The sequence below is a fragment of the Pithys albifrons genome, chromosome 1, assembly GCF_047495875.1.
Source record: "Pithys albifrons albifrons isolate INPA30051 chromosome 1, PitAlb_v1, whole genome shotgun sequence".
NCBI lineage: Eukaryota > Metazoa > Chordata > Aves > Passeriformes > Thamnophilidae > Pithys > Pithys albifrons.
This window is the reverse complement of record NC_092458.1, coordinates 97,174,890-97,319,068: the sequence shown is the minus strand read 5'-3', so window position 1 is coordinate 97,319,068 and position 144,179 is coordinate 97,174,890.

The following is a 144,179-nucleotide window of genomic DNA, read 5'->3' as shown; positions in this document are numbered from 1 at the left end:
GCTTTGGGTTGAACGAAATGTATTCCCAAGAAGTCAGTGCAGCTAAAGATGTTCCTGCAGGATGTCAATCTGAGATTTTATTCTGATCTTAGTGAGTATAACCAATAGGGGGTCCAATAAAGCCCATGAAAAGACCCAGTCCCGGCGTTTGTACTGGTAGCACAGACTCTCAGTGAGGGTACAATCCTGGGGCAGAAAGGGCTGGTATGACTTAGGGACACCACATAAAATACCCAGGCGGTTTCTATAGCTGAGCAATGAGCTCATAAACATTATACCAGGACTTGAGAATTTCCATACCAGCACCTCTGCACTCCCATTTTGACAATTAAATGAGATTAAAAGTTCACTCATGAATTTCAATGATGAAGCCAACCATCCCATTTGGAGTAGGTTGCAGTGAATTAGATCAGTTGAGGGACAAGGTAAAGAGAGGCTTACAACTGTAATTAAGTGAACAAGTACCTTAAAAAAGGAAGGTTATGGAAGCATGGTGTTTAAATGGAAATATGTCATGACTATTGCTGCAGCACCACATTTAAGGATTTACATTCAGGAGCGTCAACCTCAGCTGGCCCCTTTTGTGCCACCACAATGAGCCTGTTTGTCCAAAACTTGGAACTGGCCAGCCAGTGGCACTTTATAGTAGACATGCAATGGACCTGGCAAGGGAAATAATGAGCTGTATGAATGGGGAGGCTTGGGTGGAGGTGGTGGCTTTGCAGAGTCTGACAGTGTTCAAGAAGTGGTGTCTGTGGGAAGGTGTCTTCCGGACTGTGTATACTTCATGTTGGTGCAGCTCAGTGTCTGAATAAATAGATTTGTTTCATTTTTTTTTCCTCTATGTATGTTTATAAGTAAAGTACTGGGAGGAGAGAATGTAAACAACAGGCTCTCCTATGGAAAGTGAAATACTTGCATTTCATTAAAAGTCACAGCCTGTAAATGCATTGGTTGCTTTCATACTCAAGGTGTTTAAGAAAGAGTGTCCTTCAGCTTTATAAAAGTCTGAGAAATCAACATAAAATGAAAAATCTCTGCCCTAATAAACTAATACTCACAAGGGTTAAAGCAAATAGGCAAGCAAGAAGATAAACAGTGAGGAATGGGCAATGAAAGCAAAAGAGTGAAGGGATGGAGCAAAGTGCAGAACACAGGTCAAGTGTTGGAGCTGGTTCCATAACAAAACTCGAGTTTGTGGAAAAATGAACTAATGCTGAGGTCTTCTTTGCTTGGGAGCTTCAGTTTCTTTTTGTTTGGAAACATTTGGATGGCTGTGGCATAGTCATGAAAATGTTTATAAATCCAAACTTTCATAAATCTGCAGGAGATGTAAATCATTTGTCATCTGCTATTTGCTAGTCTCTTATAAAAACGTCAATCATTCAAGCAGGGTTTGGCTAGAGTAGCCAATTTCAAATAGAAAATACTGAATAGGGACCAATTCAGGAATTGACAGCCAAGACAATCTGTTTTCCTTGAATATATGCTTTTTCTTGAGAGAGGCTGGGGTGACCTAATGTCTGGGCATTATAGATCTCAATGCTATGGACAAGAAGCCTCCATGGCTGCAGCTGATACCTTGCCTTGCTGCTGCTCAAGGTACACCTGGGCAATGGTGAAACGTTCTTAAGGGAGAAAAAGGCAAAACAACAGTTCTCTAATCTCAGGAGTGATGCAACACATTCCCTTCTCCTGCCTTCATCTCTTATGTCATGAAGGGCATTTTTCTCCTTGATAATGTGCTTGAAGCACACGGAGCCTGGTTGGCCCCATTCCTTCATGGGACAGGAGCACAGGTTGCCAGCCTGGTACATCTTCTGGACCACAGGGCTTGGACATCCCTTGTGTTTGTGCTTGTCACTAGCCCACATCCATAGCAGTCACACACCTCACTGCAGTGTGACAGCTCTGGCCAGAGGGTGCTTGTTTGCATCATGTATCCCTTGGGGCTCTTGCAGTCCCAGGACAGGACCCAGGGAAACTGTCAAGATGGGGTTTGTTAGTCTGCAAATACCCTAAAGCAACAGGAGCCCAGCATGGCACTTGCTGGACTCTAGTATTTCCTCTCTGCTTTATACATGAGATCTTTTTGACACAAATGCAGGTGCTGCCTCCAATAGTCCCGCCACTGTTTCCCAATAGGAATTCCATTTTTGACTGATTCAGTTACATGCTGTAGTTTACCGAGGTTTGACAAGTCTGGGCATGGCTGGAGGGTAAAGGTGGAAGGTCTCAGGAGCCCTTTTACTTTTTTATAGACAAAGTGTAGGATCTTACTTTTGCATCTGAATGTGGATTCCCACAGCAACACTTCCAACACTTGCAAATCCCTGCATCCTCATGCAGTCAACCTAAATTTACATTACACTATTATACCATGGAAGTATATTAGCAGTAATTGCTGTTACATGAGGCAGGAATATTTTAAGATAATGGTTTCAGTGGGGAGAAAAACCCAAGCAAAAAAACTCCAAACAAACTTTTAGTGGCTTAAGACCTTGCACAGTATGGAGAAACACTCTCAATAATAAGATGGCAGAAAGGTCCATCTGTGGCAGAGCTGTTCTCTGTTCCCCAGTTGCAAACCCTCATGTGAGTTTGAATGCTTGACTCTGAGGAACATGAGTTACCAATGTCTGGCTGATACTCTCTGTGCAAGGATACACCATTAAAAAACTTGTGTGGCATACTGTGATAAAAAAATATTGTAGATCAAAGAAATTACTGAACAGTTCCTGTCCTCCTGCCTCCTCCAGTGGATATTTTTGAGAATTGTTGCTGACTCCAGGAAAAATACAGTCAGTTTCATTTTATACTGTTATTTTTGCACTGCTTATTTGGAAAAAAAGCAAGTTTTTCTTCTTTCAAGATCATTATTAGTGGTTTATTATTAGTGATTTTTAGTGTCACAGAGTTATACTTGTATATCAGGAACACAGCAAGTTAGTCTGGAGTGACCTCACTCCAATGGTGTGGTCCAAGCTACAAAGAACAAGAAACTGTGAGGCCACATGTGCTATGAGTTCTTTAGAAGCTGAATTGCCTCATCTGTACTAGCTTCGAGGAAAAATATGTAATATTCTGGGTGGACAACATGGGAAAAAAAATAACTAACAATCTTCTTCTCTTGAATGGTCAGCTTGCCACCTTTAGGAATGACCAAAACAAACAAACTAAACAAACTAACAAAACAGCTGTAGTATTCCCTTGAGAAAACTTCATTCACTGCTACTTAATACTGTGAAAAAGAACCCTTGAATTCTTCTTATATGAGGTATAAGGAAAAAAAAGGTATCATTATTTGAAAAACAATTTTTGAAGAGTTTATTGATGATTACAGAAAACTTACACATTTATGGGTGCTCATAGACATGAAGTTGGAACACTCTCATTTGCCATTTTTGAACAATCAGATCCATAGTATCTGGAGCATTAGAACATGCTAGTTATATGAACACATGATCATAGGAAAAAGGATCACGTCATCTATTCCTCTACCTCACGCAGGTTACAATGCCATTCCTAGCAGATAGTTCACTCACCAAGCCTTAAAAAACTGATAGTGAGGCTTCACAGCTGTTTTAGGCAGCCTCTTCACATCCATCGTGATCCCCAACAGTTACTCCACCAGTCAGGGACAGGAAATGGTTTTCTCATGCCACACAAATATTTAGGAGATGGGCTGGGTTGCCCGAAGACAAACACATCGACAGCCACTTGCTCACCCTCCCCAGCAGGAAGGGAAGAGAACAGGAAGAACGAGAGTGATTAAGTGTGTGGGTTGAGGTAAGGGCAGGATGATCACTTATTGTTTCCTGCAATTACTGGTACAATCAAAAGAAATGAGGCTTGGGAAATTAATTTATTGCTAATTAACATAAATATTTAATTTATTATCCAGGTATTGGAAAACAAAGAAGACAAACATTTTAGCACCTAGGGAAAAGGCTTTTCCTCTACCTTTCTCACCTTCACTTCAGACACCTCTCCCCTTCCCTTCCTTGTCTCCATTCCCCTTGTTGTTGTCACAGGTTGCATTTACTTCACTTTCATGGGGCAATACAGGTCCCAGTGCAATAATTTCTTTGTGTCACTCATTGTTTCTCGTTCTTTTCTTCTGTTGCTCCCTCCTTCTCACATTTTTTTTGTCCTCCAACATGGGTCCTTCATGGGCTACAGTCTTTTTGGAGAGTACCTGCTTTGGCATGGGTTATCCACGTGCCACAGCCACTTTTGCAGGGTGTTACCAGATCTGCTATGCAGTTCCTCTTACTCCTCTGGCCTTGTTGCTCCCTCTTACTCAGCTTTTAGCGTATGCTTTTACAGAGGTGCCAAGTGATTAGTTCAGAGGAGCCACCATCATGGCTGGGGGACTCAGCTGTGACCTGCGGTGGAGCAGTGGGAGACAGCCTGGCATGGGAGTCAGACATCCCCACTCCTCAAAGAGGCTCCTTCTGAAGGCCCCCACTGCCAACAGCTTGCCATGCATACCCAAGGAAGGAGATTTCAAATTATTTTCCATTCCGTGACTCAATTAATTCAACTTTAATGTTTTTGTACACAACAAAATAGCCAGGAACAGGTTGACTGCTGTCACAGAGCAGAGATGCTCACCTGAGTGGCTCAATTCTCAGATAGTATCTTAACCTGCAAACTACCTGAGGTTAGGTTGCAGGGATGATAAAAGGTGGTGGAGATAGAAGTGATTTTCTTCTCCTGACCATGGGTCGCTAACATGAAAATGACAAGAAAGGAAAATACCAGTGTTGAAAAATCATGATGTATTTTCCAGCAAAGCATGTTTTGGGAGGGATCATCATATCAGTTCCCATAGGAGAAAGTTGCTGATCTATCTCTCCTGCTGAAGAATAGGACAAGCAAATGCCATCGTGGAACAGGAATGCCTCTTCAGTCTTGAGATCTGCCTACAAGAAGTAGGAATGACAGCAGTAATTTTTTAAAGGCTTTTCAGTGTGATAGAAAGATTTTGATTTGCATTTCTTTATTGGGAGATGAAGAATAGTCCTTACCCCATAAACGCATGTTCCTGATGACATACTCCTCTCAAGGGCTATTTGGCTGTTTTAAACACACATATTCCAGCTCTCTGCTAGAGTAAATTGGTATAGGTTCACTGCAGCCAACACGTCTCTATGAAAAGATGAAGTGTCTGTGAGATAAAAGAGTGGAAATAATACTAAAATAAAATTGTTTTAATGGCTCTGATACTTATGTAAACCCATGCAGATTTTGTTTGACATAAGTACTCTAATTTCACTCGCGTTTTTACAGTAAGAGGACTGCAGGTAGAAGTTGCAGTAAGATTGCATGTATTGTAATGATGGATGTAGCAAACACATACCCATTTCAATCCGCTGGGTAATACATTTCTCTTGGGAAAGCAATGCAATATTAGAAAAGTATGATTTTTATAAACCTATAATTACATTTTTGCACAGCTCTATTTCCCCAGGGTTGAATTCACATTTATTGGATTACCAAAGTAATCCAGAGCAGTGTCACACTGTTACGGGATAAATTTCAGGTGGCCAAGGCTACTCCAGCAGAGGGAACTGCTTGATCATCTGCTTTCAATCCCCAGGAACTTTAAAAAAGCTCCAAAGTCAAAGTACCAACTTTTCTACTTGCCTTTACTTGAATGTGTCCTCACTGTGACACTGTAAGCAGACTGTACAAAAAGTTTGACATTTCATAAAAAGAAATCTCCAAAGTGTCAGAATTTTGACAGCAAGTCCTTTACACCTTAAAAATCTTTACAGATTCATCACAAAATTCAAAGAAATATGGGATTGGTATTTTTCCTTTCTCTCTCTAAGTCTTAAAAGGCTTGTGTGAATTGGTCTCAACTTCTGATATGCTCTACTTTATTTTTTTACCTCAAATTTCTTTTTTATCTAGGTCTGTGCCTTGATATCAATATAGAGAATTAACTCCAGGGGACACATTTTAAGAACTCACAAAATGTTAAATCACCACCATATTCCAACATCATATCTGTGAAAGAGCATTTTTATTTTAGGAGCTGAAAAGATGCATCACTCAGCAGCCCACCTTGAGATAGTCAGGATGCTGTAAAGAAATAAAACTGCATCTCTGGTCCTCAAACCACAACTCCGTCCTTACTGCAATATATTTCTTAGAAATTTAAGTTGTAGTCATCCACAGACTGCAAGTTGATCCAAATTAAGTTCTCTATAGATTGGTAACAGGATTGCAGCAGGGATGGTCTAAAATCACAGATTTGCAGGCTTATGGAGAAGGAAGGTGTGCTCGCATGCCTGAATAATTGACAATTTTTACCCCATTTGCATTAGTAAGTCTAAAAAAGGCAGATTTGCATACAATCTACATTCAGTCCTTATCTCATTGCATGCATCAAGTGTCTCTTTTACCAGAAGCTGAAAGATATTCTTTCATAAAACCATTCCTTGGCTTACCTCCACAAGGATGGAGATTATTATCACTGTATTTTATGTTGATGTCTTACACAGATAGGAATCAATGGGAATTATACCCTCTCATCCCCAGCCTGTCCCAGACAGGTCCCCAAGCATGACCATGGGCTGCCCTCAGCCCCAAGGCCTCTGGGAAGGCCTCATGTAGCAGGGCCAGGGGCAGCCACTGGTGGATCTTGCAGGACTACACTCTGGTGCTTGCTGACCATCCCTAGAATATCAGGGTCTCTTGACAAACCCATGGCACCGTGCCTGGATGTTCTCATCTGTATGCCTATGCACTATTATATATATCTTCTCCTGACACATTTCTGTGCCTCAGCTCAGCTCAGTCCCAAGAGCTCTCAGTGGGAGTTGTGCTGACTTAATACTGAGGACAACATTCACGTGAGGAGCTGCTCTGTTCAGGGTCATCACTTTTGCATTTCTGTGTGAAAAATCAACACCTTAGTTTGATCTCACAGCTGTCTGTTCAGATGCAGTTTAAGTGTAAAAGCATAAACCTGGTGTTAAAAAATTGTCTAATTCTCAGTTGTGTTAAAGACTAGCATCATACAGAAATAAAGCCGATCTTCCTATAGATTTACAATCATGATACTATACCATTCATAAGCATTGCATACCTCCAATTTTCTTTCTGGGATACACAGGGATAAGTGATTATGCAACATATAGACTAGAAGACAAATAAATCCTTTGCAGCAAGAGGAGAACCTGTTCTAAAATTTTATCTCTCTTTCAAGGAAAAGCAGTGTTTTTAACATTGATAATGAAACAATGGATTCAAATTTGATCTTTCAATTTAAAACAAAGGTTTCTTTTAGAATATAATAATCCCTTATGGAGTTGTCTGCTATTCCAGAAGGGTGATGATGAAGGTAGACCTGGTCTAGAAAGGGAAAGGTTAAAAATAGTGACCACTACAGATTTTAAAATATTCTGTGATAGAAAAGTTTCTATCACAAGAGACCAACACCACAAAACTGAGGTGAGGGTTTAGCAAGGGAAAGAGAGGAAAGGGAAAGGGTAGCAGCCATTTGGCAGCATAGAAATACTCTAGATATGGCTTTGCAACCTGGATGTGAGACTATGACAAGAGAGGCAGTCAATCAAGAACAGAACTCAGGTGGTAAGTCTGGGTCAGGTGCTCCTCAGGCCAGGAGGAGGATGGGAGTTCCGTGGAGATGCACCAATGGCTGAAGGCTTCAGAATACCAAGAACCCATGCAAAATCCAGAGTGCAACTGGGAGCAATGTAACTGACCTTCTGCACATATAATGGTATATGGAACCTGCTGTTTGGTGTGTTTGGTTTATTTAAATATTAGCATCCTATCCTATGCCAAGACACTGTGAGAGCATAGGCTTTCTTCTTTTGCCACCTACGCTGCCTTTAGGTGTTTGGGAAAAATGAACTGACCCAGTAAAACATCATTGGTCTGCACTGACCCACAGGATAAAACTGAAATCATCAGACTTCTCCTTCAGGAAGCCCTTTCAGTGCTGTACAACTTCTGTTTTCTGAATAGAGACACCTAAAGGAGAGATACAAGTTTCATCTGACAGCCCAAATGAGGCTGGGGTGCTTTATTTCAAGGAATACTAGTATTGGATGAGATCACTGGGCTGCTGATGAAAATGTTTTGTAGTCTATTACTTGAGAACACACAAACAGCAGAGCTAAGAGACTTTAGGTGGATGATGGCCACATGGAGAAGAGCCCCAAGCCATGGATTGTGTTGCTGACCTGCCCAGGCAGCTTTTGGGGGATCTCTGCCAGCTTGTACCTTGGGGTCTGAGTATGCACTGAATTGGGAGAAAAAGCACTTTCAAATTGCAAACTCCTTCTCCAGTGGTATTGTTGGGAAGATTTAAGAATGAGGATAGTGGAGCCCTATGTTTTTCTGGGAAAGCACCATCATTTCTGTTCTAGGCTCCCTCCATGCTTTTGCCTTTTGATTTTTTTTCCCACACAAGAGGGAAAGAAACATAAATGATTAAACAGTCCAGCTGAAAATCACTCTAATAAAAACAGAGATGGTCTCTTTTAAAAGTACCAAGATGGGGCAGTTTTTCTGCCCTCTTTGTTTCCTTATTCTTCTGCTGAGACAGGGAGCACTGATGTGCCGAGAGGTGAACTTTTCCCTGGGCCATAGCACAGGTATGACCCGTAACATTTTATCACTGCCACCCTAGCATACTTGCCTGAGTCTTCTTCCCTTGAGCCCCTGGTGTCCTGCAGAGTATTTTAAGTTCCCATATACACATTAAATGCTGGTTGGTAGAAGAGAGCATTTCTGTCATTGGGAGAAAGGCATCAGTACTTGATGCAGTTTAGCACACAAAATGAGATGCCTCAGAGCCCACAGATAGAAATAAGTAGGCAGCAGCTGAGAAGCTGGAAGGACTGTGTTTTCTTTTTTTTTTGTTTTTTTTTTTTTTTTTAATTCATGGTATTAACTTCCTTCTCAAAGGACTCACAGTAAGGATGAGTCACTGGTAAAAGAAGGGAATTACACAGTGGAGAAATGGGTCTGTCTTTCCAGCAGAGTATTGCAGGCTAGAGTAAATGATGGGGAAGAACATTCACGGTTATGGGACTTTCCACAGAAAGGCCCTGCAACAGGATACTATCGTTGGGAAAAATACGGTCTGCACTGCAGCTCTCAGAGGCCTTCCCTGCTGCCCCTGAGGTGCAGTGTCCTTCTCACAAGCTGAGCATTCCTGCAGGTGCAGCTGGAGAGCAGGGGGTGCAGACTGCACCTGGGATTTTTGCAGGTGCTGGGAGGGGCATACTGCACTGAGACCACCAGAGACCATGTTCCCTGTCCCAAGCAATCCAGAGGTGAAAGCAGACGATGTCTGGGCAGGGCAGCAGCTTGTAGGATTTTAAAGCCACCATCAGCCCTCAGTGAAAGGCAGGGAGTGTGATTGTGGTGAGGGCACAGCAGACGAAGGTACAGGAAGGTACCAGCCTGTGCTAAATATGCATGGCTGCAAGGTTCACATTACTGAGCATATTCATGATAAGCAACATCCAGCAAGTTTCTTTGAGTGTCTGCTCCATAAGAAGAACAAACCTAACCTATTACATCAAATCTCTTCAGACTGTATCAAGCACAGCAACTGTGAGCAATATGCACTATTTGACCTTGAAACTGCCACTCCATCCTCTGACTATAGCATACTCCTGGCAGCTGGCTGCAGTGAGACCTGAAGTTAGCTGAAGTGGGACCAGTGTCCTAAGGATGATGCAGATGCTCACATAACACACCGGTAAGGTGCATCTCATTATCTTTGACGTGCCAGCAGTAAATGCTTATATTCGTGGTGCTAAAGGGATGTTCTGCTACATTTCTTATCACTTATTTGAATGACTGCAGTTGTATTCTAAGATGCAAACCTGATGTCAGGTTGCAGAAAGTCAGTTGCCTTTGGAATAAAAGGAGAATGACAGTTTGCATTACTGTCATTATTAAAGCAGAGATACAAGCAGGCTGGAAGGGAAGTCAAGGCCTCTCCCATTACAGCAGTAAATGCCTTTGGAGACAGAAAAAAAATTGATGCGGTTCATGAGAGACTGTGCTTGTACACCACAGAAGAGGAAAGCTGTACAGATCCGGCCTCATGATGTAATACCACAACATCACCATGAAGAATTCATCTCAAAATCTTCAGTTCATTTGGTGCAAAGCTGTGTGCAAAATGCTCTGTAATGCAAACTATTAGTGAGTTTCCAGCCAGGAAAGTCAAAGCTGAATGAATCATGACAAAACCTGGAAACTCCCCAAGTATCTGCATCATCACCAGGCCAATAACAAGCCATCTGGGCACTGTTGATAATTAACCCTCTCTGGTCAGGAAACACTGACCTTGAGTCAGCTGCAGGTGTACCTTTGATAAAACCCCTGAATCTTAGAAAAGATGGATCCAAAATATCATTTACAGCCACTTTTTCAGAGAAGAACCATGATATTTGTTCTGCAGGTATGAAGAGGGATGGCAGGATGTGGGCACTTCAGCAAAGTGAAAGAGGAGAGTATGGTTGTTGCCTATAACATGTGGAGGAAGGAAAAAGGAAAACAGCAGTTTAAGCTGAAGAGCAACACTGGTATGAGGACAAATAGGTATCTGTGATCCATACCTACACCAAGAATTGGAAGAGACCGGTCTTTCTTCACTCTCTGGTGTTAGCTGTGGTCAAGATAAAATCTGATACTATGAGAAGGGCATTACAGGGTTTTTAGCCCAAAACTGCAAGGGACTGTGCTGCTCTTTGCTATTAATTCTATATGTTGTGTCAAAATGTTGCAGCATCTACATTTGAAAAAGCTGGTGATTGAAAAATTGATGCAGACTTATGAGTTCCTACAAGAAACCTGGCACTTCCTGAGGTATGGCCAGGTCTTGTAACACATAGAAACAAGATGGTAAGCAAAGAGAAAAGTGCTAGTTTGAAGCACTGCACATGTTTGACTTATGAGGTCATTCTCATTTTGATCATGTGCTGTTAAGGTCTTATCAATCAGAGCTAGGGCAGAAGCAAAATTATCTGCTGTTCCTGGGAATCTACACTTAGAGGAAGAGGAAAGTGACTAAAGCAAGTGAAATAAGTTATTATGCAACAACATCCCCAAAGTATGGTCAGCGTATTGGTTTGCATAACGTTTCATGGGATATTTGGGCAAATGTCTCTGTCTGACTGCAGCTGTTGGATCTTACCTTAATGTGTGTTTTGAACAAGGACAAGCAATACCTCAAAATCTCACCTTGAGAGATAAAGGGCAGCCCATTAATTTAAGCCTGGGAAACTTGAACAAAATTTCTTCTGGTCTATGACTTCGATGGAAAATGGGGTGTCCCTTCAGCTGTTGTTTCTTGGTCTGAAAATGCCTGCAAGTTATGGGGGATTCCAGGGCTATAATGAGGCTACAAAACACCTTGGCAACAACTCTGGCCATTCCAGAGAAAGTATTTTAATGAGACAGGTCTGAACAATTTTGTTCAGGGAATGCTTACTGACTGATTAGCAGCAAACATGCAGGAACAGGCATCAGCTCCATGACCACAACCTTCTCCCCCACTGCAGAAACATGAAGCTATAAATGTCACCCTCGTAGTGTTGTCCTTGCCAGCCTGTGTGAGAAACTGGTCCCTAAGGAACAACATTGCTGTTCACCTATGTAGGTTCTCACAGGCAAAAGTAAGGGGGGCAGGCAGTGTGACACTGCACCACAGTCACTGGCAGGCTCAGAGGGCTTTGGAAGCAGTCCTTTCACAGGAAACTATTTTGCTTTCCACAGGCTGTTTGAACAAAAATAGAATCAACTTATGGCCTCTGATTTTTTCCCACAGCTGGGAAAAGCGGCAGCAGGCTTCCTAGAGGAACCGGGTCTTTGCATGTGCAGCCTCCAAATGTCACTAATCCTAGCATGAAACAGGGAGGTTGCTTTTCTCTCTTGCCATATGTCTGTATTAATGCAAAGAGGAGATACATTCAGCAAGTTATCCTGGAAAAGGGGAGCCATTATCCTGACTACAGTAATATGTGGAATATCTTTTTAAAAGCCTATACAGCCATAGAGTTTGATTCAGAAAACACTGTTGACTTTTAAGACCACTGAACAGGGATCATAAAAGTCTTATAAAAAGTCTTACATAAAAGTCTTCAAATAAAAATATCTAGTTCTCCTCTTTCAGTATTGGATGCTATCTGTGTCTTTCCTCCTTTTTCTCTCCTCAGTAATTTTAATGAATCTGCCAAAACCAGGTTTGTTGCATTGATGTGCAAAAGACAAAACCAACTTCCCAGTAACATAAATACAAAATGGATGGCAAAGTTGCACCTGTAAAAATGTAACAGAGAATCTTTATAAAAGGACCAACACAGGAAAGCATAATTTCAGCTCTCAATCCTTACACAGGGGAACCCAAGCTGGATGCAGGTGTTGGAGTGTGAATTGCCTTCAGGCCTTGCTATGAGCAATACTGGTTGAAGGGGAAGAGCTCGATGTCTAGTTGTCAGTATTAGCAGGTGTACACCACGGCCAGGCTGAGCCAAGGAAAGCACACAGCTGGCTTAAGCCAGCTGCAGGAACTCCTGCAATGAGCTACAGCAACCTGGGAGCTCCCACTTTCTGCTGCAGTGGCACTGCACATCACACCACCAGCAGCTGTGGTGTTGCAGCATTAATGGCACAGAAAGCGAACTTCTTTCCAAAGGATGTGTTCCATAGCTGACAGCTCCCTCAGTGAAAGTAAAGATATGCTTATAGGTTCTCTGTGTGGAGTCAAAGTACCTGTGAGCTCCAAAAGTTATCCTGTTGTAAGAGTTAATCTGCTAAAATCCCTTGCCTTTTTTGTATCCTCAGACTTTTATCACTGCTAAAGCAATATATTTATCAGTAATAATTTGTTACCTTTAAGAAACACAGGCCTATACTATTTTAGGGTTTTTCTGTGAAGCTTGTGGTTTTTTCTGTGCAATCAGTAACATGTGCCATTCAGCACAGCTGAATTTCCTTTTTCAGTTATCCATGCAGGAAGTAAGTACAATAACAAGCCATGCATACAATAATTTCCATCTCCTTAGAGTGAACAATTTGTCAAGGTCTAATAAATGGGGAATTATTCTCTCTCCATCAATACTGAAGTCTGGGAAGGGCCAGAGTAATGTCCTCCCTCTTACCCTTATTTCCCTAATTTTTTCCTCAAATTATCTGTATATTTATTTCCTAAAGGAAGACACATGAGAAAATGCAATGTCTGTGAAAATTCCAGTTTACAAACTCCAAAAAAGAGCTAGATTCTCCCTCACTTCAGGCAAAACAATTTTTTAATTCTCTAGGAGGATTTGCTGCTGAAAAGTCTTGCTGGAAAAAAGTGTTAGAGGCTTTTCAGAATAAACCACAAACAGTTAGCTAGGATAAAGAAAAGGCAACAGTCCAGTAATTTACACTAACAGAGAGACGTGTTATGCTTTCATGGAAGGTGAATTGCACTAATTAAAAAAAATCTGCTTTATTACAAACACCTGAAGAATTTTATTAATGTGATCACTACTGCCCAGCTGATTGGAGCAGCAAACAACCTGAGGATGGATACTTCAGTTAAGGGTTGATTTTTCTGGCTTTGGAAGGGAACGGGACTACATATACTCTCAAAATTATGCACGTGCAGAAAGAAGGATTTTCCCATACATGGCAGGGATGCAACAACTCAAGATACCTGGAATTATAAACACTTCCAGCAGTGACTTCCTTTTTCAACTACAGCTCCAGAAAGCCAGAACGGCAGCATAGACAGAACAGAGAGGCTGAGACGTAAGTTGCGTAGAGAAGTAGGTACAAAATAAAAGAGTAAGACATCCCTCTTTGCCTCTGTTCCACCAAACCCCCGCCCTCCTCTCGCTCCGGGTCGGGGCTGCCTGTTCCTCACACCAGGTGGCGATGCTCCAGCCGCTGCCAGGGCAGCATTTCTGGAGCGCTCTTGCCCCCTGCTGTCAGCGCTGAGTCTAAAGCTCCCCGAGCCCCTCTCCCGAGCCGTAGCAGGGCAAGAGCAGCAGCGACGGAGCCGGTGCTCGATCTCGGGCAGGGCAGGCAGACCCAAACCTGAACCGCGGGATCAGCTGACAACGAGCGTCAGGGATAGCGAACACAGCGTGCCGCTTCCCTCCATGGATGATGTATCTAGCCCTTTACAAAGTGTAATGTGATATCTAGAGAGCTGATGATTTTATGGTAGAAATTACCACATTAAAACGTTTTCCAGATGTAATGACTAGTCAGGAATAGGTGGCATTGGTATTACAATTTACTATTAATAGGATATGTAACTTTGCAAACATCTTGTAAAGGAAGAAATTAGGCTTATCTGCCAAAAAAAACCCCCCAAAGTCAAGAAAAGTAAATCAAAAAGCTGATGACATCTTCATTTCATTCTTATTTTTCACAGAAACATATTTATACATTGGTTAACACATGTCCAGAACTTAATTCACTGCTTTATTCACCTTTGCCTTTGCTAAAAGATTGGCTTTGACTGGGTATGCCAACATTCTGCCAGTCCCTTCACGTGACACAGCCAAGGGCACAAGGAGCTCTCACTAGGACCAGCACCACTGCTGTTGCAAGACAAGACAACATGAAGGTGCAATTCTTCCAGGTATTTTCTTGTAATCTAACAGGGTACAAACTATAAGACAGCTTTGCTTTTCTAGCTGAATTTTGTTTTTCATTTGAAAGCAGTTTGTGTAGCTGATATGTTTTCCCTTATGAGGCTTTCCAAAAGGAAAACTATAGTTTCTCCATTTGGATCTCCTGATTGCTTTCAAGCCTTGTCTTTCTGCATGACTTGGATGGGAAAAGTTTTGTTCCACACTTCTGGAAAAAATCATCTGATCTTTAAGAGATTTAAGAAGCTACTTTTCTCTTTTCCACCCAGCTTTCTAGGCATCATCTAGCTGTTCATAAATTAGTCACCCCAAATTTCAGAGGTGTTTCATCCTACTACTCAAGTGGTTTCAGCTGCTCTATTAAATCATCCTGTTCTCACAAACTTCATCTCTTGTGCTTTATACAACCTCACATCACTAATGGGCCACCCCTTGGTATGAGTTTGCTCTCTTACTAAAAACATCCCCTCACTAGCCTTGGCAGGGACCAATTCACAGGGAATTTATCACTTCCCTTCCAAAGCAAAGCAGGATTTAAACACTACTTACCTGGCATCAAACCAGTTCTATCCCAGTGTGCTGCTTTAAAGGTAAACCAGTAGGAGAAATGGACCCACCACAAGAGAGAGTATAAGTCAGAGTTACAATTTAATGAAAGATATTACAATAAATACACTGACACAAAGAGAAATTGCTTCCAACTCACCAAAACCCAGCAGTGTAACCCAGTGTCCTGGGGCACAAACCCAAAGGAGTTTGTTAGCACTTGTGCTGAGACTGTAGTCTGTTTGAGAGTGGTGGTCTCCTCCTGTCGATGTCCTGCTGTTCCTCTGGATCCAACAAGTGGTTCCCAAGTTCCTCTTACCCCCTGTTTATGTACCCTCAGGGAGCACCCAGTCCCTTCCCCCAGGGCGGGGACTCACACAATGAGTGATTAACTCTGGGAGTCATGGGGTATCCCTGAACTGTTGATGGTCCATTAGCAGCCATGCCCCCCCAGGCTGGGTGTGAAGGTGCTAATGACTCTCTGGGCAGCTGCTGCAAATGGTCCATTGTTCTTGAGAAATGAATAGAGGGGCTAGAATACACAGCTTTGATCACCCCCACACAGTGATAACTGGTCCCACCTGCTGAACTAGGACACCCAGCAAGAGGCTTCCTAAGACTGCCCTGGAAATGAGAAGGAGGAATGGCCATGGGGTGCAACATTCCAGGTGGGTGACTGAACCTGCTACCCTTTCTGGCTTCTGGGACCTCTGATCCCAAATGAACTAAACCCCCAACTGCCCCCAGCATGCAGAAAAAAGTTTTGCTGGTCAGGGTCACAGTGGGTGCCCGAAATAATTGTGGGGGTTGAAGCTGTTGAAAAATAAACAAATATCAAAGCCAGGAAGTGTGGAGTGATCAAAAAAATAAATGGGACGCTGTTATCTGATGGACTGAAGATGTTGAACAGCAATGAGGTGATGGTCAGGATGTTTTGTGGGATATGTGAGATGCTGATGTGGCAGCAGGTCCCAGTTTGGGACAACGGCTCAACCACATGATCCTGTGCAACTCACCTAATTACCCCATGTTAATTTGCCCCTGCCTATAAAATGATGTTTTTACTGTATGGAATGACTAGATTAAAAAAAAAGAAAAAAAGAAAGAGAAAGCATGCAGACTTACTGGTTGCCTGAATTAGAGCTAATGGAGGAGAAAAGAACCTCAGAGAAGTACAAGGGAGGGCTACCCACCTCAGTGGGAGTTGGAAAGGGGGCAGCAGCAAAGTGGGAAAGTACTCTCCCTGCGATCCATACATTTACTATTTGATTTTGAAGAGATGTAGATATTTTTAAAAGGATACGGGAAGGAGAGGAGAGGGGAGAGCTTCAGGCACCAGTGAAATACTGTTAAGAACTTTAGCTGTTTAGAAAGAATGAATTTAGTGTGAAAACAAATAAAATGAACATTTTTTTGTTGACAGACTTTACTGCAGCTGTAAGACTGAAGAAAAATTGTTCTGAATCACTCTGGCTTTATGCTTCCTTTTTTATAACTGCAGATATTTTACAGACACTTTGGCCATTTCTCAATTCATCTGTACGGACACTGAGATCTCAACATGTTAAACATTAAGAAGGATTTGGAGTCCCTCTCTGGTTTAGAGACCACAGTCTGAGCTTTCCGAAAATGAGTGTACATGCACGACGAGAGTGAACAAAAAATTGTGCTGAATCACCTCTGAGCAAACTGATCTCATCATGTTTCCCTGAAGCTGAGCCCCTCATGCCAGATGTGCTTCACACCATGTGGCCTGAATACACACCACCTCACTCCTGGGATCCTCATGTTGTATGGGTAATTTTGGGTGCCTTATGGCTTTGACTCTAGTACAAAATGCATGAAGAAACTAGTGCAGAGATGATCAAGGGAAGGGAGGGACAAGGAGTACATGGAGCAGGGGAGTGGTTACCTTATCTACCCAGTGCAATTGGCTTCACAGGGAGATGCATGCAAGGACTAGATAGCTGTAAAATTAACATTTAAGAAAAAAATCCTATGAGGTTTTTATATGCACAAGAAAGGAAAATGGTAGCAACAGAAATGTTGGTGTCAGGAAATGAAGAGATATGTACAATGCCACATCCCATAATGGTAACTTTTCATCAATATGACCCCCAAATGACAGTAAAGAGGTTGTTCTACTGGAGATGGCAATGTGATTAGAGGGACACTATCAAAGGGGAGATCTAATGGGAAAAAATGAGGCTCTAGTCAGTCAGTACACAATTAATTGAGCCAAGTACCAAGAAGAAAAGCCAGGAGGTATTATCTATTAAAAAAAAAAAAAGAGAAAAAGAAAAAACCTCAGGCACAGAATATGCAAAATACACATAACCAAATCAGCTGACAAGAAGCATTAAGAATGAGACTTGGTTGCTCTGGAAACTAAGGTAAGTTGGAAACATGGACCCACTAACCTAAATGATGCTGAAACTGCCAGAGATGAATGGCTGAGCAAAGATTGCATCTTAGATTCAACAGATGCATTCCTATCAAAAGCATGATCACCAAACCTAGGAATAAAGCAGAGGGAGAAGGACACACCAGCTCAGCCTCCCCGCAGGCTCAGCAGTGAGAGGGCTTTGGAAAGCATGGTCATGGAGAGTGATGGCTGCATGGGACTAGTAGTTAATGGCAAGGTTGAAAAGTGGGATGCAAATCTCTCTGATAATTGCGAGCATCGCTAAATAAATAAAAACTCTTCATGGAAAACAATGTTATTGAGGTGTAGGCATTGGTTGTTCTTGATTTATTTTTCCTGCTTCAGTGTAACAAATAGTCTTACAGATTTAAATAACAATCCTTTTAATCTGTATACTGCTTCTGATGGTGGTCAATATGAGATAAAAGTGAGAGTAAAGCCTGAGAGTTGTATCTTCTGCTGAGATGATATGACTTCTGATTCTAAGAAATGAAACCTGGCTACCGAATTTACAATCAGCCCACTAGAAAAATGCACTGCAGCATCAGAAATTTGCATCAGCAAAGAATTGCAGAGTCTGTTCTGGATCTTCAGATGCACAGACAGAGACAGAGTAGATAGTTTTCCTTCCCTCATTCCTTAAATTGCTTATTTCCATCGAGGAAGCTGAGTCAGCCTGTCCAGATACATGACTGAGACTGATCACATCAAACTACTGTTAGCAAAGACAGACTGAAATAAATGACCTCAGCCCAAAATCAAAAACCTTTTTTAGAAGACTGATGGGCTGTATGCAAAATCCTTAATGAAGAAAACCCTATTTATGTTACAAGATCTCTATCCTGTAAACAAACAAGCAAAAATATTCCTCCTCCAAAATCACAGAATCATAGAATGGGAGATCATCTAGCTCCAATGCCCCTGACGTGTTCAGGAACATCTTCTGCTAGATCAGGTTGCTCAAAGTCCCATCCAATCTGACCTTGGACACTTGCAGGCATGGGGATCCACAGCTTCTCAGTATTGAGCAATTCTAATCATGATCGCTGAACAAGGTCTTGGCAGACATGAGCAAAAGAGAACCCACTGATTCAGGTCTTAGACCTTGTAAACTTACAGTTCCCTTACACCTGACTGTAACTCTCCTACCACATGCTTCCAGAGCACAAGATCATCTGAGAAATCACACCTGCTAGTTCATGATGCTAAGTCTTTTTAAAGGAGAAAGGGGAAGAAGAAACATAGGAAAGGGATAGAAGAGTGTTCTTGTGTTTGGAAACCAGTTCCCAACTCAGCTCTGGCATAGGTAACTAGCTATCTCCATGGCTTTGCTTTGACAGCAGTACTGCTAGTTCACGCAACTTATTTCATTTGTCTGATTCATACAAGATACCTTATATTCTTTCTTACTTTTTGGTAGGAAACCTTTTCATCTTTCATAGCTTGGCACTAAATCTCCACTTTTCACCTGAAAAATAGGCAAAATTCTGCAAATCAGAAAGAGCCCATTTCATAAGCCTCACAACCAAAGAAACAAAAGTCCAGCCTCAGCTTTTCAGTGCCTTGTCTCTTCACACAGAACATCTGTTTCTAAGTTGCAAATTGCCCCTTTTAAAATACACAATAGATAGAAGGGAAGGAATCTGCAGCCATGGCCTCTCCAGGGCAAGGAACTGCAGGTGAGCAGTTTATTCTTTTATAATACTTTTTTAAGATTGCTTTTCAGTAAGCTGAGCAATACTTTTCTGTTATTGGGATACCTCCTGTATCACATCTACTTTCAGGCAAATACTTACATTTCTAGGTGTAAAATGTCAAGTAGGAACTTACATTTTCTCATGATTTCTGGAAGAAATCCTTTGCTGAGTGTTTTTGTTAAGGAGACTCTTTCACTTGAGACAGGACCAGTAAAGAGCAATCCCCTCTGCTTTCTTCTTCTTCTGCTTTCAAAGCCTTTTTCTTTCACCTTTATTAGCTAAAGGCCTTCCTTTTCTGAGGGATTATTGAACCAGCTGAAGTCATTAAGTCAGTTCAGCACACAGACAAGACTTTTGTAATAGCATCAAGGTTTGCAGAGGCCCAGTAGGTTATTTTGGTACAGCAAAAGCCATTGGTATAGGCAAGCAATTTCCTTTATGTCCTGTGACAACTTTCCGGTACTAGTGTGAGAAGTCAGTGTCAGGAGGTTAATATAATTACTAGAGGTTACTGTGGCCTGCTAAGGCCCTTTCCTCCCATGTTGTTAAATCACACTCTTCCCTGCAAAGGGAAGAGCTCTCCTTCAGTAAATGGGAGGCTGGATCTCGAGTGAAGATAGATCTCCCACACCTTGTGTAGTCTTAGAGCCAGCCGGCAGATCTGGGTCCTGAAGGAAGGGAAGTACATGGTATTCTGTTTTGTTGCTGGATTTCAAATGAAAGGCACCATCTGTAAGCAATTTTGTATTTCATAGGAAGAAGGTGGTGTGCAATGAGTTGCATGAGCTGGAGATTTCAGTTTGACAGGTAGAGTGGCCACTTAAACTAAAGGAAGAGAGGAAATCTATAGACTTGGAAACCTGGTGTTAGTGCTCCCATGTGCCCCATTTTCTAAGCAGTGGAGATGACCTTGAGTGCAGAACAGTGACTGCAATCAGACAGCTCCTTCCCATTCCCAAACTAGTCCTGTGTGCTAATAATCTCAAACCTCTTTGTCTAAGGTTCCCTTTCCCCACTTCATTACTTTTGCTCTCAAGTTATATTCCCTAAACACTAACCTATTACACAATCTCTGGTTCCCTCAAACACATTAAACTACCTGAAAACATTCTAGAAAGAGAGAAAGGAGAAATCTGAATTCTTTTTAGCTACATTTTAATGTATCTTTTGCTAGATTTTACTCATCCTAGGAAGCACTCCTGAACATCATTGCTCCTTTTATACTAACTTCCCTTTTATCACCATTGCCTGGGACAACTCAGAGTGGCTTCTTCCTTGATTGGGTGTGTGACAGCAGGGGTAACCAAGCCTGGTAGACCAGACCCTCTCCTCAAACCTCTTCCCTGATAAATCATACCGTTAGAGTAAAATAAGTCTGTATAAAAGGTCTGCATGTCAGTTTAGGGCTATGAAGTCAGAGGAAGCTGGGGATGGCATGGGATTCACTCCCTCCCTTTAAAGTGGTAGCTATGACGACAATGGCAGAAGAACCTGTGGTTCCAACCTCTTGACAACCTGTGTGATCCAGGCCCCAGAAACAGCTTTTTCATTTATTCAACACTTGCATAAACTCCAAACACTGTGTTGGGAGCAAAACCAAGCAGGCAGTCCTCTCCTTGCTCATGTGAATATTCTAACTGCTGATTGGAAAGTTACATTTCACTTTGTGCTGCTTTTTTCTGTCTCTATTCTGGATGCTCTTTAACATCTTTAACAGGCAGGATCCTCTTTAACATCACAGTGAAGCAACTACCTATTTCACATCATTTTTGCATCAGCATAATAACCAGAAAAAGAGTACCGTTAGTTCTTTAGAACCTTAAAATCATGATTCTTTTTAAAAAAGTATTTCAGCATCTGATGATGCAGATCATCAGGTCTGCACTCCACTTAGCTACTCTTTTTCATACCTTGATTGCTTCTCCTGCAGTATGTACCACCTAATTTGGGGAAAAAGGCTGCAATGGAAAAGATAAGGGCTAGGTGCATACTGCATTTGAAAGGCTTTGCAATTTTTCTGCCCCAGAATCATACTGTCTGTATGTGCAGAGTGGTGTCTTGCTCATAGGGACCAGTGACATGCTTGTGGTTGTACTTCCAGGTAATGGGTCTGGCCTTGAAGACATGTCCTTCAGGGCTCCATGGAGGCTTTTGCACAGCTGGGTCAGATCATAAGGCCAACTTGTGTGTCTGGTCTGGGTGTGCAGGATCTTTTTGGAATTATGTACATGAATGATTTTGAATGCATGCAGAAATGAGAGCACACATCAAGAAATGAGGTAAAATAGGAGAAAAGGTGACAGGGATATCTGAGGTCCTGTCATGGCATTCATTAAAGCAGAACAGCTCAGAGAGGAAAAAATGTCCCCCAAAACCTGGTATTTGATAAGTTTTAACTAGTATTCATCCACAGAGATTTGATGTAATTTATAGCAGTAGGAAGCAGCTGATTCTTAAATTTCTCATCCTCAAAGACTGCCAAATACATTGAAAAAATGCCCTGATAGCTGGAAAAAGGTTTCCAAAAAGCAGTTGAATGTTTTCTTCTAAATATTGTCATTTTGAGGAGTTCTTCTGTCCCAATGACCGGCTTCTATCCAGTACTATTCTGGAGCTGCTAAGTGCCACCAAGGCACTGGGAGGGGAAAGACAAGGAGGTGAGGACTAAAGGCAAAGAAAGTCATGTCTCCCTGAGGGCCCTCAGAACACAGCATTCACACACACTGCTGAAACTGCTCTGGGGTCTTCATGTCCTGCTTCACAGTACTGCATGGTGGAAAGGATAGTAGTGAGTCTCAGATGGGTTTACACTGTTATGGTAGATTTGGATGGAGGGGATGAATTTGTCTCTACATACAGGAAATTTGTTTTATTTTTCCCTTTCTCATCTCAGTTTTCCCTTTCTTCCTGTGTCCTGTCACAAGCCTGAAGTGCTGAACTGGCAACATCTCCTGCCTTCCCCCTGCAGTGAATCAGCATCTCTCAAATACAACAACGGATGTTGACTCCTCTACCTGATTGGTTAGGGAAAATGTTGTGCTTGGAGGCAGAAAGCTCATCTCTGCCTGGAGAGATGAAAAAGCCCTTTTGAAGGAATGATGAAGAGCAGTGTCTGGGATCTGTGGCTCAGTGCCATTCCGCTCTGTGACATCCAAGTCAAAGTTACCTTCAAGACCATATTGTAAAACATAATCCCAAAGTGAAAATGTCTTTGAGGTGATGAATCAGCTTGACACTTGGGTCACAAATGGGGTTATTTACATGGGGCTCCAAGTCCTTTCTTTCTGTCCTGACTTTGCAACCAGTCCTGCTCATGGGGTAGCATGAAGTGATGAGTGGTGGAAATAAAGTTGTTTCTTCCCTCAAGTGTCTTGTGCCAGCTTGGGCAAGGGCTTTGGGGCCATACTGGTTACAGGGGTTCAGAGTCTCACAATTTTAACATCCCTTGTGGATGCCTCTATTTGCATGTACTGAACTGAAGTAGCACATCAGAAGCTTAGCCAAAAAGCTGAACTGTGTGGCTGTGACTCACATCTAAGGTAAATACAGGATAGGCATGTCAAAGATCTGCATAAATCTACTTTGAAAATTCATACGACTGTCTTTAGAAGCATTTACAGGAGCTGACTGTTTCAAAGTGTTTTTGTAATTGTTTTTTTGGGGTACAGACTCTTCTAAGCCTCAGTGCTCTCAAAACACAGCAGCACAAGTGATCTCTGGGACTTGTTTTTCCTTGGTGGTCCCCAGGGTACATGAAAGAACCTGTGTGTTATTTTCTCCCAAGCTAGTGGCAGACATTAGAAAATTGAATTTAACATTCCAATCTGCCGAGCATAAATATGCTTTGCATATCTTGCACCAAACCTAAATGAAAGGAAGTTCTGAGAAGGCAGATAGCTATTTTTCAATTATATGTGACAAATGTGCCATTTCTGTTAGCCTTGTCAGTAAAAAGCAAGAGCTGGAAATGCCAAGCTGTTTAGTGAAGCAGGATCAACATTCCTAATACTTCATGGGATCACTAATAGCTTCTGCATCTTTCAAGACAATCAGCCTTTATTGTTCTTCTGGACACATTCCTCCAAACTTCATCCCACTAATTGCAGTATCTCAGAGCTGATATGTGTAAATAACAACAAGGACTGTAAGCCCAGAGACTTTGAAAAGAATGTCCAATTACCTTAGTGTTGTCAGATTTTTTTGTGGCAAAGCTGTTTACAAAACATACAGGTCTACAATTTAAAGAAATGTGATGTACTCATTTTATTCAGGAGACTTAACATGGAAAAGATGAAAATATGTTTGTGAACTTTATTATTCAAGGTGATGAGTTAATGTGTGGGTGATGGTGAATCTTCTAGAGACAATTTTTTGCATCTGTGAAAGTAACATATTGAAGCATACAGTTTTTCAGAGAACCAAGGGTAATATTCTACCTTCAAAAAATTTACAGGCACCTCAGCCTGAAAAAAAAGCAGAGGTTGCCTGTTGCAGATATGCCTTAGAGTGCTGTGCACACAGATTTTTCTTCCTATATTTAACTTTCTCTTCACAGATTTAACATTGCAAATAAAACCAGGTTTTCTGCACACAGAGTGTTCTCATAAAAAGAACCAGTCCTATAACAAAATGATCTCTCCAAAGAATAAAACAGCAAGAATACTCAGCTAAATTTTCAAGAAATTCTTTCCTTTTCACGTACTTCATTTAAGACAGTTGGAAAGTGAGTCAAACTCAGTACTTGGGACTTGGGACATAAAAATGGATTGGCACATTTTAAACTTGTTTTCAAATTGCACTGGATAACTTTTGTTTACTCTTATTGGGAAGGGATGAAGTTTCTAAAATGACAGTTGTTCTTTACCTAGCAGCACAATGAATAAAATAAAGAAACATTAAGAACAGTAAAGCACAAAATTTATTTCTGCCTCAGTTTTTCCAGCACCTTAGAGCAGTCTTGGTGCTGAAATTATTTTGGGAGAGTCCAGGATCCTTCTGGGGTGACCAGCATCTGTTCCTGAGCCTTCAGAAGCCATGGCTGGGCTCCAGGTTGGCCTGGAGCCCAGCCATCTCTTTTGCTTTGACATGAAAAGTACTTACACAGATTTGCAAACCTGCTGCAGACAGGGCTTTGCAAAGTTTGCAGGGGGAATCTATGTCTCATGTATACATGGGCTACTGGCAAACACATCCAGCATTCTCCTGGGAACCCACCACTGTTCCAGTCTCCCTAGCCTGTCCCTTACAAGCACTGAGATGGCCCACCAGGTCTCCCCACTCCCCGCTCCCTTCTGGCTTACCAAAATTTGTTAGGACCTGACCTTGCTGTACCATGTGGCTCGATTAGGTAGTGCAACAACATGGCCTTCCAAAAATCATTAGGTTAACCTAAAGAAGTGTGATTTTTCCCAGTGATAAAGTTAATTTTCACATCTTTTGGAAAATAAATTAATGACTAAAATAGGAATTGCTCCATGCCAGCTTTATTTATGGCAAACTGCAATTATTTCTTATTCCTCCTTGGTATCTGAACAACATGCTAGAATCACTGGCTCTCCTCAACTTACTCCCACAGAAAATGTCAGCAGGATCTAATTATCTGAATGAAATGCACTTTCACTGATGCCTGCTTTCTTATCTGCATAATAGTTGAGCTAGGCATTCCTATTACTGCAGTTATGAGTTTGCACATTTCATTATATTCCTGGAAAAGGTGTTCTGATGTATATACCCCATGTTTGACTAAGCTGAAAGAAATCAAGACTTAGGTGAAAAGGCTGAGAAATGTTGTGGCACTGAGTGAAGGATTTATTGCAATTCCACAGTTGGTTTTAAGAACTTCTCCTTCATCTGAAATGTGTAGGGTTTGGGTTCTGGAACTCCTTGACCAGGCACCCTGCATCCCTGTGAGCTGTGGTTTGTGTGACACATTTCTGTGGAAATGTCTTAGTGTTCTCCATTGGAAAGAAATATGTTTGTCTGACAGTGCTGCAAAGACATGTGGGGCACAGTGTATGCCAAACAAGGTACATACAGTTCATTTTCCTACCCTTGGGCAGGGTCAGATCTCCATTGGAAATGTCCAAAAGATATGCAGTGAATTCCCTATGTCCTCTGCTAATGCCGATGCTGAGTAGCGAGTCTGACCAACTGACTGTGGAAAAGATATCTACAAAGATTTTAGAGAAGTTGCTGAGTCAAAGACAACCAGAGAACCAAAAAGTGTACACGAAAGAGTCAGAATAGTGGTAAGTGGATGGGGATTTCCTTAACGCCTAAAACAATTGCAATAGGTTTAATCAGGCACTTATATAAGGGTAGCAGGATGGCTTGAACTGACCTGTCCAGCTAACTCTGCCTGTCCAGCTAATGCTTACAGCATTTTTTGCCCTCTAACCTGCACCAAGTTCAGACATGTTAAACTGTGGACAGAGGGACACTATGACCATTTGTAATTCCAACCATAGACCCTCTCCCAATGTATTGCTGCCAGACTCCAGGAGCAGCAATGCTAATAATCTTTGATATGACCCTTAGATGTGACCCGGACTAGGAATTGAGATGTAAAATACTCCTTTCCACCATTTATGTGATCCTCTTAGACTTGAGGTTGAAAGAGAAGTACCTCTCTTTTTCCAGTCCTTGGGTTAAAGAGTATCCATAATCTCCTTCTTGAAGCAGACAGCCCCCTGTCTCAGGACAGACAGGAATGCCAACCCCATTATCCTTGCATCAGCTGGGTTGTATCAGGGATTGAGAGAACCAGACTTGTATCACTTAACCCAGTTTTTCACTTGTGTCACTTGTTTCACTCTGTGGGTATGTCCTGGCATAGGCTGGAGAGCAACTCTTGAATCTTTCAAACACCCTCGTCTATTTTTAATGCCCTTTCATTCATAGAAGTGTGCAACTGCTGAGGATGAGAATTTCTGCTCTATCTGTATCTCAGCCCTTAGCAAAGTGAGGGATAAAGAGGCTTGCTTAGTGTAAGAAATGCTCTGGGGGAAAAAAATGTAAGCTGAAAAGCACTCGGAAAAGAGCAAAGTATATAAATAGCCTGACAATTCTGGTGTCCATTTCCTCTAAATAAGTCTGTATCTGACATGAAAACACATCTCATCCTAAGCCAACAAACTGAGGAAAACACCAATCTTTAAGGGCTTAAGTTAGGTAGCAGCACTGAAGATCACTATCAATTGTAAATGCACAGAAGATGCCAATTTTGAGTATTGTGGCTTCATTCTGCACATTCCCCTTGAATGGACTATCAGCAGTGGTATAAGCACATGCAAGTGCTTGGAGTTCAAATATGAGACAGCAGCTCTATTGTGTAGTGTAGTTACATTATATTACGTGAGTTTTTCTCTAGCATTTCATTCAGTCAGAGAATTACTGACTGACCCTTTCTAGCCAACATTCCTTTGGATGGAAAAGGATGCTTCAGAAGGTCTGACAATTCCTGTGGTACTCCAAATATCAAAGATCAAGGACTTATGTCTTATATCAAGTGATTAAATACTGCAGATGAGAAAGTTAAATATTAAATTCTCCCCCACTTGATTGCCCATGACCTCCCTCAGCTGCTATTACTCTTCAAATAAGCTGCATTTTCTTCTCCAGCACCAGTGCTACTATTTTATATCCAATATGAAACTGCTTAACATAATATACAGTCCTTGAGCTTTGATACTTGTTCTGAGAAGTACCAATAGATGTGCAAGTGATTTTGATGAGGTGAGATATGTTGCAGTAAGTGTCTAAGAAGCATTGTTTGTCAAAGCAATTTTGTTGTGAGGAGGTGTAAGCCAGACAACTTGCCATACACAGTACTCTTTTTATTAGCCTAAAGTCCTTTTTAATTTTTTCTTCCATATGTAAAATTGTTGAGCAGTGTTGTATTGCTCTTCCTACAACTGGGAAAGATTCCAAAATTCTTTGTTCCAGCTAGCAATAAATCTCTGTCATTTTTAAATTCTGAATGGAAACAGAGAAGGTTTTAAATGTTTTCTGAAGTGTAGAAGATCCCAGGTGAAAACCAGCTCCTGCAGTGGACACTACAGGGAACAGCGTAGCATTTTTAGGCACCCTGAGTGTGCTAGCACCTGATGAGGTGTCTGCACAAGGCTGGGTTGGGTGGGCTGTGGGTAGTCTGAGACCCCAACTCAGGATGCCTTCCTTGTACAAGTGGCCAGAGATGAAGCCAAAGGCTGAAAGATGGATAAAGCGGTGCCCAGATTACTGTTTTACTGTTTAATTTTTATTAACATGGTCTTACAGCATTTCCTTTGCTCATAAAAAGGGATGCAGCTAGGCAGCCTTGTAGTACCTAAATGGGGGTACAAGGCAGCCAGAGGGAACTTTTACAATGGCACATTTTAGAAGAACTTCAAACTGAAAGAGAGAAGTTTAGATTAGATATTAGGAAGAAATTCTTCACTGTGAGGATGGTGAGACGCTGGAAGAGGTTGCCCAGAGAAATTGTGGCTGTGCCATCCCTGGAAGTGTTCAAGGCCAGATGGGATGGCACTTTAAGCAACTTAGTCTGATGGAAGGTGGTGTCCCTGCCCATGGCAGGGCGTCGGAACTAGTTTTGATCTTTAAGGTCCTTCCAACCCAAACCATTGTATGATTCTACAGTGACGGTCCCTCTGGGGATAAGAACTAAACAGAAGTATGCAGAATGTGAGCTTAGCTCTTTTCCCTCTCAGGGATGCCCCCGGCAGGTATTCCCACCTTGATCGCTGAAGTCTGTGCTCCCGAGTAACAAATGCCTCGTGACCCTCAGGGACAGCTCTCAGTCCCAGCATCCGAAAGAACTCGAGACCGTACGGCTGGACCCCGTGGTCCCGGTACGTGTCCGTGTGTTCCTGCTTCCGGAGCGGCGACGGGAGTGGCCGGGGGGGACCGCGCAGCTGCGCTGCAGTCCCCGCTGAGCCCAGCAGGTGGCAGCGTCCCCCCGCACATGGCCCAGGGACCGCGCTCCCCAAGCCCCCGCGCCTCCTGCACACCGGGAAGGGACAACGTCCACCAAATCAGTCTGGCTCCTGGTGCCGGGTAAGTGCCTCGGAACCGGACAGCATTGCTTGGAAGCTGCCTAGAACTGCTTTCTTCTGAATGTGGCGTTTATGAGTTTATCAGTTGTTGATGTATTAACTCCTCACTCAGAATTACAGCTTTAGTTTTCAACCAAATACATTATGTCAGGATCACGACCATTTTAAGCAATGTCTGATTTCCATTCCCACCAACAGCAACCAGAGGAAGACACAGAACAGGAAAGTGATTTGAAGGAAATTGCTTCCCTTGCCTCTTTACTCGCCTTCATTTTCTCTACAAAATTTCTGAAACTGCCTTCTCACCTTTGCCTTATCTATCTATCTATCTATCTATCTATCTATCTATCTATCTATCTATCTATCTATCTATCTTTTTGTCTTTAAATTCTGGGTTTTTTTGAAAGATTCTGACTTTTGTAATGAACGAGCCTTTACTAGGATGAGAAATAGGGAGTCAGGAAAATCATTATAAAGCTAGGGAAACCTGGTGCTTTTCTTCTCCCCTCATTTCATCCTGTTAGAGCAGAGCATAGAGAGCTTCTTGGGCAGATCATGTCAGCATGCTAAATGGGAGACCCACAGATGTAGGGAACAGACAAATTTTTCCCCAACCTGTTCTTTAAGTGGAGATTTGTAGCAACAAAGCAGTGCTCAGACACTGAGGCTTTAATTTCAAAGACTAATTCTGGGGCAAGTATAAGGGCACCAGAAAAACAAACATGAAACAGCCACCAAAGCAGTGTTTGAGGCAGAGTAAAGCAAAACATGCGAAAAAGTGGTCACGTTATGGTGGAAAATCCAAGAACAGTCTGAGACAGCAAGATGAAGACTGTCAGGACAGTGCAAGAGCTAGAGGCGAAGTGTCCCAGCAGGCTCACAGGAGAGAGTTGAGGCTGATGAGATGACCACTAGGTGCCAAAATGTGGGAAGTACAGAAAAGGCACCTAAGTTGTGAGCCAGATTGACAGAAGGCTCTCGAGTATCCACCTGTATTTATCTGTAGCAGTTTTCTACCGGGTATGTGACTTGAAAGCATTACTAGCAGAACTACTTAGGATATGTGTCTGTGCTTTTAATATCAGGTTATTTACTAGGCATTGAAAGATCTCTCATCAAAACTGTTTTCTGGGTGGTGCAAACCATGGGTACATGCCTGACATCCAAGAAACTGCGAAGTGATCCACTATTTTAGTTCTGGTAGTGCATTCTCTGTCTACCAAGGAGATAATTTTGATACAATTGCCATTTTATGCCTAGAAGAAATGAATTAACAAGTTTGATTATGTGTACTTGATAAAATTTTAAACTATGCATGTTAAATCCCAGGATTTAATTTTATTAGCATAATGTAACCTTTTCTTAAAAAAAATAAATTGTACTTTCCATAGCTTCTTATCTTTCAATATAATTTACTTAATAAAGCTTATAAGTTCAGCAGTAATATCAACTTTGTCTTCAGCGAAATAAAAAGGAAACCAGTAGAACTATGATAAATTTGATATGATTATTTTATAGCCTGCTTTTGCTGTTTCTTTTTGTCTTTTGAAAATAAGGGCCCTGTAGTAGGGTAAATTTAATTTTGGTTTCCAATATCACACATATTACAGCTTGCACTGCGACCTTTAAGGGAGGAGCAGAGACCTCGCTGCCTTTTGTCTGGGCAAGGTCGCTTTCACTCTTTGAATAGAAATAGATGGTTTTTAATCCCTCAGGATTTCCTAGCCTACTACAAACAGGTCTACAGTTGGCTCTGGATGGTGTCTTGCCCATGGGTTCCCATCTGGGTTCCTCAAGATGCACCAGCTGAAGTTCTCAGTGGATACACACTGCCAAGCCCACTACTCTTTCAAAATTTTGCCTCTCAGGAAAATTCAAAAATATGTGTAGTCCATACCAGTATGCAACAGTACTGTGCATGTATCTTGATAACGATAATTTGAAGCATTTTCCAAGTGCTGGTAGCAGAGATGAAAGCAAACTTCATTCAGGTGTGTGAAAGAGCTGCAAGTGTTGATTGCTGGCACGAATAATGCATTCTTATATAAACGTTTGATCTTGCAAGCTTTTATGATGCTGTGAACAAATCTTTCCTGATGAATGATGACTCAGAACAGAGCATTTCACTTGGCATTTGATAATTCATTTCAATTGCAGCAGAAAATAATTGTTCTATTCAAGCATACCAGGAGGTACTTACTCTGTCCCTAATGAGCACATTAGAACAGGCACCTCATCCCTGTCTGATTTTAGCACAGGCCACAAACTTTATGACTGACTCATTATTTAGTCAACTCTCAGTCCTAAGGAATAAAATTCCTATTAGTTGCAATGATGTAATAACAGTGTTTTCCCTTTTCATGAATCACTTGAATATTCATTATTTGTTGGAAGAATCTGGGAATATTTGGGAATAGTACTGATTAATCTCATGTAGTCTCTCTATTTTGTCTGAAAGGCTTAAAAATGGAGCAGTATGATTTTGATTATGGAACAGATGGACTAAGGAAAATAAATCAATTTATATTTGGTCTACAGTCAGAACACATCTTAAATAAATACTTCAAATGTAGGCAGAGTTTTCAAGGAAAAAAAAAGAAAAGTGGATGACAGAAAAACATCAAATCAACACTTGGTATGCTGGTATTGTGGTATTTCCTGTGAGACTGCAGAGACTATTTGGCATTGCCTTTAGAGAGGCCTTAGTCACCAACAATGTCAAAAGGCGTGTATCACTTGGGTAAGAAACTGCTCCTCTGCATCAGTGACCCTTATCTCACTCAGAGACTGTAAGAGATGTTTGCTTTCCAGAGTGTCCTTTTTGGGATTGTTTCCACTAGGAAAGACAGACCTGGACCCTTTGGGTTACTCAGCTTGTTGGTGGCACAAAAGTGTAGTGAAGGTGCAAATCAGCCCTTGCAAAAATGGTGAGGTTTCAGAATAATTTTTTTTCAGAAAATGGTTTCCAAATCCTGCAAAATAGCAGGGGAAAATTTGGTAGGTGTATGATGCAGTGTGGAAAATTTGTGTACTTAATTCCCACTGGGGCAGTCTTGCTGTCTTCAGGGAAGGTGAAAAACGTACCAAAATGTCTCTACAGTAATGAAAGAAAACTCATTGTGCCACTGGAGATTGAAGCTGCATGGCCCTGTGGGTAATAAATTGCTACTATTCAGGCTCATGAGCGCATCAAGGAAAGCTGATGCAGAGTACTCTAATGACCATTATAACTGACTGCAGTGAAAAAGGCTGTTATTTAAGTACATTTCAAAATGTACTGTAAATTGGGCAAAGGTACAGCTGCATTTATGCACTGAGACAGCCTCTGGTTTTATTCAGTCTGACAGACTTTGCTCTTTGAATTTAGGTTTTATCTATGTGAGCTGAATGCTCTTAGTATTTATGGCCCCTCTTTGTAAGGGAAGCAGCAAAGTCAGGGAGGAGGGGTCCTCTTAGCAGAGGCTGCAGCTGGAGAATGCTGACTTTGGGTGAAGGCAAGGCAGGGGAGGGGAGGGGACAGCCACCACTCAGCATCACACTGCTGCCCTTCCCTAAGAACCTTGTACCTTGCACCAAACAGGGCCCTTATGAAACCAGTGTTTCTGAGGCAATCTAAGAAGGATCTTTGAGATCAAGAGAAAGTACTTCACAGACCTTTACACTGTCATGAACATCCAGGTTTTTTGCTTTATATGACCTTCCAGACCAGACAGTCCAGACTCCCCTCCACATTGCATATAAGTCAGTTTTGTTTGATTGATATCTACTTCTACCCCACTTCATATTTGCATGTTTTACAGACCTATGAAAATAAGGGAGGGAAAGCATAAAGTTTCTTTGCTGTCCCATATGGAGAGTGAAATTTATGGCATACTGTCAGTGAATGTGATACATCCATGATACATCCTTGATACCCAGCTTGAGGTACATCAGCAGCTCTCATCTTATGCTTTTTATGGCTGGGTCCTTCATGGTCGACTTTGCCTTTTGTCTTTTTGGCTCTTTTGGGTCTAGCTGGTTCTTTTTCTTGAGGGTAGGAGGTGGTGTGCCATGTACTAATTTTTTTTCTCTGAAGAGACCCTTGTGAATATTGTGGAGTCATGCAATATGTCCATTTATATCAGTTTATCACCTATCAGGTACATTATGATCAAGTAAGTGAGACAAGCAACTTGCAGCAAGCAAGCTGCCAGCAACATTTGGGCAGACAACACTGCAGCAAATCATCTGTGTGAGCCTCATGTTCAGCACATGGGGTCAGACCTGTGCTTCCCAGGAACCAAACAATCCCCACTTTGTTTGAAGTGTAGTAAATAAAAGTGGACATCTTAGCTAATGAATTAGCCATGGAGAAAATAGAGCACACAAATTGTAGTTAACTGCTTATAATCATATGACCTACCTCAAGAATAACATGACTGAGTCAGGATTAAAGAATTATTGCATGGGTGTTTGCTGACGCAATTTGGTTGCTGACTAAATTTGCCTTTGTCAGGCAAAATGGAGACCTTTTCTTGCATGAAGCCCATGAAAGCTAGTGGAAAGACAAATATCCAAAAGACAGAGCATTTTCTAAGGAGAGGCTCTATGGTCTGCCTGAGGCTGGAGGTGATGACATCATCCAAACCTTGAGTGTGTCAAGAGCATCACTGAGCAACTGTAAAGAGAAAGGAATGAACTAAGAGCTTTTACTCTCAATTGCTTCTGAGTTTCCAAAGATTATTTAGAAGTTGTAGAGAAGAAGCTCATTAACTCTCAACCTATTGTTTTTTCTTTTTCATATCTATGAATAGCAAGATCACTTAAGTTACTAGTCAGATGATTAAAGTTAATTGGCATTTATTAATGGGTCAATTTCTTTATTAACATTGAAGCTGATATAGACAATTCTAAAAAGTTGGGGTTTCTTTTCATATGTCTCCAATTGTCTTTTGCTGCTTACTTCTCTTGGTATGATTCCTGTGCCATTGCTGATTTCAAAAGAAATTTGAGGACATGAAGTGTGAAAAAGGGGGATCTGACCAAGCAAGTTACCATTCTGCTGTATTTCTTTGATTCTTTGTTTATTTATGAGCATTTTTGAAACTATTCTGAAGCGTGAGAGCCAAATGTCTTGAAGCAGCTGAGAGCACTTGTACTCAGATGCAAAGTTAAAGATCAGAAGTTTTGATGAGTGACAGCTGCAGAGGAAATAGGTGCCAAATGCTGTCAACCTGCCCCGATTAGGCTCCTTTACGTAGACAGCTAGCTGGAAAAAGTAGCACATCCATATGAAATAATGGTTCAGTGTTTGCACTGAACAAAAAGTGTCTTTTGTCTTTACTCATTTCCAGCTTAAAAAAACAAAAAACTCACTACCTAACCCCACAAAAAAACCAAAACAACAAAAGTGATACCTCTATTACCACTTAAAAAATTCTCAGTTGAAACTTTCATGTATTTAGAGTGTTTGGTCCAAGTGTTAAACCCCTTGCTCACTGATTCATCTAAACACTTTTTCATTGGTCCATTGCCTCAAAATGCTTAATGTTCCCATATCCTCCATCAGTTTCAGGTGGGCTAAAATCAATTAGTACCATTTTTTAGCACTTCTTTTGACACCTGCCAGCTTATGAATACATCTAGTTACTATGCTGGTGGGGTAGCAACATGATGAGACAAAAAAAAAGACACAAGAGAAGGATTAAATAGTTAAAAGTAATGTCAATATTCTGTGGTATTAAGATTTCAGAGCTCTGAGGAGTTTACGTCAGTGGATAATTTTTATAAGTTGCATTGTTTTAACTCACTCTGTGACCTGATTCTGAAGGAAATTTCTTAATTAACTTTCTATATATTTGACAATAAAGTTCAAAGGAATCAAGAAGTACTTAAAATGTAGAATTAAAAATAACTCCATTTCTGAAATATCTGGTATTGGTTAAATATACATCTTCTCTCTACATTTAATTAATTTTTTTTAAAAATATCCCCTGGTTTCAAGAATTAGGTCAGTTACTACAAATACCTTGGCTCATTTAAACAGTTCTGAATACTGCCATTATGAAAACTGACTTATACAATATTTATAATTTCACCTATTTTTGGTTGTCAGTTAAATAAAAAAAATCCTCATGCTTCTAAAATGATAATAATAATAATAATAATAATATTTGTTATTTAAAGTCAGCCAGAGACTTGCAGATGGCTCTAACAGTAAGGCAGGCAAGTGGTCATTGACTTCAGCGTGGTCTCCATCAGGCTGTTGTGCATCCCTCTCTGTGAAAGTGGTCTCCTATGATTCTCAGGCCCGTGAAGGACTCAGAATTTTAATAGTCCAAAATTAGTTGTGCTTTCTTTAAGGAAGGATTCAACATTTTCATTACATGGGCCTGAATAATTCTGCTAAAACCAATGAGACTCTCTGAGGGTTTTAGCTTGCTGCAGCTGAAGTGACTGAAAATTGGATCTGGGTCTGAAGGATTAGAGACTCAAGCATCACTAGTGCTGAGTGAAAGCTAAAAAGCTATAAGTGCGGAAATTGTATACCAAAGAGCACTTTGGACATTTCACTTTGATGCTCTGTATGGGAAGTGAACACCTCCTTCCTCCAATTATGTCAAGGACTCAGCCACCAGCCCTAGGCTTACATATCTAAACACACTTAATGTCAACAGCGTTAATAATCTTCCACTTTTTGTGCAAACTTCTAGTCTTTTCCATATTTTCCTAGGAGAAGAAAGACACTCAGCTGGGAAAATGACATCCTTCTGAAGAGGCACATGAACTGAGTGGGTCCCCAGTTAGAGGAAGTGACAAAGTGATGCTCCCATGCACAACTGCAGCAATCTGGACTGCTTCTGAAACTGGGCAGTCTCCCCAGACATGCAGAAGCATGTTGGCACAAGGCTGAGGGGTTCAGGGGATGAGCTTAGGAGATAAATCCAGCTGCCACGGACCTCAAATGCTGGTGGATTGAAAGGTACAGAAGGCTAAGGCAACAGTCACACAGGGGTCATTCAGTCCCGGCAGGGCCATGTGCTGTTGGATCAAAACTAGTAAGTTACATACTGAAACCACTGATGTAATTTTTCCAAGCACAGACAGCAGGCATCACTGAAGACCACAAAAATCTGAAATATAAAATCCCAGTCCGCAGCTGCTAGACATGAAAGAAAGTGAAACACAGTTTGGGATGAGGTAGCACATTCCTGAAATTGTCACTGCTCATGATTTGACAGCATTACAAAGGAAATAATTTACCCAGTTTTGAAATATGCATTTGAACGTCTGTTCCATTAAACACACATCAGTATGTTGCCACCTGTTCCAGTCATGCTTGATAATGAATGGTATGCAGAGATAATATACCTGCCTGGCCTTCTAAATGTTCTGCAGGGAAAAATCAAAATTAGGTAATGTAAGTCAAATTTGGATGGATAGTCCTGTTACAGTCAATGTTAAATCCAGTGCTCTTAATTACTTTGTTGCCTGAATTGGAAACCCTTCAAATAATGAGAGGGTGAAATAAAGCTTCTTGACAGTTAAGAGCCAAGGAATATAATTTTGTTGCAAGGTCCATCAGTTACCCACAGATGACAGCAAATTCACATGCAGATCAATCAGAGAGGTGGTAGAAAATGAAGGTGTTGGGACACACACTATTCAAAGGAATTAAAGCTAATGTTGGCATGACTAAAGCTAAAGCAAGTGGGGCTGCCTTTAAGGTACCACTAAAATCAGTACAAATCTTTCTTTTACATTGCAGGACTGTGGAGCCTTGACATAGCTATTAAAAAAAAAAACTAAGCAAGAAAAGACAGCAATTAAGGACAAGAAACGGGTTAACTTTAAGAATATACTAATGCCTTCGACTTATGCACTTAAGTACATTGAACACCGGCTTTTTTTCTGTCTAAAAGCTGGGACTCTTTTAATAGCTTCCAAAAACCTTTGTCTGAGAGAACCTCACTCTTGCATCCATGCAGAGCAGATGTGGGCTTATGATGTGCTTTAAACCTCAGGGTGGAAATTTCTGCCTGGAAAGATTTTCTGCATAAATATATAAGAAATTGATGCTGTGGGTGCCTCTGCTAGAACGACTGCGAAGTGCTGTAAATCAGCAAGAGAGGAGAGGATAATATACGCATCTCATGCACTCATTTCTGCCTGTTGGGCCCTTACACAGTGTTGACTCACAAAGAATCACTGCCAAATGAGTTTGCTCCAAACAGGCTCTTGGACTGTTGTCCCACCATGGCATTTCATTACCCATCACGTTAAAAGAGAGATGAGTGACTGCAAGAGCTCACTGAGCAGTTTATCAAGCTTACATATGGCTTTTCTAGGTAGGAGCTAAGTGAAACTCAGAAACACCTCTTCCTTCTTCAACTGCTTTTTTTTTGAGAAACTGTTTACAACCATCAGCCTGCAAGTCAGTTGCCTATTTGTAGATCCCCAATCAACTTTCAGTTACAAAAAGTACCTGTCTGTCACAAACCAGGTGCATGCTACAGAGCAGGTAGCTCAAATGCTTTGTTATATCACATTTATATACATGTAGCCAGTGGAAGTGAATCAAGATTGGGCAGAAACAGGCAAGTCTTATAACTGGTGAACAGTCCTTTTGCAAGCTTTGCCCGTGAGCAAGCCATCTCTGGACCACACAAGGTTAAGATCACCTCTGTAGTTATTTCGGCTTGGAGCCTCACTGATCTGACCAGAAACTGGCTATGAGCCCTGTCACTGAAATTCAGCTACCGATGGAACTTTGTCTGAAGATCAAGGATCATCAGTCCTGGATTCAGTAAATTATCACTCATCAGTTAGGATGTTAAACACACTGCCGCAGACAAATACCAGGATAATTATATAGGGAGGTTCTTATACCATACAACTTAGGAGCTAATTTAGATACCCAAGTCACTTAGAGAGTCTGTAAAGAAACACTGATTCCCTCGAGGGAGATTTCAAAGCTTCAAAATTAAATATCTAGGAGAGTTTAAAATAGTTGATGTGAACATAATAACTACTCTCCATGATTTTTAATTCCCCTTGTACTGTAACTGCTCATGATATTTCTCACAACCTCCTTGTATAAACCTGTTGTGTGACCTTGCAGAAGGCTGACAGACCTCTGTGGCACCCACAGTATGGGAGGCTGCTTGTGCCTGGTCCCCTGTAGGTCATCCTTTTCTAGCAGGGGAACTCTACTAATGCACTTAATAGAATATTTATGTTATATGTGTTTACACATATGATCCCTGATGTTCCCAGCTGAAGATTTGGTCTGGGTTTATATAAAATGCCTCTGCCAGAGATACTTGAATTGTTTCATACTCCAGGGGTGCCTGACACATTATTAATACGCTTTCTTATTCCAGGCTCTGGTTTGTGAGGCTACTACACTCAATGTGTATGTGACATGTCATTCACTCACAATATTATCCTATGAGTTTATGCTAAAGCAAGGTCTGACACATTTGAAGAATGTGAAAACATTCAGCAGTGTTAATACCCGCAATGTACTCAGTTCTTGAAAGGCCAAATTGGCTTGATCCTTTTCTGAGAGATGTCAATGACAGAATTTTCTGTTAAGTGAAATGTGGTGAGACAGGATTTCTATCCTATATTTACATGTATTCATAAACACATGTAAAATGTAGAATCATCGAAAAAAAAAAGCTGGAAGGGACCTTAAAATGTTACCCAGAGCAGACTAGACAGTTTGATGGACATTTATCTACCTTCCTCTTTAAGAACCTCACGGGTGAACCATCACCAAGTGGGCTATTTGCTGTCTTTACTGCCCTTAACCGAGTCAACATGTTTCCTAATGTCTTGCCAGAATCATTTTTTGCTGCAGATAAAGCCTGCTGGTTTCTTTCTGATTCATCATGGATGCAGAAAACATAAGGCTTCCTTCTTTGCAGCAGCCTTTTCTGTATTTGAAAACTGTTATCATGTCTCTGCTTCATTTTCCCTTCCATAGACTGCACAGTACCAATTAGTTCAATCTTTGTAGGTTGTATTTTCTAGTTCTCTGATCATTCTCACATTGAATAATAAGAGCTTTGCAAAAGGAAAAAATGAATCAGAAATATTGCATTATTATTATTATTATTATTACTACAATGAATTATTCAATCACAATTCATTTTATTTGTGTTATTGCTAATCTAACTTTACATTTGATGCTTAATAATGCACTGTACTTCCAACTGCAAAATGAAAACTTTTCATGCAACCTCTTCCCTTAAGAGGTGCATTCTTCATTTTTCACTCAAAATGTGTAAGAAAAAAAGAAACAGAGGATTAAAGCTGTGCAATTTAAGGGAGAAGGGAGAGGAACAAAACCAGAGTGGAAGAGAAGTGGAACAAAAAAAAACTCACTAAGAAAAAGGAGAGCAAAGAATATCCAATAAAAATGAGAGAAAGGCTGGCATAAAAAGGGGTTTTCAGTGTCAGAAACCAGCAGACAGGCACTGGAGGTGATATCACCAACAAAATCCCCTCTGCAGAGAGAGATACTCTTGCAGTACATGCTACTGGTTTAGGGGTTGGGAGAGAAAGTGATTTTTACAGGACTGAACTTCAGTGGGATTCTTTGAACACCAGGGTTCAAGCTGTTTCCCAGTTACTGAATGAAGCTCAGTGGCTTGTTTTGCCTTTTACGTTTCTCTTTTTTGATTGATGTGTTATTTATTTATGGACTCCTGCTTCAGTGAGCTATTATAATTAAAAAAGACCAAGCTTTTAATTAAAGGTACAATGAATTTGGATTTTGTTCACTGACCAAAATGTTCCCTGTGGAAAGTTGATATTTTTATATAAGAATATAATACCTCTGCTGGATCATTCTTTTGAGGGAGACACAACAAAAGAAATGGGATATGATCAGAATTTTGCAGACTGGTCTAGTTGCTTTTTTCCCCTGTAAAATAAATTATACATTAACATCTCTGAGTTCCCTGGGTCATCTAGCTTCTAATATCCCCCAAAGGGTGCTTAGCCTCCTAATGCATGCAGAAGCGATGTCACATCTGTGAATCACTGTCACCAGAATCTATTATTCATAAACTGTCACACATGTGCTTTCTTTTGCTAAGCACAGTCACTGTTTGGAGGCCTGATCATTTCCCCCTGGACAGAGTGAGCCTTTGGCTTTGCACTTGCAGTAATCTGGGGACCCAGCTCCCAGTGTCCCTAGGAGGGGAGCAGGGCAGCATGGAGCAAGGGCAGTACACAAGCAAGCGTGATGTGTTGCTCTCCAGCACCTCTAAGGTTCCATCCCAGTGCATCTGCTCTCTGGTGTCAATCCATCTGTGAGTGAAAACACAGAGCAAACATGTAGAGAAGGAGGTTTCATTCTTCCCAGAGACATTAATAGGGCAGGAGCTCCCGTTTCCAAGCTCAGTTCTTCATTGCCATTCATGAGTCTGTAACTTGCTTGATGTATTGCAATATTGAAAAAGCCAAAGAGCTCTAAGAGCTGCAAATGGAATAAAACCGATTGGTTGGATGGGGCTTTGAGCAACCTGGTCTAGTGGAAGGTGTTCCTGCCCATGGCATGGGGAGTTGGAAATAGATGGTCTTCAAGGCCCCTTCAAACCATTCTTTGCATGACTTTTCAGTAGTTTTGTTTCTGTTCTTTGAGTGTTTTTTTTAACTGAACTACAAGACAGCTGTTCCCCTTCAGCTATTAGTTGCTTCTTTAGTTTTAGCTAATCCCAGTCTTTATAAAATGAGCCCCATTCTCCCTTGCAATGCTACTTCCACAGTGGATTTGGTGGTAACATGAGCGGGGGTTCTGTGTACGATTTCAAAGTTAGATCTCTGAGCATTGGAAGTGGGTTGGAAAACAATGCAATTCCTTGAGCCTGGTCCCATATCTTCACCAGCATCTGTTTTATGAAAAGGGTAGAAACTAATTTACTTAGGAAGCCCCTGCTCCTCTCTCAAATTTGACTGAAAGTCATGGAGTGGCATGGCAAAGCAAACAGACATGCACAGACTGGCTTGTTTTCATAAGAAACTGAGCTGGAAAATGTGCTTAAAGTATCTTCAGGTACTGCACTGACCTTGAGCTCTTTCCCTTCATTAATTTTATGATTTTATCATCACATTTTCCAATTAAAAAAATTCTCTTCCCCCTTCCTGTGAAACAATTCCTGTCCCTCCCTCTTCCACCCCTCACCAATCTCCTCCCTTTCTTTCAACTCTCATAATCCTTGGTGTGATAATGGGTAAGGAAACGTTTTCAGACAGAAGTCTGGTATTTTAATTTTGATAACCTTCCTGAGCAATAAGGTTTGTGTAGGATGGAGATTAATGAAAGCCAGGCACAAAGCACCCTTGTCACCAGGTAGAGAAAGAAGCAGATAATCCTCAGGGAAGCAAGTGGTTCAAAAGCAGAGTAAGTAATAACACATTTTAATTTTTCATGCATCCCTACCCACTCTTTAATGGAAGGAGAACCCAAACTGCAAGCAAAAAGAACATGGAAAAGAAATAACAGACTTAGTCGTTGGATGGGCTGAGGGAAGGAGAGGAGGTCAGGAGAGGTCCTACCAGCAGAAATAATTGGGCCCCTGCTGTAGCAAGTGGATGTTTTTTCTGCACATTTTTATCAGCTATTCTAAGGAGTCAAGTAGGCTCCACAGTCCCATGATGCCAAAATCCATGTGAAGCAAACTGTTTTGGCCACCTGAGGCAGAGGGGGAAGGAAAGCCCTGCGGGCAGAACCCTGGGCAGCCCTCACAGGGTTAGCAAGGCACTGTGAGGCACCATGAGTTATGAATCAGGGCTCAGAAACTGCCCAGCTGTGGCTGCAGGGGCTCAGCCACAGCTGGGCAATTTGCCTGCCTGGCACAAGATCCCCTGCTGCCTAGGGACACCCTCACGCCCCATGTAGCATTCAGCTGGCAGGAATAGCCTCCAGCCCCAGAAGTTGCTCAGGAACCTACTCAATTTCCTTTTGGCCCCAGGGCTCACCAGGAAGCACCAAACTCATGTCACAATCAGGTCCTTTAGCAGGAAGCCCCTCCTGGAGACTTGAACAGCCTTTCCTGAGGCAAGGAGGTACAACCTACCCCAGGAGTCCATCCCTGGCAAAGCACATCCCAGGTACATTTCTCCAAATAGAGCAGGTCAGGAGAGGTGTGGGAAGGACTGCTATTGCTTGATGAGAATGGAGGCTGAGACACATGTGTCTTCAGGACAGCTGCAAACACAGCTGGCCCAGTCCTCCATTTCCTTCCTCTCAGATTTTCTGCATTTCACAGGTGGCCACTACCATGAGATGGTGTAGCCATGACCAGAGACATGAAGATTTAGCCTCTTCTTGGTGTTTTAACCACAAAGCCTGATCTCTCTCTTAATAGCTGCCCTTGCTCCTATACTGTGATCAGACTTGGATAGACCTATAATAAATTTTATTACTTGGATTATTTTTTAACTCTTTGAATAAAGTTGTTGACCTTTGCAAATCTCCCATCACCTCACTCATATTATAATGAGAAATTACCAAAAGAGTCATGAATAAGTAGCTCGCTCCTTGGCTTTTCATCTCATGAAATAAGCTTCTAGAAATTATTTCTGAAGTGTCTCTTGAGTGATAACAATGTTCTGCCAAATGTTTTGAGAACTAATACTTTCTGAATGAGTATGTAGCTCAAGAGAGCGTGCTGAAATGAGGGGTGGGGAGCAGAGAGAAGGTTGCCTGCAAGGATGAAGAAGACCAGATGAATGTTTGAAACAACTGCAGCCCACACATTGCATAACAAAAATGTTAAACCACAATAAATAAGGAAAATGATGGATTTGCATCAGATGACTTGAAACTATTACCCATCATGAAGACATCATAATATCTTCTTGTCGCTCTCTGCATAAGGAAGCTACAAGAAGTGAAAGCAGAAATGCAAACAGCATGGCTAGGCTGCAATCCCCCATTCACTCCACTGCAGCTGGTGGATCTGGGCTCCTGAGGGAAAGGATAGCATTTAGATGGTGACCTGACACATAGCACTAGATATGAGTTAGAATTATTGAGTAGGTCACACAATTTGGGGATCAGTCTCTGTTTCCCTTAATTATGAGTTCAAGTATGACCCTTTCAGTTTCCATAAAGTCCAGACACCAGCTCACTTGTCAGCCCTGTCACTTTTAAGTCTGTTATTGTCTTCCCTACACCCCAGACCTGTGCAAGGAACACCACATATGCATTTGGTAACTGTTATCCTCAGTACTGCTCACCTTCCTGGCCAGGTGGCAGGTCTGTCCTCAAGTCACAGCTACCTGACTGCAGTCTCACTCCAGCTGCAGCCCAGGCAAGTCTCAATATCTCATGCTGTGCTTTTTTACTTTTAACTGTAGACACACATCAACCTCTCCTTTACTTGTCTACTTGCCGCTTTGTTGACCTTGTGTGTTTAGTTTGCTAAAACTGTGGCTGAGCTTAAGCAGCAACAGCCTAAGCAGAAAGCTAAAGCAACTGCTTTTTTCCACCCACACACATAAATAATCATGAGACAAAAAGTTATTCAACTCATTTCACATTCTAATAAACAAAAGCAACACCTATGCCACTGACCCATATTCCATTTATGCTGTTTTTCCACAAGCTTTTTCAGCATCAGAGCTTCAGTGGCAGAGCAGACACTGGCTGGTAAGACTGTATCTCATTTTGAAAATGTTGCCAGGCTCTGGGTTCCTCTGAGGCACCTTGAAACTCCCCCTTATATCTCAAAATATGACATACCATCAGAGAACTTGTCTCGCAGCAGCAGATGCTTCCCCGACTACATGTTTTTAGTGGAAGCTCCTGCTCTGCTCATTTGTAACCCTTTGGTTGTAGCCTGGCTAATGGATTCGTCTATTTTGTAACAACATAGGGATTTGTAGATGGTCTTGTGCAGAAGGATCAAAAAATGGTGTGACTACTGGCTACCACAGTAAGCACTGCATAAGCCAATAAATCTCAACTGTAGTCAATGTTGTACCTGCTCTTTCTTTCAAGGGCTATTCCCCAGCTTCACTTTTCTCAGGAATAGCAATCTTTTTCTGATTTACAGCCTCAGTTTATCTGTAGGCAGGGTGTGCCTGTTGGTTTTTACCAGCTTCATCCATTTCCTTTCAGTCTTTCTGGCTCCTTTGAGCTCAGCTACTAGATGTGTCGACAGAGGGCAATCGTATCTCACTCCTGCTTTGTTTTGGTTCCCTTTCCTTGCTCCGTTTCTCTCCCTTTTGAGTGTTTGCATCCAACATCTGCTTCTCCTACTTCTAAACTCTCACCTTTGACCAGAGAAGGAGGCACCGAGGGCACAGAAATATGTCTCTCCCCAAATCCTTGTCCAAATGCAAATTAATAGAAAAAAAAAGCCACCTAAGAAAGCCTGCATATTTTTCCCTGCAAGTAATGGGATCATCAGGTGCAACTACTTGGTGGCAGGTCCAGAACGGACTGAGAGCCCTGATGTACCCTCTGCCTGCATAGAGCAGCGATTGACACGGACTCCAAAAGCAAGTGATGATTTGAGGGTTGTTAAAAACAAACGCACCCATTTTTCCTGTAGAAGTCCTCGATCTGAAACTCCTAGTAGGGGCAGACGACAACATCCCGGACCGGCTCTGTCGCTCAGCGTTCGTGCTGCCAGGGCCGTGTGCTGAGGATGCTGCCGGGTCCCTCCTCCCCATCCCCGGCCCCTGTCCCGCCGCGGCTCCCTGCGGTCGGCAGGTGCCAGTGTCAACCCGCGATGGGACGGTCGCATCCCAGGTGCGCAGCACAACCGAATAGGAGCCGGTCCGGGGGCATGAAGCTAGCTCTGCCATGGCCTCTTCTTGTGGGAGCGGTGGGGGTTGTCAGCATGTCCTCTTTTGTCCTGCTGTGTTAGCAATTTATTTTTTCTTATTTTTAAAACGCAAGATCTTTTTTCATTTTGCATTTCACTGGGGAGAAAGGTGGCGATCTGATAGCGGTTTGGACACTCTCCCTAAGCGAGGCTACTCTCCACACCCCACTTTCCACCTTTGCCTGGCAAAGGAGGACACCCGGAGACCCACTTTATCAGTTCCTGTCCATATAGTTCCTGTTCATGGAAAGGCTTGCATGTGGTACCAGATCCGAGGGGTGGATTTCTGAGGAATTCCATAGTGCAGCATTATACCTCCACCCTCTTGGCACATCGAGGTGCTCCCAAATTTTGAAGAATTACAGTAGTGATTCCAAAATCTGTGATCATGGATCAGTGGTCCAAGGACCGGTGTGAGCTGATGGCCAGCAGTCTTAGATTTAATCCATCCATGCAACGATCCACTGAAAAATACATAGGGCTGCCCAAACAGGAAAAGACTGAAAGGAGCACTCTATCTCTTTAAGGTTTAACCCATATTGGAGATTGCTGCTTCTGTTTAATTTTTGGTCAAATACCTACACTTGTCTGGAAACAGTTTGTCATATGAATATACTTCTTTCTGGGTGGAATTCAGGAAGTATTTGCCTAAATGTGCAGCTGCCTCCTTGGAATGGTAAAATCAGTGGTGAATATAACTATCTTCACATGTACCAGCCAAAAGTCAGTACTATTCCTATGGGAAAATATGTTAGAAAGTGCACAGTACTGATAAGTTTGGGGTTTTTTTGAGCTAAACTGCAGCTTTAAGCCCTGGATTACTCTGTTCATGTTGTGCACTGTGAGTTGCCTGATTGAAGTTCATCTGGGCTGTTTGTGCTGCAGGACACTGAGCAGTCAAGGAAGGCTTTGAGGAACTGGGGGCTCACACTGTAAGCAATGGGCTATATGCTCCCTCAAGGACAGATGAGAGAACAAGTAATAACTTTGCTTCTGTGATAAGGATCTGTTTGTCTAACGATGTACCTCCATGGTCTTCTGGCTGACAGATTTTCTGTGCTCAGACTCCAGGAGAGCTGGAGGGCAGCTGCCTCTCAACATCTGGGTACATGCATTAACATGGTATTTACTGCAATGAATATAGGCTGCCATGAAGCCCTTTTATGCCTTTAGTATGCTATCTGAATTTGTCCTCTGAAGAATAGGAGAAGGCCAATGGAAGTCAGACAAGAACTTCCTCTCAGTGTCCTGGCTTTGCTCTTGTCCAATAGACAATTCACAGGAAAAATGCATAAGGAAAACAACCAATATGAAATGACTCACATCTGACAATGAACATCTGACAAAGTTCAGGCACTTTCTGGCAAAGGCAGTTAATCCAAACTGTCATATTTGATAATAACTGAATGTGAATGAACAAGCCTAAATATTTTTGAACAAATACATACCATTGAGTTCAATATCCTGTGACAGTGAGTGGTACAGTTTTCTTTGAGCCACAAATCATCCTTTCACTGCTATTCCAGAAAGCTAATAATATCTTGATATTTCTTCCTTGAAACCTGCTGAGCTAGTTTGCATGAGACCGGAGGTAAGATTTTGCCTGTTTTCCATTTTAGAAACCAGTTGCCTCCGTGGCTGCTACTTGACTCACATCTGCCCTGTGACTTCACTACATGATGTCCCACTCAACCTATATGCCTCCATGCAGTTGCCTGGAGTAGGTAAACATTTTTGCCTTGGTAGGTTCTGGCATGTTGGCAACATTAGATGAAATTTGAGCATTGTGTAATAACACCTTTCTCTGGAAATAGCAGGAATTGTTCTTTTAATGCTGCCAGATTTCATACATGTGGTTGAATATTCCAATGTTCTTTCTTCCCTTTCTTAAGTGAAAAGTCTGCCAGCCCTTAGGAGGAACCCACCCACTTCATATATGGCAGCACCCATGACAACTCTCCAGGCAGAGGTAGCTTTCAGTTTTCCTTTATGGCTATTGTAGTTTGGATGGAGTTTTCCCTGCATGTCTTGTTGAGCTGATTAGACTGGAGAGAAAGAAATCAACTTATACAGCAGTCTGAAAAAAAGCAATGCACAGAAGAGGAGCCTGGGTTCTGCCCAGCTATTTAAAGAGCTTTGAAAAACATGTTGATTGACAATCTAACATTTCTGAGGCATTTTCTTTGCATTTTTCTGCAGATTTCACAGTTCCTCACCTTGATGCAGGTGAACTCTGAAGATGTTAAGTGAATAAGGCTGCCATTTTTGGTCAATAAAAAGGGTGTTTATTTGTCTTCTTGACAAATGCACATCAGTAGCCTCATTATTAGAAAAGAAAAAAGGTGGACCTTAATCAGGGGTTACTCATGTTATATATAATTCTCTTATTACTGTTGGCCTTAAAATACTTCAGCATGACAAGATCAGAGCCACTGTCATCCTTTTTTATTTAAATTTAATTTACACAAAAAATGTTCTTGCTCCATTTCTTCCAGTTCTCTCTCTTTTCCTCCTCTGTTCATTTTTCAAAGTTAGTTCCTTCACGAATGTCACCTCCTTCCATAGCCCCACATTTCACCTTTGCAAAACAGCAAAAAGCGTCATTTATTCTGCATATAATTTGTATATCTTTGTTTCAATTAAAAATAGGACTTTGAAAATTGAGTTTCACTGTCATCAAGTAGATGTCATTCAAGGCTTTTGCAGAGACAGACAAAAGTTGTTGATCTTTGCTTCTTAATTTATGTTTTTCCTCTAGCACCATTTTTATCTTCCCTGGTGTTGTACTCTTCAAGAACAAGCGCGCATCATCGCAATACTTTTCTTTGTACTGTTTTTCACCCTTCATAGACCCTCACTGGCCTTTCTTCAGCTGGCTCACAGTGACTTTGAAGGCGAATTTGTAACTCTAATGAGTGGGACTGTACCATGTGGTTTAGCTCCTGTAGGCCTAATCTGGATGGGGGACGGGACAAGAAATGAATGGTGGGACATGGAGCACTGCATTTAATCACACACTCTTCAGTCAGTAGCTGAGACCAGCTGAAGCTGACCTGCTCCAGGCCAGCTGGGAAGCTCCCTCCCTCAGCTTTTGATTACAATACATATTTTTTTAATAGATATGTGTGTATATATATATACATACATATACACACATATACATATATATATATGTAAGTCATGTAGACAAATGGTTTTATCAAAGTCCTGCATATTCTGACTTTTTGTGTCTTTTCTTCCCACTAAGCAGCTGTTCCTCTCTGCTTAGGGAGCAATACCTGCTCCCAACAGGTCCAACAAGCCTCCTCAGGGAAAGAATTTACAGTAAAATCTGCTGCAGACCTGGAAAACAAACACTCATTCTGAGACAGCCTGAGCACAAGCAGCTAGACAGTGAGAGTGGTCCCTATACTCTGGGTTGCTGAGCTTGACAAGAGCTCACCCTTTGCCAGTCTATCAATGCGCTGCAATGCTGTACTGTTCGGTCCTCTGAGAATAATCTCTTTGTACAAAAATGATAGATTTCAGAAAAACCCCCATGGCTTTCTGACAGAAACATCATTGGCTCCTATTATAAAAATAACATAAACCCCAAGCACGTAACAGAACAAAGTTCATGTCTTGAAACTAGGTGATGAGGCAGGCAAGCATGACTGTTGCTGGGCGTAACTGAAGTTAGTGCTGAAGCTATGGAGGTAACATTCATACATATATGGCTGATTATGTATTATTACTACAGTTAAGGAATATTGCCAGTGGAATACAATCTTATGACAATGTAATGTTCTCTAAATTACCCTCTTGGCAGATATAAAAAAGAATGGAAAATCTGGAGACAAAAAAGCCACAAATTACGCAGAGGATAAATTTGACCCACCTTTTTCGCTAATGTAGCACAGTTGGCTCTGGAATGTGATGCAAAACCTGCTGAGGTTAACAAGGATGTTTATTTTTTTGCCTTTTTTTTTCCTGTTTAAAAATGAATCATGTGCATTCTAAAATGTTAGGTTTAAATAAGCAGTGCTCCAAAAGACATTAATTATCAGGGTTATGTGAAACTGTCATCATGTCCCAGCACAGTCCCTCGAGGGTCAAGGCTACTTGGCAAGTATGAGAAAAGTCACTCCTGTGAGCCAGAGATGACTCTGTAACACTAAAGAAAACTAAGCACAGCTTTGTGCTCATATGTTTTAGTGGATGACAGCTCAGGAGATACTTAAGGAGAGTCAAAAGGAAATGAAGAATATTTGCCCTAAGGTTTTCTAGTCAACTGCTTAACACCTCCTCACCTAACTAAGCCAGTAACTGCTGGAAAAACTGCATAGCACAGAATGAAGCTGATTTACACCAGGCACAAATCTGGCTGTTATAATCTCTGTGTCCTAGAAAATGCCTTCTCTTTACTAGCTCAATTTACACAGACAGGTGAGTGTATCAGGGTAGAGAGCAGGCGTAGGAGAGCAGCAATGAGCCCCTGCTGGCTTCTAACAGCAGCATTATGTTAATAGTTATTGAATGAGGTGAAAATAAGCTGAGGTGAAGCATGAGAGGAAAATTCAGGGGCAAGTGGCAGAGCTCAGTAAGCTGCATCATTAAGATGATGCAAGAGTTAGAGGACAAACATCTGCAGATCACAAACACATTTGCCACCTCAGAAATGCAGAGTGGTTTGCCAGTCTCTATCCTCTCTTGTTCTCAAACATACAGAGTTCCTTTAAAATAAAACCATTATGAAACTTTCCAAGAAGCCCAATACAAAAGAAAATCTACCCTAAGGCCTTGTTTAGGTGGAGCTATACCTTTTACTAGCTTAACAATGATATCGTCTGATAGTCTGGTGGACAATAACATATTGTTGCTTACGGAAAAAAATTATGCTGTAAAGAAGGCAAAAAAAAAGAAAAAAGAAAAGAAAGAATAAAGTAAAAAGGCATCAAGATCGAAATTTCAGGAAAATAATGGCAAAAGAGTAGCAAAAGAAATTGCATATATAATATGAATTTTTCCAAATCTGCTTTCCTCCCTCCTCTTCTTTGTTTTGTCATTGATGTGTAATTTAGAAGTGTCTAATGGATAGCACATCAAGGTTGCATGAGAGTATTGCTGCAGAAGGCAGTGCTGCATCTGTCCAGAAGACAAAGGCAAGGCAATACCTGAAGTCAAACAGCAGCTGTGGCCACATGCACTCAGGTTCCTTGGGGGTACAGGGTGTGTATGAAGGGACAGGCCTGCCCAAAAAGGATGCATCAGGCAGACATACATATTCACTGCAGGTATGGGTGGCATTACTTTGCTGACTGGCATAAATTACAGGTTCTGGAGCTTTTTGCCCTATTGGTCCAACAAACTCATCCTGGCCAGACCATAGGCTTTAACAGGTCTTCCAAGCCCAGAGTAGGAAATTCTTCTTTTACTGGCTGGTCAAAGGTTGGTCCACAGCTTGCCAGCCTATAGATCTCCCAAAGGAAAAAAAAAGAACAAATCCCTTTAAATGAAAATGTTTTCTTATTGTCTCAGATCCCTTTGGTGCAACTATAATTACGGAGAGCAGGGGTCGCTGCTGCGCCTCGGCTGGCAGCAAAGTGACTCACAGTTTCTCTGGTAAGACGAAGACGAAAGGTAGTCCAAATGACTCATGTGGAGAGATGGAGGCCACAGAAGAGGATAGGGTGGAAACCCTCTGGCAGGCAATGCAGTCTTCTCTTTGTCCTTTGGTCAGGGACAAGAGACTGGGGACAGGGGCTGGCAATGATGATGCTTGCTCCTCTGCAAATGGAAAGCTGGCTCAGGAAAAGGGATCTGTAGCAAGAATCCAGGACAGTGGCTATGGTCTCCTCTCCCTGTCTCTCCAACAAGCAGCACAGAGCACCAGAGCTGAGCTGGGGTTGTGGGTGGCCAACACTAGGGCAACTCAGCTCTCTCCAAACACCTTCATGAGTCCAGTGAACAGTGGGTTGCACTCACTGCAGCTGGCTAAGAAAAAAAAATGATGACCTCCCCCCCCCCCAAAAAAAAAAAAACAAAACTCCAAACACCTCTCCCTCCCCTCTCAGCAATTAAGTTGAAATTCAAAGCAGTTGGCTACTCCTTTTGTTACCTAGTGGCATGGGGGCTGGGCATTAGCTCCTGAATTCTGTGTTGGGAGAGAGAGACAATTTCTTTAACATCCAGAACTACAATAACCTCACTGATCACCTCATTTGCAACAATTCTGTCACTATTACACAGTTATATTTGCACATTAAATATACACCAGCACGCCTTCTGTTTCAGCCCAAGAATCAGTTCAAGAAGATATGGACATCTCTGAGCCCCAGGGAGCGGGAAGGGAGGCAACTATGCGGTGTGCACAAAACACGTGGCTCAAGGTGTTTTCCTTGCTGGAACTTCTTGCCTTTAAACATAGCCTCACCTGGTCAAAGAAGCAGCTTCACATACCTGGTGAATAGAGGTGGAAGAATAGAGGCAGCTGCTTTGTCTTATACATCTTTATCAGCCCTTTTTACTCTTCTGCTTTGATAGTGGACCTGAAAGTACAGCAAAGAAATCCCCTGCTCTGGCTCTTATACCATTCTATTGGCTTTCAATAGAAAGTCATGTCCATCCCTTCCCCAAAAGGAATGCAGAGAACCTTCCCAGACAGTGTCCCTTGTGCTAACAGAGTAAGCAAAGAAGGCACACGAGACTGTTCCCTGTGAGGGGCAAGCCGAGATCCAGGTACAGTCAGTGGCCATTCTGTGGTTTCTAGCAAAGCTATGGTCTGAACATCCCCACGGGATGGTCTATGTTCTCAGACTTTGTCTCCAACAGAGGTGATTTGCACTCTGAGGAAAGCCTGAAGCATACTCAGAGCTGTGTTTTGAAGTGTGTTTGAGAAGAACTGTTTTGCCTCTGAAGACACCAGTTGAACACCAAGACTTTGCCAATGCCATGCCCAAGTTGAACTCAGGTTGTACAGTCTCTTGGTACAGGATCAAATTTGCCAACTCAGACACCAAACCTCGTGCATTGTCATGAATGAAGTCTATCTAGACGACAGAGCATTTTTCTGTTATTAACAGCCAGCTTCCCTTTCTCTTTTCTTTCTCTGCAATTAGTTGAGGGCAATCATTCTTCCTGATGGCCCTTTAAAAACTGAAAAGATAAATATATTGAAACTGTTTCAAAAATTACATGTCCTCAGGAACAAAAATGAGAGGTTTTGACACTGCTGTAGAGCTTGTGGTGAATTGGTATGAAAGTAGGTTGTTTTAGAGGACTTGCAGCTGCCTATTAACAATGAGTTAGAAATCCCAGGAAGATGGGACTGGAGATGGGCCAGAAAAAGAAGAGAAAAATCCTTAGCAAAAGAATTTTCACTCTTCACCTGCAAGAAACAGACTGACAGCAATAATTTGAAAATTTCTGACAAAGAGGTAGAGTGTTTTAAAAGTATTTTCAAACTGTTTTTAGACAGTGACTCTTCCATCTCCAGGATTATCATAGTCTGCTTTTAACAGGTAGGGTGCAAAAAAAAGTGTTTTAAATAGTACAGGAAAGCATTTAAGTACACAACAGATTTTAAGTCAGGATGAGGTTACATTGGACTCTATAAGGCACACTTTTACTACTCAGTGGTGTAGAGAATGAAGCTTTCTGCAGAAAAGTGTCAGTGTGCTATGGAAAAGCTAATTCTGTTTTCTAAATCAGAAACATTACCTCTGGTTGGGACAGCTGTGTGCTGTGTAGACAGACATACACAACATTTTCTATGCAGGCTTATTCTATTTTATATCTTGATATTTCAAAAGAAGCCCTCTACATTTTTTTCAGCAATCTGGCTGGTTGTAGAGAAGTTAAATACTATGTGTCACTTGTAAAGGCTAAATTCTTGGTAGGAAGAAGTCAGCTTCAGACCTGAAGAAGGTCCTGTTTGTTTTTTCCAAGAAACTATATTTGTTGCATAAAAAACATTACCTCTTCCCACACACCTTGTCTTACCCAGGGTAATATGGAAATAAATTGAACTGTAAAGGAGGAATGAAAATTAGCATTAATATCAATATATTTTATATATTGGAAAGACATGGTTTGTTCATGAATGAGTGAATTTACCATGGTTCTGCTGATCAAAATACTGTGTCCTTGTCTGGTATATTTTGCCACTGCTACTACTACCATTATGACAATTCAAGCACAAGATGTGTTGCAGTAGTGCTTTGGGCATATGGCAGCACAGAGGTTACAACAGGCTTTAAAAAACGGTTTTGGAGAAGCCTCACCAGGATACAACACATCATGGGGTGGGTGGGCTTACAAGGCGAGGCTGAAAATGACAAGCTGCCTCATGAAATGATGTCAGGCAACAAGTGGCATTAAAGTAAATGACTGCAAACAACTTGGCTAGGTGAAACCAGTAATTTCATAAAGCCAGTGTTGGGCAAATAGCCATGGGAACCAGACATTTTCCTGGATTGCATATCGTATGGCCATGGCAACAACAGCACAAGGAGGCCGTCAGAGCCAAACACCTGACAGGGATTAAAAATATGGATTGATTTTCAATTATTTTCAGGAAATTAACATTCAAAATGAGGGAGTTTGATTACATGCCATTGAAAGCCCAAATGCAATTATGATTCAAATAAAAGAATCTGTGTCAATGAAAACAACATGGAGGGGAAAGAAATCTGTCATCATGGCACCTGTCAAGACTTTGTGGTGTTTTAATGAATGATCTGAGTGGCTCTGGATAAAGGGATTAGTTGATTACTTTTTGTTATTAGTTAATTACAGTGGGGTTTTTTAATATTATGGGTATTCTAAAACCAAAATATAATCTAAACCCTTCATTTTGCATTATAAATATAAACTAAAGTCTGCTAAAGCCTGTGAGAGCATTTGCAGGGCTGTCAAACCATACGCATTAACTCTGGGAGGTGGGGGAAAGAAAAAAGAGCTATTTCTAAATGACAAAGAAGATTATTCAGGTGTTCCCTTTCTTCCTATTGTGCTGGGAAGAAGAAAATACAGTCAGGCCATGTTCTACACCAAACTCTTCTTATGAATTTCTATGCTTAGTTTAGTAAGGAGACTTTTCCCAAAACTCCTCAGTAACATTCCCTTTTTGAGGTGGCCGATAAGAAATCTTGAACTGACTGGAGAGAATCATTGCACCATGCATCAGAGCTGAGATATACATTTGCTTTCTATTTTTTGAACAAATTATTTACAACTGAAGAGCTCATTTTACTTGTATTTTTCTGTGAAGCAGATAATATTCAATCGCCGTCTGAGTTACAGTCTAAAAAACAGTAAGTCTTCATTATCCCGGGTGGTGAACTCAATTCTCCCCTGTAAAGGAGTTGAACACCCATTGACTGCAGCAAGCTCAGTTCAGACAATGCTGGAAAATGGTCTTTGTTTTATAAGAATTGAAAAGTGATTAAATGCTTGACTATTATAATGCATTCTCATGAGTTCAAATCACGCTGCAGTCTCCCATTGCAAATACTTGTTTTGTCAATTATCTCCACTAGAATAACACAGGAACGGCTCACATGTGGCACGTGAGGTTAACTTTTCATATTTATTTTCAAAATGCTTTCAACCTGCCTATTCATTTTGCTTTAGAAATTACAGGTAGAACGTGTTCTTTCTCAATAAACATTTCAACTTTTACATTCAGGTTTTCAGTGAATATTATTTCAGTTGTGGACCAGCCATATATGAATTCAGCTCACTGCTACAGAAAGAATATGACATTTTTCCTTCAGATCTTCCATCTCTTCCAATGAACCTTCATACCAGCAGTATTGATGAATAATATATGAATTTAGGAAAAACATAATATCTAAAAGATATTATGGGTCCAGTATTACATCAAGTGATGAATTGAATCTTGTATTTTGAGGTATTAGGCTAGACCCTGCCAGGATAGGATGTTTAAGTTAAGATTTAGTCCTGTTCTCTATAGGTCTAGCTGAGACAATTTACCTGCTTTGCTAAGCACCAGTTTTTGTTCAATGCTGATAGGTCAGATATCAGATCTAGGATTTCTCACCAGTAGTTTGGATTATTCTTCAGAAGAACTATTCATTATAAATAAGCAGAAATTTCAGACACTAAAATCTGCCGGAGTTAAAAGTTATTCTCCTTGCAATCTCTGAATGCTGATTCCTATGGTTCTTTCCTTTCCAAAGGCAACAGAGGCTGCACCCAGAGCTGCACTGATCCTGCATCTGTGTTTGAACCTCTACCACATTTTCAGATGTTTCTACATCATCTTCTACAGGTGGGTGCAAGAAAAACAAAGCCCAGAGAACAAAAATATAGCAGTGGCTGATCAGTGAAAAGGAAGAAAAAGCAAGTTACCCATATATAAATTACAGGTATATAATACATATACTATATGTGTTATATACATGTATACAAAATATGTACCTTATATAATAATTGTTATATGTAATATCTTTACTTAATATTAGATGGTGTATATAATGTACTATATACTATACATGCACAGTGAGGTATATTGCATGCATGATATATTACAGTCATGGAATAAATTGCTATTGTATTTGGAAAGATGCTCTGCAGAGAATCTGTCTGACCTATGAAAAGTTTTGAGTAAGGACACTTTAACAGCTGATCTCATTGGAAGGCACAGATTAAATGAGCAGCTGGTCCTGGTGATTTTATTTGCAATTTCATGAATAACATTTGCCAGAAAATGTCAGAAGAAGATGCATAGTATTTCAGCTCTGTGTTTTGCCTTAGGCCCCATCTATGGAAGGGTTCACTGGTGTGTATGTGATTCATTTTTTTAAAGGTTCAACTATTTGAAATACCGTGGAAAAAACTGTGTTAACACTGAGGCATGAGAATAGAAGAAAAATGATAGGCAGACAGTTCTTTTCCTGGCAGTGCAGGGCCGCAGTCAGAGGCTGTTAGCAGTCTCTGAACTACACAGGGAAGATTTTGTCAACACAGTGTCAAAGCAGTATCTTTTGGGACAAACCCACATTATTTATGGGGATAACAAGTCTCTTTTCTGTTAATATGAAAGAACCAAGGACAACTGAATCAGAGCTTTGTAGGTTAGCCTGTTTTGAAAGAGAAAAATTCAGTCTGAAACCACCCAATTGTGTATGAAACACTAATTAAAATAGGAAAAAGTTATTTTACTTTATGTTAATTTTGAAGAAGTGGTACAAGTGGCCCTTCAACAAGTGCTGCATGTGCATACACACTTCGTGTCTTTGTTAAAGACAAAAATCATTTGTCTTGCAATCAGGTAGAATATTTCTTGGTGATTCAGATATGTCTGCCCCATTTTTTGGAGTTACTTGTATGCTTGGGCACTTCCATGTTTCTGAACATTAGAGACTGATTCAGAGGCACCTGGGAGTAGCTGGTTAAGATGAGAATTCTCAGTGGCTGTCACTGATGTCTCCGTGGCCACTGATGGGCTTTGGCTGAGTTAGGCTTGCATGTAAACAATAAATACTGTTTTTTCAATAATTTTAGCTGGCCACTGCATACTGCTGGTTGCTGATTCTCAAGGGTGTGGTAGTTTAGGCCTTAATTTTAGTAGGCCTCAGTTTAATAGGCCCTGAAAATGCTATGTAGATTAGAAGGGACAAATATCACCTGACTTAAGCAACCAAAGAGATATTTCATATCATTTGACATCAAATCAAGTGCTGGGTGCTGAGCAGACCTGCTATCACCATTGCTGAAAGTGTTAGGCCTCATCACCACTCCACAGCTGTTTGGTTTGGGAAGTACACATTTTTTTTTGTTGTTGGTTTTCTCCTCTCTTGCCAGGTATCCTTTGGAGGGAGCCTGTTGGGGTGTTTTTGTGGTGTAGGTGATTAGAGTCTGTATTATTTGGGTGGGTGACTCGGTAGTGGTTGTTGGGGTTTTTCCCCACATTTGTATATATATGTGTTATATTCTGTTTTTAATTTTCTGTCTTCTATGCAAAATATAAAAAGCTCACTATTTTAAGTGTTAGTTTTACTTCTACTCAGGGTTGTGTGCAGGGGTTCTCTCTCTTACGTGTTGGGCACAAAAACTTGCCGAGGGGTAAGAGCAGTTGGCATACATGGAAAGCTCTAATTGGATTCTCATGTAAGAGGAGAGGAATTGTGCAATTAGGCATGGGTAGCATAAAAGTAAGGCTGTTCCTACATGCAAAGGCCAGAAAAAAGGGTAACTAATCCTACAGCTGTGATATGGAGGGACATTAACTTCTGATAACCAAACCATTCACCTGATGCTTTCTGTGTCATCCCGGAACAAAACCACCACATCTTCATCTGACTTTGACTGATTTTTGTAAGCCAGTAGCCCCTTTAAGCAAAGAACATTTGGTCCCCAACTGCATTGAGCAAACAGCAACCTCCCCCTCATGTCTGTGTTGCTGGAGAAGGTCACAGGCTTGCTGTGAAATTGGCAGCCCCAGGCACCTTCTCCCTGCTGCTCCCCACAGAGAGCCCTGGAGAGGGTAGAAGTGAGACTGCAGCCCACTGATACAGCTGCTGTAGGATGGAGGTAATCAAGGGATCATACATAAAGTCATTCTGCCAGCACTCAGGCTTTTAAAATGTCTTTCGTCAAATAAATAATAAAACAGTTAGAAAGCTCTCCCTGAAAACTAGGAGGGAGGGAAAAGTGAAAGAGAAGAATATCACTGTGATAGGACTTGAAAGATTTTTTTTTTGAGTTAAGAATTATTATTTCCTTCTGGGACTCCAGAAGACGCAGGTACAGGAGAAGTAGAGATGTTTTACTTCAGATTATGCAGGCATGGGGGATAATAGTTCATCTATTGCAGAAATGTAAAGTCTCCTGGCTAGAACTCAGGCACACTGTCGCATACCTTGGAGGACATTAAGTATTGTTTTAATTCAAAGCCCTACAGGGAAGGCAGGTGGACAGAATGTAATTACTAGGACATCGAGGATAACTATCTACCTCTGAAAAAGTGTATCATTCTGTAATATCTGTGAGCAGATAGGATCTTGTTTTTTCATCTGCAAGTTGGGTGTCAAGTAAATTCATAGCTTTCTCCAGTGTGCTGTATACATTTGGAAAGGGCAATTTTTGGAATGAAGATTGAAATTTCAGAGACAGCTCTTGCTGTCAGGTAAAGAAGTAATTGTTAAACTGTGGTGAGGATCATCCTTTAATATCTCAAGACAGGAGCCCTCAAAACTTGGCATACAAATCTTGGTCCCAGTTTGTTTGAAGGGATCTATACTGGATTGTCTTATCCATGCCTCCTGCATCAGTACAAGGCTGAATTTTGTTATTCCTAAATCATGCCTAGTAAATTTTAGCACAAGGGTCCAGCCTGGTTTTCATGGCTCAAGAGTTTCATTTGTTCTGATTTATTACTGAAACAGATCTTTCCCTGTAGCAGAAAGTGTGATAAAAGCAGAATGAAAAAATGAACAGGCAGAGTCGATTATCAGTTACAATTATGGTTTGTCAGATAGATCATATCGATGTCTTGCAATATGTGTGCTGGCAGTTCTTCAGGTTGGTGATTATGAGGTGAAAATGTGCATGGTGCCCACCTTGGCATGACACAATTGCATGAAGTGAGAAACAGCCTAAAAGCAAACATTTTTCCTAAACTTCAAAGTCTAACGAGGACATATCCTTAGCCACTTTTCTCTGTTTCTCAAACTTCCATTTCACATTACTGGGAATGGTGCACATCATTGAAGAGCATTGCCTAGCCAAGAAAATGGAATTAAACTTACAAATTACTCAGACAACCACGTACGTAGAAGAACCCACACAAGTACTTTGGACAGGGAAAAAAGTGGCAACTCTGACATCCATGAAAGAACCAGAGAAGTGCAGGTGGGGGTGTATGGCCTGGCAAGTCAAACTTCTGCAATTCCTGAAATAGGATCCCACAAGTTTACAGACTCATTAGTGATGGATCAGTTAACAAGGACTCAGTTACTTCTGTGAATGAGAACAGGACTCTCTGAAATCCAGTGAGAGTTTTACTGTCTTGAGTTCAGCATTAAAATTATTTGTGGAAATAGTAAATGCCTAAGACTGACAGATTCTTTATGTCAAACCAGATGGAAAATTGGAACTGGATTTTAAAGTTATCCGTTCATTGTTACTTTGGTTATATACACTTGGCTATTCTAAGGAAGGTAATATTTAATTTTAGTAGGTGACAGGAAAAGGTGTATTTAAGCAGAATAGCTGGAAGGACTCTGAGTGGGTGAACAAACTCAGAAATTGTGATCTTTTGACAGAGAGGAGAAGCTGTTAGTTCAATATCTGTGAAATGCTTCCAATTTTCTCTACCTTATCTTTTTAAGTAAAAGTTTGTTTTTCTATTTCAGTGATTAAAAAAAAAAAAGTCAAATGGCCAGGAGGTCAAATGCCCTGTTTTGACACAAAGGTTACTATAGTGAGACTGTCTCCTACAGGCCATGCAGCAAATTTGTGCAGCATCTGCACATGGTGCTGAATAAAAAAAAGGCTTTTATTAAAGTTAAAAATTTTCACATGGAAAGCTTTATCTAAATTTTAAAAGTGGACAAAAAAACTTTCATGTCTATGCTGATCCTTGCAGAGGTCCCCATTCCATGTGGCATTTAAGCTCATCTTTAACTGTTTAGCTAGATAAGGACTGCAGCTTTTGTGTTCTTTGCAAATATCATATTGTATTCATGATCTTACTTTTTGTGATTCTTTTGCCATGCAAAATAAATTGCAAACCTTCAGCTGGAACTTAGTATGGATTTCACAGATAAATGTGCATGCATTTTTATAGGCTTGGTTTGTATATGTCTCTGCATAAATATATTTATTTTATTATAAACCTCTGTTCTTTGTAATCCATTAAAAATTCTAGTCAAACTCCAGATTTTTGTTTTGTGGAGAAATCTTTTGATCACAAGTGATACTACATGTGCTATGACTGATGAAATGCATGATGGAAGTAATCCTATTTAGCAAAAAAATATCTCTTTTGCTCATTGAAAGACAGGACATGAAGTTATTTTCTTCAAAAGCCTCAGAACTCTTTTCCATGAGTGATCATTCTGTTTTTTCCCCAAGAGTTTTCTGTCTCTGACTGAATTATCCTTGCTTTATGGGAAAAAAAAGAAAGCATAATGTGTATAAAATATTGTAGTGGACTTAATGAAAAGCCCCTCTCAAGTTATTTTTATCCCTTCATCTGGAACTGTGGCATGAAATAATTTTGCTTCCCTTCTGTGACCAAAGGTCATCACCTTTCAGTCTCAAGGGAAAACCAGCAAATTGCTCTTACTTTAAATTCACCATTGACAAGATGCCATGATGTGGAGTCAAAAGTATGTACCTTGTAGGTCATGCTGCTGTTGTGCAATATGCTCCATTTAGCTATTCTGGGTCAGGCAGAATGACCCAGAGGAATAGCTGTATATTTGAAAGACACAGTTCCTCCTCTGCTCCCCTTACTTTTGTGGCTATCCTTGTGTCCGTGGGAAAGGAGAGCACTGTTTGTCTTACGTAAACCAATTTATTCTCACTGCTGTGCAGTTCAGGGCAGGGGGTTTTGAGCATAGACTAAAGTGACCATGCTTGTTTATCCAGTGCTGATTGCCAGGTGCCAAGGGTTCTGCACTCATCAAGCTCACAGATGGGATCAGGTCCAGGACCTCATTGACTGTTCACAGGCATATAGACAGAGGGAAGCAGCCTGTGACTCTCCTCCTGCTGACACTCCTGACCCCAGCAGGAAAGGAAAGGTGAGTGGTGGTGCTCACTCCAGGGGGGGGCTCTAAAAAAACAGTATAGGTCTGTAGAGCACATAGGCAGGGCAGAAGCTTGAAGATGAGCTGTGGTTTCACATCTCTAAAACCTATATATTTATCTTAAGTTAGTTGTAACCCTCAAAATCAACAGCCAAGTGCTATGGAGGATAATTCATCCCACCGCTCTCTGAAAGGTGTCCAAACCAGACTTCTTCAACAAGAAATTAACTTGTCCCGCTCCCCACTGGCTGTGGCAGAATCCAGAGTATGACTTGTTCTGGCAAGGGGAAGTCAATGCACTCTGTTTACAGCTTGAGATTCCTTCAAAGCATCCTCCTGATAGATAATAACATTCTTCACTGTCCATTAAGATGCATGTATGTTTTTAAGAGGGAGTTAAAAGACATGAGGTGGCAATGGGAGGTACTGAGTGAGAACAGTAGGGAAGGTGGGAAATAAAATGTTCAGATTTCCATGATGGAAATAGACAAATGGGACACTGAGGGTGGCAGAGCAATGTGGCTTCAGGGCAGGTGTTGACCATCACAACCAAACACAATAGAAAGAAGATGGGCAGCCTTTTAAGGCTCCTCCTCAACCACTGTGTTTTTGAAGAATGGGAACCAACATCATCAGAGGAGCAAGTCCTAAGACAGCATGTTACTTGAATGTCAGAGAATCTGATTGTTGCTCTAGAAGTTAGAGGAAAAGGTGATTGTGATAAGGTGAAGGACTGAAAATGTTTGAACAAAATAATTTTCAGAGTTGGAAAGGAGGGACAGGCAAAGTACAAAGGCAAACAGAGAGAAACAGAAAAACCCAGACTTCAGGTGGATATGCAGATCAAAGGAGAGAGCTGGGTTAAAAATGAAACAGAGAGTAAAAACTTGTATCAATCTCCTTAACATCTGTTAGTGCATGAAACCTAAGATACGATGTATAATGAACATTGTAATTGAGAAGGAGGGAAGAACTGGCAACAAAGAAGTGAAGGACATGCTCAAATCTGGAAGAGGTACTTTGCTGTAGTTGGATGGAGCTTTCACAAGCTAGAGGCTAGATCTGGTGCTATTATTCTAAACAAAGTTTTGATCCAGCAGAAGGCAAATATTTCTCCAATTTCAGTGGGAGCAGATTGAGGCCATGTGTTGAGGGATAAAAACATGTGACTTAATAGTCCCAATCACCTGTAGTGAGAGGAAAACATAGGACTAGTCTGATATGGTATCACTTCACATCCAGCTGCTGCAAGTACAAATGCACACACAAAACACTGAACTGTGGAGAGTCCAGGTGACAGACTGGCCTAGTTCAGCAAGCCAGGGCCAGTTTATCACTGTGTGTGTGTGAACAAAGCTGTGTATTCTAAACCCTCTATATTATTTCTCATGAACTGTTAACAATGGACCATTTGAAGCAGCTGCCCAGGGCACACCTGAACTCTCAGGCTGCAAGCTGAATGTTAAAGAAGCCTGTGAGAGAGGAGCTGTGATAACTCCCCTCCACGGAGTTGTTAGAACCTCCACACCCAGCCTGAGGGGTCATGTCTGCTAATGGGCCATCAACAATTCAAAAAATACCCCATGACTCACAGAGTCAGATCACCCATTGTAGAACTCCCTGCCCTGGATATAGATGAACACCCGTACTGGGTGTTCCCACCTGAACCAGAGGGTATATAATCTTGGTGTTTGGGGACTTCTGGGACCACACGCCAGATCCAGAGGAGGACCAGAACCTCGACAGGACTGCGACCACGACTCTCAACCAGATTGTGACCATCATCTGCACCAACAGGTTTTTTCCCTTTCTTTTACTTTGGACTCAGGGGAAGCGCAAGAGGTCTCAGAACAAGGGCTAACCTTTCTGTTTCTGCCCCAGGGTGCTGGCTTATACTTCTGAGTTTTGTAGGTTAAAACCAATTTATCTTTGTGTCGTTGCATTCATTGTAATATTTATATTAAATTGTAACTCTGACTTAGAGTCTCTTTTGTGTCGGGTTCACTTCTTCTGCCTGTTTATCTTTAAACCAGTACACAGACCTTTAATGACAAGTGGAGTAGCTTGAGTGCCATATCAATGCCATAACACAGAAAGAACTAGAGATGTGTTTAAAACCAAAATCTAAATCTTTAAGCCTAAACAACAACTTTTTAAGATTAAACAGGCTTTTTACAATCATTGTAAGCTAGAAGTTTTATATGTCTACCACTGCTTTCTCTGTGCAGTAGGCCTACAGTCATCTGTTGCAAACCAGGACTTAGGGAGACTGCACACACCAATGTGATGTTCAAGCAAATCCCAAGTTTATTCAAAAACACAGGTATATATGTGACCTCAAGTGACCCCACCCCAGGTGCGGTGGTCTGACTCCAATCAGTTGAGGCTGGAAACATGTCCTTTTAAGGTGAAAATGAAACTTGTAAGGTGGTCCTCCAGACCCATCTGAATCAGGGCTGCAACATCTCCCCCTTTTGTTTCAAAGAACAAAGCAAAAATGCAAGCAACATAATACACATAACTCCTTAGCTAACTTATCCAATGGGGAAATTGTAACCATTAGGGTCCTGAATATTGCAACTTGAACAGAAAGGCTGAAAATTTTGAAAATTGAGCAATAACATTTTGAAAATTTTAAATTTTGCTAATTCAAGATTTAACAGGGTATTTTGCGGGTTACACATCCCTACCTCCCCCTCTCTTTTCAAAATAGACTTTTGGAAGGAGGTACAGTAACCTTTGTAAACTAACACAAACTAATACATGACTAAGACATGTATGTTTGGAATTTGCAAACTTACAACTAGTGCAAAACAAGAAACTTTTCTTTCACACGTGAAATTGTGGTCTTTTTGTGCAGTTGTCACTGCACAAACCACTGTAAACAAACTACAAATTTTATTAAATTTCATGCAAAGTGTTCATGGGTGCAGTGACTTCACTTAGCAAAGAAGCAAGTTCAGTCCAGCTGAGCTAAATCTCCTTATGCTATAGTTCAAGGTCCATTCTCAGAACTTCTGTGTGGCCATCACAGAGGCTTGAGAATGAAGCTTTGATTTTTAGTCCTTATACACTCTTAGTAAAGCAGTAAACAAGTGTGAATTCACAGAGAAAATTTACAAAGACTAAACATAACTACTTACATTCTGCAGAAAATGTTCAGCAGCTGAGGGGATAGGTGTCCTTACCCCTACAGCCTGCTGGGCAATTTGGCAGTGCAATAAGCTCAAAACTGCACTTTAACTGAAAATTAACAGAATTTCAAAATACAGGCTAAACAACATGCTAACTTGAACTGGACTGTTCTTGTTTGATTGGACAGTTAATGACTAGTCCTGCAAATAAGAACAATCAAACAAATCATAATAACAACTAGGATCAATACTCCTTGAATCAGCGCTGCTTCTTGCCAGCTTATTAGGCTCAGGGAATGAACCTATTTCTTTAAAGGAGAAATGTTAACTGTTAGCTTGTCAGAATTATTTTTCACTGCTTGTACTTCTTTGGAGTGTTTGCTTAATTCTGTGGAACATATTCCTTTAAACTCATCACATTGGTAACCTTGAATCCTCAACAAGAATCTTAGGGCTTCTTTGTTTTGTAATACTGCTTGTTCTATCTTATCAGCATCTGTTGAGAAATCATTAAGCATTTTGGCAATGATGTTTAGTTGTTCCTGCACCCAGTAGTTAAGCATTGGCACTAAATGTAATGCTCTGTCTACACCAACTGGGGAAAGAACTGCTGCTAGCAAATTTCCTGTATCACTCCAATGTTCTATGGTGTTTTCCTCAGCTTGAGGACTAGACCACTTAACATGCTTTTGTATTGATTGTGTAAATTTGGTCAGCTGGCCTAAATAACACGGTCCACTTTTTACTTGGGGAGGTATTCCAGGCCATGCTCTATTACCACAAATTAAGAAATATCCAGGAGGCAACGCTCTTCTCTGGTTACCTTTTGTGTGAACCAATCTTGTTTTTGGGTAACTTGTATTTTGTGAACCAATAACATTCCAACACCAACTGCTATTGGTGTAACTCTTATTATGAGGAGTGACATCTGTGCTTCCCACAGGAAAATATTGCTGTGACCAGTGTTTGTTTGACCATTCAGATACACTAGAATGCACAGGGTGAAATTCAACACATGACTAATTTCCAGGGAGAGCTCCTACTAACTTTAGCTCTTGCGGATCTCTCTCTAAGGAAGTATTCAATTGCCATATGATATCTGCTATGGTTTCTCCAGTACTACTGCAGGACACTTTTGCTTCCTCAATACCAAAAGGAATGAAATCTTTGATGTTATGATAAGGTATTCCTATAAGGCACACTTTGTTTGGTTCTCCTGCTTTAACCATGTTATCTGAGCAGAAATTTTCTAGATTTGCCTGTTGAGAAAGCATTATCCATACATTTTGATTAGTAACAGCAACAAGACAAGTTACAAATGCAAGAGATACACTTAGATACTCTTTGGATTTAACTACCCTTTGAATTATGGTGGCTAGATGCTTTTCATCTGGTTTGACCATAGCTGTGAAAGCTTCTGAAATGGTCTTTTGAGTTACCAGAGGCTTCCCTGTTCTAGGAAGGTTAGAAAAAACAGCTAAAGCAGCATTTTTGGATCTTTCAAATCCCTTTTTTACTACATCATGATTCCCAGCTCCCCCCAGCATGTCCCAAACAGAGGCTTCTTTTTCTTTCGGTGCCGTGCCTTTAAACAGCTGTGATGTTGCTCTCCATTCTGGGATACAGCTGGTGGGTGTGGCTGTCGGTGATGAAGGCTGCAGATACCAGGTTGCCGGCGCAGGGACAGTTCCTGCTAGCGCGGGGGGTTCCCGTACCGGTGTTGGCAGCTGCGGGCAGCGCGCGGCTATCGGGGAGAGGGTCCCCGCTGGTGCTGCAGAGCTTGGGTCCCGCGCGACCGGCCTTGTGGGAACTCGCTCCCGGGACGCTCGCGCTGTGGAGGGAGCACAGTGAAGGGAACGCCCAGGGGGAGCTCCGCTGGCTCCGCTCCACTGGGGAGGAGTCTCTCCCCTCTCCATGACGCAGTCGATCCACGCTGAAGGTGGTGGGGGTGGCGCAGGAACTGATCCGCCTCGGGGCGGGCGAATTCGGAGCCGACCCCCGCCCCTGCAGGCTGCAGCGGACTCGCGCCTGGCACATGCGCTGTGATTGGCAGGCAGTAGGGAGGGGGGTTGGGCGGTCCTGGTGCCTCGTGGTAAGGGCGCGCCGTTCCTTTGTTTGATTTCGTGGGCTTTGCCATCACGTGATCTCTTTGTTTTCCTGGCCATGCAGTTATGACGGGCGGCTGTAGCCCTGTTGAAATGTCTCCTGCAGCAGTCTTCTGCCGCAACAGAGTGACTCCGGCGTACCCGCGGGGCGGTGGGGAGCACGGCGGAGGCACCCCAGCCCTGAGGTACCTGCAGGGCATTGGCGGCGGCGGCGGCGGAGCCGGCGCCGAAGGTGGATGGACAGGGAGAGAGAAACTCCACGTGGTTTGTCCCCCCCTCCACATGTCTCTCTCGGCTGAGGGCATCCCCCATTGCGTTTTCTCGGATTGAGGACAAAAATAAAAGTCACTCACGGTTTGGCATGGCTGGATGTTTTCTGCTACTTGTGGGGTTCCAAGGTTGTTGCTGAGGTCCGGCCGCTTCTACAATGGCAGCCGGTGGTCTCATTTGCTGTGCATAGGCTGTTTCTTGGTAGTTGTAAGGTGGTGCAAAGACGACTTCTTGGCTTTTTGCGGTGATGAACGGCGTGGAAAAGCTTTGATTCCATGGTTGCTGTGCTTTTGTCGGGTTTACCGGAGCGGGAGCGGGCGGTGCCGCGTGTGGGTACGGGAACAGCACAGCGCTGGCTCCGCGGCTCAGGTCCGGGCTCCACTCTTGTGCATAGGGCGGTGGCAATGCCAAAGGGTACTGCGGCGGGGGTTCCGCGAGCGGCACGGGTGGAGAGGGGTACCGTGGCGGCATTTTTGCGAGCGGCGGTGCCCACGGTGGTGCAGAAGGATATTCAGGGGAAAAGCTGCCCTGCAGAAGCAGGCTTTTTTCCTTTCTCTCTGGTAGCTTGAGGTTTTTATGGGCTCGTTCTACCTCTAACAGCATTTTCCTTATAGCTGCATATGAAGAAATGAGCGGCAAAAATTCTTCGAGAGCAGTTTGCACTAAATTCCACAAATCTGCCCCAACTTTTTCCCATAATTCTATGGAAAGCGTGGAATTGACATCAGTTAAGTGCCCTCGAATGAAGCACCAGTCCAAAAATTCCTGTAATGCTTGTCTTTCAATGTTTGTTTTTGTAACATGAGCTAGTTTTTCAAATTTATCAAGCAATAAGATCGTTTTAGTCGAGTTGGAATTTCCCATGTTTCTTTAACTCACCGGTTCGAAGGTCGTGGTTCCTTCAGTCCACGTTCTTCCAGCAGCTCTCAAGGCCACTACAAAAAACTCCCAAGTTTACGGGAGACAGAAGCTCTCGGAGGCTTCTCCACAAAGCACCCAAAAAACTGGGGCATAGCTGCTCTCAAGAGGCCACTTCTTAAGGTTCTAGGCAGGTCTGCAGGTGGCTTCCATGTTCTGAGACACGTTGGGGTCCACCAATTGTTGCAAACCAGGACCTAGGGAGACTGCACACACCAATGTGATGTTCAAGCAAATCCCAAGTTTATTCAAAAAAACAGGTATATATGTGACCTCAAGTGACCCCACCCCAGGTGCGGTGGTCTGACTCCAATTGGTTGAGGCTGGAAACATGTCCTTTTAAGGTGAAAACAAAACTTGTAAGGTGGTCCTCCAGACCCACCTGAATCAGGGCTGCAACAGTCATCAATCTGCAGCAATGTGTATACTTCCCCAGTAAAAATCAATCTTGCATAGGAAGAAAACAGTGCTGCAAAGTCATAGGAGAAATTCTTATCTAAAAAATGTCCTGTGCTCTGAATTCAGTCAGGACACCAGCAAAGAAGAGTGAATCAAATGTACAGTGTATGAAGCACCAGCTCAATTGCCAAATGTAAAACCATTAGTAATGTTCTATCTGTTATCAGTTGATTCACTCAGGGAATTTTCAATGTGTTTCAAACCCATGGTAACTGTCCCAGCCAGTATCAGAGCAATGGCATTTCTCCTGATGACCTCAGATTTAGTTTGATAAGTTCTTTCATCACATGCAGTGACTATGGAATGGCAGCCGAACCAGAACAAAAGTTTATGAAAAAACAAACATCAGTGTCAATATTCCCATCTTGTTTCTTATGATCACAATATGATCCAGAAAATAATGGCAATTCCTTTAACTGTAAAATATATTTTAACAACAGCTTGTGTACACCTTTGGAAGATGTTCAACTTCTACCATTTTGGAATCTATCACTTAGACACCTTATCTTGCATTTTCATAGGAGAGCAAGGTCCTCTGCTAAAGGAAAAAAAAAGTCAATTGATCCAGTAAGTCTTAACAGCAGCTTTGTGGTGCATGATTTATGGATCTGTGTGGCATGGGTAGTGGGACTAGCCTGGGAGGCTATATTGTTGTCTCCATGAGTTTGTCTCAACTAAGAAGCAAATTCAACCTCACTGACCACAGCTGTTTGTGTAGAGGCTCAAATTTTAGTGTGCTTTTGTGCACAGGAGACATCCAGGCTGAAGAGAGTCAGCTCTCTCTCACTGGTGTGTCAGAGGGCTCTGCTTCAATGCTGAGGGTCAGAGCACTCCCCAGACCTTTGGGGAGATGCTGCACAGTGAGGAAATCCAAAAAATGCAGATATACTGGAAAACACCGCACAGTTCTGGAGGGGGTGGTCTGGATTTTGCAGGCAGGGGGAGCAGAGGTGAGAGAAATGCTCTACAGTTGCAGGTCTGCATCAGCAGCCATAAAAAGCCTCTGAGTACACCCAGTGCCTCCCTAGCCTACAATTGCTACAGCACATTTTGCTTGGTCTGTGCAGAGTCTGGAATTGACATAGAGCATGGATTTGCATGTGCAGAAGAGCCAGCAGTGCAATATATTATAAGTGAGAACAGAGAGGAGAAGAGCAAGAGAATTTGATGTTTATGCCTCCAGGCAGGGGCAATAGATAATTTTGATGAGTAGTTGTAACCACACAGCAAAACTAAACTGTGATCAGTAGTTTGATGGTATGGTAAAATGTTTTGTAGGTAGAGGAGAGCTGGTGCCTGCAATCAATCACTCCATAAACAGAGACAAGCCTGGAAGCTGATCAGGACTTTTTGCAGATAGACAGAGATTTAACCAAAGACAAGGAAGAGTCCTTGACTCATTCCATGTGATTAAATGCAGGTTAATGTATTATCTGTTGCAAAGAATATCTGTGACTGTGAAAGATCATTAGTAGTGAGGCACACAAAATGTCAGCTGCTGCTTTGAGGGAGTTGAGCAAGATCTATTGCCTGGTGATAATTAACTATCCATCAATAAATGATAAGTGCTCCAGGAAATCAGCACGAGGAAAAAGTTGTTCAAAGGAGAAAAGCAAGTCATTAGAAGGAGCAAACGTCCTGGAACACTTACAGGAAATAGATAGCACATCAAAAAGCACAGATCTAATACACATGAAGGTGGTGGAGGATTGGTAGGAAGATGTCAGAGTCTCAAGCATCTGGCTGGAAGCTGCAAAATGAAAAAGTGATGAAAAGAAAACTTCCAAAATAGGCCAGGCTCATTTCACTGCACTGATGGAACTTGACACAGAATCTGTCCCTGTTGCAGCAGGCTGACTGTCAGCATAAATTTAAAGATATTTAAAGATAACATTTGCCAGCAGAGAGAAAAAACCCCAACATTTTTCCACAGATAGGCCAATCAGCTCAAGTAGTCTTAACCTCAAACCCTGCCAGACACTCGTGGGGTTTCTCCAGGCAAGCAGGAGCATTTACTAGCAGATGCACTTCTCAGTCAAGCTACTGGTCTTCCAACAGCACTAAGCCTCCATTTATCACAGTTATCTGTTCTGGTAAGTGCCTGAAGCATAAAGCTTACCCCAAGATGTTTTTTCTCTATTTGAGCCTGCTTACATCAGTTTGAAATAGCCTTCAGCCTCTTCTTTTCTTCCATAAGGTTCCTTCTGTCTCTTTGATGAGCGTCTTTCAGGCCTAAACAATTGCAGAATTACATTAGATGATGAGGTAGTGAGATAGGTCAATGGACTTCAATGTTTCACCTAACACGAGGCAATACCATTGCCTGCAATGAATACTCTGTCTTGGTGCTGGTGAGTTTAGATTACAGGAATTGAGTTTTAGGCCCTCAGTTCAGCAGTCACAAAGCTGTGTGCAGGTAGACACAGACTTCCAAAACGGGACAGCAAAGGCTTGAGAGAAGGACTGAGTGCTTGAAGTGTCATGTGGGACTAACCTTTCTTCTGCTTGAAAAAGGAGAGATCAGATGCAGGGTTTCTAAGTTCTGCAGTTATTTCCTGACCCTTTTGATACCGCAGTCATTAGAGGTAAGCGGAAGCCAGTAGGAAGTCATAATAAATACAGGAATCACAATGCTGGTGTTTGTTAAAAATACCTTTGTAGCCCTGGTGAAGATGAAAGAATGGCTGAAAACAGAGACATGGCCTGTCTGGTATAGAAGTTGAAATGGAGCTGCTGCTTCAGTAGCAAAGCTCCTTCTCTTGGCTGTCCAGAGAGTCAGTGTTTTCAGGCTTTCCCTTGTGCCATGATGATCATGTAAAGGACATGTGGGAACCTGAATTATTGATGGAAGCAAAGAGCTTAAAGGCAAATTAGATAAATCTTTAGAGAGTCAGGCTTTAATAATTCCACTGCCTGCAGAATGGCTCATTTTTCAGGCATTTAGTTCTTTTGGACAATGTGCAGTTTTTGGAGATTTTCAGGATAGTCTGGGCTATCTTTGGGAGTAGCAAAGGTGAAAAACAGCTCTCTATTGTATTGTTATAAAGGCAAAGCAGAGCAAAATGTGGCAGAGACTGCAAACACATAGAAAGAGGAAGGAAGAGGGAAAGAAGAAGCTATGTGATTGTGGTTTACTAACACTGCAACCCATCAGCAGAACCAGGTTTCTGATAATAGGATTTGTGTTAATTCCAAGCCACTCAGGCAGACTTTGTGCCAGAAATCACTGCACTTGCTGGCATTGGTGTAATTCTCAACTTAAGCATCAAAGGCCTAAGGAAGGATAGTACCTTAAGGCAGGGGTTTCCTGTGAGTGATAGCTGAGGGCTTTCCCTAGGGCTGGACTAAATTAAATCTTCCCAACCCTCTGTCTCAGAAGCTGACTTGGCAAGTTGAACACCTGGAATTGCATTTACAAGCCTCTCTCATGGTGGTTTTGTTGGTGCACCAGTAAGTTGGTTTCACAGCTCTCCTGGAGACACCCAACCCAGGGTCTACCACCAATCCTAGTGTGGAGTTTAACACCCCCCAAGCCTTGCTCCTTGGCATGTCATTTTCTTGGAGTGCACCTGACAATGCTAACAATATTGCCAAACCTCATTCCTGACTTTCCTCACATCCTCTGCTTGCACAAGGCAGTCTTATCCAGTGGTCCCGGCACAGCTGCCTAGCTGTTAAAACTCCGGGAATTTCCAAGGCAAAACCTCACCCTGGTTATTGTCAGCCAAAGTTTCAGGGCAGCAGGTCTAAGTAGAGAAATGACCATCCTTTCCTGCTTATGTTGTGGTAATACAGGGTCTTCTGAGGGGTTTATTTGTTACCAGGTTTTAACCAGGCTAGGTGAGGGCACAGTCCAGTTAATTTCTATTCCCTGTACAAAGACCCAGCTTAGTTCATCTTACACATGTCAATGAGAGATCAGCCTGAATTAAGTTTGTTTTAGCTGCTAGATCACATTTTTCAATTGTTTAAATAGTTCAGACAGAATTTACACAGTAACATTTTAGCTTTTTATAGCTGTCAAGAAGTAATACAAATAATTACCACCTTCTCTGTTGGGTTTTATCTGATTAAAGTGACATGTCTCCTTAAGCAAGATATTTGAATAGAGACATCCAATAAAGCCAATAACATTTAATTTCCCCTCTCCTCTTTTTATTTTTTTAAGCTACATTTCCTATTTATTTAAAAGTCTTATTTTGAGGTCTGGGTTATTTTTTTTAAAGAATTTACAAAATGAAATAATTTAGCAGAATATTTTATGTGCCTGTCATGAAGTATTTTCTCACAGTATAGCAAGGTGCTAATGTATCTTGTTCAGGCTAAGGAGTACAGCACATGTCTGAACTAGCTGCTGTGGAAATACCACAGGAGGAAGCAGTGACTCAAAGTGGAAGCCAGAATTTTCCCTAGATTGCAACTGGGAACTGCTTGAAGAAAGGAGGAATTAATTGGAAGCTGCTTGTGGTGTCAAGGGCTTGGTGAACTTGCATAGAAGTCTTTTGTAGCGTGTTTTGTTGGTACAAAATTTCTTAGGATTATATATCCCTGAATACAACTTTCCACTGTTTCATTCATTACCTTGCTTCTTATACAGAGAAATTTCTTCTAAAAGGTTCAGTGCCTGGATCAGATTTCAGCATTGGGTTCATTGGCACACAGATGCAAAAACTGAAGTATTTAAATTTCAGTCACAGTTCTGACTCTTAACTCATTTAGGCAATGAATTTTTAGTCTTTGTGTTGCTGGATTTGCACCACACTCCTGCAAGAAACAGTAATTCAAACATGTCTCTTATTTAGTCTCTCTGGTATGTGTTCTTTGGAAGGTCAGGTCAGGTTTCCATGGTGGTATTTTTGACTAAAAAATATCTCTTAGGTTGTGAAGACCAGGAAGAAAAAATGAGCTTTTTAGAATCCCAAGCAATATACAACAGCTATGAGACCCATACTTTCTGTTAGCTGTAGCTGGTGTTTATATGTATGGTTTAGCAAGCACTGGCAAATATACCTTGTATTAGGCAAAAAGGCAGATGGTAGACTTGATGGGAACCTTGTGCCTCAAATTCCTTTACAGAAGGAAGCCTTGGAGAAAGCCTGTCTGCCAGGCTGCAGGATCCAAGGCCACCCCTCTCTGTGCAATGGGGATATGCTCACAATCCTGGTGCCTGTGTTGCTGGGGGTCCCTGGAGCTCCCTCTCCCATGGCAGAGGGCTGGGGCCCACTGCCATTTCATGTGTCCCATCCTCTTTAAGCTGAATTGAAATACTGCCTAGGTCTCATCTTTCCTATCCTGCTATTCAAATACCCACCAGGTCCCCAGCTTCTTTCATGCTTTAGTTCCTCATTTTTATGGTTTAGGTTTAGATGTGATATTTTCCTTGGTTTTCTGAGACTGATGAAGGTATTTTGCTCTATTTTAAAGCTGTCACTGGTCTGCATTTAGATTTCTGTGTAGATTACAAGAGATGAGTGAGGTTGAATGGTTTATAGCTCCTTTCCTCCTCAGTGCTGCCCTGTGCTTCAAATCCTATAAGCCAACACATTGATATTTTGCCCATAAAAATGATGCTTGAAATGCAGCTCCTTATATTACTTTATCATTACTAATGTTCATTGATTTCTACTAAACATTGTTCACAAATACTAAAATACTATACAAAAAGACACAAACATCCACAGCAAAAATGAAAAACGGCATTTATTTTCATTGACACTGTATTTCCTTGAATCTGGTCACTGAGGCCACCTTAAACTGTTTCTAAATATAAATATATAAAAAAGCACCACTCAAAAGGAGTTTAGGTATAATTCAATCCTACTTTAAGAACACTTTTCCCTGTCAGTATGATATGTAGTGGTCTTGGCTTCGATGAGAACCTTCCTCTACTGTTGCAGAGACTCAGGACGCTGAGGACAGGGCAAACCCAGATTTATTTACCTTGGATTTTAACTCTCTATATCAAAATACTCCTCATTGGCCTACCCTAATAATTCTGCACAACTGAGGAGTTATTCCAGGAGGGTTTCAGTGCAGCACTATAATGAGCAACTGCAGAATAATTTATCATTCCTGATGGCAAAGATTAAAAAACTCACAATTTATTTCTAATAGATGACACATCAACAATTCTGTCTTTTCCTTACTGCAGACATTTCCATTTCAAGCCCTGACAATATTAAGGAAGAGATTCATTGGAGTTCATCATACAGCCTGAATCCTTTGGAGCCAAGGTATTTATAATGATGTAAAACTGACAGTGTCAACAGTGATTTAAATCATTTAGTCACTATGATAAACACTGTGTTGCCCTAAAATTTAAGAGATGCACTGAGAACATACGTCATCCAGAATAAAAAACAAATTCAGGTGCAAATATTTTGGGTTTGCAAAACCCATTGTGACACAAAATAAAAGATTGAATGAGTGGAGCCTACGATTAAGTCATGATATCCTTGAGAAAATTGCTCATGATACCCCATCAGCCTGTGAGATAAGACAAATGTCCTGTGTAAATGCAGTACCCACCTTTCTACCTGAAGAAGTCTTTACTGCATTTATCAATAAAAAGCTAGAGTAGAACAATATAAAGTACAGACAAGAGGTTTGATGCTTGCCTGACAGCAGCCTTTCTGATTATTATTTTGCTTAATGAAAATTTGATGTAGATCAACTCTTGATCAATCTGTTATATGTTGTGTGGGATAAATTAGAAAGTAAGATGTGGAAATAGAGGAAAAAAATAAATTTCTGTATTTTATACCAAAGTAGGAAGAGATGCAAGAGAATGGGGAAGGCAAAAGATGTCATTCAAGATGGCTGAAAGAGAATAAGAGAATTCCTCAAGAGGCAACAGGGAAATTAGCAATGAGCCAATAAAAAATGTTCAAAAAGAAATATTTTGATCTCTCTTGAGAGAAGGATCTAAATTCAGAAGTTGTCTCTAGAGGCTTAAAGAGAAGAGCCACTGGGAAAAGAAAGCAGTTAGTTCTTCAACTTGGCACAAAAGGTAACAAGCAAATCCTTCTGTAGGACGTCATTTCAGGAGCTGTGACAGTAGGGGAAGAACAGAAAAATCAAGAAGTATCCTCAGCATCTTGAAAGACCAAATAGCCAAGTTATGCTATAATCAGTCTGTCCAATATTTCTTCCTATTCCCTTGGACTCAAAGTTCCTCAAATTTCCTTCCCCCTTTTTAGCTAATATTTTCACTGTCAACACCACCTAAACAAATCATGATGCTCCTCAAAGCACATCTTGTCTAACCAAGACACACAGTACCAAAATTGTTCCGGGTAAAGAGCCCTCACCAATAAAATGCTGGTTTCTAAGTTGTAATTTTAAGGAAGTGTTAATTTTATTACATTTCTATTAATTTTTAAAAGAGGATAAAAAAATATTCACACATGGAACAAGATGTAGTAAAGTTTGTTACTGTGAGATTTGTCAGAAAATTTCGTGTCCCCTTACATGATTCTTCCAAGTTCTTCAGGGCCAAAATGTCTTAAATATTTTCTTCATTTTAGCAAATTAGGAATTAGACTGAACTCACCTTGAAAACTTAATTTTCAATCAATTTTGTGTGCAGCTGCCTAAAGTGTGACGGAAAATGCCCTTCAGCAATTTTCGTATTCCAGCTAGTCAGTTGTGGTTCTGAAAAGAAACCCAAAAAGAATTAATGAGAGGCCACAAGTGTGATATAAAAAAACCATTTACAAATGTACTTATAACATGGAGCTAGATGCTATAAGAATCAAAATTACCAGCTATTTCCCCCAACTTTTTAGGTTCAAAAGTAACACTTCAAAACAATTGAAAACTGTTGTTTGAGCTTGGCATGAAACCAGTGTAGACAGAAGCAACATTAGAACAACAAATGGCTGTAGAAAAGTTATCCTGAGTGCATTTTCATTATAGGTAAGTAGACATATGAGTGCTTGAGTAAGCCTGAATTGCACTTTCTTTGTCAAAAGCATGTTTCCACACAGTCTGGCTGCAGCAGTCTCAGTCTCCCTCCAGGGATCACTGAGTCAGCAGCACAGGACAGGGGCTGAGAAGCCATTTAGGTGAGCACGAATCAGGTCCAGTGCCTAAGCATAATAACTTCCTTCATCTCCCCCAAAATAAATAAAAACACAACCTATTTCTAGGTTGCAGCTTATTGGTATGGTTGAATTGTTTGGAAAACATACTAGCAATGGCTCAGCTTGGGAGAACTCTCAGAACACTACAGAAGAGCCTTTTTTCTTTTTTTTTTTTTTGTATGACCAGAAACAGGAAATATGCCCTCAGCTTTCAGGGAGTAGTCCTGAAAACATTTAGCCTATGGCAAATAGATAAATAATAAGCTTTAACAGAGAAGAACAATTCCCTTAAATGGGACTGTCTGCCACAGTGAATAATATACATACGATATGGGGGGTTTATAAACTAAAAAACATAGCTTTTGCAAAATTTTTTTAATTATTAAGGAATTGTTTTAGTTATTAAAGAATTATCCAATGCCTTGAGCAACATTTGCCAGAAGATGGTGTAAGAAGTTTTGTGTTTGTTTTTCAAAACAATGAACTGTTATATTTCAATATGTCTCAGATGAAATGTTACGATTTTCATCTTTAAAAATATGGGTTCAAATGTCTAATGTAAAGTTTGCATGGCAAAAAATCAAAAATTCAGCAGTCAGCAAAAGGTCTAGCTGACACAGCAGTGAAGGACAAAACTGGGCCTAACTCTTGAGCATTGTCTGCTGCCCTGTTTGTGCCCATCACTGGTACTCAACAAGAACAATTAAGAAGTAACAGGAAAAAACTGTGGAGCAACATCACTTCCCAGTGCTTGTGTCCCTCAGTCATCAGGCTGTAAGACATCTCAGTTAGTGGTCAGTGTCCTGCTGTAGCCTGGAGATCCTCAGTTATTTATGGACATCAGAGAAGAGATGCACTCACTGGTACAGGCTGCAGTGCCTCTGTCCTGCTTTTGTTTACACTGTGGCTGAGAAACAACTTTTATGGTCCTCTTTTTTTCTGTGCCTCTCTTTCCACTTCTGTTATAGCTGTGAGCAGAATCCTGCTGGGCTGTGATCCTGTGGGTAAATGGACTACCCTGAATTCCTTCCAGCTCTTGCTTCCAAGGAAACCCTTTTCTTTCTGAGATACTTTATACCATGAAAAAGAACTGTAAAGAAGTGTAAAAATATTACATAAGACAACTAAAGGTTTTCTGTTACCCAATGAGAAGTGGCAGACTCCCATTTTAATGCTGTGTAATGTGGCTAATTGACTTTCTGTGTGTTTGAGGCAAAGGTGTGTGCATCCTACATCTGCAAATCCCTAGCAGGTCTCTGCCTTCTTTTTGCTTTTTCATTATTTCCTTAGACACCTTCTCCTTTTCATTTTTAACAGCACATTTGTGATTCTTCAGAGCTTAGAGCTTTCCCCTCTTGCTTTGGCTGCTGGCACCACTTTGAGTCAGCAGCGGTGGAAAGCCCAAGTATGAGTCTTGCTGTTTTGCAGTGGTGGCTGCGTGGGGCTGCTCACAGGCTGGGAACACCAGCCAGGGCATGCATGGGATACTGAGACAAACCCATCTTCCTTGGCACTTCTTGTTGGCCAATGCTAACTTTATTTCTTTGGTTGACTCTTGAATGCCAGATAAGCAAAGCAGATTCAAGCATTTTGCACTCTGGGACTACCCTTTCTCTTTCTCCCCTGTGATTTCTGAAGGTATTTATTTGGGGAACCTTCAGAACACCTGAAATCAGGCTCTGAAAGAAATTCACCATCCACTAAGTGTTACAGTGAGAATTGGATGCCTATGGCTCTCAAATGGACTCCTCTAAGCTCTGCACCTCTCTCCAAGTACTACCTCTGTTTAAAAATCTGGTTTGTGCAGCTTTATTTTTCAGGGCAGATGGAGAAGGACAGAAAAGAGATTAGTTTTAGAGCTGGCTTATCCTGAGGTGATAGCTCTTTGAAATGTCAGCACTATTGATGTATTGATATAATTAAACATGTCTACTGAAATGTCACTGCTGCTGCCCAGTGATCTGATGGACGGCTCTGTTTGGGGGATGTTCTTAAACAGCACAGACAAATTGTTGGGATGCTGTGGTCTCCATTACGTGTCCCCTTGGTTCACGAGTGATGAAATGCTACTGAAGGCAAGGAGGGTTAGTGAGTCTTACAAAAATTATTAGTCTCGGTGTCTAATTGTCCTAGCTGTCTCTAATATGGAGCAGTTTCACATGGCCTTTTCCCACAACTCCCAATTTTTGATACATTCTGATGTGTACACCTTGATTTTTTAGCCCTGACTGAGCAATGCACATGGATTCCCATATGGAATCCTGTTCGCTGACACTCAACAATGTCTTACTCCTCAAAGATGATGATGAGATTTCCTCCTCAAGCTGAGTTACACCTTGCATTGCTGTTCTGCCCTGGGAAGGCTAACACAAACTGGCCCAAGGAGATTTCCAATAGGAAGAACTCCTTAACAAATATTAGAAAGTACACAAAGCTCAAAATTCAATTTAGGAAAAGTAAGCCATGAATCCATCCTCCATACATGCTGTGCATCTATCTTAAAAGGAAGAAAAGAGAAAAAAAACAACAAGAAAGACAAAAAAAAGAACACTTAGCTCTTATGTCACAAGAAATATTTCAGGAAATGAAAATCATGTAACTGCTGCAGCTTGTCAAAGACCTCATGAAAAAGAAATGGAAGACAGTCACCAAAGAAAACTTGAGATGAGTTGTGGGACTCACTGCTCATTTTCCTTTGTTCTTTGAGGGAATTGCTTTCACCAAGTAGTGCAAAATATTAGGGCACATGCAGACAGCATTCTCCTGGAATTTGTGACAGAATGGTGTAGCGGTGTTAGATTCCACTGTTATGTTCAAGATCTGTTTTTGGAGATAGTTTGTAATTTAGCAGGCCTATATTGCAAAAATAGGATGAGCCATTTCAGCTGTAAGTCACATTAATTATTACACTTTCTAGTATTACTGTTATTTGTTGAGGCTAGCCCATTTTTTCCTAAGCTTCTATTTTTCAAAACTGTAACCTCTTGCCCAGACCCACAAACCTCAGGATGAAACATGTGCAGATTTTTCTTCCCTCAAAAGAAATACACTATTTAAGTTATGATCTCTTGTAGTTTTGAGTGGAATATTCCAGCTTTCATATAAAAAAGGCCAGAGTGCAAATGGAGTTCCTCCCTACTTCTGCTATATAGCAGTGATAGTTTCTAGAGACTTCGCAGCCAAGATGAGTGACCTGTTGTGACAGACATCATCAAACATATAGCAGGAGACTGTGTCTATCACAAAGAGAGTATTTTCTAGATGGAGAAGCTGCATAAAGGCCAGCCAACTGAAAGTATTGTCAGCTGTATTTCACAAATAGGGAAATGAGACACAAGCATAAAAGCCTTAAACGCCTCAGATGCGCTGAAACCACTGGGAGCTTTGGGGATTATTGCTTGAAAAAAAGCAACATAACCTATGTCACAGAGGAAGCCTTTGGAAAAGAACTGAACAGAAATATTGCAGAACCTGTGCCAGAGATCAAGGTAACAGGGAGTGAAAATTTCTGTCCATGGGATATTGCGCTGACACACACAAGTAAGCAATTAGGATAAAAGAATACAGTTATTCTGGAAAGTTACTTGACAAAAGAATTTTTTTGCCAATATTTGGTGAAGTATCTGTCCAAATAGGCAGAAAATTAATTTCTTGTTTGTGGGTGTTTCTAATTTCTGGGTGTGTCCTAGAGCTTCCAAGAATTGGTGATGCCATGGAAGAGCAGGGTGGAAGACCATCGGTAGGCTTCCTTCCAATCTGTTCACTTTGGTTCACTCACTAACCTTGAATGTGGCTTGAAATTGAACCAGGAACAACCAGAACCAAAAGCATACATTTCTAGAATTTGAACTTCATAGAATCACAGGTAGGGGCTGAAGTTGTGAGGGACCTCCAGAGCTCATCTGGTCCAACCACCCTGGCCAAGGAAGGTGACCAAGATCCAATTGCCCAGGACCATGTCCAGACAGCTTTTGATTATCTCCAAGGAGGGAAACTCCACAGCCTCTCTGGGCGATCTGTGCCAGTGCTCAGTCACCCTCACAGGGAAAAAGTGTTTCCTGATAACCAGAGGGAATCACCTGCATTTCAGTTTGTGCTCATTACCTCTTGTTCTGTCACTTGCCACCACCAAAAGTAACCTGACTCAGTCCTCTCTGCACCCTCCCTTCAGGTATTTATATACTTGAGGACCAATAGGTTAGAAGCTTTAAAATCTTCAATATGTGCACCTTTGCACACATATACAGCTGTTTGGAATAGCCTGGGATTGTCTTTTGTTGTTGTTGTTTTGGGTTTTTATATTATTTTGGAGGGATATACTTTTTCTCAGTGGGAAGTATAGGCAGAGATTTTCTGGGTCAGTCTCACAAAGCGCTTCAATACAATTTTAGGTAACCAAAAAGATTAATCTTTAAATGCTACGTTCTGCTAAAAATCTGGCTGCAGTCCTGTTGTATGAAGCACTCATACAACTATATTTCAGACTGACAGCAGATTAGAATATATAGGATGTAATGAAGTGCGAGTTATAGCAGAAAATTTAAGACAGACATGAACCTTTACAATGCCAGTTTCTGAAACCTGGAGGAAAACAGACCATTAAAATATTATTCCATGTGATTATTCTGTGATCAGCCTCTCCTCTTTCAGTTTAATGTTCTCCTTTTAATTACCTTTAGTAAATTTACATTTGATGAGTATCAGCTGTTCTGGTATTACCTTTACCAGCATTTGATTCTCTCTTACAATGCTATTCCATTCCAGATGTTTTTTCCATTCCACAGTTAAAATATCTTGGATGTCTGGAACCAAAATAGAGTAAGAAACAGAAAACATATAAATAAAATATATAAACTCTGAAACTTTGAACTAGAGCTTATCTCATAGAGATTTTTTTTTACTAGGTGATAAAGGGGAAACGAAATCTGAAATACTGAGGAATTCCTGCATGGAAGAGATAAAAAAAGACATTTTATTAACCAAGTTATAATTAGAACTAGATCCAGTTGAACTACATATTGTTGCTATACAATGCGTTTGAGTTCTCCATGGCCTTGTTGCAGAGGAGAAGCTTGTGTGCCCTCATGAGGCTGTGTGCTATGCTGGTGGTGGTTTGTCCCTCTGGTAGGGTCTCCCATGACAGACAGGTCTCAGCTGAAGGATCAGATGAAGTGTGTCCATGGGCAGGATGGGTTTGCTAGCCCCCTGGCAACCATCCTAGGAGAAGGACAACTCTAACTCCAAACTTGGGCAGAGGGAGCTTGCTTAGTCCTGTAAGGCCATCCATCTAAGAGAAGGTTACTCTAACCAAACTTACGTTCTGAGGTATTCGCTGTCACCGTCCAAGCTCGCTAGGCCGTGGCAGATGAACCTTAGGAGTAAAGGGTGGGGCCACTTCCATGCACGTTGTGCCTCACCTAAAAAATCCATTGCACAGGCTCGAAGGGTTCACCCACATTGCAAAGCCCTGGAGTGACAGGTGAGGATTGAAACGGCAGGAGATAACATGCACTGAAAGCCGCAGACCCAATCCTGCATGCAGGTGGTTCAGGATATGGGTCATTAGAGACTGACCCCAGAGAGGACAGTCTGGTTCAGCATCATCCCGAATCACCAAGCAGCCTTTTTCAAGGACAGTACTGCTTGTTCCACATGGAGAGGGGCCTAGAAAAGGTGACCTAACCAAAGCTCATCTCCACACCTGGGTGGATAACTGTGGCCAACCGGCATCTTCTGGTGCAGTCAAAAGAAAACAAAGACAAAGAGACAAAGGCATGCTGCCTCCAAAGGAGGCACCTGCCTCCAAAGGTGTGTTCAAATTGACACTGGCATGTTGGAACATCAGAACCATGCTTGATGCTGTGGATAGTGGATGTCCTGAGTGTTGTTCTGCTCTAATTGCCCATGAACTGTCACGACTCAACATCAACATTACTGCTCTCAGTGAAGTTTGTCTTCATGAGGAAGGCAGCCTTAAAGAACATGGTGTCAGCTACACACTCTATTGGTCAGGCAAACTCAAAACTGAAAGTCACTTTTCAGGAGTTGGCTTAATGATTAAAAACTCTATTGCCTCCCAACTTGAAAATTTGCTGACAGGTCATTCCAATTGCATTATGTCCCTATGTCTCCCTCTACACAAACAACATGTTGCTCTTTTTAGAGTATATGCCCTAACAATCCAAGCTGACCCTGCAGAAAAAGATAAATTCTGCACCGATGTTGTAGTTTGGGATTATTATGTAAATTCTCTCCCCTGCCACTTAACTGCCCAGGCCAGCGGTTAACAAAAGAAGCAGTTAACTGTTGATCGCTCGGGTGGGGGCAGGTTTGTCTCTTTTGGGGTTTTTTTTGGATATTCTTCCCAGTCTTGGCTCAGCGGAACGCGGGAGTGGGGGCTCCAAGGAGGCAGGCTGCCCTGCTGGTTACTGCTGGGGTTTTCCTGGCTGACTCGCTGCTGCCTACTTCGGACTACTTTTCGTGCCGCGCTGCTGCTGCTGCCTGCCTTGGATTTGCTTCTGGTTGGTCGTACCTTTCTGCTTCTTGGACGGGGAACACAGGGGGAAGAGACTGAGTCCATCTGAAAGCTCACTGCTCGTCTGTCTCGCTGGAGAGGGACTGAAACTCACTCTGCAGCCAGCCGGGCTGTGACATGGACACTTAAGTATAACCTTTCCTCCCGGAGGAAAACCTGCTGGGTTTTGTTGTTGTTTTGTTTTTTTTCTTTCTCTTGTGGTGTTGGGGAAGTGGGTTGCATTAGTCTGTTTACATATATATATATATATAGAGAGAGAGAGAGCAGTTGTCCTTCTTGTATTAAAATTCCTTTTCTTAAATTTGATAAAGAGTGGTGTGATTATCGTGGAGGAGGCCCCTCCCCTGCTTGTGGGTAAAACATTTTGGTTTTTTCCCCTCAAACCGAGACAACCGACCTGTGTCACCTCACCCAAAATGTGTCATCTCATTCCTGCAGATGATAAGATCATAATCCTTGGTGACTTCAGTGCCAGAGTAGGAAAGAACTCTGAAGCCTGAAAAGGAGTACTGGGCAAGCATGGCTTTGGAAACTGCAACGACAACGGATGCCTCCTGCTAGATTTTTGTGCAGAACATCAGCTCACCATCACCAACACTATCTTTCAGCAGAAAGACAGTATGAAGATAACCTGAATGCATCCTTGATCCAAGCACTGGCACCTCAGTGGCTATGTTTCAGTGCAATAGAGAAATGTTCGTGACGTTCGTCACACCTGAGTGATGCCGAGTGCAGAATGTCAAACAGACCACTGCATTGTGGGTTGCAAAGTTAACCTCCACTTTAAGCCTAAACCTAAGAGGGGCAGCATTCCAAGGAGGAGGCTCCAAGTTAACAATCTTCAAACAGTTACAGTAAGAGACACCTTCCAGGTAAGTCTTCAAACTAGACTTGAAGATCATCCTATAGATCCCTCTCCTGAAGTGCTTTGGCAACATATTAAAAATAGCATCCTGCAGTCCTCTGATGAGTCCTTAGGGTTCTCCTTCAAGAAAAACAGAGACTGTTTTGATAAAAGCAATCAAGAGATCCAGGAATTGTTGAAAAAGAAGAGAACTGCTCACCAAGCACACCTCGCTCAGCCATCTTGCCATGTAAGAAAAGCTGCCTTTCATCTTGCATGCACTAAGCTCCAACAGAAACTTCAAGACATCCAGAACAAATGGTGGCTCAACCTAGCAGAAAAAACACAACTATGTGCAGATTTGGGTGAACAAAGAGGATTCTATGAGGCCCTGAAAGCAGTGTACAGACCCACACACCAGGTTCAAAGCCCCCTTCTCAGCGCAGATGGCCAAGTGCTTCTCACAGATAAAACCTCCGTCCTGAACTGATGGTCTGAACACTTTCAGACTCTCTTCAGTGCCAACTGTGTAGTACAAGGCTCAGCAATTCAGCACATTACACAACAACCAGTGAAAAATTAATTGGATATAGCCCTACTATGGGAGAGACACTCAAGGCCATACAGCAGGTGAAAACTGGCAAGGCAGCTGGGGTTGATGGAATTCCACCTGAAGTCTAGAAGCATGGAGGTCATGCTGGTAAAATCCTTGCAAGAATACTTTTAAACAGATTAGCACCAGCTATTGTAGAAGAACTTCTATCTGAAAGCCAATGTAGTTTCAGAGCCAATAGGAGCACCACAGACATGGTATTTGTTCTCACACAACTGCAAGAGAAGTGTAGGGAACAGAACAAAGGACTCTATGCAACTTTCGTTGACTTTACCAAAGCTTTTGACACTGTGAGCAGAAAAGACCTGTGGCAGATCTTGGAATGTTTAGAATGTCCCCCCAAGTTCCTCAAAATGATCATCCTGCCACATGAGGATCAGTGTGGACAAATCAGACATAACGATGCACTCTCTGAGCCCTTTCCAATAACCAATGGTGTGAAACAAGGTTGTGTCCTTGCACCAACTCTATTCACAATCTTCTTCAGCATGATGCTCCAAAGAGCCACAGCAGACCTTGATGAAGAAAACGGCATCTACATCCAATATGGCACCAATGGAAACCTGCTCAACCTAAGGCGACTGAAGGCCCACACTAAGACCCTAAATCACCTTGTCCACAAACTGCTTTTTGCTGACAATGCCACCCTCATTGCTCACACAGAAGCAGCTCTACAGTGCTTAACATTCTGAGGTTGCTGAGCTTTTTGGGCTGCAAGTCCGCTTGAAGAAGACAGAAGTTCTCTACCAACCTGCACCTCAGGAAGTCTTCCATCATCTCCACATCACCATAGGCAATTCAGAGCTTAAGTCAGTCCAGCAGATCACCTATCTGGGAAGTATCATTTCCTCAGACGGTAAGGTTGACAAAGAGATAGACAACAGGTTAGCAAAGGCATACAGAGCTTTCAGAGAACTCTATAAAAGAGTCTGGTGCAATAAGCACCTGTCTTGGGTTAAGCCCAGCTTTCTCCCACCAGGCCTGGACTGCCTCTCCCCCCTCCTTTCCACACTCCCAGACCAAAGGTGGGGGGGGTAGGAGAGGGGGAAGGAAACCCTGAAAAGACAGTAAGAGCTCAAACAAAACCAGACCGAATTAATGTATATATATTTTTTTTTCTAACATTCATCATTACACATGCAATTGTACCCACCCAGGGCCCCCCAGGGAAGAGGGGAGAAAGGGAAAAGGGGAATGGGAATGAGAAGGGACAAAAACAACACACAACAAATGGAATACAATCAAAACTTTGAAAAAAAAAAGAAAACCGGCAAGGATACAGTCTCATCCCTTCGAGGGACTAAACTAATGAAACAAGAGATCTCCATCTGGGCCACCTGTGCTTCCCAAGCCTCCTCTGAAGGTAGCAAACCTAAAACTAAACCTCCTCCTTCCTGTTATGTGTAAAACACTTGTGGAATACCTACGTAATGCCCACTTCCCTAGCTACAACGGGTTACTAAGGAAGTGTAGATCAAACCCATCACAGCACCTGAAGAAAAGTACAAATATCAGTGTCTACAGAGCCATTGTACTGTCTACTCTTTTCTGTGGGTCTGAATCATGGGTCATCTACCACCACCACCTGTGACTCCTCGAACATTTCCATCAGCGCTGTCTCCGTTAAATCCTAAACATCCACTGGTCTGATTACGTGACTAATGTGTTTGTTCTTAAACAGGCAGGGTCACCAATATCGAGGTCATGCTGATGAGAATGCAGCTGCACTGGGCAGGGCACGTCTCCAGGATGGAGGATCACCGCCTCCCAAAGATTGTGCTCTATGGTGAACTTGCCACTGGCTGCTGCAAGAGAGGAGCCCCGAAGAAGAGATACAAGGACTCTCTGAAACAACACCTCAGCCTTGGCCATATTGGCTGCCATCAATGGTCCACTCTGGCCTCCAATTGGGATTCATGGAGACACACCATTCACAATGCTGCTGCTTCCTTCAAGAACACACACAGAGTCAGTCTCTAGGAGAAAAGACAACATAGAAAGAATTGTTTCTCGCCAATATCGCCTAAGGAGACTTTGCGCTGTGTCTTTTGTGACTGGACTTGCCTATCCCGCATCAGCCTTTTTAGCCACCAGCAGCTTGCAGTAAGTGTGGGTAGTGTTCTTCATTCGCGAAGTCTAACCATGAATGACAATGTTTTTGAGTACGGTGACAAACCTGCAGAAAGAAAACACTTGGCTACTTGCTGTATCAGTATGACTGGTTAATGCCCACTACTGCCTTTTCAGACAATTATAACCACTGACCATGAAGTAGGGCCTAAATGAAGTCTGAATCCTCTCTGAGTACAACATTCATCTCATGTTAGAGGCAATGAATGAAACAGAACTTTACTGCATGTGAGGCTCTGTTAAGATCTTTAAAGCAAGAACACAGAATTAGCAAATTAAAATGAAGGTTTTTTTATTACAAACAGGTTGCATACTTTAACTTTTACCAAAGAATTGCATAACCATAGATCCTAAAACACACAGACTAAGGCACACACATACACACAAACATGTGAACAGACTATAGCCAAACAAATTACCGCATAGTATAAAGAAATAAATTGCTATTAATCAAAGTATGAATAAACCCTGTTTCATAAATATGCTGTTGGCATATGGTTTATACATGAGCATAAATGGCCTTTTCCTCTTTTTATTTCCAGTGGCTTTTAATACTTTTCCTCCTGATGTTCTAGGAACATAGCCTTGAACCATTGAGTTATAATAAAAATTACTCTTCCCTTAGGTAGTCCACATGAAAGGGGCAGACACAAGGTAGAAAGACTGAAAGCCATCTGTTCGGGGAAGAGCGCAGAAGATGAAGGACAGTTATAGAAATATGAATTACAGACATGCTAAGTGAGTAGAAATGGTATTGATCTTTTCAAGGCATTGTAAGGAATAAAGATACATTTTTTTTGTAATGGACCAAAATCTAGATCACAACCAGTGCTAATACCACAGTCTGTGGAAGGAAAAGGAAAGTGAGCACTGCCAGCTTCCCACTTTCCTCTCCAGTCTTGATTTGTTCAGTGTTCTTAGACCTAAGATGCAAACTGTTTACGAAGATTGAAACAATTCTTGTTGCTTAAAAATTTGTTTCACTGTAAATTCACAAAAGATTGTCTTATTGCTCACAAATGTGTTTCAGGAGCAAGACAATACTCAGATCATCTCTATTCATCTACTGTGTAATACATTTATTTACAAACTTCCTATTCACTTGACTTTACATAGGATATTTAGATTATTTGGGTCATAACTTCCCAGGATGTTATATACCATAGGATTTTTTAGAGACACCTTTCTGCTCACCTTTAATTCCCAATAGCAAATGACTATCATACCTGTGGCAATTTGAGTGCAGTTTATATAGAAAAATAATGTGACAAAATTCCTTAGCACTTAGTTTCCTGCAAACCAGTCCAGCAGCTGAATAAAAGAATAAAAGAAGTCAGCATCCCAGTACCAGAGAGTTGTGCATAGGTCACCTACAAGTGCTAGAATAGGTGTCAGGTAGGTAAAGAGTTTGCAAGGTTACAAAATGCTAAGCTGCAGGCAGAATGCAACATATGTGCTTCCATGAGTCCCTGCAGCATATCGACATTTAGATAAAAGAGAATGTATTTAGAGGAATTAATAATTTCTCACAAAGGTGAAGGAAAGAGTTTCAGACACCTAGTAGAGAAGAGTGACTTGTACATGGGAGAAGGTGAGGAAGTTTGCGACAAGGCAACTCAAGATAAGAGGACAAGGATCTAGGGGACTCCAACTCACACTTTTTATCCTTCTAAAGTTGCATTGCTTTTTTTATCCTTCTAAAGTTGCATTGCTTCTTCCAAAACCCAGATTATGTGGAGGGACAGTGTCTTGGGTTGAGCTGGCAAAACACCAAATGTCCAATTCAGAGAGAAAGTGTTCCTCCTCCTCCCAACCAGCTAAGGGAAAAAGAAGAGGGTGAGGATAAAACCCCTCCAAACTAGGTTTATGCTCAAACCAGCTACATATATTTATACAGAAAAGAGAAAATTAAGAGAAAACTACAATATAACACACACTTACACAACTTATGTATAACAAGAAATAACTTCCCACTTCCCAGTAAACACAAATTCTAGCATTTTAACTACAAATCATTCTGGAGAAGTCAATTCTGCAGAGAGAAAAGCTAAGAACAAACATTTTACTTCCCTAAGATAACATGATGGTAAGCTGGTGCTCTGGGCTTGGGCCTGCCCATCCCTCCTGGGACGGCAGAGTGTCTTGCTGGGACCACAGCTGTGAAGCAACTGCCCAAGCCACACCCACACACCAGCTCTTACCCCTTTTGAGATGATGTAATATGGTATGGAATACAATATTATTGGCCAGAAGAAGTCAGCTGTTAGCTAGCCCAGCTCAGCTCAAGTCAGCTGACAATCCCAGGCCTGATCTGAACTTTAAAGCCTAAATTTAGGCCCACCTGACTAAACCTATAACAGAGAGCTCACTGTTGCAGTTAAGTTTGGATGTTGAAGAACATACCGATGTTTTGGTTCCCCTTGGATTCCTCTGAAAAAGAGCAGGAGCCATTCATTGACTCAGAAGATAACTCCTTGAGTTATTTTCTATGACATCAGAGATCAGAAACCACTGTTGGATTCCTGTGCCTCCAGCACTTTTCCCCTGCATTTCAGGGAAGCTCAGCTACCCATTTCTTTATCCGTGCCTTTATTTGACTCATAACCAGAGGTTTCCTGTGGCCTGGAGCAGAGATCTTACCTATCAGTTCATCTTTTTGTTATCCTTTGTGAACATAACCAAGAATTATTGATGGCATTGGTATATAATTCTACATGTAACAATTTCCTGAGAGTTAAAGGCTTTTCTCTCTTTTGTTACAGAGGTAAAAAAAAAAAATCGTCCACAAGCTCAGGTCATAATTGAAAACATACTACTTTCAATATAGATTTAAGCACACAGAGGAATGAATGTCTTTAATTTAGGTAAACCCAGCACTACAGACTCCCTTTCTCACTGTTACCGTCTGTTAGCCGCCAATTTGAAAACACAGAGAAATTATTTGATTTCATAACCAAATAGCTGAGCAGAAACCATTTCCTCCAGCACAGCTTTTACATTTATATTTAAATGAACTGCCTGTGGCTGGGAAGTTCTGCCTCATTTAAAGACAGGAGTTAAAAAGACCTACTGTGAGACAGGGGGCAAGGCAGAATTAAGAGATCTGGATGAATTTCAATTATCTCAGAGCTAAAAGAAAACATACCACTTGTTCATGTGTGCTGAGGCTGAGTTCAGAGAAAGGTTGAGCCAGAGTAAGTCTAGTCTCATGCAAGTTGTCTGGCCACCACTGAGCTGCCTGCAGCTGGCCCAGGGCTGAGTGAGCTCCAGGATAGGACTTGCTTTGGTGTAACCTAGTGTGACTCTAAATGATACCAGCTTACACTCCCTGCAGCTCACACTGCAAACATGGCTGAGAGCTCGTTCAGCAGGTAAAGGAATAATGAACTAGCTTTGGATTCAAAGTGATGAATTAGAGACCCGTTTCTTCTATTTCTTCAGCAAGCTACAGTTACTAAGGAGCTATTGGCTTAAACACCAATTTGGCAACATTAGTGTATCATGCTTGATCCTCCCACAGATATTTTCTTCTTTACAAACTGCTTTACAAAGAGGGGCTAATTATTCTTTATAACACACTTCTCAGGGGAGAGAATAACAGTCTTCCCTCTCTTTACATTAAAGGAAACTCAGGTATGGGAGTTATTTGCCTAGTGTGTATCAGGATACCAACTGGAGAGAAAGACGAGCTAGCAGTCACTGGTGATCCTACCCAGCTGTGGTGGAAGTGACCTCCTGCCAGGTAACGGCCTCCTGCCTAGATTCAGTGCTCCTCTTTTCCCACAGGGATACTGGTGCTCTCACTATGTAACAAGTCACTGTCATTTCACAGGACATGGAATGACAATATATAACTAAAGGGTAATGCAGGAGGAAAAGATCAGGATGGGGCAGAACTCCTCCGGAGAAGTCTTTCAATATCCCATTTTTCCTTTGCATGTGCTTTGTCTCCAGGTGTTAAAACAAGGATGTTTCTGCTCATACCTTTTATTCACTCCTTGCCTCAGGTCTCTAGCTCCCCAGCCAATTTTCCCAGTCAAGTTCTAGGAAAAGTACCAAGTACTGAGAGCTCCTACTGCAGACTAAATGCAGTTATTCTGCATCAACAGGTGACTGCTCATGCTGAGCCCTGCAGGGGAATAGGTTGCATGGGCACCGAGAGGAGTAGAGAGAGAAAATGCCAAGGGAAATTTACTTGAGTGGGGAAAATATTGCCTTCCTGGCTGCTTCTAAAAGTCTTTCTCCTCTATTTTATTGCTGAAGAGAAAAAGTTAACTGTATGAGTGTGAATGTTTGCAGGGAACTGGAACAACATATGCAAAAACTAAGTGACCATCAAGTTTTCTACTACAAGTTGAAAGAGGAGTGAGACAAAGGGGTAGATTCCTCAGAAATAAAATCTCTCTTGCTGCTACTATGTGTGCTTTAAAATGGGCAGAAATGTTACAGCACTGTGCTACTAGCTGTCTTAGAGAAGGAAAGCCTACTGGCACCTAAATGGAAGAGAAGGCAGGAGCAGCAATGAAGTTTGTTAAGGGGGTTATGTACCGGCCCCTCCATCTGTCAGTACTGCAGGAAATCTTCACACTGGTGTTTCATACTTTAAAAATTACGAGATGGCAGTTTTGCATAAAGGAAGCTGGTGCTACTATTTCTTTTTATTGCTTTTTCCTTTCTCTGTTCAAAACTTCCTGTATATATGTATATATATGTGCTTTAATTATATGTATATATGTTTTAAAATATATATTTGTTTAATTATAGGTATATATAGAGAGATATAGATATAGATACATATGCACACATGTAAAAGGAAGACAAGGAAAAGTAGACAGACAATATAAAAATAAATTTAGCAGAAAATACTCCCTATATTCACTGTGTTCTGTAAGATGCAATTCAGAATTTATAAATTGCTTATGATTACCTCCTCCTCACCTCCTTCTTTCTGAATGTCTATTAATTTCTGCCCTTTCCCAGTGACTACTATTGGCACTGTTATTTTCATTATCTACCTCCAGATGGCTCAGGGCAACATACATCTATTTTTACTCAACCGATATAATACAACTTCAAAAGAATACAATTACAACAGTTACCAGTGACTGAACTACAAAAGATCAGAGACAATTTTTCTGGGTTTTTTTCCATTAAAATATCATTAAAGTTTGTTATTTTCTATGTAACATTCACCCTAGGCGAGGTCTAAGCAGAGAGCCTAGACTCTTATTTGAGAGTTCTCCCCTTAGCCAGTAAAGTAAGTATTACAGGAGATACCTTTTCTAATGCTGGCTGGCAATTTCTTTTGGTGAAAGTTAACAACAGCAGTAATTGATAAAAAAAAAAGGATAAACAGCAAGGCCTTGACTTTTGGAAACATATTTCAAACTTCAAACAAACCACTTGCCAATTTATTTGGAGAAAATTCCTTTCATGTCTTAGTGCATCTGTCCCTTTAATAATAGTTTGTAAGCCCTTGGGAACAATCTTAAACAGGATTTCAGTAGAAAGCACGCACGTTATTACAACTATTCTTAAGAATTAGATGCCTCCATTTAAAAAGTTGATCCCTCTAATGGTGCTCCAGGAGAAGTGATTTCCAATGAAAGGCTTATGATGACATCTAGCAACTGAAAGAGAAAAAGGAACCATATTCTGAAGATTTTGAAGGAAGCAGTACATGTCTTCAATCGCATTCCTTCTCTTGCCTATCTCTTGTACCCAAAAGGAAGGTGAGTCCAAATGGTGCTGAGGGAGTCCCAAGTGTAGATGTGGAGGTGTGCAGACTGGCGATGGTTAGAAGCGGACTTGCTTGAAGGGCACAAGACACCTTGAACATCTCTAATGCTTCTGGTATGCTGCAGTCCCACTGACTGTTTGCATCCTCCTGTTTCATAATTAGCTGGTTTTAGAGTCCTGAACAACAGAATTTGGGCTAACCCATCCTCTCCACAAGCCTCTGCCATTCAGGGTGCCCTCCCCATGGTAATGCTTAAGGACTTTTTTTAAAAACAACTGTATTTTACCCTGAGTTTTTCAAAGGAGTTAACTTCCTTAAACCTGTGTGGACTGAAAAAGTGTCCCGTGTTGAAATAAGTGCCCCGTACATATATGCATCAGCACATATTGAACACATTGACTAATGCCACCACCATTTATTAGTCATCAGAGATTCACCTGGTGAGAGAGAGATGGAAATGGGACATCATTATTGCCACATATAAGGAGCTGCTAGTCAAGACTGAGGGTGCGCTGTCTTTTACAGTAGGCATCAATGTCATTTCTGTGGAAAGTTGATTAAGTCTAGGATGTTAAAGCCAGCAATGTGTTTTTCAGATGGCATCTGGTGGCACAGTGTAATAGACTATATTATTTGCTACATCATTGTTCATGAAATATTGTTAGCAGGGTGCTGAGCATTCATCCATTAACACCACATGAAGTCACCTTGAATCCCGGTTTCCAGAACAGTGGAAAAGACTTCTATTTTACAGCTGAAAAATAAGCCATTTGGATGCTTTTAAAGTGCCTAGTACAGAATTTAGCTATTTCAACAACATGGTCTTACCTATCACAATTTTTCAATTTTGAGATCTCATCTGGAAGAGATGCAAATATCACTCCAGTTGGTCTGAACAAGTGGTATGCCAGAAGTTAATATGACCCTTTGTCTCTTTGGTGATAGTTCTTTAAGAAGATATTTTTAAAGGTATGCACCATACATAGATTATTATATATATTATATCAATCTATTCTCTAGTTAATCATGCTGGCATGTGGAAAAAAAAAGCTTAATTCTCATGATTTGTTGTGGCTCCATCACACCAATCACATGAATATTGCTATCTATATGAGAGAAACAAATTCTTGAAATTACACAGTAGCTAAAGTAATCCATTCAGAGAATATTCCTATCCATCCAGTTAGGAAGCTGATGGCCAAGCAAATGGACGGCTTTGACATCTGATGGCTGCTATGAGAGGTCATGGACAAAATAATTAGGCCAGATTTATCTGGAGCTGCAATACTCCTTCCTTCTGCACTCCATCTCCCCTACCAAGAGAACATTTACACAGTCTTATCTTGAATTTTGACTTGTTATTGCCAGCGGTAGGCAGATTAAAATGAGGGCAATTCACACTTCTCTGAGCTACTGTATATGTGTGCTTTGCTGTGGATGCAGCAAGACAATGCTGCCCTGGTTCAGAGAGGTTTCCTTTGCCATAAAGAACTTCATTTTTAGAGTACAAAAAATTCATGTCAGAAACTGATGGCCCTCTAAAGATGAATGCACTAGAACTGAGTTGACAGTGATGTCTAATTTCCAGGAGTGAGAGAAGTAACCATGCAACAATTTTGCAGCTGCACACTGTTGTAATATTTCACTAAGAACTGGACAAAAGGTCAAATATAAAAAGAGTTAAATATTGTACAGAGGAATTAAAAAGGAAGAGATTTCTTTGAGCAGAACTACACGAAACCTTGGAAACCTTCCTTTCTTACTGAAAAAAGCTCACACCTTTTGAAGTTCAAACAGTGTCAAGAATCAACTCTGAACTTCGATATCAGTTGTGAGACACAATGAGTAAAAAAGAATGTCTGTCACTCCAGATTTCTCTGTAATTTCTGCCTAGCTTTCATCACTTGATCTTTTTTAGACATTTTCCTTGATCAGAATTACCATGTGAAACCCCTGGGGACAGCTAGCATAAGCCACACAACTAATACCTGGAGGTTCTGATGCCACTTACAGAATTAATGGATGCACTGAGGGCTAGAGCCAGCCTCATATACTTTGCAAAGGATTCAGCAAGGAGTAAGAGATGAGACTGAGAAGAGTCAGAGCTTCCGCAGTTGAAGAGCAGCCAGATGAAAGCACTAAAGGATATCAGCAGTCTATAGTCCATATGAGGAAAAAGAAAAAATCAAAAGAAAGGAAGTAGCACAGTTGAGTTGATTACAACAGTGGGAAGATATCACAGTAAATCTTCAAGTATGTAAAAATCTGCTGTCAGTGGGATTAAGTCAAGAAACAATGGGTTTAAACTACAGCACGGGAGGTTATAAAAACCTGAGAGCCTTTGAATGCTAAGGTTAGAGAGACCCTTGATGACTTACTTAGGAAAAAATAGGACTCTATCTATGTAAAAACTGTTTATAAGAGACAAGTGTTGCCAACATCTGATAGAAATTTGATCCTGCTGAGGCTCCGAGAAGGGCCAGATGACTGCACTTAGCTTCTGTTTATTGGCCTTTATTACACTTTATTGCCTTTGCACATTATATTCCTCACTAGATTACCCACTACACATTCCTTGAAAGCTTGGCTAAGTTAGCTTACTCTTTCTTCTCTCTAGATGCTCTAGCTAAAGTAACATATGGTGGAGCCTGCCACTACCTTTGGTTCATATATTTTTCTGCTGGGGAGAGCTGGTTTTGTCCCCAGACTCTTTTAGTGCTATCAGAAAATGCAGAACATAGACAGATATTTGAGGAGATACACAGATGGTGAAACCAGAGTGTTTAGTACCATTTTACACCAGGGATCTGTTTCTAGAGCACCCTGCCTGGCCTCCAGCTGCCTCTCCAGAAGGACACAGGTCATACTTGTGTGCCTTGCATCAGTATCCCAGGACTCCAGGGCACCCTATGCCTCAGCACCTGAATTCCACACTTAGCTTTTTGGTAGCTACAAGTTATAGCTAAGCCACCAGTTCCTCTAAAACAACAACTACTCTCCTACACATATTCTGATGTTATGGATGGTGACACAGCCCTGGTTCAGCACACTGCACAATCATGATAAGAGTATGCAGAACAGGCAGAAGGGGACCTGCCCCGTCAGAAAAATGAGCAGGCTGTATGCTTGTCTCTATAGATGTAAATGACTGTACAAAATAAAACTAGGAAATCAGATCTAAACATTTTTACTATTCATACTCCTCTGGGCAGCACATTCCCTTTTTTGCACATATTAGCTGCTGATCTGATAAGTAATCCTGCTTAAATCAGCAAGATTATTATAATTAATTCATTTGGAGTCCTAATTACCGTGACTTTAGTGAGTGCAGGACAGAGTCTCTCTCTTCCTTTGCACAAGTATTCTGTCAGAAGGAGGTTGCAGTGATAGGGCTGGTGTTTTCAGAATAGCTCATTTAGTATGAGTATGAAATGTGGTGCTTCCATCTTCTATGTCTTCACGATGTTATTCTTGGTATCAACCTAAATTAGCTATTAATTTGCTTTATCTGTTTTTGATTTGAGGCTCTATTTGTCCAAATATTCCCAACAGAACGAGTCAGGAGTACCTGAGTTTAATGCTTTCCATTGTACCAGCTGCAGATCTATGTCATTATTCAGTTATACAAGAAAAAAAAATATTCTACACTGTGTGTACTCTGATGCAAAGCGATTTAAGCATTTTTGTAATTGCCTTCAACGGGAGCATGATTAAAATTCTTATAAAGTGTTCATTAAAACCTCAAAATACCTGTGGAAGTCTGTGATAATTAGTTCAATTAAAACTGTATTCTGAAAACCACTGCAGTAATGACAGCCTGGCATTCAGTGATTTTGTGTAGTAATAACTCCAAACTTTTCTTAATTTGCATGCTGAAAGCAGAGGCTATAGTCCCCCCTCCTTAGGGATAATTGTCATGAATATAAGCTAATGAGCAATCACCGACACTAGCAGGCTTCATGGCTCCGGTAAATAGACTGAGATGAATTTATGAGATGGATTTGTGAGCACAGGCGGGTAGAGCTGGGGCAGCTGTGCCAGCCGTCCCCTTTTCTTGCCCATCGGTCTCGCAGTCTCCAAGGGGAATCACTGAACAGGAACAGCACAGGAAGTGGCTCTCACATGGTCGAGGTTTGGAGTCAGCGATACTGCCAAACCCCGGCATTGGCTGCAGTGTGTTAATGCCCAGTTTAGCTCCTGCCTCTTAGAAGGTTAGAACCAACTTGCTCAGCTCAAGAAGCAGGACTTGCTTAAGGCAAGGTTTCCCTGGCATTTCTGATCAATGAACAGTGGAAGGAGTCTCTGGAGTGTGTCTTATTACAGGAGGCTTTTAGTGTGAGCTGGGGATGCAGCAGAATAGAGATTTATCATCTTTGCCACTGCTCTGGAAAAGGAGTGGGCTGAACAGAGCTGGAGCACAGATTTTCAGCTGCCAAAGGCCAGGATTAACAGCAGCTAGATTGCCTTTACAGGGTGGCTCTGTGCAATCCAATCCTTCCACCTCCCCAAAAAGGATTTTTCCAGTAATAAAGCAACTGTCAATAGAAGCAGTTGTTCTCTCATTTGTTCCAATGGAGACGGTATATTTTTCTCCTTTTACAGTGCTTTTACTGTACTTTCTTCTGATTGTCAATTTTAATGGATGAGTGTCTAGCTTCAGAAAAGTCCAGCCCGGTTTTGGTGAAGCTTTTGTGCCCTAAAAAGAATTTTCAAGTTCAATGTGGAATCTGTACAAAACAAAAACATCTTGCCTTTGAATCAGGGAAATTCAGTAGAGTGTGCCAAGTTTCGCTGTGTGAAATTGGATTATTCCATACCTAATGTGCAGTCAAAAATCACAGTTTGGAACACAGAGAACCATAACCAAAGCGTGCAATAAAAAGAGCTGTATGTGTTAAAAAAAATACTTTGGAACCTCAACTCTAACACTGGAGCATTTAGTAATCATTGCCCACAGTGGTCTGTTATACCCTCATGTGATTCATTTACAAGGTACATAATTTAGATTTTATTTATTTATTTATTTATTTGGTTAGCTTAGAAGTTAGTTATATGACTTATAAACATTCTGAGTTTCTAGTTCATATTTCCGTCACTTTCCTTGTGACTTCTCTAAACTATATACCATATGTATCCTTCTCAAAGATCCCTAAAATACAGAGTTTTCATTAGCTGACGCTTTTAGTGTTTGAGAGGGTTATTAATTTGCTTCCTTCTCAGCTAAGGTGTCTCATTTTCAACTTGTTGCCAAAGCATGAAGTAAGTTCATGTTTAGAGATGTACAAACACAGAAAGAATGAGTCTTAAAAACTAATTGAAAACATATACCTTTGGTCTCTTTCAACTTATAAAAATCAGAATATTTTAGTATGCTGGGACAGGAAAGATCAATCTTTTCCAAATGTGACAAAAAATATGTGAGCACAAACAGAACCAGAGAAGTGAGAGTGAAGGCTGTTGGGATGGCAGAGAAGTTGGGTGCAGCCAGTTACAAGGACTTCTCTGGTAATGTGCTATCCCAGAGATCAGTGTGGCGCTGAGAGGAAGACCAGGAAAGAAAAAAGTAGCATAAAGATAAGAAGGCTAAATGTGAAGAACAAGCATTAGATTGTAAGTACAGATAAACTGCAAAGAATACAAAGGCTTAAAGGGGGAAAAATCTAAAAGAGAAGCTGTCCTATCATTATGTTTTGATATTCTTTCTGTTATATCTCATTTGCTGAAAGTTCTTGAGCATCACTAACAGTAATATTGGTCCATTAATAACTCCTACAGCACTGGAATGATTTTTTGCTGCGGTGTCAGTAAATGATGGGGACACAGTTCAGTACTCTATGTGTGTAAGTGGTTCTCTAATATCAAACCCTTTGGTTGAGGGAATTAAATGAATTTCCTTATCAGGTTTGACACTCATTGATTTTCATTTAGTTTCTGTAATTTTTTTTCCTTCGGGTCTTTTAATACGATGATATATTCTGAGTTCTACAAAACCAAAGTACAGATTTCTCTCTTTTAAAAACATTCTGCATTTTTTAACATCATCACCTCAGGGCTTTCAAACTGCAAAATAAAAATCGGAGCTGATACTTCCCATAGTGCCTTATCAAGAGACTTACTATCCTTGTTTCTGATCTCTGGTAACCTGCTGCTGATTGTTAATTACAACTAGTTTCTTCTGGTCTTCCAGAGGGACCTTCAGGTGTTATCTCCCTTGTGCTTCACTACCCACTTCTCCTTTACTGGCTACATTTTGAGCATCACATTAAAATTCAAAGCATGCACAGGGCAAAGTCATGGAGCTTTAATCTTGGTCTGAAGTTAGTCCTGGATCCATCACAACTGACACCTGAGGTAATTTGACATTGAAAAAGGAGTTATCCTAGGCCCCAATTCTCATAGCATTGCTGAAGCTGAGCAGTAAATAATGAACTGTACCATCTAATTGAATTACCCATTAGTGCTCAAGAAGCACTTCTTGAGAATAAGCATATGAAACTATCAGTGAACAGTGACGAACAACCTAGAATTGAGTTTCAAGCTGGACAACCTTGATGTTTTAGCTGGGCTTCTCAGGAAACACTCAGTATTCTTGTAGACCTTACTTGACCTAGACAGTACTCAAACTTGTCTTAATTACTTCAGTTTACAGCTACTTAATATGTTTAATTACATAATCAACTAAACACATCCTGTATGCTGCTCAATGTGACTCGAAAAAAATTAAATAAAGCATAATTCAATAACTGTTAAATAATCTTTTATAATGTTACTACAAAAGTTCCTCTGTAATTTACTAATCACCATTATGCAAATGTTAATTAAGGTTATTACTGCTCAGTTTCTATTGACTGGGGAAAAACTAATTCATAGGCACAACCAGCTGTATCATGTTGCCTTAAAAACTTTAAGTCTCTCACTTATGGAAATAAGAAATCAAAACCTTTATGGTTCACTATAGTCATTGTACAGATGATACACATTTCCTAGAGACCAGTCCTACCATGCCATTTCCTCTCATTTTATTTCCTACTGATGAGTAGGATCCTTTCAAATAATGTTAATGTAGGAATGGGGTAGGAAGGATGAAAAGAGTGGAAGAGATGAGAGTTTCCATCTGAGCTGAGCAGTGGATGTTACCCAGGGTACTCTAACCCTGCTTTAATAGCTTCTCCCTTCAGGAGCCAGCTGGGTTGAAATAGGCTGAATACCACATGCCTCTTTCACATTCCTGAGGGTGCCTCTCAAGTCATTCCCTTACACCAAACTGTTTCTCATTTGTTACTACTTTGGATGCCCCTTTTATATGCCTAAAAAAGTGTAAAGGGGTTGTGCATAGTAAGGAGTTTGGTATCCCAGTAAGACCACAAAGAATATGGAGTAATTCATCACACTCTGTGAAATACCCATAGGTCAGAAAAAACAGCAAAAAATGCTGATGCTTTGCAAACAGTGGCATAGAAATACTTGTAGGAGTAGTAACAAAAAAAAAAAAAGGTAGAGTAATGCAAGTGGAAGGAAAAAGGTACAAAATATCATCTAATTCCTTGTCTCAGTGACACACACTGTCATCTCATTGTAGACCTGTAACTGCTCAAGTTGACCTGCAAGTGAATAAAAAATGTCTAAAAATCTCAGCAGCAGGTTGAGGAGGGTAAAATGAACTGTTAAGGTCCTGGAAAGTGCATGGCAATGCTCACTTACAAGCATGAGACGTTTGTCAACAGTACTAAAAGGTAGGAAGAAACATCACACAAAGCCTAAAATTAAGGCCAGAGTAAAATTCTGCAGCACGTGGCCCTCTTAAGAGAGAGTGATTTCAGAGCCAGAAAAGGCAGGCACATCTACTGTCCTTTGCTGTGTGCTTTCTGGCATGACTCTGCTCTTCTCCCTTCCTATGAAAAGGCTTTCTCCTCGGACTCCCTCCTGCTTGCATCGGAGCACGTGTCAGTCTCAGCACAGACACTGCCATCACATCATTTGCACAGAGCAGATGCTGCACAGACGGAGTTAAGCATGGGTGGTTTGAACTCAGGCTTTCTAATTGAAACCCTTGGATGTGCTGCTGGGACAGTCATGCCAAAAAATAGGTAGCCACTGAGGGAAGTCCAACAGAACAATATCTTGCTGTCAGGGGATGTGCCAACTGCCCCGAGGACTGTGTGGATCCAGGCTGAGCCATGGGGCAGGTTCAGAGAGGCAAAAAGAGAGTTGTATGATGAGTGAGGTTTCCTCCTCTTTAAGCATACTAACTGAGTAAATAATGAACTTGGTAGTGTCTTCATCACTCAACTGAGAACTTCTTTTCCTTCCCATCAGAGCTCATTGCAGTCTTCCTGTGTCCGAGCAATGGTCCCAGCTGTCTGGCACTGGGAAATGTGAGGCAAAGATAGGGCAAGTAACCTCTCAGTCAAGTGTTTCTGGACACAGCCAGCAATAAATGCTACCTCCTCAGGATTACACTGAAGTTACTGAAATTGGGAAGCAAGTCCTGTCTCTAAGCCACCCCATATTGATAGAGGCAAGCCCTTCCTTCCTGCCTGCCTTCCTGCCTGCCTTTCTGCCTTCCTGACTTCTTTCCTGCCTGCCTTCCTGCCTTCCTTCCTGCCTGCCTGCCTTCCTGCCTTTCTTTCTGCATGCCTGCCTTCCTGCCTTTCTGCCTGCCTGCCTGCCTGCCTTCCTTTCTGCCTGCTTTCCTGCCTGCCTGCCTGCTTTCCTGCCTGCCTGCCTGCATGCCTGCCTGCCTGCCTGTCTCCCAAGTATTGATTCAACCCCTTAATCAGGTGCTGTGGCCAGAGCTTCAGACTCTCCTAATTTAGATCAGGTCTGTAGCCACTGTTGTCTTTTAGATCAGACTGCCCTGCAAAGACGAGGACAAAACTTAGTCCCTGTCTCTGAGCTCTAGACACTCTTCCTTCGTGACTTAGCTTTGGGTGTTAGGTACATGGGGTCATGTTTTTAATAAATATCTTTAATTTAACTTCAACTCTGTCAAGTCCTTAAGTTTTGGAGTGGCTGTGGATTTTCTATTAGCTACTGAATATATTTTTAAAGTATGTGGAAATCAGAAAAATCTATTCATTCCTTAGAGGATTCAATTTGCTTCATTTGTCAAAGCAAAATGCACATATCAACACACTGCTTGAGCTAATAAATATTTAGGAGAGTTGCAACCAGGCAAGCTCCAGTTTCCACTGAGTAAATGCTGTAATTTCTTTTGAAAAGCCTGATGATAGAAATAATGAACCACTAAGCTTTGGACTAAATTGACGATCCATTTTTGTCTTGCTGGTTAATGTTGCATTCTTTGATTATCTAGTCTCATCCTCTCATTTCAGCCCAAACAGAGTATTTTTAGCACAAACCACAGTCTCTTTTCATCAAAGGCCAGAGAGTTTAATTGTGGCCAGTCAGTAGCAAGCACTTAATTTTGAGAGAGGGAAGACCAACTCCATGTGTGCTGCACCAGTGTTCTGCTCCAGTGAGTTAGCTGGAGGACTACTTCTATACTCAATCCATTCATAGAGGAAACACATTTCTTAATCCTGTCTCCCGACTCTTTTAGTTCCCTTGCTCCCCTTAGCTCCTCAGTTTACACTATCAAGTAAGTAAGTGGGTTAGTCAGAGCCATTGTAGGAAGCAGAAAGCAATACCCTTCAAGTCCATTAAATCAGTGAAACATCACTCGGTGATGTTAGACTGACAGCTCTGGCATGTGGCTGGAAGGGTGTGCAACACCCTTCTGCAAATCCACACTAATCTAACTCAGCTCTGAATTGCAAAGAGCATAGCAAAGGTACAAGGAAAGATTAGTGGGTTTGCTCAAAATTCAGATCAAAAAGCTTGTATTTTACCACTTATGATTGTATTTACTTCAGCCCAACTATAAGACACCTGTGTTGGAAAAAGTAGAAAAAGGGTTTTCTTAAACTTATTAAGACTAGCATGTATGTATCCCTTTTTTCTTATGCAAGCAAAAAAATCTTGTACCATATGAAGCCAATGATTTTCAGGTACTTATATAAGTTAATAGCCTGGATAGTAAACCTATTAATAGATTTTAAATTAATGGCTACGCAGAAAGTTTCAAAATCTAGCCTGTACAATGAGTTTTAAATTCACAGAGCATATTTAACATAAATAATTAATTAATAATGTAAGAATTCTTCTATATATTTTGAGGATAAACTTTTGTAACCTGTTATTTACTAATTAATAGCAAACAGTTCATTGTGACGGCATCCAAAGAGTGGTAACCTGACTAGTCTTCTTAAATGTTTAGTATTTTAATGTATAGACATGCAATAACTTAGTCTTTGCCTGAAGAGAGCAGGCTAAGAGATGAGATGTATAAAGAGGAGTGCAGAAAAAATAGCATAGCAAGAAACCCAATAATAACCCAGATATACTGATCCTTCTATGGCAGCAGGAATGAACAACAGCAACAAAAAAACTTCCACCAAAATACTTCAAGTAACAATTCTCAGATTAAACTGCCTTTACAGAAGCTAAATCCCAATATTCCTTCCAACAGACACACTAAGGCTGCCCACTGCTGCATAAGGAATCAAACCTGCAAGGACAGGTCTTAAAAGTGACACCTATTTTAATCCATGTAGTAAAAACCCAGCAGACTTGGAAGTCATCACCATTTTCACAGTATGCTGTCTAGAACTTCATGGCTCAGCTTGGCGTGTAAGATCCAGCTCCTGAAGTAGGAGCTCAGACTGCTGGTTTTTTGCTGGAGGCTGGCAGTGCAGTTGTGATGACACATAGCTGAACTGCATTTTCCAAACGGGCAAGTTAAAAAGAAGAACACTGTTAGTGAGCAAATTCAATACAGCAGGAAAGGAAAAACTAGATCTTTATAACCAATGCTCATATTACAAAACCAATGAAAAGCCATTTTTCAAATGTAACTGCAGACCTGAGTCTTTTGTCTTTGATCAAGCCACAGCATGTCCTGGCCTGACCTTGGGCCGGGTCCTAACCTGGGTGAAGTTTAAAATAGGTCTGGAGCAGACTGACAGACGAGCTGTCAGGTCTCTCTCCTGCTTCCACCACCGCTCCTGTCTCCACCTCTTGCAGGCAGCAGGCATATGGTCTCGCTAGCAGTGCCCCCAGAGTATGCTGAGTGAATGGAGGACTGCCCTCTGTCATGTAACCCATTTTATCTACAGAAAAATAAATCTCTAACAGACATCCTCCCTTGCAGAGAGGAGCCCGGTAGGGAGAAAGGAAGTTTTTCACTTTCAGTCTGAAGAAAGAAAAGTCCAAGGTGAACTTTGCCATGTGGATTGAATGCTGGGTTAGGCAAATATGCAGCTGGAATGCAACTGTGAGTGAGTTGGCTCCTTGAGATGACTCTGACAGGGTCATAGACGTTAGGGAGACTGATCAGATAGGTGAGATTTGGTTAAGGTTATGCAGGAGGTCAGGGACTGTGCTGGAAACAAGATTTAAGGCTGCCTTTCTTCTGAGTTTAGTTTTCTTGCAATTCAGTCACTCTGCCCATTCTGCAAATAAATCCTGCTTTCCCTCCTGCCTTGTATGCACTCCTATTTAAAAATCTAACCAGATGATCCAGAGGAACATAAAGAAGAGAAGATAAATTAATGGTCCTCAAAGAACAAGAATTGTGTGCACAGAGCATTCATATAAGGGAGAGGAGAAAAGCAGCACAGAATTTGTAAAATAGAGATTTCTATCTTGAATATTTGTGGAAAAAGTCTCTAAGATCCTGATGGTAGGATCTTTTATTATCTCTTTCTATTTTTATTTTGTTTCCCATTTTGCACTTCTAATCTTCATCAACCTTTGACTTTTGCCCAATAAAAATTCTTTTGTGTCACTTCTTTGATTGAAGTATTGGGGGAATTAAAAAAAAAACACTTTTCTGTGAGCAAGTTTAGTGTTCTTCTTATTAACTGATTCATAAGGAAAACTCCCCACTTTCATACCCATCCTTGTACTTTCTATCTTAGGTCTGAAATCTATCCCTGGGCCACCTTTCAGGGCACGCATAGGTTTCCATCCAGTGCAGGTAGTGTGAGTTGTGCAGTGATGCCCCACTTCATGATAGTGTTTCTGGAGCAGAGCTGCAATGCCAAAATAACAGCAGCACTTTCACAGAACACAGCTCTTCTTTACCTAAAATTCTCAGGAGGTGCTGTCAGCTGCCAGGGATGTTTCTGAAAGAAAGAGGAGCTGAAAGAAACCTGATTGACTTTTAATTGGATAGCATATGGTGCCGAGAAGAACAAAGAGGCCATATTGACATTTACCAAATTAAATGGTTAAGTAGGCTGGAACAGGCCTGTTGCTGATGGCTGACCTACAGCAACAGCCCATTGGGCACTGCTGTTTGCAAAACATGTGCTGAAGTTTGGACACTCCTTGCATCAGTGGTGCGAGGGAAAATGAAAGGATAGCAGATGGCAGATTGACATTTTGAAGGGAGATACTGCCTGGCTTGTCTTACTATTTTGCCATACCTAGATCAATATTTTATTCCCTTGTTCCCAGTCTGTAAGAATTCTGAGTTGTTCAGTGTGTCATAAAAGAAGTTGCTGTACAGATTTCAGCTGTTGCCCTGCTAAGTGGCAGCAATGGGGCTCTGGTCAGCAGCAGGCACTGTCTTTATTAGACTTCATTACTTGGGAAAGGAGTTGTCAACAGCTGTACTCAATTGCAGATCTTTTGTGCCAGCACTTTTGAAAACCTTTGCAATTTCAACAGAAATACCAGCAGCAGGAAAAAAAAATGTTTTCTTTTTTCATCAGATTGGAAGACAGGAGAGCATGCTAGCAATTGAGATGGCTTTACTGCTTGAAAGAACAGGCCAGGACAGCAATAGCCAGTTGGCAGAAGCTTCCTCGAGCTTTTCTATCCCACTCTCCCTCATGCTGAGTCTTTTAACACCAATAATTGACTTGATTTTAAGGAAGCAAAGTCTTCAATCCCACCATGCTCTCTTTCAACTCACATGCTGCAAATTAGCTGAGAGTGCCTGTTTTCAGGGCTCCTATGTACCGACCTTGACACACATGGCTTATATTTTGTCTTTATCTTCTTTAACAGCTTTGCTGTGCTCGTCTTTCAAAGACCACAGACCACTTGGAGGGCCAGTGACCTATGCCAGTACTGGGACACCATTTCTTGAAATTATCCTTTGGGTTCATTAAGGCTTTGCACTTTGAAGCATAGCTGAAGGCTCCGTGCCAAAATCCAGACATTTGCCTTTTATTCCTCTGCCTGGGCCAAAGGCACTCAAAGTCATGAGTGAAATTACCCTGAAAATCTGAAGCCATTCAGCAGCAGAAAGTAGATTACATCACAAAACAAGCCTAAACTATGAAAGTACCAATTGTCTCTGCATAGGAAAATTTCAGAATCAGGATGTGCAAGATGTTTTCAGGCATAACAACAGTTATTAGAATAATGTACAGTTATTGCATAATGTACAGATAAAACATATTACTTCAATAAAAGTCAAGAAGAACACATCCATGTGAATAATGGTTTTGCTCGGTTTGCTGCTAACCTGAAGAATCTCACATTAATTTTTATTTGAGTTGTCCTAAACCAGAAATTATGACTACTTCAAAAACCACAATCACCAATCTGGAAATATACTCTTGTGTTGAATAAAACATTTCTTTTGACTTACAGCATTGTTTCTTTTGAGTTTGTACTCTCTTCTATTATTGTTGATATTTTATCTTTTTTGTTTTGAACAAATAGACCCATTACAAAACAAGAACACTTTACTTTTAAAGAAAACTTTCAGCTGTTTTATTGTCGCCTTATGTGTCCATCCAAAACTGTTCTCTAACAGATTCAAAGAAGTTTTGGCCTCTGCAGAATTGAATTTCCTGATAAATTTTGAACCAAGACCCCATCGACTTTCTCCTAAATCTGATCAAAATCTCTGGCTAATGCTTGAACTTAGTAAAAAAACAGTGAGACAGCAAAGACCTAGGGATGACAGCAAAGAAAGCTTTTTGGATTTTGTATGATGCATCTTTAAATCAAAGAGTCATGTTTGTGTTTTTTCCATTCACTCCTTCACTTTCTGTGACTGAGATTAGTATTTCCTTTGTTCATTTTGAGGGGATGGGAGGGAGATTTCTGAGTCACGAATCAAACCTTTGGAGCATTAGCTGTAAATTAAAACAGATGCTTTCCTGAAGATAACCCAATAAAATCAGTATGGAGCCAAAGGAACCCCTTACATGATGAAAGCTGGGTTTAAAGTACTGTAGAGCTGTTTTATTGTTCAGTCCATCAATTTCCTTTTCCTGCTCAGGTCTGATACAGGACAAGTTGAGGCCACTGACCCTTTGCAGAGCCCAACATGGAAAGTTCCTGTCGAGACCAGCTATGTGGCCAATATTGCCAAAGGAGACAGATCAGTGGAGGGTTTATGTGCTGCGTAGGACAAGGCTGTAATGGTTTTAGCTGTGTTTCATGTTGCTCTGTGTTGCAAACTATGGTCAGATTCTTATGTGCAGAGCTCAGCACCCACAGAGACACTCAAACAAACACCCAAAGGGGACCCCAGGGGTCATACACAGCAGCTTCAGAGGGGTCTGCTCCACAATTCTCTGAGCACTTGGAAAAGCCACATGCTGCCTCGCTGCAAAGCCTTTCTTTTGCCATATCCTGCTTCAAAGAAATCAAGTTGTGTGCTGTGGTCACTCTGCAGACCAGCAACATCTTGGCAGTTTTGGGCCCCACCTCAGGCTGCAGAATCACAGGGACAGCTGCCCTTGAAGGCACAGGGTCACAAAGGCCAGCAGGGATAATGTTTCAGACAGAAGTGCCATTAATTCTTGCTCTTTAATTTCCAAGAGCACCAGTTTTGGAGATTGCAGGAAAATTTCTAACACATTTTTAATTCTAACAGCAAATTTCTGGCCTCATATTTTCAGAGAAACTCTACAAAATATCACTTCTGAAAGATCAGGAACAAGGTAACAAAAAAACTAATTCTATACTTTTAAAAAACTTCAACTCATGACTTTTTAGGTAATTTCATAACCAAAGGGATCAAGACAGTACTGAAGTGATCAGAGTGAAAATTGTTTCCTCTGTTTTCGCTTTCCTATCTATTTTTATCTCTTCCTGGTTTGACTTAATTATTTTTGTTATCCTGCTTCCTCTGACTAGCTAAGCATTGAATTCTTTTCCCCTGGGTTTAGCTTAGATTTTACAGGCTGGCTAGCTCAGTACTAGACTTTGTAGGTTGTTTATTCTTAAACAACCAAATAACAAACTGCTGCTGCTGAATGAAACACCTTATTTGTGCATATTGTGTAAAATCCTGCTTTTTAGAATAATTAAATTCTTTAGAGCTTGAGAGTTATAAGCAGAGATCTTTACTGCTGCTAGAATTCATTGCAATTTTAATTTGTTGCTATGGTTGCAGAGGAACATTCTAGACTATTTTAAAAAATGACAACTTTTAAAAATGAACATTGTAATAGAAATATTTAAAAATATATATTTTTAGTTGGAAAAAAGTCTAGAGAACCACTGCAGCCTTTCTAGATGTTATTTTCTTTTCTTTTTGAAGAAGTATTCGAGTTTTAAATTTAAGATTTTAACTTTCCGAGCAGCATTTTTTTAAAAAAATAAGTTTTTCTACTTCTCCTTACTTTAAATTTTATTTCTTTTCCCCTCATGCCTGATTTAGTCATAGCTGCACTTAAGTTTAAACAGTAGGCAACTTCCTTTATTACTGCAGAAGTTAGTTAATTCTCTCAGCTACCTCTAAGCTTAGTCTACTTCTAAGGAGCAGATCAAATAATATATCCATAGCAACCCACACTGATATCTGTCTCTGCACATTAGCTCTCCAGCTTGGTGCCAAGTTCTATATCAATATATTTGATATATGACCCTGAGTCACCAGAGAAAAAGTTATGAAAGTTGTGTTCTACAATGTAAACATAATAAGCTGTGCCCAGAGTTGTCACCTGCATAGAGCACTCAGAGTTCTGCATGTTCTTTTAAGCTAGCTAAAGTTTTAGAGAACACTTTTCATAAAAAGAGACAGGGATTAAAACACCTGTAAAATAAGGATTCATATTAGGAAGAAGTGTTGCCAAATGTGAATGCCACTGATGTGAGAGCTTTCTGGACACAGGCATGTGGGACAATCCTGTACTTTAGTAAGCTGGATTTTGACTCCATCACTTCTATGCATAATACAAAATAAAGACCACACAACCTATATTACTTGGAATCTTGGCTGTTCTTTACCTGGAAAATCTTAGATTTTGCATTTGAAATAAGACTAACTAATAAGTTTTGATGTTTTAAACAGTAATGTGTCTTTGTTCCTAGGATACTGGAAACCACAACAGAATTGAAAAGCAAAAAGCAACTTTACAAAGCTCTGAAAGCCAAGGGGTAGATCACACATTTTGCCTGAAGCTACAGAATCTACTTCCATAGCAAAAAACACAGAAAAGAGGAGATACTCTAAATATCTTATCAAATAAAGATGTACACTAATCTGAACAGTGCACAATGAGAATGGAAGGAAATACAAGAGTCTGTGTTCAAGGTGGGAATGGGTTCGTTGATGTGTCAGATGACACATTAATATTTTCTTTTTTTAGTATTATTCAGATTATTTACCAGCTCTACTAACTACCATTCTTACAAGTGACAATCTCTTAGGGTTTATTCTTTATTGAACTATCATGCTGCTCTGAAAATTTCCTAGCAGAAATCAGTCTTTGGGAAGAATCAGAGAGAGGGAAATAATCTTCTAGATTTGTTATGGAAAGAGTTTTCCATTTATATACTGTATTATGGCAACAGTGACAAAATGGTAGATGAAGATGAATATCACATGCCTTCCAAGAGAATTAAAAGGGTACTTTGACAGTAAGCATATGATACTTCAGTTTGAGGTCTCAGGAAACAGAATCTGATTTGTACACATCTCCTTCCTTGTTTCAGCATGGGGCACATACAGACCACCCTTCATAGGAGAAAAACAAGATCTGGCTTGACCGCCAGTACAAAGAGTTATAGAGCCCTCACATCAGTGTGACTTGTGAAAATAAACTCCCTTGGATCCCCATCTGCCATACATTATCCAGCAACAACCTGTCCTTGAAACAAACTAAGTACAGATTTCCATCTGGCCAGAGACCAATTAGTCAGTTTGCACGGTGACCTTTTGCCTTGTGATTGCTTTTAAATGGAGTCTCCAAAATCTGTATTGTTCTGGGTAGGAAACATCTGAAATCACTTTCCAAAGAGTGCTTGGCACTTCCCCACTATTATACCATTGTGCAATTTAAAATACATCATCTCACTTATTGTTCAATTTATTTGATCTGCAGTCCTGCTTTCTGCTGCAGCCACTCCTCTGGAAACAAAGAAATCTTCCAGTCCTTTCAAGGCTGAATTAAAACTGCCATCCCCAGGAGTATTTCTGTTGGATCTGAATATCTAGTAATCTACAATATACAGAGACTGCCTGTCACCATTTCTAAGAGATAGGAAAGAGGAATCTTAAAAGTAAACTTTCTTTCCTTAATTTTGGACATATAATGGTAGACCAGAGTGTATTAGTAAGACTGAACTTGTAATCAAGCCCCAGAGGTCATAGAAATAGCTTAATATTGTCTGGAAGACTCAAACCAAGATAAATTTTATCATCTGCTTTTATTGGTAGTGTCCAGTAAAACACACACGAATTTCTGTAAATGATACCACTTCTTGAAAGTGTGTTTTCATACTTTCCCCCTCACAAAACAATTAGTGGGATGAATAGTGTCTATCAATGGCTGCATTTGAACACATCAAAATGTTTAAAAACTGACATTAGAAAGAGCAAAGTTTTCTGAACACAGTTTGCAGCATAGTATTTGGTAAGATGCTGTAAACATCAATGTAACTGTAATCTGTGAAGCAGTTACTTTTGTTTTAGATAAGGTTTTTATATTATGATGTTGCCTTTTACTTTTACCCTTTGTTTAAAATATTCATCTTGGTTTCTTGCAAAATGATATAAGAATACACCACCCTAAACTAGAAACTACTATCAGAAAAATCAAATATTTCTTTTAAAACACCAGCTATCAAGCCAATGTTGCAATTTCTAATCTCTTATAGAATAGAAGTGGAAAAAAACCCCAAACCAACCCCAAACCTTATGACTGGTTACCTACAGTCCATCTTTCTTTATGGTCATAGGGTGGATTAGGCTACCTTTTGTTCCTTTCTAAACTTTTCTACGATGGTGCAGAAGCATAACCAAGTGATCTACTTAAACTATTTCTGGCACAGGCCAATTGAAGAGAACACCCTCTTCCTGCGTACTTTAGCTGGCCAATGTGTATTGCACCAAGTGACTCTCCTAATTTGCTTGTTGACCATGTTTTGCTATGAAGTGGTAATATTTGAGTAAAGCTGGAGAGCTTATGCCACTGAATATATCTTTTCTGAGGTGCAGTTTGGAGGCAGTAACATACTATTCAAGAAGTATTATGAGGGAAAATTTCAGGGGTCGCAGCTTAGACATGTAGCGCAAGATATGCAATTGCAGGAAACAGCTCACTCTCTTCAAGTGAAGTCTGTGGGGGAACATCTCAGGAGACATTCCTGCCAACCCATGGTACTTGACTCTTCAGACATTTTATATCTTAAACTTTTGGGTTGAATTCAGCTCTTGCCTTTGCACAGCTTCTATTGGCAGCCTGAATTGTCAGTGAGTCACCTTTAATGCTTGCAAAACACTGTGCCTGAGGCTTATCTTCATGAAGTACACTTTATGAATTACTTTAACCAGTTCTTTAAATCCCCACAGGTGACCTGGCACTTTAAGACATAGAAATATGTTTTTCTCCTCTGTGCTCAAAAGGGAGGGGGGTGGTGTAGGGCCTCTTCTGCTATTTTGTTCATAGAAGAATGGCTTCAACTTGACAGGTTCTGTCATCTCTACATCTTTTATGTGATATTACTGTGATGGAGCTGTCTGTCCACATTTACCAATGAAGAATATTCACTGAGAGTGTGACTAAAGCTACAGCTACCTGGAGTCCTATCTTCAAAGCCTAATGAAGACCTGGCAATCATTATGTGCCTTGTTTGGCGCTCAGGCAGATGCTCACTCCTCATGTTCCCTCTCTGGCAGCTCATAACTAGTGTCTACATACTTTATGTCTGGCTGGGTTTCCAGCAAGAGCATGCTTTTGTTCTGAAGCTCAAAACAGGTACCAAAGGAGTCTGTTGGCTTCCATCAGTGCTAAAAGGGTTGAGGCACCAGCAGTATCATGAGCAGTGTCACTACCACATAATAGCAGGGCAAAAAATGTGGCCAGGAATTGAGAGAAAAAGACAGGAATAAAGGAATAACAATTAAAAAAAAAAGGTGGAAGCAACAGAAGAAACAGTGGCAATGGGGAGAATCAGAGAGAGAAACAAGAAATGTGATCAGATCCTATACTGAGGAAAAACATAAATGAAGATATTGACAGGAAGCAAATGAGAAGAGCTAGAGAAAAGCAGAAGCAGTTGAGGGCTTAATGAGGGAACAGAATGGGATGACAGAACCCAACAGAAAAGCCAAGAGTTATTGAATCTAATAACAACCTGTATGAAACTCACAGGAGGGTTTCACTCTACTAAGAAACCGTATCAATCTCTAGCTCTCCTGGTTAGCTCAGACTGCCTCTGTCTTCCTACAAGTCCTTGCCCAGTCTTCCTATGTGCCTTGCTGCAATTTCTGCCTCCCCACATCTGCTGTGCCTGCCCAGGGGAGTTCTGCCAAGCATTTTGATTCTCCATCTGATGCGGTTCACTTCTGCCAAAACACTGTTTAGCAAAACCAATGTTTATGGCTCTGCACACAATATAGGTAAACATGCAAATCAGATCATTAAAGAAACTGCAGAAAATATCTGATAAGCATCTGCACAAAGCTTAGTGTCCATGCCATGGGAAAGGAGCTGTCTGCATCTTTCCCAAGGGCCATGGAGGGCATCCTGCAGCCAAGAAGCTTTGGAAAGGATGGTTGTTGCCTTGTGTAAAGCTCCACACTGCCTCTTGCACAGGGCTGTGAGCAGATCCAACAATTTTTTTTCTTTTCTGAAGGCTGACATACAACAAAACTAGATGTCCATCAGAGATGTCTTCAAGAGTTTCAAGTGACCAAGGGTCACCGCATTAACACATTTTAATTAGACATTTTCTGAAGGAAGTTCTATGTTGTCAGGAATTCAGGTTTCAAAGTCTCAGCATCAAAGCAAAAGAACTTACATTACCAGAATGACAAATAAATATCACTGAAGCATTCCCTAACAATAATGAAAGGGCTGATAGCTGAGAAAGATTGAGCCAAATTCACTTAGCTCAGAAGCCTTCAAGAAATTGGTGTAATTTGTTACCTCATAGCTACATGAGTGGAAAACTAAATGTAATGCTTGATAGCAAGAGTTCCTTCCACACAGGAAACAATGGAAATCAAAAGAGTTGCTGGAGCCAGGAGATATGAGTAAAGGTTGGAGTTTTAGCTATATCAAAGAGTATAGTCTGAAAGGAAGAAAAGGAAAGAAGGATGTAGAAAATGTCCTGCTATACCAAACAGTTTCTATTGAATTCCAAAAGAAATAGAAGTTGGCATAGTGCATTATCTAGAAAGAAACCACATTTTTAGTTCAAATGCAGATATTTTTCACAAGGTCAAAAAGACTCAAATCTACAAGGAATGAAATGGGAATAAAAAATAGACTAGCTAAAATTGCATTCTGAATTTATTCATCATTCATTTGATCACAGATGGCATATAATTCAGCAAGAATCTGATTATATGATAAATGGTGTAGCAGCAGAAGATACACAGCACAAAAAAGTGTACTGCATTGATAAATGGTTGATTACTGATGTAGCAGCAGAAGATACACAGCACAAAAAAGTGTCCTGCATTGCTATTGAAAACTGAGATTTTATCAATATGCAAAGGGTAACTGGAAAAAGTCCAGTGTTAGAATCAGTAACTTCTGAGAAAAACTTAAAAGTTGTAGGTCCAGTCAGAATTATGCTATCAACAATTATCCCTGAAAAAGGATGAGACTGATACTACTTTTCAGATGAGGGGTAAAACTGATCTTATCTTGTCCTTGATTATCCCATCACCCTCTTAGCTTGAATGGGGATTCAGTCCCAAAATCTTGATCCAATTGCCTCCTGGAATACATCGGACAATCCAGCATTATTTTCATTACAATATGCCCCTTAGCAAGCAGCACTTTGCAGTCCCAGAGGAGCTGTGTTTCAGCATAGCATGAAGTCATTCCTAGAGAGGCAGGTCAAGTTTTACAAGACACTCAGCAATGAGATCTTTGAGGATGAAAGATGTCATATGATTTTGTTGGTAGAGAGGGAGAGACTCAGAGAGTTCAATCCAGACAGTGATCATCTGACCTGACCATTCTGTTGGCTCTGCTGCTTCTTCTTGCAATGGTGTTCTGCTCATTGAACCCTATAACTGAAGGGGAGTGAAAACAAAAATTAGGTAAGACCAGACCAATACGTTGAATTTCTTCCAGTAACAGGACTTATTACTTACCCAAGAGAAATGAAGAGACAGAGAAATGGAAGAATCAGTTGCTTCTAACCTATTGATACAATGAGGTAACCTCGGCTATATTTCTAACCTAGCTGTTTTTTTTAGAGGTATGCCCTCAGGTGGGGACAGAGCTTCAGTGTGCCTGGAGGGGTTAGCAGAACATCAGGCCTCTGATGTAATGCCTCCTAGTCCCTTCAAAATCTATGTCAGACATATGCAGCTGTTACTGCAGCTACTTCTGACAGTGAGTTGTTCTGTGGCCATGTCTAATTCTGCATTAAAGCTGTTATTGCTGATAGCCTGGGCAAATATGGCAGCACAAAGCTCAGGACCCATCTGAAAAACAGAACAGGGATTTGGACACTTGGATTTTGTATCAGCCCACATGGTAGCTGCTTAATGGACTTGAAAGCTGGATGAGTCACATTAAAACCAGCACTACACAGCAGATGCAGCAGAAATATGAGCAATGGAATTTATGGTGACTATAACTGCAGGGAACTCAAACATATACATGCTCTAAGGATGTCTTTGGCTTTGCATATTTATGCTTTTTTTGAGCTGTAGAGGATGATTTCTTTGCTGTAAATGACTCCTCCAACCCCAAATTATTTCTAGCTATTTTCACATGTTATAATAGTTAAAATACCACAATGTCTTGTGCTTTCTAAACCATGTTCACGTACAGTTACAGGTTAAAAAAAAAAACCAAACCCAAAATAATAGTGGTTAAATGAATAGGCTCTATGGAGGCATAATCAGGAAACCCCACACCAGCTCTCTGCAGCCTTCCACTCTATCCTTCTGTATGACACAGAAGTCATGTTACGCTCAAGGCCCACAGGCGAAATAGGACATACCATTATCAGCTTGCAATTTTAGCTGAATGAAGGACTAGAGAAGGCTTCCAAAACAGAAGGATGCAGTGAAATATTTTGTGACCATTCCAGCACATCAGTCTCCTTGAACAAGGATGATAGATCTGATCACAGAGAATACAAGGTGGATGGGTATAGCAGTGTATAATTTTCTGGCTGCTGGCCATGGCTTTGCTCCTGTGAGTGGGCTCGAAAGGTGGAATATGTAGAAAGCTGTCTTTGATATTATGCTCACTCACCAATGGAGCGACCCTAGCTGGGAAGCTACAGGCACAAAACCAAGCAGACCAGAGTACCTGCTCCTCATGCATATATTTAAAACTATGCATGCTGTTACCATATGAAACAACACACTGACATTGAGAAGTGAAGGGAAATACTTTAATGTATATTGTGAACACTAAACAAAAGTAGGATTTCAGCCTGAAAAAAGATAGTCTAATGTCCTAGATTCTTGGGTAACCCTTTTAATAAAGATTTGTACTTCTCACAACACTGCATTGCAAGCAGTATTTCATTCTGTGGTGCCTTTTTACAATAATGATACTTATCATAAATCTGTATAATGAATAAACTTTAAATACATGATCTGAAAAGCAACCCAAAATAATTCAAAAAAGAACCCCGAGATCTACTTTTGCTGTAAAGGAGCATTTCTAGTAAATCACATCTTACTACTGATTAAAGTTCTACCATCTGGAGTTCACCAAAGTGGCATCTGGCATTCCAACAATTGTAGGAAATATGTTGGAACTATAATAATAAAGCTAAATATCCTGGTTTTAAACAGGCAGTTTCTCCAGCTGATCTTTTTAAGAGATATGCTGCAGCTCAAGTGGAAGGCTTGGCACACAAACAATGATGCTTGGTGAAATTCTATGGCAGAGGTTGCGCTGGAGGTCCACTGACTGAATACAATTCTTCCTTCTGGTTTTAAAATTGTGTCTTAAAAGTCTTACCCAAGTGAAGTACTTTATACGTATAGAAGAATCCTCTGTTGTCCAAGGCCACAGGCACCTCCAGAGTGTAACTGAGCTCAATTAAGACATATATTATCTTTGAGAGTGCCTACTTACCATCCTTTTTTGAACAGAAAGACTTCACTCCTAAATTATTTACAATTAAGCAAATTGTATTTGGGTCTATGACTACACATACTGTATCAAAGACTTGATCTTAATTAAACACTGCTCAACCTATTGAATTAGGATATGTTCTATTTCTCTGCTATTTATGATCAATAGCATGGAGTGCTGGCTAATTAGGCTGGGATCAAAAAAAATATGGTTGCTAAACCATCTAAAGTATATAGATCCCTGATGTTCTCAGGTACATACAATCCTGTCTGATAGCAATTCAGGCTCTCCAAAGGCCTTCTTCCATACATCCAAGACCTCCTCAGTCTTGGCAATGCTAACTTACTCAGAAGTTGCTTCTGGCCCCAGCAGCACAACAAGTTCCATAGAGCAGATTTTTATGCAGCTGTTAAGGTTAGGGATGCTCTGATATGACTAACTGTAGTCACACAGAACAAAACATATCCATCACTTGCATTTTATAGCACAGTTATAAAAGGGGAGAAGTATGAGTTGATCTCCCCCTTCTTTCTTTTAAACAATAAATTAGTGGCTAAAGTCACCATAGAGAAAGCATGGAACTACTCTGGGTGTCTGATTCCATTTTCTGGAACTAGAAGCAGCCAGATAGGCCAGACTCAAATGAACTAAATATAAATAGCCCATTTATGTTCAGAGTCTTTTGTTATGTGGATCTATTTCATTGCAAGAGGAGATGCCTCGTTCTGACATTGTAATAACTGACAAATACATCAAACTGTATTTTACAAAGTTATCTTCCTCTACAGTCCTGTTCTTTGGCACCTCTCTCATGGAAGTGTCCTATACAATACGCACTATTTTTTAAACAACTTTTGTTCAGAATTTATTACTTCAGTATTCCCTAAGTTCCCTTTGCTAACACAATTGTACATCGTCATGCCAGCGACCCATGAATTAAACTGACAGTGGTTAGAGCAGTATTAGTTCTACTGGCCATGATGTATCTTTTCTATGGATGATGTCAGTTGTGAAAATACAATTAGCTATGTAAAAGCAGACTCCTAATGTTTCATAAATAAATGCATGTCTTTCACATTAGCCTGTATAAATGAGTTCACAAGCCTGGTATACTTACAAATACTTAGAGAAAATCTCAGTGCTAGCTGGACTGAAATTCAGTGAGGTATGCTACATTTTATGAGAATACATACTGGAGCTTCACAACAGCCATCAAGCATTACTTGTATTTGAATAATAGCAAGCAAAATTCTGCTTCTGTATTTTAGGTGCAATGAATAGTAGTATATCAAAAGCCTTAAAATAAAAGAGAAAAGCTAAATTTTATGTGAGCCCTCAGTAAATTTTTTCTATTTTTTTTGTAATAACAATACCACAGACAATTTGTAGTAGCTTGAAAGTGACATTGAATGTGTACAATGAATTTCTCTTCCTTGTCATTTCATTTTTCTTTCAGTTTCTCTTTTCTGTAGCTTTAACCTTTCCTACTTCTCTTTTATTTACCTTTCCTAATAAATGTGCACTACTCTTTTCATTGTAAAACAGCATACATTTCCGTGACTCTGTTTATCCTGAATAATGTAATAGCACTCTGAAAACTTGTAGTGATTAGGCAGCTTCAACATTGTCAGCCTGATTTTACCACCCTTGGGTTAAAAATTAGAATTTCATTTAACAATACACAAAGTTCAAGGTTGTTTTTTAAGTTGAGGTCAGCAGCTTGGGTGTAGCATTCTTCATGTGTTCTGGATGATACCTGTGGCTGAGCTTGTGCAGATGTAATTACCCAAATTACAATTCTGATGCAATTACCCAAACTGCAATTTGGCCAGGACACAAGGATCAACACATTTATGAAATGTACCATGAAGTCATTCACAAAAAGTAGTTGGAAGCTCATTTTTTCAAACTGTCACCGTAAAGACAAAAAAGTCCAAAACTATTGAAATCATGGAACCTCCTTGGGGATTTTCCAGTACCAACCATGCTCCAGTCTCATTTTTGACGGGATCTCTCTCTCACAGTTGGGAGTGCAGAGAAAAGCCTTGTGCTAAAACCCTGGCTTCCTTCTGTGAGTAATTTCCTTGCACGAGGAGGAAAGAGTCTCAATTCTTTTTTTTTTTAATAAAATGTTTTCCTCTACCTCCTATTCCATTGCAAACTTCTGGAAATAAAAAGCATGTTTAAACTCCTCCAGTTATGGGTTTCTATGCTTTGTGTTTCTTTTCTTCTGATCTTTCTGCTTTCATCTGCTGACTGTATTATACCAATTTTGCTGCCACAGATGTTTTTCCCCCTTTGTTTTAAAGAATATGGCATTGAAAAGAATGTTTCTGTCCTTCTGCACAGAGCTGCTACTTTTTGGTGTCTCCTTTCCCCCTTACCATCTATTTAAGTGACATGCAATGAATCTCATAATACCAGCAGATGCTGGCAACTCTTTGTTAGCAAAGTTCCCACTCAGCATTGCAATTGGTATCCCAGACCATCTCATCAGCCAAGGCAAATTGTCATATCTTCATTGATTATCCTGAAATCAGCAGAACTTCATCAATTTAGTTCAGCTGGGTAAATGGACTGCTGAACTCCCAAAGTACACCCAGAGACTAGGACTGGGGCTTTTTATAACTTCAGCAACAGTAGGCTCATCCTAAGTTTTCTTCTCAAGACCCTTTGGAAATTTCCCATGAAGATTTTTCCACACTGGACTATAGTTGTCACCAGTCAGAGTCACCTTCTTTTCTTTCAGAGTCAGTGAATTAATGGCAACTAACTTGCCTTACTGCAGCACGTCTGTGGGGCTCGACAGCCCTGCATGACAAGGGTTTGGAAGAGGTGCTTATGATAAACACTTCCAACATCTTGAACCACCGGCAGTCATGAGCTGTGCAGCATGGCTGGCATAGGACTAGAGCAAAGGATAATGCAGGACCCTGATGCAGACACCTGTCAGGTCCTATATCTTGATTTCCCTCATCTTTCCAGCAGGATAGTGGACCCCCTTAACAGGGGACACTTGATAGCAACAGCTGGTCAGCCCCGTCCCTGGGCCTCGGCAGTCAGAAAGTACAATAGGAGAGGACAAGGGAAGAGCCCTGTGATACTGCTCCTGCACAACACTGCAAGGGTTTGACAGAGAAATGAAATAATTGTCATCTCAAAATGCCTTCCCTGTTCCTCTGGTCAAAACTAAGGAGGAGAAGTAGAGAGAAGTCTGACAAACTTTTCCATCATAAAATGTTGGAGGATATCTTCAATGTAATTTGACAACTAATTCCTAGGAGAACAGATAGTATTTTGTGAACCCTGAATAACTTAAACATCAGGCCAAAATCACAGCCATATGACATCTATCTTACCTGTTAATTCAAAGGATTTCTTTTTTCTTTAAGTTTCTTCCAGCTCTAAATGCAGTTGCATGTTTAAATTTAAAGTTTCCTGACCCTTACATTTGTAAGAAATTAAAATCTGAGCTGCTAGTTTTGGTTTAATCTTTAATCTTAGAAGGAGCTGTGACAATGAGCAAAGAATCACATAGATACAGCCCTTCTGAACAGCATAATCCAGGTGTTATATATAACACCCTTCCCTTGTAAATTTCCAGGTGTTTTTCAGATCTTACAGGTAGAAACACCAGAACTCCAGATGGAAAGTTGTTTACCTGAGATCATGTCAGTGGTTAAAGAGTTATTTTCTGACTCCCATTCTAATCGCTACATTAAAATAAATACATTAAAACCCACAAAACCACCCCCCCCCCCAAACTTAGGTAAAAGTCATAGCCAAAGCTCAATTGCTTTTCCTTCCACTATTACTTTTTCCCTGTAATGAGACATCTTGTCTAGTTTCTTTTCTACATATGACCCTCATATCCTTCTAGTGTAGTATACCTTTTGGCCAGTTCCAAGTGGTTATTGTTGATATTAAGAAGCATATTTCTGCATATTTGGCTGACCACAAGCTACATTAGATGTACTTTTACACAGCTTTCATTAAGTGCTTTCAGATCTATTAAGGTTTCTTGTCACATTGAAAGATAAAATAGATTTGAGGGCTTTAGTTGTGTTCTATTTCTTGGTTTGTAGGACCAGCATCAGAGTTCATTTATAATCCTTTATAGTGATGTTCACCTGTGGTCTACTCTACTGCCCAGGCTTGCTCTTGACTTCAGTGTTTTCAACATCTTCTTGATGGATTCAAGAAATTCTTGGAATCAATAATGTGAAAAGGGAAATTATAAGGCTTGTTTGTGAAAACGTTGTAAAGAATATGCTTGCTTCTAAATGAAGCTCTATTTAAAAGGTGGTGGTTCTAGTTCTACTTGGTTCACCTTAGGTGGAAAGTTGCAAGGAAGAAGGAAGACAAATCTTTCTTTGTACCCAAAAATTACAGGAAAAATAAAGGGAAAGCTACTCAAAAAAAACCCCAAAACAACAACAACAAAAAAAACCCCAAACCCCACCACCACCACCAAACCCTAGGCTCTTAAGCTTTGGAAAAAGAACATAAAACCCATTATTGGACATAGTGACATTACATGTCTGGCTGTGAAGCCATCACTCAGAACATTTATGCAGTAACAGTCTCATTCAGCAAACTGCAGGCAACTCCTTGAAAATCACAACTTAAGCAGGTTCTTCTCATTTTCTTACCAGTAGCATGTTGTTGGAGTTGCCACAAGCCACTGGGATGAACCACTTCTAACTCTGTGTATTTCATATGAAACAGCCATGGTTCCTTTCTCACTATGGCACTTAGAAGGCAAAGTGTCCTTATTGACATTGTGTGTCTTGTGAGAAGTGGTAAGGCAAAAGCATCAGAATGTTTATTGCTCTGATGCCTAAAATTCCTTCAAAAGACGCACTCAAAACAACATTAGTGGAGAAAGTCAGACAGGTGTCTTTTACTGAAAGCTTCCAAGGTGCACATCATGGAACTTGCCAACACGTGATCAAGAAGGTTACAGTTTTTATAATCTCCAGGCATTAGCATATATGTTATCTATAGCCAGCCTGGGGTACCAATTTCTCTAATACCCCACCCACAGAGGTCACTAGAACTGCCCCTTGGACAGATTCCAAGGGCCCTGAACCCTCTGTATTGCTATGTCTTGAATCTGTCTCGCAAGGGTTTCTTCAAAGTACTGTGTCTTTGGCAAAAGCATGAGAAAGTGTGCAGTGGTTTCCAAATACCACCTAAAGCTGTGAGCAACCCAGGAAAATCCATGTAACCTATAATTCTAAAAATCTATAAAATACACACTAAACTAAGGACTCTAAAGAATTACAAACTACACACTAAACCTCTAGGCATCAGCTCTTTGCTGGAAGGCCTGATCTGGAATCAGAAGACCATGAACCAAACAGACTGTCAAAATTGGGATATATTGTTTAATCTGTTCTTTCATAAATAAATACACTGAAAATAATTTTCTTTTTCACCTAAGTAACTTAAGTTATTAGTGGACTGTTTTTTCCATGTCATTCTCTGATTCTGTTTATTACTGATGAGATTTCCAACAGGACCTTTTAATTCACCATTTTGCTAAGTATCCTTCTCTTGCTTTAGCTTCATCATTAAAGGCAACTATTTTTGTTTGTTCTAAAGCTTTCAGCGCAGACTATGGCACTAATTGTTTTTTGTCCCAGTCATTTAATGACTGTAACCTAAAATTTACACTCTCATCAAAGCTGATCAATTTTCCTTGGTACTAAGTATTGTTGAAAGCTGAAAAGAGTCCTATTAGATCTTCGATCTATGGCAATAATTTGTGTGACAAACCAGAAATCTCACAGCAAACCAAAAATTTCCTAGGCAGAGGTCTTAAATATTTTAAGATGAACACCAATGGTAACTGTGGAGTTCTGAGGAGCTCAGGAGGGAAACCAGGGTGATATATGATGATTATATCATTTTCAAGTTTCACAAGTGCTTTTGGAATCCCTACATGTCACCAAATCACTCCCACACACTAGCTTCCAGTTTCTTTAAATGAGTTATATTTACAAAACTTTAAGAGCCATCACATCAACCAATTTAGAATGGTCTACACATACATCCTTGATAAAAAGGAACCCAGATATTAGTTTGAAACAGTGTGGTTGATAACTATTACCATGGCCCAATTTTGTGAAATGTTACAAAGATCAGAATGAAATTCCTGTGTGATTAATGTCTCAGCTATGTGCCACTGGCCTTCTGTTGAGAGTAGTTAGGGAACATTTTACATTTAGTTCAGATGGCAACACATTCAACTTTTAAGGAACAGTATATTTACTATTCAGTTCCTCACAGTTGTATCATGGATCATGATGAATCCAGTCATATAATGTACTTTCCAGTGGTAACCCAAAGGTTTATTCTTTATTAAAGGTTTATTCTCTATTTTTACTTTTTTTTAACCCTTAAGATGTGTTCTCCTTATAGCAAGAGGAAAAAATAATTCCATTGACGTGAAAGAAAAATCCAGTCTGAGAATGACTTAAAAACATCCATCTACAAGAGCAGCAATAAAAATCAGACGTGTACATATTAATATTTTGACATCAGAAAAAGAACAGAGAATGAGATAAGACTTCTTAAAAAAGAAGTCCTTAAAACCAGAAGTTATCTAATTGCTTATTTTACCTAGAGCTAGAACAATCTTTTTCTAGCTATCACATAGTAATGAGAAGTCATTATCTTGGATTCTTCTTTAATTAACATCAATCCTGATTAGTCAGAATGTATTAGGCTTTTTGTCTGTTACCATAGCATTCGAATCTCCAGTAAAGGAGATATTCAATCAGACATTATTATTTCCACACCACTTCTGTGTAATTGTTCCTTTACCATGTTTCATGATTCTTTTTTTTTTCCATTTTTGAAAAGTGACTCTATTGTTGGTCAACACTTTCTTTACCCAGAGTATATCTGAGCATACTGGATTTTTCCATGTTGTAGGTGAATTGATGACAAAATTCTGATGTTCTGAGTAGCTGTAGTTGTCTTGTATTATCTTGAACCTTGAGTTTGGCCAAGTTTTTAATAGTGACATTTCAGATTAGAGAAAGTACATAAAAGGAGATCTCTTTAAATAGTATAAGTTATTGACTATTGAAAGAAATTAATGGTTTGCTTCCACACTACCTCTTAACACCACAGTAAATTTGGACACACCTGTGACTAGGGGTGGAGTGCATGCCAAGGTCTATGTGATTTAGTTGTAGGAGTAATGTAAGAGAGAAGACATAGGAACCATTTCTCATTTTGCCGACTTTTCTTTCCTGCTGGCATATCTGTCAATATTCTTTTGCTTGTTGAGTCTTACCTTTGTGGTTATTAATAAATGCTATAATTTCCTGTAGAATATAGCAACTTCAAAAAAATCCCTGAATGTATCTGCTGAAATGTAACAGGGGACAACATTTTAGTAAGGGAATTACAGCCAGGTCAAAGATCATTATTAGTAAGAATTGTTTTCTATTAAGTTCCACAGGGATTTGAAGCAGTATTTATTGAATCATATTGCATTTCTCTGTAATTTCTTTCTATTTCATCCAGATTGAACAAAAAATAACCCCAGATCTAGTGTTATAAAGATGCTAGATCATCAGCCTATGTGGTGCATGTGGGAGTATTGCCCCTGAGCAGGATGACAGCTGAGCAATTCTGAGCAGGCCTGATGGAATTCAGGTGCTCCATTTGAGAGATGTGGTGTCAGAGAGCCAAGCCATACTGAGTAGCCACCCGGGCTGTAAATGTGGTGAGTCTTGGATGCCTTCCAGCTGGGATGGGCTTGCACAAAACAGCCCATCAAGGGGCATAGCTCAGAATGAAAGTAGTTGTTTTTTGACCTGCTTGTGCTTAGGACAGAATAAAAAGACAAAACTGATCCTAATATCACGTAGCAATTTGAACTCCCACCAATTAATGGTCAAGCAGGAGGACTTCTTAGCTCTCCTATGAACACAGGAATTTTGAGTTGCCCTAGGCAGACAGTGTGGGGTAGCAGTAACTCTGAACAGGTTGTTGCTACATTTTCTTCTTCAGGATGTTATTTCCCAGGAGATCCTATAGGTACACTATACTGATGCTGCCTTTCTGCCACTCAGGGATTCCTGTTCACCTAGTCATAAGGCAAGTGCCCATTCATGCAGGGCCTTGACAGCTACACAGTTTATGGGTCGGTTGTATCACTAAATGAATAGACCCGGAAAAGAGTTCTATTTTGGTTGAAAATAACTACCACCCCTGCCAAAAAATTTCAGTGCTTTCCTTCAAGTTAAAGATGTAGATTAATGACACTTCAAAAATATGTCATTAGTTACATGCACATTAGTTTTTCAGGAAAAAAATGCAACAATATTCCCAGTTATCATAAGACAGGCATTTCAGCTTTACTATATTTCCAAGCAGGGAATAAAGGATTCAGTCAAAGAGGAATTACAAAACTAAAACCTCTTTCAGTGCTTTGAAAATTGAGACAGACACAAACCTCTAGTGAGCTTAATGAAGTATCAGACTAAAAAGTGATTCAGCTTTCTAAAAACAGTTCTTGTGTTTTCTATTTAAAGTAGAAAATCAAAGGCATGTCTTTAATATTTTATTCTGAGACGAAGCCAGAAAAGGGTTTGCTTTTAAACACAAATAGTGAATATGGAGATAAGCTACCACTTTTGAGAGCCTTTCATATGACTTTCTCCTTGACTGAGACAGTAGAAATATGGAAGTATAGTGTTACCACTCCTTTTCAGGAAGAAAAGGGGAGGGTATAAAATTACTTCAGTGTTTTATGATGTGATTTGGGAACACAGCACCAGACAAGTTTTCAGTTTAACTGGAGGATTAAAGAATGGGACATAGTCAGAATGAATATTTTGCTTCCTTCATTTTCTATATCTAAATACATGAGCAGTCCTGCTTCAGCAATTAAAAACTAGCCATCTGTTTTTTTGAACTTGGTGTGATAGCTCTTAGTAAATCAATTACAAACGTTTCAACCAAAAGAACTACAACACAGTCTGGAGTAGGAAAAATTGGAATTAAACTTGTCCTTATTTTTTTGTTACAGAACCTAGCATTTAGATTGTTTTGTTTTCCAACATCCAACAAGTCCCTTCCCTGAGCTCTCTCTTTGCCTTCACCCACCCTACTCTCAATTACAACCTTGTGAAAATGCACACACGCTGAGACCTTACTTGTTGACCATTCCTATGAGTGCCTTAGTATACTTGCATTATTTCCTACAGTTTTGAACTGCAAACACAGACATGGAAAATCCTGCTTGAGAAATCTTGAGAAAGCAGAAACAGCGACACAAGTGAGTTTGCCATTTGACTCCCTCATTATTTGTGTTTGAGTTTCCAGTGAGATGGAGATATTAAATCAGACGCAGAGCATAACAAAGGGGATCCCAGCCTGTCAGCCTACAGGGATGCTTGAAGACTAACTCCTTCCACACATTAACACCCACATTAGTTGATATAGATTCTTTTCCTCTGAGGCCAGCAACTACCAACCAACCAAACAAACAAAAATTCCCCAAACCCCAAAACGCTGAGCAAGTGGTGAAAAGAAGTACTGTACACTCTGTGCACACTGAAACTAAATGCCCTGAATTCTCCATTGAGTGCTGGTTCTCTCCAGCATAGCTGAACCTGTATGCCACTGTGTCAATGAATCTTTGGTAGAACTTGCAGAGAATAGTGGCAGAAGGGACTGTATTGAACAAATCTAATTACTTCATTTGCAGCAGTCAGCTCTTTTCATCAGACAGCTTGCCCTCTGTAGAGCATCACGCACCAAATCACTGTTTCCACAGACCTACAGCAAGTAAAGGATGGGCTTTTCTAATACCACAAACAGCTAAATTTCTCATCTGCTCCATGCTGGAGCGCAACCTATCCTCTCTAGACAGCTTTGCCCATTCTTTGTGCTTAACCTTTCAAAAAGGAAACAAATAGGAGAGAAAGTCAGAACCGGTAAATGCCTATTCCCTAGAAAATTCTTTCTGTTTATTCATTGTGACTTTTGTGGTTTCTTTCTCAAAGGCTTCCCTGCATCCCTTAAACTTTCCCAGTTCAGAACAGTCTGTATCACTGTTTGTGCTCTGAAATCTAGTCTCATCTTCACCATACAACAGTTCTTTGAATAGATGCATTCACATGAAGAACTAGGAGGGATTTTTCTGAAATCAGACGAATTACTCTGGTATAAAAACAGAGTAGAGCTAATCTTCTTGTGTTGTATATAGGAATTTAATAAATCAGTTCTTAATCTTTTTATTTAAAGCTGAGTCTTCAGCTAGTTGGGACAGGGCTAGCATCTTACAAGTCAATAAGATTCTGCTGCTTTGACTCCATGCGGAGGACTTAATAAAAATGTGCATTGATGTTTTAGGTACTCTTCTATAGGCGGCAAATTTAAAATATCAAGAAATGGTAATCTGCATTTATGGTGTTTTGGACCCTGGATTTGGATGCAATGAAATGCTGTTGGCCTTGTCACCCACTAGCCCTACCACGTCTGCTGAAGGAGATAGCATGTAATGGACCCTAGAAGTAGGTGTCATTAGGATTCTACTCTTTCCATTTTAGATTTCTTTTTAATAGCTACTTTCTTCAGTTAAAATATGTATTATTTTACTAAATAATATTTTGCTGCATCCTGATCTCATGTTCTGTCTTTCAAAATGAGCTGGCTTGTAACCCAATAGGAAAAGCTATTTTGTGCTTTTCAGCTTTGTTCACTGTTTCCCTTCTCACAAACCCCCTGAGTTTTGGGCTGTCTGCTGTAAACCATTTCATGGATTCTTCACTTAGCTGGTTTTACTTTTTTCCCTGTGTATTAGTCATTTAAATGTTCCAGTAAACCACGATGCTTCTGTTAAGACTTTGCAGAGGTGAAAATCCATTTGTTCAGCTAAAAGTCATTCTCGTGCCTAGATATTTCCTTTGTTCTCCTTTTATTTATTCTACTTTACCCATTAAGCTGCAGAAAAATGGTAAGAGTTTCTTGCAGTGAAGAAAACAAACAAGGCTGCTGCAAAAGCACACAGGGTGCTTCCCTTTCAGGGACTGATCTTTAGAAAGCTCTGGCTATCCCCGTAAGCACGATCTGACCTGAACCCAGGTGAAAGGGTAAGCTTTGAACAACGCTTTTCACAGTCACTTGTCACAGCCTTGTTGAGGTGTTAAAACACTATCTTTGTGAGCAGACACATTAAAAATCAATCAATGTCGCTCCGTAGGGAGCAAGTCCCTTCTCGGCATGAACTGTGGCTCCACTATTCTGAAGAATTTTGACTTTGATGACTGATTTGTTTTTCTCAATTAGGAAAAAAAAATCTGTCAGCCTCTGCACTTACTGTCAGAGAAAGTAGTTCAAAGAGTTTTAAAAAGAAGCATCCTTTGCAATTACACCTACTAAAATAAGTAGTGCTTTACCATGTTATTAATTACTATAATTACAGTGCCTTGAGTGAGGTTTGCAACAGGCAAGGAGCGTTTGAGCACTATGCATTGCGGGAAAGCACAGCTATAGGACATTGAGTTTTCACAATGTATATGTCTCCCCAATCCCTGAGCATCAATTTCATCAACATTAATATGAATTCCAAAACCCATATCCAAGTGCAAAGTATCTCATGATGCTTTTATACTCTTGGGATCTAAACTATAATTTCAACCATTAGCAAGCACCATTTAGCATTAGATTTGCTAATGTCATATTATGGTTCTGGCAATTCTATACAAGATGCATTACAAGCTCAGTGAAGACTAAATTATGGTACTGAATAAACACTTTAAATAATGAAGCAGAAAAAAACCACTGAATGTTAATTTAAACATTTTACTTCAAATTTCCTTTTGAATAACAAAACTGAGTGAGATTTGAAAAACTCAAAACATACCATACAAGTAAAAATCAAACATACTGTTCAGAGATACCTATTGGAACAAACTCTATATGTGCAATGTACTTTCCATCATCTAAATATCACTAGGCTCAGGTTTTGGCCAATGTGGTTCAAACTGCAACCTCTCGTCTGTGGCATCACATGTGCTGTTTTGCCAATGAAAAACAAGTCAGGTAAATCAACACCAATGACATCTTTCAGAAGACTCTGTTCTCATGGTAAACCCCTGTGAAACATCAAGAAAACACACCTGGAAAATCTTTATATACATAAACGAGGGAGGACTTTTATCAACATTTTTCTCTTGGTTAGTCCCTTACTCTGAGAGAAAATTACTCTGTAGTGTTCTTATGGGAAGTTTCTACTGTCACCTGTGCTTGCACAGGCTGCTTTAATCTTGGAGTCTCCAAGTGCAACTGTTACAAATATATTTGTAAATCTAACTGTGGAAGTAGTTATGCTAAGGTTTACGGGGTTTAACTGGGCCTGTGGTGAGGTAACTTGAAACAGTAGTGGGGGCCCAGAAACTATTGGGAACTTGCTAGGAACAGCAGAACAATAATTAAAGCGATTAGTGAAGTAAATAGAACCTGAGGAAGAAAACAAACTGTTGCTTAAAGATAAGATTAGAATCAACATATGTAAGGGGTTTGGTGATGGGGGCCTAATTAACCAGAATCCTGTGTTAGACGAGCGTGGTAGATTTTTAACCCTTGGAGACGGACATCAATTGTATACATATAACCTATGTAACTGATTTATGAACGAGACCGTGTGTCTTTGTGCACGTACAATGCTGTAGAAAAAGTATAAAAGCTGTCTTCGAGAACGGCTCGTGGGAATCCTGGCTTAGGACAGTAGTCCCCAGGTTTCCCGGGCCCAGCAAATAAAGCACCGCATAAACTGATACTCTGTCGGTTTGTGTTTCTGTGAACGGGCAACAGTTTTCTGGCGCCCAAACGTGGGGCTCCGAGGGTTGCTGGGGCGGTTCGCGTCCTGATCCACTCCAAGCCGGCACCGAGCAGTTTCCTCGGGGAGTCATCAGTTCGTGCCCGGCCCCGCGCCCGTCGGACAACTACATAGAGGTGAGCCCGAAGGTGCTTTATTTTGAAAGGGGGGTGGCTTTATTCTGAAAGGGGGTGGTAAGATTGGTTGGTTGGTATTGGAAGCCTAGGCACCGGCCGTAAGACACGTACATAGAATTCGTGCAGGTCCGGTACTTGCCATTCGGTAGCGACTAGAATTGGCAAGTTGGGGATATAGGTTGGTGGTTAGTCGCAGCGTCGTACGTGTTTCTGTTATATATGTTGTCATTCGGGAGCTGTGGGATAATGTCTTCTAACGATAAGGATATTCCCGAGGATTCCCCTCTCGGGTGTTTGTTGAAGCACTGGAAAACGGGGAATTTTGAACAAACTATGAAGAAAAAGAACTTGATTGATTACTGTAATCATGTTTGGCCAGAATATGAAACGGGGGGAATGCAATGGCCGCGGAATGGTACAATGACTACGGAGATTATCGCCCCTTTGATGGGTTTCTTAAGGGAAAATGATAAATGGGATGAGATACCTTACTTAGATTTGTTTTATCATTTAAAAGGAAAAACTGAATGGTTAAAAGAATGTGGTATGCTGGTTTTGGAAACTATTAATAATGAATGTGTGGGTTGTAAAGAGCGAAAGTTGCGCTTTATTGAGCCCCCGGAGGAAGATGTGTCGTTGTTGGTCTCCCCTAGTGCACCTCCGTGTCCCTCTCTTGAAAGCCTTAAAATAGGAAAAGGAAAGACCTCTGCTCCCTCCTCTTCAGACGAAGAGTCGGAGCTAGATAATAGGGGTGATGTACAAAGAACCCCATTAGCTGGACGCACACGCCGGGGAAGGCAAAAGGGGAAGGAGGGGGACGTGCGGCCTAAATTGATGGCACCTCTACGGGAGGCGGTGGGGGCAGATGGTGGAAGGGTTATAGTTAAGGTCCCGTTTTCACCTAGCGATTTGATGATTTGGAAACAGTCAGCCGGAGCTTATCGGGAGAATCCGGAGAAGGTTGCACGGGTAGTAAAAATGGTTATTAAGGCGCAAACACCAGACTGGAATGACCTCCAAGTTCTGTTAGATACTCTTATGGATTCTACTGAAAAGGAGATGGTGATGAAAGTTATGACTGACCGGGCTAGGGACATGATAAGGGCTCAGGTAACCCATAGTACGGTTAATGAGTTAGTGCCGAGGGATGACCCAGGATGGAATCCTAATACAGCCAGGGGATATGAGGCGCTTAAGGCATATCAGGAGTTGTTGGTTGAAGGAATTCGAGATGGCATTCCTAAAACAATGAATTGGTCGAAATTGTATTCGGTTCGGCAGGAGAAGGGAGAATCTCCGTCGGCATTTTTGGAGAGGTTGAAGGATACGGCTCGAAAATATACTAACTTGGATGTAGAATCAGAACCTGGTAAACTTCAGTTGGCTTTAATATTTATGGGACAGTCTCAGGAGGATATTAGGAAAAAGCTGCAAAAATTAGAAGGAGAAGAAATGCGGAACTTAGAAAAGCTGTTAGAGGTGGCATGGAAAGTATATAATAATAGGGAAAAGGAGACGACAAAGAAGCAGCAGGCAGGTATGTTGGCAGTATTGAAGCAAGCGACAGGGGGAAATACAGGAAATTTTAGGGGTCGGGGCCGGAGCCGAGGGCGAGGCGGACTTGGAAGGGGTGGCTTCGGCAATCAAGGGATGAATATGCGCGGGATGTTGGGACCTAATCAATGTGCCTTTTGTAAGGGATTTGGACATTGGAAGAACGAATGCCCGCTCAGCCAAGGAATGCAAATGGGTGGCAGTTCTTTGCCCGGGGTTAACTTGGTCAGTGCTGTGGGGAATGGAATGAATCCATTTGCAAATAATCCACAAAGTGTCGCTCAGGCACTGATGATGGGAAATACTCAAACTCAAAGCTGACTAGACCAGGATCTTAAGGTGGTCATGGAAATAGAGGGGGAGCCGGTAGAATTTAGGGTGGATACTGGGGCTAGTTATTCGGCAGTAAACGAATTACGGGGAGTTTTGAGTGAATCGAAAGTACTGGTTGTTGGGGTGTCTGGGGAGGTGGAAGAAAGGCCATTCCTGCGGCCGCTTGATATTAAATTTGGGGGGAAGGAATTTGATCATCAATTTTTATATATGCCGAACAGCCCAGAGTCACTACTTGGAAGAGATTTGCTTTCGGTTTTACAAGCAAGAATAATATTTGATAAGGATAGGGTAAAATTGGAAATACCAGAAGAAAACTTAGCAAAAATGTTTATGATTAAGGAAGTAGAACCAGAGACGATACCAGAGGTGATAGAGCAGGCTGTGACTCCGTGGGTTTGGGAGACGGGGATCCCTGGTAAATCGAAAGCGGCTGAGCCGGTAGTAGTAAAACTGAAGGAAGGAGCGCAACCGGTAAGGGTGAAACAATACCCAATAAGGCTTGAAGCAAGAAAGGGAATAGCTCCAATGATTGATCAGTTTGTGAAATTGGGAATATTAAGGGAATGTGAATCAGAATATAATACCCCTATTTTTCCAATAGTGAAGCCAAATGGAAAATACAGACTGGTGCAGGATTTAAGGGCAGTTAATGCAATCACTAAAGATATATATCCTGTGGTAGCTAATCCGTATACGCTGTTAACATCTGTCTCTGAGAAATTTCAGTGGTTTACGGTAATTGACTTGAAAGACGCCTTTTTCTGCATACCCCTGGCACTTGAGAGTCAGCACATCTTTGCATTCGAATGGGAAAATCCAGACACGAGACGGAAGTGCCAACTGACTTGGACCAGACTGCCTCAAGGATTCAAATCGTCACCTACTATATTTGGTAATCAGCTAGCCAAAGAATTGGAAGAATGGAGAACTACTCAGGTAAAAGATTCACCTTTTTCATATGTAATTCTACAATACGTAGATGATATCTTCCTGGGAGCCACAGAACGAGAACTCTGTTGTAAACTGACTATTGATCTATTGAACATGTTGGGGCAAGCGGGATACCGAGTTTCTAGGGAAAAGGCACAGTTGGTAAAACAGAAAGTTATCTACCTGGGTTGTGAAATTTCCCAAGGCATACGTAGATTGGGAACGACCCGCATAAAAGCAATCTGTGACATTCCAGTGCCTCGTAATCACCATGAGTTAAGATCCTTCCTAGGAATGACTGGATGGTGCCGGCTGTGGATCCCTAACTATGGACTAATGGCTAAACCATTGTATGAGGCTGTAAAGAAGCAGGTGTTTACCTGGGAGCCAGCAGAAGAAAAAGCGTTTCAAAAATTGAAACAAGCCCTTAAGGAAGCGCCGGCCTTGGGACTGCCCGACCTGACCAAGGATTTTCAATTATATGTGCATGAGAAACAGCAGCTGGCGTTGGGAGTCCTCACCCAGAAACTGGGGTCGTGGAAGAGGCCGGTGGGGTATTTCTCTAAACAGCTGGACGCAGTGAGTAGTGGTTGGCCGGGGTGCTTGAGGGCGGTAGCAGCTACCGTGATACTGATACAGGAAGCTCGCAAATTGACTTTGGGAAAACATATGACAGTCTATGTGCCCCACATGGTGATTACTGTGTTGGAACAAAAGGGGGGACATTGGCTCTCCTCAAGTCGTATGCTCCAATATCAGGCCCTGCTAAGGGAGCAGGACGATATCGAATTAAAACTAACCAACCACCTTAACCCGGCAGAATTTTTATTGTCTACTCAGGAGGAAGGGAAATTGGAGCACGACTGTGTCGAAGTGATTGAACAGGTTTATGCCAGTCGCAAGGACTTAAAAGATGAACCATTACCGGACCCTGACTGGGAACTATTCACAGACGGATCCAGCTTTGTGGAAAACGGCACCAGGTATGCTGGATATGCAGTGGTCACCCTGCGACAGACAGTGGAAGCAAAAGCACTACCACCGGGTACCTCAGCGCAAAAAGCTGAAGTTTGGGCTTTGGTGCGAGCTCTAATTTTAAGCCAAGGAAAAAAGGTGAACATTTGGACCGATTCTAAGTATGCCTTTGGAGTAGTGCATGTGCATGGAGCCCTGTGGAAAGAGCGTGGACTGCTTAATTCACAGGGGTCTTCGATAAAACATCGAGAAGAAATCCTCCAGTTGTTGGAAGCAATTTATAAGCCTACCGCAGTAGCAATCATGCATGTTAAAGGGCATCAAAACGATTCGGGGAAAGAATTTCAAGGTAATCAACAAGCAGACCAGGTGGCACGCCAGGTTGCCCGGGAAGTATGGACTCAGATGGCATTATTACCAACCCGGGAAAACCCTGCTGCATCTTATATGGAGACAGTGCCTCATTATTCTCCAGAGGACGAGAAACTTGCACAAATGATGTGTGCACGGAAGAATATCAAAGGATGGTATGTAACCCCTGTTGGTCAAGTGATACTGCCGGTAAAAATCATGAAGCAGGTGCTTGAAGTGGAACACAATAAGTGCCATTGGGGTGCAGAGGCGTTAGTAAAATTTTTAAGGAAAGAAATATTCTCAAACCAGATGTTAACATTAGCAAAGAGGATCAATGCCATGTGTGCGGTATGTATTAAAAACAATCCAGTGGTAAGGAAACAGGTAAAAATGGGTATAATTAAAGTGGGGCCACAGCCTGGGGATTATTGGCAGGTGGATTTTTCTGAGTTTCCTAAAGCCCAACATTTTAAACATTTGTTGGTTTATGTGTGTACCTTTTCAGGATGGCCAGAGGCTTTTCCCTGCAGAACTAATCAGGCAAAGGAGGTGGTTAAAACGTTGTTAAAGGAGATTATTCCGAGGTTTGGAGTGCCTTTAGGAATTTCATCAGATAGGGGACCCCACTTTGTGGCTGGGATTGTTCAGGATCTTTCCAGAGTTTTGGGAATTTCCTGGGATTTACATACCCCTTGGAGGCCTCAGTCTAGCGGACAGGTAGAACGGATGAATCAAACATTGAAAAATCAAATTACAAAAATTTGCCAAGAAGCAGAAATCCAATGGCCGCAGGCATTGCCTTTAGCTCTGCTAAGAATCAGAATTAAACCCAGGGAAAGGGTGGGAGTTAGCCCGTATGAGATTTTGTATGGGAAACCCTATCATGCTGCTACATATCAGGGGGACCCTCATTTAACTGGGGATCAAATGTTGCTTAATTATGTTTTGGCTCTGAATAAAACTCTTACAGCAATCAGAGGGACGTTGCAGTGGAATCGGCCTTTACCCCTGGAGAATCCAGCACACGATATTCTTCCGGGTGACCAGGTGTATGTGCGAAAGTGGTCTGAGGAGCCGTTGAAGGAGAGATGGGACGGACCTCACCAAGTGATTATGACTACATATACCGCCGTCAAGGTTCAAGGGATCGACAACTGGATCCATTACACCAGGGTGAAAAAGGTTCCTCTGAAATGGACAGTAGAACCACTGTCACCCACCCGATTAATATTGCGAAGTCAGTCCTAATATTGTGGTGGTGGATTGTTCCAGTGGGAGGGGTGGTAACGGTTGAAGTTCCAAGATCTTATGTAACTGTACGTGAAGGGAACGCTGTCAATCTAACTTGTTTATTTATTTGCGATCAGAGAGTTGGTTTCCGAGAAATTAAAGCTAGATGGAAGGCTCGATGGGATGGGGCCGATGACGATCAAGAATTGACTTCAAAATTGACTTGGGATGAAAGGATGCGAAGGGGCACTTCTATCATGCATATACCGAAAGCTACAAAAATGTGGACGGGACACTATACATGTACAATAACAGTTCAAAGTAGTAGGGACCAGGGAAATGTAGAGTTACGGGTGATAGGTTCCTCTGATCAGGAACCTGTCACTGACTCCCCGAATTCAGGGGTAGGTTGGGAAAAGGAATATGGACATCGTGAAAACTTAGTGATAGGTCTAATTAGAGATTTTGGTTTGATACAAAATGTATCTCAGATTACCGCCTGTTTACCTATTCCCCGGACTGCAAGTGATCCTATTCCGTGGGGGATAATCCCCGTAACTGTTATGCCATTATCAGGCAAGAATTTTTCATGGACATGTCATAAAGTATTTGGAAAAGTACCTCGACCAGAATTGAAAGGGGCTGATATATGTTTGACTAAACGGGTAATGACAGAAACAGAGTGCAAAAGGAAACCTACGTATTATGTATGGCAAAGGGACACAGGTAGATGTTATATCGAACCCCCTTTTGATGAACCCTGTGATCACGCCCGTACTGGGGCACCACGACAAAATATAAAATGGGAAAAACAACAATATACTATAGAATGCCGGAATGTTACTCATGATGTTGATATCTGGAAAAAATGGAAAACTACTTGGGGTTCTAGTATTTCGGAGCATTATAGCTATATTGGCAAGGTGCAGTGGTGCATACAGTGGACAGGAACAGAAGATCAGTCACACCTAAAGGTTTTTACCACTGAAACCTCTTCCAGGTATTTTCATACGCAGCTAGAAGAATGGAATTGTACCCAAGTATTTACATGCGACACTCCAGAGGATCAGATAGGACTTGTTCCCGTAAAAATGGTATTGAAGTGGGGATGTGAGTGTAGAGGATATAAACATTATATTACTATAGAACAGGAAGAGAAGGCTGTTAATTGTAAATACTCAACTGTACATAGCCCGGGAAATTTAGTATGGGTACTAGGACACGGGCAGTGGACAACTCACTTGCCCTTAGATGGACTGATTACACAAATTACTTTAGGAATTCCTACATTATGCCCTTTTTGGAAGGAATCAAAATTAACTAAGGAAGAAAAACAACTACGAAGTAGACGAAGTGTGGATCAGGATTTGCAGGATTTAGGATTAGATAAAGAAGGTTGGCATGAACCCTCAGGGGGAGTTAAATTTGGGTGGGCTCTAGAATCTTTGTTTGCACCAGTTGCCTCCTATCGGAATAGGGAGATGTTGTATAAATTAATGGGTCAAACTGAAAGATTGGCAGCGGTAACCAGGAAAGGATTCAAAGCTATAAATATCCAATTGCAGGCTACTTCTAGGATGACTTTACAGAATAGAATGGCTTTGGACATGATACTTCTCAAAGAACACGGTGTTTGTGGGTATTTGCATGGTAGAAATGAGCACTGCTGTATACACATCCCTAATGTTACTCAAGATGTCGAGAATGACATTCGTCAATTGGGACAAATCGAAAATAAGGTACGTGAGGTAAAAGAAGAAGCAGAACATAACTGGATTGGACAAATCTTTAGTTCCCTAGGAATCCAGGTCTCTGGTTGGCTCTCCTCGATTATACAGTATGCAATATCAATCGTAATAATTGTTGTGGCAGTTTTAATTGTTTATAAGTGTCTTTTAGGAATGATTCTAAAAGAAAGTCAGCACACACGCCAAGTAATCAAGGCTGTCACTCGGAAAGAAATGATTATACCGGGAGCTTTGAATCCTAATATGTCAGCTCCTCCGCCCTATTCGGAGGCAACTATTTGAATGATTGAGCATCCTTGCGAAAAAGAAGCTCGAAGGATGCTCAAAAGGGGGGAGTTGTTACAAATATATTTGTAAATCTAACTGTGGAAGTAGTTATGCTAAGGTTTACGGGGTTTAACTGGGCCTGTGGTGAGGTAACTTGAAACAGTAGTGGGGGCCCAGAAACTATTGGGAACTTGCTAGGAACAGCAGAACAATAATTAAAGCGATTAGTGAAGTAAATAGAACCTGAGGAAGAAAACAAACTGTTGCTTAAAGATAAGATTAGAATCAACATATGTAAGGGGTTTGGTGATGGGGGCCTAATTAACCAGAATCCTGTGTTAGACGAGCGTGGTAGATTTTTAACCCTTGGAGACGGACATCAATTGTATACATATAACCTATGTAACTGATTTATGAACGAGACCGTGTGTCTTTGTGCACGTACAATGCTGTAGAAAAAGTATAAAAGCTGTCTTCGAGAACGGCTCGTGGGAATCCTGGCTTAGGACAGTAGTCCCCAGGTTTCCCGGGCCCAGCAAATAAAGCACCGCATAAACTGATACTCTGTCGGTTTGTGTTTCTGTGAACGGGCAACACAACCAGCCCTAACCATTTTGTGTCTTGTACAACTTGATATCAGCAAAATGCCCATGTGACAGCATTTGCTCTTCCAGCAATATCTATTCTATAAGAATGGTTGAGCCAACAGTTACCAATTGATGTATATTAGCTTTGCAAGCCCAGTTTATACTTTGCCATGAAAACAAGTGCAGTTGCAAATATTTTTCATTAGAAATGTAATTAATATGCATAAACCTGTTTGCCAAGAAATTTGCAAATGAATCAAGAATTAAATTAAATACAGACACTTCATCCCTCCCCTGCCCCTTTCCCCATCTGGATAAATAGAATTTAGAGAAGTTTTCTGGGTGATTTTTTGACATAATTCCTTTGACATAAACTTGAAATTATTTCAATTTTTTTTTCTTATCCCAGTAATTCTGAGATAGGAGAAGGTTTTATTTCTAAAACTGTTTTTTGCCTACAGTTAGATTCTTCTAATAATATGGTTGATGTACTGCCATGAAATCTAATGTCTAGGACATGAAGTAGAGACTAAACAAGGACTGTTGTTCATGGAGCTCCGTACAATCCCAAAGAGGCTACTCCTATGGAGAGAGCTTGAAGTGACTCAATCACTTACCACAGAGAAGAGCCAGTATAAATCAGGTTCCTTCAGTTGCTAATGAATTGCTTACAAGAACCTGACTTTGAAAGATACTCTATTCACAAGTATTTGCTAAATAATTCTGATTACTCAGTGTGCCTTTGTTCCCTGTTGTGTATTTGGTCATCCAAACCACATAGTACAGCTCTGGTCCTTGGCTGGAGCATAGAATACCTCTAAAAGCAGAGTGACAGAGGGCAACTAAGGAATAACCAGGGATGGTTCAAGCTTCTGTGAATTTATTGGCAAGATGGTGCCAGAATTATGCTACTCTGTTCACAGAAAGGGCACAAAAGGAAGAAGGGATACAGCTGGGAAAGAAAGAGGGAAGGAACAACATTGAACTCAATATTTGCTGAGATGGCTAAGGAAGGATATAGGTGGAATAGGATCAGCAAATACTACTTCTGGAAGAAGCTACTTCCTTAGGAGCAGTTGCCATCTCATAAATCCAGATCTTGACTTTCCAGTACTATGTATTGGGTAAAGAAGGTGGTGTGGTACTGACCCATATTCTGCCCCAAGCAGTAGCTTGTCTTACCCATACGTAGTGCCACTCTCTGAAACCATTCTTCCAGTAATAGTATTTGAAGAAATAATTTGTGCTAACTTCTCACATATTTTGGCAATTCAGACACTCTGCCAGCAGTTGCCATCAGTTGTGAATAATGGGAACCCACACATTGATTGGTACCAAATGTGGTTGTGGGTTTGGGTTTTTTTAAAAAGATTTATAAGTGGTTCTCTCTCACTATTTTTATAGTATCAGAATGATTCATCTGTTTTCCATGGTTTATTCAAACTCTGGCTGTTCTGGACACACGTTTAAAAAGAGTGAAAAACTATTCCATATAGAATTATCTCTGGACTGAGAACAAGACTTCACCATTAGCCAACCCTTGCGTAGCTTTAGCTTGGTTAACCAGCACAGACATGATGTAATTTTGGGAGACAAAAAGTTGCACTTTCCTGTACCAGTCTCTCAGGTCTTCCAATTTTCCCTGAATATGTATAAATATGTCCACAACAAGAAACACAGTTTGATAATCTTTCATTCTTCCTCCTACTACATCATGAACTAGAAAATAAATATTTTGAAAGGGAAGCTTAGAGACTGCTCTTTTGCCATATCATAGCATCAACAGGGTTTTTTTCCCCCCAGCCTAGTGTATTTTGATCACATGTCTCAACTTTGGTTATAAATTGGCAGATTCTATTGCTTCTCAGCATAAAAAGATGGTAGGTGGTCGATGAAAATGAAAATGAAAAAGCCCAAACTAAGCCATTATTTTTAACAAATAAGTGAGATGTTTGCACAAAGCATCACAGTTCTGTATCCAAATCAATTTTTGTAAAGTATGAAATTGCATAAAAGTAGCTTTCAAAATTGTATGAAATTATTTCTTCAAGGGAAATATAAAATCCATAGATTTTGATGATTTGGAAATAATTGTGTGGATCTTAATTTCTTCATTTCTGTGAAAAGCAATATATTGTCCTTCTGGCATCCTATTCAATGGAACTAATTTTGAATAAAGGATTGAAGCATGAATTCAATTGAAAAATGGTTGTCTTATGTAGGAGATATATAAACTGATATTTTTTCTCTTTGTCATCATCGGTGACAGTCAAATTTACCAGCACTTTAAATTAAACTCCACCTCTGAACTACTCAGGTAGTGAACAAATCATATTATCTGTCTGTATCAGTTCACCAATAGATTGAAAAATTCATTATTTGATGTTTTGCCTTCTCCATGAATTAGTTAATGTTTGTAAAATGCTTTGAAAGTGAAAGGAGTTACATAAGCGACACTATTATCATTACACACTTCAGGGCAGATAAAGAATAAACTAATGAAAGTCTGCAGTAAGAATAAAATAAATGAAAATTAAATGAGGTGTATTCTGCTGGGACTGGGAAGGTGACCAGGTGGCACAGTGAAGCTGAGATAGGATTAAATCATTACACTGATTCTGAGATTTGTTGAATGCCCAGCATAGAAATAAATTGGTGATCTTAATCCATATCCTAAAGGAAAAGGTTCTCCTTCATATCAAGTCATCATCTTTTAATAGACTTTCTCTACAACTGAGAAAAAAACCACCTCTACAAAGTGTACAGGGGACAGCACCCTGAAGTACCTTCTCCCCCTTCCTGATTCAACGCGAGAATAGAGGTCTTATATTTCCAGAGTCATGTGATTAGCTCTTAGTGATACCAACAACAAGTCAAAACAAAACAAAACAAAACAACCTCCCACAACTAAATTACTCTTTTTCTCCCTTTCCAAACAGGAAGTGAATTTGTGTCTTAAATTTTATAGTAAACCTCTGTTTATTAAATCTTTAAAAACAACTACAATAGCTATGTTATATTGAGCACATTTTCTGATTAGATCAGAATCACAAAATACTAAAACAAAGTTGGTATGAAGAAAGCAAGGCCTTGTCAGATAGGAAGTGCAGTCAGAAGACAAGCAGAAATAGAAATAGGGAATCAAATGGGAATGAATGAGAGAGCTTATGTGGGCACTGAGCTTTGGCACAAAAAAAGATGTGGAAGTATGAGCACTGTTCACATTTATTTTTTATCCCTACTACACTTACTATCCTTGTATGTGATTTTTTTCCTGCTCAACACCTGCTAGTGGTTGTAAGTAAAAATTATGTTCAATTTTAAGCACTAGTGCGTAGCTTTCTTATTCTTTTTTAAAGTAATTCTCTGTGATTCTGGGTCTAAAGGAAGCTGCAGTGGGTGGTAGGGCCACTCTTTACTATAATTAGGAACTTAGAAAAAAAGACAATGTGGAATGTTCATCAAAATGGTTTAAAACATGAGACTGTACCTTAAATACTTAATTCTGCCTCTTTATGCAGGCAAAGAGAAATGCATGCAGAACCTTTTTTGTGACTTACATGCTCCCAGCTCACAGATCTGTATTTATTTCACCTGGGCACTTAGCAGAATTATTTCATTTATTGTCTCACTCACCCAAGACTTCCTCCAGTAAAAGGACAGGGATGTGTAACTACAAAGACTGACCCCATTGTCCATCCAAATCTCTTCTGGTAATAATGTTTTCAGTACAGGAATTTCAGTTATGAAATGGAGGGAAGGTAGGATTGTAACCGAGGGAGACGGGTTTGTGACCTGCTGAGACGACTTCACAGAAGTTACTGCAACAGGCAACTTTATTCATCCGCTCACAAAACCCTTATACACTTCAAAAGCTGAATTCCTCCGCAGCTCCGCCACCTTGGCACTGATAATTGGTTAACAATGCTGTTTGCATGACAATGCCCGCTCTAATTGGCCGATTACACACATCTGTTGAGAGGGTGGCAGGAGCCGCTGACCTCATTAACTAGTCCTTGAAGCTACAACATGCTAAGTACAGAAACAAGTTCAATACACAACTCACACTTTAGATCTAAGAGCATATGAAATCCCAACATAGGATGAATCCAGGACCTGAGAAAAGCATGGAGCATCCCTGAGTCACTGGAGAACCATGGCTTCACCTCTCCCCTCTTGTCTTTGGGAGAAAAAAGACTCAACTGCAATGCTACGGGACACTCTCAGAGCCACACACACTCAGACAGGCTCCCCTAAGTGAAGGGTCCCCACTAGGAAGTATCCATGACCTTTCTATCTCACACAGCCTGAAACAATGAGGAAGGCAAGTGCTAAAAATCCACAACCTTCACACCATAAAAGCAAGTCCGTAGTCACTCTAGGACATCCTGGACCTTACTTGGGCTTAGCTGTTCTGGCAGGGCTTGTTTCCCCTCTTCTTGCCTGTCACTCATTGTCATCAGCTATACATTAGGCTGGGCTTTTACTAGACCATGACCAAAAAATTGCCAAGAGTGCCCAGGTGAAGTTTAAGGTTGAGCATATAAAGTAGCAATAAAATTTAAGGTAATAATCCAGCTTTTATGTTGCTATTTTCCCTTTAAAATAAGGCATTATCCAGGCATACAGGTTTCAGAAGCTGAGAGAGAGGTATCAGTATTTAGTCGTAGCTCTTTGAGAGTTTCTTCCATGATTTTTTAAAAGAGTTAAAGACAGGGAGTTAGTAAGGTATTTTAGGAATCAGACATGCTGCCAGGAGTTTGCTTGTAGTTAGTGGTTTGTGGCTTAATCCAGCTTTACTGTTTTCCTCCCAGCCCTTGTGAGTCTGAGTTCATTGCTTGGTAATTCACCCTTTAACAGCCTTTAATTGCCATTTAATATCTAAAACTCTATTTACACACAACTACTGAGCTGCTGCTAACCACCATCTCTTTTTGATTAACACAGTTCAGTCTGTAAGATTGGTAATTATGTGTTTAGCACAAGGAATGGTAACAAAGAAATGCTCAAAACCAGAACGACAACCCCTTCACTTTATTGCCTCTTTTTTTGTTGTTGTTTGTTTTGGTTTAGTTTTTTGTTGTTCTGCTTTTATGTCATTTTGCCTCGAGACTTTTGTTCCCTTCTGTGGTTACTTTAGTGCCTTAATGCCATAGCTTGTGCAGACAGCATATCTGGAACTCTCTCTGTTTTCACAATTTTCTTCCATAAAATACACCACTGCGTCCTTCCTGAAAACAAAATCTTAAGAGGGGAATAAATGTTAATGATGAAATCCCAAAGGCAATGCTGTCATTAATTCTAGTAGATCTAGTGTTGTCTTTACAATCTGATCATACAAACTCTAGGAAGAGGTTTGATGATTGTTTTCTTCTTGAGAACTTTTGCAAACACTCTTTAGAAAAGCTCCACTGATGCTTCTACTTTCAACACACAGATGAGCTCTGTTCAAACACCATTGCTCAATACTTACAAGTTTTGGAGATGTGAGTTTAAAAAAGATGCTGGAAAATGTCTTTCTTTCATTTAATCTTTTCAAGGATTTACATCCTCCTGCTACTTTGCTCTGTATTTCTAAATACATTAGTAGGCAAAAAATGCAAGAGATTATAAGCAAAATTTTTGTCAAAGTTTCCCATGAAGAGTGTAATATATGCCTCTTTCAAAAAATTATACCTTTTGTACAGGAAAAGTACATTTGATTAGGGTGTCAAAATTAATGTTAGAGAACTTGAATGATCTGAGGGGGTTTTATTCTACATTTATACACTCCAAAGTGTTCAACCCCCAGTTCTGCCTCATTTTGACCTGAAAATGGAACAACAAATATTTTTCTAATAATTCAAAACAAGCTTAGGAAACAGCTTGATCAGCCAAAATTTAATATATTTAATGAATATGACTATTAAATTATTATATTTAGGTATACAATTTGTTAATACTATCTGCAAATTTACTGAAGTACAGTAATCAGGAGATGTAGTAATGAGTCACTGACCTATCTGCTCTGCTGAAAGATACACACTTTCCATTCTGTAGTCAGAGAAAGAATGTTTCACTCTGAAGCCAGAGCCAAGAGAGAATCTTGGACCAAAACTTCTATGCCAGGTGAAGGTTTCGTAGTTTAATCTAATATTTTGTCTGATTTCCAGGAAGTTGTTCTGATAGGTTTGCCTTTATTCTTGGCACAAGACACAGAAAAGTTCATATTTAGATCCATTTGTATTGTCGAGGGTAGATGAGAGAGGAAACACTCCATTCTTAAAAAGAAATAAAATTATTAGTAAGCTCATGGAAGAGACAGGCATGAGTGGTAAGAGAAGAGAAAAGCACTTTTCAGAGATAACCTAATACTTTAAAAAGCATCTGCAGTCAATCTATTTTGCTCTTTCCCCAGTGATCTAATATACAGATATCAGCCAAAACTGGTACAAGAAACAGCAGGAACAGTTGCACAGGCACTACACTGTAGTAAAAAGAAACAGATTTTAATGCAAAGATAGGTGAATTAAGAGATAGATTCACATTCATTAGAAGGAAATCAGAAGAAATACAGAAAGAAAATCAAAATTCCCTTTAAAAGCACTGGATGGTTTTATTTTCTGCAATTTGTGTTCTGTACATTCAGATCAAATCTATGCTTTTGCAGGAACTCACTGTGAAATTGCACAGTATCACCAACATGAAGTACTAGACAACAATGTCAAGGTTGAAAGTCAAATGCTCAGCAGCTGTAAAAAGCCAAAATAAGGGTTACAAGGCAGTCTCAGTTGGATTCATTTCTATGTATATGCTCTTTTTGAAAAGGAGACTGAACAAATTTTCTCCTCTAATCTTATTCTTGGAAGTGGCTAAACTGTTGTTGCTGAAAATTTCAGCTCTGTAACTCCAGCTGAGGTATATGCTTAATATGACAAGTGTCAGTCTACAGGATTGCATTTCAGCAAAGCTATAGGCAATTAGGGAAATGAAAGCTATTATTATAATAAAAGGAAGCACCAAGCAATCTCAGCTACAATCTTACCTGCGAGTCCTACATATGATACAGTCTATTTCTTTAATGTGTACTTCTCACTGCTGTTGCAAGGATTAAGAGCACTTTATGTGAACCAAAGTGTAACCAGCTGTCACCAGATCATGTTTTCTTCATTCCCTACCTTCAGCAATAACTGAGTTCAATTTTAAAGGAAAAAAAAATCAAAGAATGGTTGAAATAAAACTCAGATGTAGTTATATTCATAGGCTTCTCTTGTTTCTGTTTTTAAGAAATAATATTTGACTATTGTCAAATGATACACTGCATTACAATGTGCCCAATTTATCTAGAGGCTGATGATATATGAACAAGTACAAAAGAAAGACAAGAGAAAGAGAGAACAGAGGGGGCAGTCCTGGTTCACCATCCTGCCTCCCTACTCCTTCTTCCACCTCACTAATTGACTTTGACTGTCATTTGGATGGTGGAAATGCTGCTCACTCTCTATCTCTGCTTGAGTCTTGGTTTCTTTGAGCCAAAATACTTTTGCTAAAAAAAAAGGACCTAACTACTAAATAATAATAAAAAAAAAAAGTTGCTAACTTCAGTTGTCCCTGCTGGAATGTTAAACAAATGTGTTTCTTAGATAAGCAGGAGACCAAGGAAATCCATATATTAATCTATTTATTTTATCTTCAGCTGACAATTCTATGCTTGCTGCATAAGTGCATAATATTTATCCCCCTTTTCCCCTTCTCATGTGACTTCCTAGATGAAGGTCAGTCTTAGTTGTTGTCAATATTTTTCTGTGCCTTATTTATGTTTTCTCCATGTCATAATTTTACATGTATTTTCCCCCTACCTTAGTTTAAAGATTTTTTAAAACTGCAAAGGGAACAAATAAAAAGGATCCTGATTTTGTTTTTCACATTTTGAAGATCCATATCATACCCTTTCACCTTTTTTCCTTTTTCTTTCTAATCTTCCCTTTTTCATTTCTTCCTCCTACACCTGTCTGAATAAACTGTTGTGCCTGGAACACTAAGAACAGTCTTCATTCACTTTGCCTGTGGATTGCAAGCCTGTGGATTAGAGAGCGGGAGTCAGACTGTCCTCCTGAAGGCACATGCCCTTCTCACTGCTATGCAGCCACATATTGAATCACAACTCCAGTCCTTTTTCTGCAGTACATAATGAGGTTGTGCATGAAAACACCAGGTTCTTCTTTGTACAGGACTTGGTCTGCCCTAAAAAGTGGATTGAAATCATCCACAGACCCCTACAAAAGGACCAAGGATTCACCCAATGAGTCTTCTCTGAAAATAAAGGCTCTGGAGACTGAGTCCACAATTCCCACCTGTGAAACTGGGCCTTCAGAATTACGACTTTTTGACTTCTTCGACTGTACCAGTCAATGGTGACACCACACAGGTGTCACCGCAAAGAAATTTTTAAGTCTTCTTGTTGATGATGCAAGAGAAAAATCAAGTGCTCAGCTCACCTTTTCTCATCTCTTCCCTCTTTTCTGGAGGACTCCTCTAAGAGTAAAAATTTATTTTAATTATCCACATAGAAAGAACTGCAGGTTTTACCTATCACCTCATTTCAGAATTTTCTGACTTTTGCACAATTTAGCTGTAATTTCAATATAACTGCAATGTGTGTTAGTGGAGGGGAAAACATTGCATTAAAATTACAGGTTAGATGGCTGAGTAGTGTGCAATTCAGATTGTGGCCTTAGTATCCATTATATGATTATTTCCTTGCCAGCACACATACACACAAGAACAATTGGTAGTTTAATTAAATAATCATATCCATGCAATCTGTTTAAAATACAATAACTTAATAATAACATCCGCACAAAATTTTGCACTGTAAGTGCATTACTTCTGGAAGA